Genomic DNA, 144,179 nt, shown 5'->3' on the forward strand with positions numbered 1-144,179 from the left:
AGATTTACCTATTCTGGGTATTTTATTTAAATAGAATTATACAATATATGACCTTTTGTGATTGGCTTCTTTCACTTAGCACAGAGTTCATTTATGTTGTAGTTCGTGTCAGTATCAATCCTTTTTATTGTCCAGTAATAAATCATTATATGGATATGCCACCATTTATTTATCCATTCATCAATAGATGGAAACTTCTTTTTTAGCCTTTTGGCTAAAGTAAATAACATTGCTATGAATATTTGTGCTCAGGTTTTTCTGTGATGTATGTTTTCATTTCTTTGATATTGACTTATATAGAACACATACCCAGCAGCTACAGAATAGATATTCTTCTAAAATGTATATGATACATTTTTTCCAGTAAAGATTAACCATAAATTGTGTCATAGAGTCCCAATATATTTCTAATAACTAAAAATTTTGCAGAATATATATATTCTCTGACCACAATGAAGTTAAATTAGAAAAAAATATGTTGAGAATTCTCATATTCATGTTTAATTTATTGTTAAAAAACCTGTTTTTTGACTTGCATATATATATTATTTCTCTTCTTTGTTTTTTATCATATGCACTTAAGGTCCTTTCTAATGTAGTATTACTTCATCTCATTTTTGTCTTCTGATATTGTTAAATTTCTTTTATGTCTATTCACGTAGTCTTGATTGTTCTTTTCAAAATGTTTTTTGTTCTGGTGTGGAAGCTTCATGCCAAAATGTTTAAAGTGATCTTCTCTTTTGCTTTTTTGAACATATGTAGATATATTGGTTCCTAATTTGATCCTCTCTTGGTTTTCCTATGACAGATAATTTTTCTATTTATTTTCTTTGGAGAAAAAATTTGTACTTATCTATTTTTGGAGTTGAAAGGGGATTTCTTATATTCTGAATGGTTTCTTTTCCTTTTCATAACTTTCATAATTTATCTCTCTGCTCAAGGATGCCCTTTGCCCTTTCTTTGCTTGTCAGGACAGCCAGCAAGTAAACTGACTAAACAAAAACAGAAAACAACAACAACTACAAAACACACACACACACACGGCTTTCAGTGCCAATCATAAGATGGAGGAATATGTTGTTACCTAAGGTACTTTTCAGAAACATTGATGCTGCCCGATATTTATCCTGATATTTAACCCAACTTCCCCGCAGCTGACCTGTCCACTCACAGCAAAAGTTTATGCATTTTTATAAAGTTCTCTTTCACTTAAAACACAGTTTGACCCAATGTATTGACTCTTCTTTCAGTGTGAAAATATCTTTGCATTAAAATAAATTAAATGAGGTTTTCAGAACTTGGAGATCCTCCTTCTCTAATCGCTAGCACTAGGATAGATTTGTGTGTGTGTGTGTGTGTGTGTGTGTGTGTGTGTGTGTGTGTGTGTGTAGATGAGGTTTCACTATGTTGCCCAGGCCCGTCTGGAACTCCTGGGTTCAAGCTACATTTCCCACTGTGGCCTACCAATGTGCTGGGATTTTAATTTCTATTTTCATACTGTATAAAGTATTCCAAGTCCATATATGAGGAGGAAATTTGGATGCAATTGCTCAGTTTTCTGTAGTTCCTGGAAATTCTTTATATTTCCACATTAAAAGAAAACTTTTAATGTTATCTATCCTTTAGATATTTAATTTTTAAACACCAATTTATATGTTTTGATTGATGCCCCAACTTACAATTAGAGAAATGTGAAAATGTCAAACAAAAGGTATCTGAAATTGTTATAGGATAGGGTTAGGGAAATGTACCACTTTCCTCATATGGTAAGTGCTTCACCTGCTGGATGATAGGGATTTTATTTCTGAGTCATCCATTTCCTAGACTCACGGTTTTGTTCTGACTTCTAAGTGGTGTGATGACATTAATACACAAAATAAAATGTCTTTAATATTTCTTGCCATGACTGAGTCATTTTTTCTAATTTTATATGCTTATGGATGTCATCATTTCCTCATGTGATATATATATATAGACCTAATTGGCGAAAGAAATGACACTCCATTCTATGTTAAACTTAGGTGCTTCCAAAGATGCTGTTCTTTCTTAAAGAAGAATATCCTTCCATCATAAATTTTTATTTGGGAGGGAAATAGTACAAGCTTTGAAGACAGGCAACTCGAAATCAAATTCCAGGTTTTTCATGTAAATATGTGAGCATAGGTATTTAATACACCCTGGTAGCAACAGTTTTCCAGTTTCAAAACTGGAAATGATATTGTCTATCATGGGAGGGATCAGCAATTTTACATAGAGCACAAAAAAACCACTGCCAAATATGCACTTGTATCAACCATAGATATTTGATTCAACGTTTCATTTAGAGTTTCCGTATCCATGAAATGGATTGGCATTTGAAGAATGTTATTTTTATCTGTTATGTTAACTCTTAGAATGAAAGAAGATTGTAAAATTTTCCTCTTTGTCTCTTCGTAGGCTGTTTCCTGAAGGATTTTAGGTCTCCCACACATCAATATTTTCTTGAACTCTATCACACTGCATCAGAGGCAAAATAACAAAGGGAATGAGCCTTTGAAAGGGGGGGATTCTAAGATTCAGTAGTCCTGGCTCTATAAAGAAATAATTTTGTTCTTGAATTGTCTCAGAATTTCTCCTAAGGATGGAGGGAATGTGTAAGTGTGTGAGTTACCACAGGCTATTAGAGATTGAATTAGCAAACACCATCTATTTTAAAGAATTGCAGTGAAAATTTCCAAGACATTCCAGTGCTAAGCAAATTAACCAGCAAGAAAACAAGCAAAAAAAGAAGCAAATACATTTTCTTTCTAATAAAATTTGTTTTTAGATCCTTCAAAAGGATTCAACAGCCTTTACGTGTTATGCCTGTTTATTAATTCATCAATATCTCACATATTCATGAACTTGTCTCTGGGATTTCCACTTTGTACTGTTTATCTATGGTTAAATACTGTCTCAAGAGCTATCACTATAAAAATCTGTCATTAAGTCAAGACCTTGTAGTTTGCTTTTCTTCAAAACTTTACAAATATTCTTTTCTCTGCACTGTTCCATATAAACGTTAGGATTTACAAAATAAGTTCCTTAAAAAATAGGATATTTTTATGTTCTCACCCACAAGCAGGAGCTAAACTATGAGGATGCAAGGGTATAAGCTTAAGACAGTGGACTTTGGGGACATTTGGGGGAAGGTTGGGAGGGGGTGAGGGACAAAAGACTACATATTAGGTACAGTGTACCCTGTGTGGGTCATGGGTGCACTAAAATCTCAAACATCACCACTAAAAAACTTAGCCAAGTAACCAAAGACCTCCCATGCCCCAGACACTACAGACTTTTTTTTTAAATAAATAGGATATGAATTGAAAATGCATTAAATTTTAATTAATTTGGGGATATATTTATAATATTGTATCTTCTTACTTATGAATATAGTTATTTTCAACTTTTCTCCATAGAGGTCTTTGGTAGACACAAAAAGATCTTTTGTTAGGTACCATATTATGGGCATCACATGAGAGCACATTTTCTATTACACTGTGTTATATTTAATTAGTTTTCAGTCACACACGTAGAAACACTAAACTCTTTATTTGCCAGAGTTTTAGATTTTCTATTTCATATAAAGAATCCTGTACTCTATCAATACAAGTAGGGAAGCTTTGGGGTTTTTTAATACTGATATCTTTAATTTCTACTTCTTTCTAAATCTTATAATCTTACTGAATGGCCAAAGGTCTCCAATGTTGTATTGATTGAATCAGTGTGGAAATAGCAGATATCTCTATTTCGTTTCTTGATTTAATAAGAAATGCACTTAAATATGTAATATAAACTATAATATTTATTATGAATCTTTGATAAATGTCTTTTATTAGATTAAAGACATCCTCTTTTATCCAGTATAGTGAGGTTTTTTACATATTGATTATTAAATATTGCCCAATACTTTTAATTTTCAATTTTGAAATATCTTTGTTTTTCACTACATTAGCACGTACTTTCTCCTTTAGTCTATTAATATGGTAGGTTATATACGTTGGTTTTCTGATATTAACCCATCTCCACATTTCCAGATAAATTTTAATTAGTCATTGTGTGTGTGTTTCATTTGCTAATATTTGATTCAGGAATTTAACTTCCATGTCCATGACAAAAGATGGTTAAAATTTTATTTTTCCCTTGCAATTCTTGGCCAGTTCTTTCATCGTGGTACGTTCATTAGTCAAAAAAATGTATGAGAACATCTTTGCCAGACACTATTTTGAGTGGAGATATGGAGGTTAAAAAAAACAGAAAAATTCTCTTCTCTAATGAAACTTGCATTCCATTGACATGTGCAGATGGGATATCAAGTTATAATGCATGCAGCCTAAGTGGATGGAGATGTTTCAGTTAGGAAGAAAAGAAAAAGGCATGCTGGAGTAAAGCAAATTGAAGTGAAGGGATGGGCTATGAGGAGGTGACATTTTACAGGCATAAAGAATAACTAACAACAAGGGGTCCAGTCATTTATTCACCATTGCATAAAGATGTATTCAAGAAACAGGTAGAATTATGGTATTTCTGGAGCACCAAGAGAGATCAAAAGTGGTATAAAACGATATCATAGGCCAGGGGTGGTGGCTCACGCCTGTCATCTTAGAACTTTGGGAGGCCAAGGCAGGTGGATTACCTGAAGTCAGGAGTTTGAGATCAGCCTGGCCAACATGGTGAAACCTGTCTCTACTAAAAATACTTTAAAAATTAGTCAGTGTGGTGGTTGGCGCCTGTAATCCCAGCTACCTGGGAGGCTGGGGCAGGAGAATCTCTGTAACCCAGGAGGTGGAGTTTGCAGTGAGCCGAGATCACATCACTGCACTCCAGCCTGGACGACAGAGCAAGACTCTGTCAAAAAAAAAAAAAAAAAAAAAGACATCATAAAGTTACTCAGGGACCATAGAATGGAAATTCCTTACTATCTGTGGTAAAGATTTTGATTTATACCATCAATATGATGTTGTAGAAGGCTTTGTGTGGCATAGTAATACGAAACATGAAATTGGTTTGTAAACAAAGCCTGCACTTCATGAAGGAAGGAGCAATGGGACTTGGGTTATAGCAGTAAACTGGGATCAGAGTGTGAAGACCCTGATGGGAAGTATAATAAGGTTTCGTAATTCTTGCCAGAAAGCAGTGGGTGTATTGAAAGACCATAATTAGATGAGAGAAGTGTTAAGATTCTTATTTATTTATTTTTAAGCTCAATATAAATGCAGCGGAAATGGAAATGACAGGCATATCCAAGCAATATACGTGTTAGAAGTGACAAGATTGGTGAACGGGTGGAGTTGAGTTGTAAAAGAACATGAATGAACTAAAAATATTTTCAGCTTTATGGCTTTTAATTCACTTAGATTAAAAATAAATGATAGGCAATGTGAGAAATGAGTTCACAGTGGGATCTTCATATTAAGTTGAAATTTTAAAAATAGGAATGCTGTCATCTGTTCATATTTTGGAAACCAGAAAAACCACTTGCTTACTGACAACGTGACCTATAAAAAAATTATGTTGGAACAGAAGAAAGGATCTGAAAACTACATTCATAAATTGTATTTTCTGATAATGAGTTCCCCATGCACTGCGTGGTATTATGTACACATTTTCTAATCTTAGCAAAAAACATGTGAAATGAGTCTGCACAGAACCAGAAATGTGAATTATGTTTCCCAACTTCTTGACATTCCCTTCTTCCTTACACCCCATATAAATCATCAAGTCAGAAAGATTCTCTTCCTAAAGATGTCTAAATTCTTAATTCACTTGGTAGTTATAGTGGATTCCAGAGTCAGACTTTCTTAATTTGAATATCTCTTTACCATTTATCTGTGTGATCTTCAGGGAATAATTTAATCTTCTGGTGTATCAGTTTGTCTGTATCTTTCATTTGCTTAAACTGCTATGGTTCTTTCCTTTGCTATTTGAATAAGTAACAAGTCACTTCTTGTCCACAAGTCTCTGCACAATCTGTCTCTTGCCTATACTTCTGGCTTCATGATAGACCATTTTCCAACTGCAGTGACACCAGTTTTCTTTCACCCTGATGCACTCACAGATTTTATTTCATAGTCTGTGATATGTGTCTAAACTGACTCCCTAAGGCAGAGGGAGACTTGGTTGAGCAAAGAATCACATTGCTCTGCTACGAAGTCCAAATTAGTTTATAACAATCCCAGCAGTCCCAAATTAGCTGCTTCACTTTTGGCACTGGTAGAAATGATCCTGGGCTCGCTGTGCTTTGACAAGGATCCTGCTGTATTTCACATTATCTGTAGAAGTGAAGAGTGTATGTGGGTACAGCCCATGAAGTGCTACTCTAGTGTAGTAGTCTCTGCAGCTCCTGAAATCCTTCCTATGGTTGCTATTTGACCCATGATGACCGACCATTGGTCTTCCCAGGCTCTGTTGGGACACTGAAATTTTAACAGTGTTTTTTTTGTTTTGTTTTGTTTTGTTTTGTCTAGAGCTTCAAATATCTGTGAGAAGGAAATGATGGCTCTAACCCCAAATCGGTAATGGATTAAAAAATTTAACTGTTGTAGTGAGCAAGTTTTCTCCATGATTCTCATGTCAGCTAATAGTGAAATGCCTTCTCTCTCTAAACAGCATAAAAGCCTTCTCAACTGCTTACTAGGGAAAGGATCCTGCTGTATCTAGTACAATGCGAAGGAAAATGCAGTTAATAGCCACCTACTTGCTATCCACATTTAATAAATGTAGGTGCTGCTGTATTCAATTCTGGGTGGTTGTTGTTTTTTTTTTTTTAATAGAATTTTAAGATAGAAATTTTTTCACAACTTTTCAGTCTTCTTTAGGGGAAGCCACTATTTTCTGCACTGAAATTGGTACATATTTTTTACATGCATTTTTATGAACCTAACAGAAATGCATGAATTCAAAAACCACAGTGTTGCTGCATGTTCTTAAAATTAATGTAAAATGGTGTCAAACTTTTTTAACTTTTTTTTTTTTTAAACATAATTGAACTGTCTTAGAAATGTAGCAGAGTTTCTGGCTTGTTCATGGCAATATTTCTTTTCAAAGCTAATGTATATTATGCTTTGAATTTTGATTTATTTTCTCCCTTTAAATTTCAGCTCAAGATCTCAGAATTCAACATATACGCTCGAATTGTCATATCATGTGGCAGACTTAAGAGTAAATGCCACTTGCTAACCTCATTAATGATGTCTCTATTTGCAATTCAAAGATAATGATTTTTTAAGAGAAAGAACATAACCAACTACGTAAAAATATAAACTGCTTCACTTTGTTCCAAAAAGCAAAAATATACCTATAAAGAAACAGATATAAAACATTTCTCAAGAATATATAATACAAAATTTATCTGTGCAGAGATTAAACTTCACATGTTTTAGAACTCAGAAGACACTGTTTTTAGTTGGATCTGCCATTTACTAGGTCCGATTGGAAGATAAAATTTGAGGTTTTATTTCTTTATCTCTAATTTTTTCTTACTTGCATGTTTATCAGAAGTGAAAACCTAATTATTAAAAATGTGAAATATTACAGTGCTTCAGTCTCACCATCTTTTTGATGCAATCTTGCAGCCTTTCTCTAGAGACTTGGGTTCACTGTGTCTGCCGTGGTACACTTTAAAATTGCCACCTCGGGTATGTATGATGCAGGTGATCCTAAAGCATATCGATTAGCAATGTACCCAGAAAATTAGAGGTATTTAATAAGGTTCACTTTATCTTTCCAAAATACTTTCACTATGTAATTCATTTATGTATAATTTAGGTAACCATGTGCTAAAGAATATAATGAGTAATGCAATTCCAGTTTTATTCTGCCAGGTACAAAATAGCTTAAGTAAAGGTATTCTTCAGAAACTCTCCAAATACTATTTTGATGTACCTAACTTGGAAGTGATACAATAACTCCACCAAAGACTCCATAACATTTTGAGGGGCTGGACATTTAATTTAGTGTTTATGCATGTTGCTTGGTTTTGATTATTCAGAAGGAGAGATTAAAATCTCCTGATGGGTGATAAAGGTATTAAAGTTAAATTTGTTGGAAGTTTTGTTGTCTAATGAAAAACATCTGGCTATTTGGAAGCAGGCAGATGCTGAAATAAATTTTTCATTTTTCATAAAATGTGCCTGCCACTTGGCTGAAATCTTAGTATGTTAGATATAAATGTTTCATTCATCCATATATTTAAATAATATGGGTAGGTAAAGATCAGCAGAATTACAGAGTTACTTTATTGCTATGTTATGTTACAATTATAGTCAACAAATTAACTTTGTTATTTGGATGTAAAAATTTTTAGAGTGCTTATCACTTTTTTCTATTGGATTTTGATTCTCAGACAAAACTCAAAACATCTTAAAAATGCACTATATACTTTCTGTCAAAATATTTTTAAAACTCATAGGTGGAATGTAGCGTATAGCAATTTCATATGTAAAATGGCCAGGATACCATAGATTAAAATCTTCACGGGGAATGAAATAGATACTGGGATGACATAAAGAGGAATTGAAATGATAGCGATAAATAGACTATGTAGGTCCAGATTCCAGAATCAAGATTTCTAGGTGTCTGCTTGTTCATTTGTAAAGCTTTCATTTTCCAATGAATTAGCTACAACATTTCAATTCCATTTGGATGTTTAGTATAAGTGTGTTACAAAATTAGGAACCATTATGGGAATTAAATATTTCCACATTTCTATGCGACCTCTGCAAATAATGTTTTGCTACTTAAATACTTATTTTTGTCATAAAATTTCCAAATACACAGAAGGTAAAATAATAATACAATGTGATTAATTCATTATCAATCTTGTTTAATTTGTGGTCCTCTAGAATCTAACACCCCAGTCCATATTATTTTTTGTTATATTGAGACATAATTCACACATCATAAATTTCACTTTTTTAACATATATAATTTCGTATGTTTTCAGTATGTTCACTAGTTTGATGTCACCATCACCCCCCCCAAAAAAAAACTGTATAGCTGTTAGCAGTGACTCTCTTTAACTCCTCCCTCCAACTCTTGGCAGTCACTAGCCTATTTTCATGTTTATGAATTGTCTGCTTTAAACATCATGTACATAGAATCATATGACATGTGATATTTTGCTTCTGAGTGTGTCACTTAATACAATGTTGTCAAAGTTCATCCACATTAAAGCATGTTTCAGTACTTCATTCTTTTCATATCATTCCAATGGGATATTTCATATTTTATCTATTCATCAATTGAAGGACATTTGTGTTGTTTCCACTTATTTGTTTTCTAAGAACACTTGTGTACAGGTTTTCATGTGAACATACATTTTCAACTTTTTTGGGTTTAGTCCTGGAAGTGGAATGGTTGGGTTACATGAATAATCTTTGCTTACATTTTTGAGGAACTATTTTTCCCCCATTGAATGGTCTCAGGACCATTGTTGAAAATCAATTGGCTATAGTTGTATGTATGTATTTATTACGGACTGTAAATTGTATTCCATTGATCTATATTATATGTCTACATGATTTTTTGTCCTTTATTCTATGAATTCAGTGTATTAAATCACTTTATTTTGTATGTAGGACTAATCTTGCGTCTTCTAAATCTCACTTGGTCATGGCATATCATCCTTTTTACGTGTTGCTGGATTCAGTTTGCAAGTATTTTGTTGAGGATCTTTGTGTCTATATTCATAGGAGCTATTGTTCTACAGTTTTCTTTTTAAGGTTTTTGCCAGATTTTGGTGTCAGGTAACACTGGCCTTATAGAATGGGTTGAAATGTGTCCCTCCTCTATTTTTGGGAAGAGTTCAAGAAGGATTGGTGTTAGTTTGTCTTAAAATATTTGGTGGAGTTGAGAAGTGAAGCCAGCTGGGCTTCTGGGTAGGGTGGGGACTTGAAGAACTTTTGTGTCTAGCTAAAGGATTGTAAATGCACCAATCAGCGCTCTGTGTCTAACTAAAGGATTGTAAATGCACCAGTTAGCACTCTGTAAAAACGCACCAATCAGTACTCTGTAAAATGGACCAGTCAGTGCTCTGTAAAATGGAGCAATCAGCACTCTGTAAAATGGGTCAATCAGCAGGACATGGGCGGGGCCAAATAAGGGAATAAAAGCTGGCCACCCCAGCCAGCAGCAGCAACCGACTGAGGTCCCCTTCCAAGCGGTGGAAGCTTTGTTCTTTCACTCTTAATCATAAATCTTGCTGCTCACTCTTTGGGTCTGCACCACCTTTAAGAGCTGTAACACTCATCACGAGGGTCTGCAGCTTCACTCCTGAAGTCAGCAAGACTATGAACCCACTGGGAGGAAAAAACAACTCCAGATGTGCCACCTTTAAGAGCTGTAATGCTCACCGCAAGGTCCACGTCTTCGTTGTTGAAGTCAGTGAGACGAAGAACCCACCAAAAGGAGTAAATTCTGGACACGAATTCCTTAATGAAGTTGACTCTGGGCTTTTATTTCAGGTAATATTTTGATTACTAACTCGGTTTTTTTACTTGTTACACGTATATTCAGATTTTTTTGTTTCTTCTAGAGTCTGTTGCTATGATTTGTGTCCTTCTAGAAACTTGTCCATTTCATCTGGTTAACTAATATTTTGGCACTAGCTAAAATATGGAAACAATCTAAGTGTTTGTTGGTGGATGAATGGACAAAGAAGCTGTAATGTATATACAATGGAATGTGGATAGATGTATACATATTGTATATTATATATAATATATATGTATACAATGAGATATTTTTTCAGCTTTAAACAGGAGATCCTGTCATTAAGGTAACATGGATGAAACTAGAGGGCATGATGTTAAGTGAAATAAGTCAGGCAGATAAAGAAAACTACTGCATGATCGCACTTACATGTGGAATCTAAAAAATTCAAACACGTAAAAACAAAGAGTAGAAAGGTGGTTACAGGAACTGAGGAGGGTAAGAAAAATGAGGAGATATAGCTCTTTAAAAAAAATAAAATAGGAGTCTGCAGGTATAAATTTCCCTGTAAGCACCCTTTTAGTTAATCCTGTAAATTTTACTTTCCATTTTTATTCATTTAATTTAATTTCCCTTGTGATTTCTTTCTGAGATTGGTTATTTAGGAGTGGGTTATTAATTTCTACATATTTGCAAACATCCCGGTTTACTTCTGTTATTAATTTCTAATTTCATTGCATTGTGGTTATGTTACTGGGGGATTCTGCATTAGGATGAATTCTTTAACCAAGGAGATCAACAGAGCTAGAGTTCTGGATCAGCAATCTCAGTTCTTGTGGTAGTGAGCAAAGAATTGCAAACTAACACCAAAATTCAAGCTCAAAGCAAAATTTATTAAAGCACAGTAATAAATTCTCAGAGAGAGAGTGGGCTGATTTCACTTCACAGAAACCAGACCCTCTTTACAGAGTTCAGGGTGCTTTTATCCAGTTTGTGGGGAGAAGGTGAGGCTTGAACTGGGTTTGAGTAGCAGGATGATGTCATTTGATGGGGAGTTTGTGGTTATATAACTGAAGTTAAATTGTGCATGTTTTTATCTGTAATTCATTAAGGAAAGCCCACTCAAGGGGGCCAAAGCACATGTATATTTTATTATAATCACTGTATAATGAGGATAGGGTTACCTGGGGTTCCAGCCCAGATGGACTGGACCTATGCCCCTTTAGGGGATTGTTAATCCATGCTCCAGTTCTTTTTTTCTCCAGGATGTGATAGTGATGCAGGACTTTTTGCTCTGTAGTTCAGCTAAAATTGAGGTTCTTGTCTCACAACCAGGAAAAATTAGGCATGTCGACACATTGAAAAGTAAAAAGAGCAGAATTATTAATCAAAAAGGAACACTCTCAACAAAAAGAGGGGCCTGCACCCAGGTTTTCCAACTTATAGAATTGAACACCAGGCCACCACATGTGCACTGAAGAGGCCCTGCTCCTCCCTTGCATAAGGTGCAAATTCCGGGTGACTCCACCCCATTCTCCCACTGCACATGCAGGCCCTTAGTCTGAGCCACTCCACATTGATTTATTTCCCTTACTACGCATGTGTTAAGGGACAGAATTTTTCACCATGGGCACGTTTAGGCAAGCCCCCTGTGTACAATGACCTGGGCAGCATTTGGCTGTCTCCTACCTCTATCACTAGCCACAGACTTTACCACAAACTCCATCTGTTAGGGTGGAGTTAGGGTGATCTTGGCACTGAACTTAGGTGGGCCAGGACCTGTCTTAGTGACAGCCCTTCTGATCTCTTCTCTCATCCCCTCCCAGCTTCTTATGTCTATCTAACTACTTAACAGTTAGAAAACATGTGCTCTGCATAGTTTCAAGTATTTTAAGTTAGTTGAGTCCAGTTTTATGGTCTAGCATATGGTTCAGCTGGGAATGCTTCTTGTGATCTTGTTGCATGAAGTGCTCTCTAAGTATCTGTTAGGTCTAGCTGGTTTATAGTGTTGCTCAGGTCTTGTTTTTCTTGTTGATCTGTGTAGTTGTTCTAAACACTACTGAATGTGGTATATTAAAATCTCCAAATATTTTTGTTGAACAGTTTATCCATTCAATGCTGTCACTGTCTGCTTTGTATATTTTGGGACTCTGTTTTCAGATTATCATGAAGCAAATCCCAGATATCATACCATTTGAGCTGTACATATCTAAATGTGTATAGTTAAATGGCAAGAACCTGTTTAATATAACACCACCACCATTATCTCAACTTTTGAAATAGAAAATAGTTTCTTAAATCAAATGTCTAATCAGAATTCAACTTTCCAAATTAATTCATAATTTATTTAATTTTACATTTTCTTTTAATTTATTCATTCCCTCGTCAAAATGCCATGAAACCACCAAACCTTACAATATTTCCTTTATTCAGATGGTTTCCTCATGTCCCATCAATAAAATGTCGTATATTCATAGAGAACTACTATTGTGACCTCAAATACCACTATGTTAGTTTTGCTTGTTTTTGATGATTAGAATTATACAGTTTTACTCTTTTGTGCCTGGTTTTGTTTGCTCAACATTTTGCCTTTGAGTTTTATCCATGGTATTGCATATAAGCCGTAGTTCATTCTTTATCTTTGCTCTGTTTTCTAACTACAAAATAGTCTATTTACTTAGTCTGTCCTCATGTTGATGTACATTTAGATAGTTTCACATAGCACTCAGTAATAGGGTATACATAGGTTTAGTTTGGAAGTTCCAGCGTGGTTACATCAGTTTTATCCTAGGCATCAAGACGTAAGTGTTGTATTTAGCCTACATTCTTGCCAGTACTAGATGTAATTGCTGCTTTTCAGAATGGTAGGCTTTTAAGTAATGACTGTATTGGTTACTCTCTATTGCCTTAAACAGTTTTGGGGTTTTTTTTTTTTTTTTCCGTTTCCATACTTGGTTTTTTGGTGGGAAAATTAATTAGTCTTATACAAATAAACTCAGTATTTTTGTACAGTTTATTTAAGTCACAATCTAAGAAGGTCTATAGGATGCAGTTACTTGACATCTGTTAAGTCTCTTTCAATTTACAGGTTCTTACTCCATATTCCATCTTCTCTAGCTGTTATTTTCTGATACCAAAAAGGTCAATTGTCTTGTAGAGTATCTCATGGCCTGTCTTTTTCTGATACACCTCCAAGGTGTCATTCATCATTTTTCCTCTGTCTGCTTATTTGTAATAAACATATATATCAAGCTCTATATGATTCTGGCTTTTTTTTGCAATAACTCTTTATAGGTTGTTCTCTTCCAACAGAGCGCACATAATCCAGATAACACTCTTTATATGTGTGTGATATTAGTGCCTGTTAAATAATTCGCCGATCCTTTATTATGTGTTAAAAATAGTCATGTTCTTATTTACTGTTTCTTTTTCATTTATTATCTGGAATGCTTCTTTAAAGATAAATTTGTACTCATCATCTGGTTGGTTGCCCTGAAGCATAACCAGGCAAAAACAAGAAGACACAAGTTAAACACTTGATATTTTCCCTTTATCTATGCATTTTTTGATTGATGAGTTGTACAATTAGTATCTTTCAAAGGTGATCAATGGGTCTATTATTTTATTACTTTGTGATAATATTATGGGGTTTAACAAAGGGGCTGCAATTGATGGCAGCGTTTTCTAACTGAAGCCGAAACTTGATTCACCATTGGTTACAGAGATTCTCCTTGCATGGGATATTAAATCTTTTTAGCTATGTTCATAGAAGTCCTTGAGTACATCCTTGCTATGCAGTATGATGAAATGTCATAGGTCTTTCATGTACATTTCTTGCCCTGACCCAGATAGCTTTTTGAATGAGAAGTGTTAGCTCGTCTTAGTGAAGAATTGTACTTAGAATTTACAATATGGGCACTAGGGATGCTCTTTGCTACTGAAATAGGCATGGTATCTAGGTAGTTTCAGTGGATAGAGCTAGGAAATCAAATTTGTAAGGAATAAACTTAATATGAATTAATAATTATACTTCTGAATTGATTTCAGGAATACAGGGTTATACAAGCCTCACAAATATTATTTCTTCTCTTTCTTTTCTTGTGCTGAAAATCCTAGTTCTCAACGGAACTGACATAGTCATTTCTCTTATGCCGTAATACACCCACAATAGTATCAGAATAACAATATGAACTCAAAATAACAACATGAAACAATATGTTTATTCCAAACAATTTTGAATTTTTTTGCAGGTTTTTCTTTTTGGTTGTTTTAAACATAACTCAATACAGCTATATAGAAAGTTTCAGAGATTTGAAACCTCTGAAAATGCTTATACCTTCAACTATGTCACAGGTAGATTCATTGGTTTCATCTTGATTTGGGATTTTAGGAATTTCTTTATAAAATTAATTATGCTTTATAATAATTTAAAATATTTATGATTCTGAAATACAGTGTCTCCTTTTACATTTGTTATATTTTATTCTAAGTTCTGCCTGTCATAATTGCCATTGAAGATCATTAGATGATCTTCATTTTTATCAGAAAAAAATGCTAATTGCTCAGTTACTTATTCATTAAGTATATATTGACATTAAAACTATTACGATTAATAAGTGAAGAATGTGCAAAGAAATGAACTATTTGACCCCTGATGTATTTAATGAGATATATTAGAATGTTTCACACACTTTCTCTCTTAATTGCCATAGCAACTTCATAACTTTATTTTAAAAGACTATTACTAAAGTATACATTGGTCAAATAGGTTAGGCAGTTTTTAAAATGTATGTTTCTTCTGACTTTTTAATAATAGGTTTTCTAACTGGTGTGAGATGGTATCTCGTTGTGGTTTTGATTTGCATTTCTCTAATGACTCACTAGTGATGTTGAGCATTTTTTCATATGCTTGTTGGTCACATGTATGTCTTCTGAGATGTCTCTGTTCATATCCTTTGCCCGTTTTTCAATGGGGATGTTGTTGTTGTTGTTGTTTTTCTTGTTGAATTGTTTAAGTTCCTTATAGATTTTGGATATTAGACCATTGTCAGATGCAAAGTTTGCAAATATTTTCTTCCATTCTGAATGCCATCTGTTTACTCTGTTGATGGTTTCTTTTGCTGTGCTCTTTCGTTTAATTAGGTCCCATTATCTATTGTTGTTTTTGTTGCAATTGCTTTTGGAGACTCTGTCATAAAGTTTTTGCCCAGGTCTACGTCCAGAATGATATTTCCTAGGTTTTCTTCTAGGGTTTTTATAGTTTGAGGTCCTGCATTTAAGCCTTTAATCCATCTTGAATTGATTTTTATATATGGTGATATGATTTGACATGTCCCCACACAAATCTCATCTTGAATTGTAACTCCCACAATTCCCGTGTGTAGTGGGAGGAACCAAGTGGAAGATGACTGAATTATGGGGGTGGATCTTTCCTGCTCTGTTTTCATGATAGTGGATGAGCCTCACAAGATCTGATGGTTTTAAAAACGGAGTTTCCTTGCACAAAATCTCTCCTTGCCTGCCACCATCCAGGTAAGATGTGACTTGCTCCTCCTTGCCTTTCACCTTCCACCATGATTGTGAGGCCTCCTCAGCTACGTGGAACTGTAAGGCCAATAAACCTCTTTCTTTTGTAAATTGCCCAGTCTCAGGTATGTCTTTATCAGCAGTGTGAAAATGAACTAACACATATGGTAAAAGGAAGGGGTCCAGTTTCAATGTTCTGAATATGGCCAGCCAGTTATCCCAGTACCAATTATTGATAGGAAGTCCTTCCCACAGTGCTTGTTATTGTCAACTTTACCAAAGGTCAGATGGTTGTAAGTGTATGTCTTTACCTCTGAGTTCTCTAACCTGTTCCATTGGTCTACATGTCTGTTTTTGTATCAGCAAACTGCTGTTTTGGTTACGGTAGCCTTGCAGTATAGCTTGAAGTCAGGTAATGTGATGCCTCCAGCTTTGCTCCTTTTGCTTAGGATACAGTGGCTACTTTGGCTTGTTTAAATTCCATAATTTTAGAATAGTTCTCTCTAATTCTGTGAAAAATGACATTGGTAGTTTGATGGAAATAAGATTTGATCTATGAATTGATTTGGGCAGTATGGCCATTTTAACAATATTGATTCTTCTAATCCATTAGTATGGAAGATTTTTTCGTTTGTCTGTGTCATCTGTAATTTCTTTGAGCAATGTTTTGTAATTCTCATTGTAGAGATCATTCACCTCCCTGATTAGCTGTATTCCTAGGTATTTTGTTCTTTTTGTGGCTACTATGAATGAGATTGTGTGCTTGATTTGGTTCTCAGCTTGGACATTAGTTGTATATGAAATGTTACTGATTTTTGTACATTGAATTTTTTTATACTGAAACTTTATTAAAGTTGTTTACCAGTTCTAGAAGCCTTTGGACAGACTATGGGATTTTCTATAGAGTCATACTGTCTGTGAATAGATATCATTTTACTTCCTCTCTTCCTATTTAAATGCACTTTATTTCTTTCTCTTGCCTAATTGCTATGGCCAGGACTTTCAATACCATATTGATAAGGAGTGGTGAGACTGAGCATTCTTATCTTGTTCTGGTTCTCAAGGGGAATGTTTCTGGCTTTTCCCCATTCAGTATGATGCTCAATGTGGGCTTCAGAATAAGAGTAATAGATTGCTCTTATTGTTTTGAGTTATGTTCCTTCAGTTCTTCGTGTAATGAGGATTTTTAACATGAAGTGATATTGTATTTTACACCATAAAATACTATGCAGCCAAAAAGAATGAAATCCTGTCCTTTACAGTAATATGGATGCAACTAGAGAGGCCATTATTTTAAGCAAATTAATGCAGGAACAGAAAACCAAATAACACAGGTTCTCACTTATAAGTGGGAGCTAAACATTGAGTACCAATAGACACAAAGATTGGAATAATAGACACGAGGGGATACTTGCAGGTAGAAAGTGAGAGGAGAGTGAAGATCTGATATTATACTCACTACCTGGGTGATGAAATCATTTGTACACCGAACCCCAGCTGCATGCAATTTACTCATGTAACAAACCTGCAAGTGTACACCTTGAACATAAAATAAAAGTTTAAAAGAAAAAAAGTATGTGGATAATAAATGCAAGATTCACATTTAAATTCAGATATAACTTCAATCAGACTACACTGATAGCCAGACTATCACGTTATAATTAATAGATTAATTAATGCACAATTTCTTACAGAATTATTTCACACCTTATTCTATAATTCATAAAAATGATACTGAAAGGATAGTTTTATCTACATTTTATAACAGAAATGTTGACTCTAAATCACAATCTTTCTGTGGTACTTCTATTTTATATCTGTTTTTGAGTCACTTACTGCCTAGTAGTATATTGGGTTGGATCTAATATACTACTGGATCTAATATACACTGGTAACATAGTGTAACACTGTAACAAAAAGCTGAATGCAATGAGAAAGTGGCTTATTTTGATATATAAAGACAGAGTGATGCATTTAATTTACTAAGAGTTCAAAAAATATTGCCAATATTAATTTTTTAATATTCTAAATTGTCAAAATTACCCAGGTATACATTCTTTGACATGTTCCACTCTAAATATTGATTTTCTTTTACACAGATTAAATAACATTAAAGGTTTCCTGATTTCATTAACAATGACATTTCATTACAGATGGAGGTTTCCTTAGAAAATGAGCAACATCCTAATGACACTGAAAGTAGAAATGCACAACAAATAAAATGGTTCATTATGATACATGGCATTAGGTTTATCTATTGGGACTTCAGAAAGTAAGCCCGTTGGGAGTTGCTAATGTCAATTAGCTAAATCTAAAGGATTGATGATTACCTATTCTAACAAAGAATCTCCCCAAGATCTTGAATTAACAGCACATAAAGCATGGGAATTTTTACCACCCTTGAAACATGCTACAACAGTTTTACAAACAATCTTATTTTTGTTCTTACAGTGAGATTATTTAAGAGTTGGCAGAAATGTTCCACTTCTTGCAAATGCATAGTGCCTTGTTTGAATACAATGAATTCCTCCTCAGCTAAGATGCTTTCTGAAGTAATCACACAGACCTAAAGACCAGGTTTCCTTCACTTTTATCAACCCCAAGCACAAAGTAGGTAACATGTAGATACAGAACAGAAGATGTTGATGAAGCCGAATGTTTTTATAAAATCCCAGCATTCACACACAAAAATTATTTTCATGATTTTAATATAAAGGAAATAAAAAAAGGAAAAACAATCTGACTTAAAAGAGCCAGTCCAAGGTAGCTGAAAAGATATCCCAGGTTCCACCTTTGATTTATAAAACTGAGCCTTAATAGTCAAGTTTCTCACAACCATTCATGTCTCTTTCCCTTGTCTTTGCAGAAGAGGAGTTCCCCAACATCCCAGTCCATTACCTTCAACTTAATCATGTCAGTTGCCTTCTGAAATACGTTTTCCTATTCTCTTTTTCATGAATTAGTTAAATCACCTCCACATCTTCATATGGCTACTAAGTGGCAGAGACAGGACTTGAAACAAAGAATCTCTCTCTCTAGGCCCACACTCTTTCCTGTGTCATTCCATTGCCTCTCCAATAAGTTGATAAACATGAGGAAACAACAACAAAAGCATGACACTGTCACCTGCACAAAAGGAAACACTACCACTGAAAGATGAAAACTGTAAAGGAAGAGAAAACAAAGGGCCTTCAAACGGATCTATAAGCCCAGAAATTGACTCACACAAATAGTGTAAACTGCTCTTTGATGAAGGAGTAATGGCAATTCAATGGAGAAAAATAAACCTTCTCGACACATGATGCTGTGACAAGACATCCACAGGCAAAAAGCAAAATGTAAGAACCTAGATATAGACCTTACAACTTTTACAAAACTTAATTCAAAATGTATCATAGACCTACATGTAAGACACAAAACTATAAAACTTCTAGAAGATAACAGGAGAAAATCTAGATGACCTTGGGTTTTACGATGTGTTTTAGGTAAGACACCAAAAGCACAATCCATGAACAAAAGTTAATAAGTTAGACTTCATTAAGTTAAACACTTCTGCTTTGTGAAAGACACTGTTAAGAGAATAAAAAGACAATGATGCTTACAAAAATTTTATTCATAATTGCCAAAACTGAAAGCATACAACACATTACTCAAATGTTGAATGGATAAAAAAAAACTCTGGTACAGCTATACAATAAAATATTATTCAATAATAAAAAGAAATGAGCTATATGAAACCATGAAAAGACATAGAGGGAGCTTAAATGTATACTTCTAATTAAAACAAGCCATTTTAAATTGGTTCTGTATGGTTCTATATGACATTCTAGAAAAGGAAAAACTATAGAGACAGTAAAAAGACCACTGGTTGCAAGTTTAATTAGAAAAGTAGGGAGGATAGACAGTTGAAGCACATGGAGTTTTAGGGAAGTGAAAGTATTTTGTATAAAACGATAATGGTGACTATGTGACATTATACATTTGTCAAAAGTAGTATAATTATAGAACACATAGAGTGAACCCTAATGCAAACTATGGACTTTAGTTAATAATAATGTATCAATATTGGTTCATCAACTGTAACAAACGTACTAATGCAAGGTTTTTAAAATTGGGGAAACTATGAATGGGGGAAAAGGTGGGAATTTTCTGCACTACCAGCTCAATTTTTCTACCAACCTAAAAAGGTTCTAAATATAAAATCTATTAATTAAAATTAATTTAATGCTAAAGAAGGCAATAAGGAGGAAACAGGAAAAAATAGATATGACGTATGAAAACAAAGAGCAAAATGGAAGCAGTAAGTCACTCTTTCTTAGTCATTAAAGGGAAATTGATTAAACTCTCTAGTTAAACACAAGAGTGGTAGATTTAATATAAACAATCATTCAACGATATTCTATCTAAAATACTTATTTTAGATCCAAAGACACAAATAGGCTGAAGGCAAAATGATAAAAAAAAAAAAGTACCATAGAAATAGTAACAAAAAGATTGCTAGGGTAGCTTTAATGATATCAAACAAAATAGATTTTACATCAAAAATTATAAAAGGTGATAAAAATGTACAAATTGGTTAAAGGGTCAATCACCAAGAAGATATAATAATTACAAACACATAGACACCTAGCAACAGAGCCCCTTCAATTGATAAAAGTAAAGAGGAAAACAGACATTTCTACAATAATAGTTAGAAATGTCAATATCCTACTTTTAACAATATATAAAGAATTGTAAAAGAACATGAATAAGAAACTACAGAATTGTAAAAACACAGTAAACAAACTAGAACTAAACAGACATGTACAAAACACCTTATCAAGTCAGAGCAAATACACTTTTTGTATTAAGTTTACATAAAACATTTTTAACATAGCTGTATATTAAGTCACAAAATACATCTCAAAATTTAAAATTTTGAAAACATATGAAGTTTATTCTCCAATAACCTGGAGTAAAACTAGAAATCAATATCAGGAAGAAAACTAGAAAATTCACAAGTTTGTGGAAATTAAACAATACACTCAGACAAAAAATGGTCAAAAAATAAATCACAGAGAAATTAGGAATATTTTATTTTGGGACAAAAACAAAATACAACATACAAAATGTATTAGCTTTATATGTCTTGGAAGGGAATTTATACCTGTAAATACCTACATTAAAAATGAAGAAAGATACCAAATTAATAACCTACCTTTATTTCTCAAAGAACTAGGAAAAAAGAGCAAACAAAACCAAAGCTAGCAGAAGGGAAGAAAGGGTAAGTAAACCAACAAAATGGAGCAGATAGGAACAAAATAGAGAATTCAAGACAACACTGAAATTCAATAAAATGAGAAGTTGTCTTTTGGAAAGATCAGTAAAATTGACAAATATTAAGTTAGACTGAATAAGAAACAAGTGAATAATCAAATTACCACCATCAGAAATAAAAGTGAAGGCATTAGTGCTGATCTTGCAGAAATAAAAAGTTTTATAGCAAAATACTATGATAGATAACCTAGGTAAAATGGACAGATTCCTAAAAACACAGAAACTATCCAAACTAACTCCAGAGGAAATAAAAATCTGCATAGATTTATAACAAGTATGAGATTGAATCAGTAATCAGAAACCTACCAAAGGACTCCCTATTCAATGAATGGTACCAGGATAACTGGCTAGCCACATGCAAAACGAAACTAGACCCTACCATTCACCACATACAAAAATGAACTTGAGATGGTTTAAATATTTAAATGTAAGACCTTAAACTATAAAAATCCTTGAAGAAAACCTAGGAAATACCCTTCTTGACATTGCCCTTGGCAAACAATCTTCGCCCAAGCCCACAAAAGCAATTGCAACAGAAACAAAAATTGACAAGTGGGACCTAATTAAACTGAGGAGCTTCTGCATACAAAAGAAACTGTCAACAAAGTAAACAGACAACCTAAAGAGTAGAAGAAAAGTTCAGAAACTATGCATCTGACAAAGGCTAATATGCAGAATCTATATGGAATTTAATCAACAAGCAATGAACAACCTCATTTAAAAAATGGGAAAGGGCTGGGTGCAGTGGCTCACACCTGTAATCCCAGCACTTTGGGAGGCCGAGGCAGGCAGATTACGAGGTCAGGAGATTGAGACTGTCCTGGCAAACATGGTGAGACCCCTGTCTCTACTAAAAATACGAAAATTAGATGGGTGTGGTGGTGCATACCTGTAATCCCAGCTACTTGGGAGGCTGAGGCAGGGGAATCACTTGAACCCGGGAGGCAGAGATTGCAATGAGCCGAGATCGCGCCACTGTACTCCAGCTTGGCAACAGAGTGAGACACCATCTCAAAAAAAAAAAAAAAAAGGGCAATGACACTTCTCAAAAGAAGACATACAAGCAGCCCAGCCAAGACACATGTGAAAAACTGCTAACATCACTAATCATCAGAGAAATGCAAATAAAAACCACAATAAGATGGCATCTCACACCAGTTGTAATGGCTATTACTAAAAAGTAAAAAAAAAAAAAAGCAGATGCTGGTGAGGCTATGGGAAAAGGGAACACTTACACATTTTTTGTGGGAAGGTATATTAGTTCAGTCACTGTGGAAAGCAATATGGAGATTTTTCAAGTAACTTAAAACAGAGCTGCCATTTAACCTCTTAATCCCATTACTGATTATATAACCAAAGGAAAATAAATCAATAAATGGCACATGCACTCTGCATGTTCATCACTATGCTCTTTACAATAGCAAAGACATGGAATCAACATAGGAGCCCATCAAAAGTGGATTGGATAAAGAAAGTGTGGTGCATGTACACCATGGAATGCTATGCAGCCACAAAAACGATTGAAATCATGTTCTTTGCAGCAACATAGATGCAGCTGGAGGCCATAATCCTATGGAAATTAATGCAGAAACAGAAAACCAAATACTGCCTATTCTCAGTTACATGTGGGAGCTAAGCATTGAACAGAAATAAACATAAATATGGGAATAATAGACACTAGGACTGCTAGAGGGTGGAAGGAGGGAAAGGGGTATGGTTTGAAAAAGCACCTATTTGATACTATTCTCACAACCTGAGGTACAGAAGCTATACTCCAAACCTCAGCATCATGCAATATGCCCATGTAACAAACCTGCACATGTGCCCCCTAGGTCTAAAATAAAAACAGAAAACAGAAACCTCCTAACAAAGGAAAGCTAAGGACTAGATGGCTTCCCTGGTGAATTCTACCAAACATTAAAAGAAGAATTAACACAAATCCTAAATAAATTCTTCCAAAAAATAAATAAAACTCTTTTTAACTCATTCTAGGAGGCCAGCATTACTCTAATACTAAATCAAAGACATAAGAAAAGAAAATTACAAACAAAAATCCCTCATGAATATAGGTGCAAAACATTCTCAATAAAAACTGGCAAATGAAATCCAGCCGCATATTAAAATAATATGACCAAGTGGGATTTATTCCAAGAATGAATGAAATCAATATAATAAACCATATCATTAGAATGAAAGAAAAATTAAATATATATATATATATGATCGTCTCAACTAGTGCAAAAAAATCTTGACAAAATCCAACACTCTTTCATGAAAAAACCCCTTCAGAAAACTAGTAATACACAGATTATTTCTCAATGTTTTAAGGGTGCGTATTTTAAAACTCATAGTTAACATTATAACCAAATGGAGAAAAACTTTACCGTAAGTTCAGAAGCAAGACAAGAGCATCCTCTGCTCTCACCTCTTTTCAACATTGTAATGGTAGTTTTATGCAGAACAGTGAGAATAAATAAAGAAATAAAAAGCATCCAAATTAGAAAGGAAAAAGTAAAACTGTCTTTAGAGATACATTGTGTTACATAGAGAAAATTCTAAAGGATTTATACCAGAACTTATTAGAGCTAATTAACAAATTCAGCAATGTTACAAGAGAGAAGACCAACAGACAAAAATCACTTGTAAGTTCTAGCCAGAGCAATTAGGCAAGAGAAAGAAATGAAAGACATCCAACCTTAAATGGAGGAAGTCAGGTTGTCCCTGTTTACAGACGATGTGATCTTATGTACAGAGAACCTCAAAGATTCCACCAAAAACTATTACACCTAATACATAAATTCATTGAAGTTACAGGGTACAAAATCGACATACAAAAATCAGTTGCATTTCTATATGCCAATAGCAAATTATCTGAAAAATGAATCCAGAAAGTAATTCCATATCATACGGGAGCCACAAAAAAATCATAGGAACAAATTTAATCAAGAAGATGAAAGATCTCAATAATAAAAACTATAAACCATTGATGAAATACTGAAGACATAGAAAAATATGGATATTCCATGTTCATAAATTGTAAAAATATTGTTAAAATGTACATATTACTCAAAGTCATCCACAAATTCAATGCAATCTCTATGGAAGTACCAATGACATTTTTCAAAGAAATAGAAAAAAATCTTAAAATTTTTATGGAACCATAAAAAAAAGACCACACAAAGCAGTCTTCAGAAACACACACAGACACACACAGATGCAGCTGGTGACATCACACTATCCAACTTCAAAGCATACTACAAACCTATAGTAAACAAAGTACAAAAATGCTGTCATAAAAACAGACAGAGTAATGGAGCAAAATAGAAAGCCTAGAAACAAACCCACTTATTTACAGTTTATTGATTTTCAACAAAGGTACCAAGTACACAAAATGGGAAAAGTGCAATCTCTTCAATAAATAGTTCTGGAAAACCTGAACAAGCATAAGTAGAAGAAAAAAAATAGATCCTTATCTCTCACCATATACAAAAACCAATTCAAAATGGGTTAAAGGCGTTGAGACCTCAAGCTGCAAAACTAGTAGAAAAAAACATAGGGGAAAATCTTCTAGGCAGGAAGTTTTTGGATAAAACTTCAAAAGCACAAACAACAAAATCCAATGTAGACAAATGGGATTACCTCAAACTAAAAAACTTCTGCACAACAAAGGAAACAACCAATAAACAAAAGCGACAACCTATAAAAGAGAGCCCACTTTGTGCCCTGTGCTGTGCCAGGTATAAGTATGTTATGGTTGTAAGAAGGTTACAGCCCCATTGTTTGCATTCTCTTTTAGCCCTCTCCCCCGTCCACATTTTATCTTTCTTCCTATGAGAAATCATACATTTGATGAAGAGTTAATATCCAAAATATATAAGGAACTCGAACAACCGAACAACAAAAGTACAAATAACCTGATTTTAAAATGGGCCAAAGACCCAAATAGACATTTCTCAAAAGAAAACATGCAAATGGACAACAGATGTAGGAATAAATGCTCAACATCGCTAATCATCAGGGAAATACAAACTAAAACCGAAATGAGATGTCACCTTGATCTAGTCACAATGAATGCTATGAAAAAAATCAAAAGTTAACAGGGATTGATGAGGATGTGGAGAAAGGGGAGCCCTTACATTCTGCTGATGGGAATGTAAATTAGAACAGCAATTGTGGAAAAGTATGAATGTTCTTCAAAAAATTAAAAACAGAATTACCATATGATTCAGCAATACCACTACTGGGTATGTAGCCAAAGGAAATGAAATTGGTATTTTGAAGAGATAACTACACTCCTATGTTTATTGCAGCCCTATTCATAATAGCCATGATATAAAATCATCCTAAATGTTCATTAACAGATGAACAATTAAAGAAAATTTGTTATATATACACAATGGAATACTATTCATCTATAAAAAAGAATGAAATTCTGTCATGGTTGGCAACATGAATGAACCTGTGGGACATTATGTTAAGTAAATAAGCCAAACCAAGAAAGACAAATACTGCATGTTCTCACTCATATGTGGAATCTAAAATGTTGTTCTCTTAGAAGAAGGGAGTAGAATAATGGTTATCAGAGAACGAGGAGGGTGGTTGGGAGAGGGAGATGAGGACAGATTGGTCAGCAGGTACAAAGCTGCAGTTAGATAGGAGAAATAAGTTCTGGTGTTTCTATTGCATAATAGGATCACTGGGCTTAACAATAATGTATACTCCAAAATGGCAAAAGAAAAAAAAAATTTTTTTGAATGTTCTCATCCTAAAGAAATGGTAAATGTTTAGGGATATAAATATACTAATTACCTTGATTTGATCATTATATAATGTATATATGTACCAAAACATCACATTTTACCCCATAAAATTAACAATCATATGCCAATTATAAATTCTTTGAAAAATATCTAAAATTAAACCTTTGTAAGGAAATAAATCAGTTGCATACACTAGCTATGAAGAATTCAAAAAGGAAATTTTTAAAAATCCCTTTATAATAGCATCAAAAGAATAAAATAATTGAGAGTACATTTAACTAGAAAATATAAGACTTTTACACTGAAAACTAATATTTTGCTAGGTAACTATAAAGAAGGTTTAAATAAGTGGAACATCATCACTTATTCATTAATTGGAAAATTTAATATTATTAAGATGGCAATACTCCAAAGTGAATCACACACTTTTAATGCAGTGCCTATCAAAATTGGCTCTTTTTTTTTTTTTTTTTTTTTTTTTTGCAGCATAATCTTTTCTTTATTCTCTATTTTTTCCCTTTTTGGAACAATTGATTTAATAATGTGGCCATTTGTTAGTTTAAGGCACTGTGCTTGTTTATAACAACAGTGAAGTCATACTAGGCTGGATATGCACATAAGTCAATGGGAGATTGTGCAGTTGCTCAGTGAATCAGCCAGAGCAAAGGGTCACTCTGACATTTTAACTGGAAAACCCTGCTTTCCCAAAATCATGGGGAATTTCTCTTCCAAGTCTTTTAAAAATTAGTATTTTAGGTTCAAGAGTACATGTGCAAGTTTGTTATACAGGTAAATTGTGTGTCACGGTGGTTTGGAGTACATATTATTTTGTTACCCAGGTGGTAAGCACAGTGCCCAGTAAGTAGTTTTTGATCCTCTCCCTCCTCCCAACCTCTACCCTCAGTAATGCCCTGGTGTCTGTTGCTCCCTTCTTGGCATCCATGTCTACTCCCTTCTTTGCATTCATGTTTAGTTCCCACTTATAAATGAGAACATACAGTATTTGGTTTTCTGTTTCTGCATTACTTCATTTAGAATAATGGCCTCCAGCTCCATCCATGAGGACATGATCTCATTCTTTTTGATGGCTGCATGGTACTCCATTGTGTATATGTACCATATTTTCTTTATCCAGTCTATCATTGATGGGCATTTAGGTTGATTCCATGTCTTTGCTATTGTAAATTGTCCTGTGATGAACATATGCATGCATGTGTCTATATAGTAGAGCAATGTGTATTCCTTTGGGTACATACCCAATAATGGGATTGCTGGATGGAATGGGATTTCTGTTTTTAGCTCTTTGAGAAATTGCCATACTGTTTTCCATAATGTATAAGTTAGTTAGTGAGAACTAACTTACATTCCCATCCTCATTGTATGTGTTCTCTTTTCTCAACAACCTTGCCAGCATCAGTTATTTTTTTGACTTTTCAGTAATAACCATTCTTGGTGTGAGATGGTATCTCATTGTGATTTTGATTTCCATTTTTCTAATTATTAGTGACATTGAGCATTTTTATGTGTTTATTGGCCGCACATATGTCTTCTTTTGAAAAGTGTCTGTACATTTATTTTGCCCACTTTTAAATGGGGTTATGGTTTTTTGCTTGTTGATTAGTTTGTTTCTTGTAGATTCTTGATATTACACTTTGTTGGATGCATAGTTTGCAAATGTTTTCTTCCACTCTGTAGACTATTTACTTTGCTGATAGTTTGTTTTGCTGTTCAGAAGCTCTTTAGTTTAATTAGTTCATACCTTTTTTGTTTTTTTGTTTTTTGTTTGTTTTTGTTTGTTTGTTTGTTTTTTGCAGCAAATTGCTTTCGGAGTTTTCATCATGAAATGTTTGTCCGGGTCTACATCCAGAATAGTATTTCTTAAGTTATATTTTAGAGGTTTTATACTTTTAAGTCTTACATTTTAAGTTTTAATCCATCTTAAGTCGACTTTTGTATATGGTGTAAGGAAGGGGTCCAGTTTCCATCTTTTTCATATGGCCAGCTAGTTATCCTGGTACCATTTACTGAAGAGGGAGTCCTTTCCCAACTGGTTATTTTTGTCATCTTCATTGAATAACAGACAATTGTAGGTGTGCAACTTTATTTCTAGACTATCTGTTCTGTTCCACTGGTTTATGTGTCTGTTTTGTGCCAGTTCCATGCTGTTTTGGTCACTGTAAGCCTTGCAGTATAGTTTGAAGTTGGATAACATGATGCTTTCAGCTACGTTCTTTTTGCTTAGGATTGCTGTGGCTATTCAAACTCCCTTTTGGTTCCGTAGGAATTTTAAAATAGATTTTTCCAATTCTATGAAGAATGTCATTGGTAGTTTGATAGGAATAGCATTGAAACTGTAAATTCCTTTGGACAGTATGGCTATTTTAACAATATTGATTCTTCCAAACAGTGAGCATATAATGTTTTTCTATTTGTTTTTGTCATCTATGATTTCTTTGAGTAGTTTTATATACTTGTCATTGTAGAGATCATTTACCTCCCTGGTGAGCTGTACTCCTGGGCATTTTATTCTTTTTGTCTCTATTGTGAATGGGACCACATTCTCAATTCGGTTCTTAGCTAGGAAGTTGTTGATGTACAGAAATGCTACTGATTTTTATGCAATGGTTTTGCATCCTGAAATTTTGCTGAAGTTGTTTTATTACATCTAGGAGCTTTGGGGCAGAGACAAGGGAGTTTCTATGTATAAAATCATATCATCTACAAGCAAAGATAGCGTGACTTTCTTTCTTCCTATATGAATGCCTTTTATTTTTTCTTGCCTGCTTGCTATGGCTAGGACTTCTAGTACCGTGTTGAATAGGAGTGGTGAGAGCAGGCATCCTTGTCTTACTCTGCTTTCCAAGAGGAATGCTTCTAGCTTTTGCCCATTCAGTATGATGTTGACTGTGGGTTTGTCATAGACGACTCTTATTATTTTGAGGCATGCTCCTGAATTGCCTAATTTGTTGGGGGTTTATTTTAACATAGATATTAAATTTTATTAAAATAATTTTCTGCATCTGTTGAAATGATTATGCAGTATCTTTTTAGTTCTGTTTATGTAATAAATCACGTTTATTGATTTGATTTGCATATGTCAAACCAACCTTGTATCCCAGGAGTAAAGCCCACTTGATCATAGTGGATTAGCTTTTGATGTGCTGGTGAATTCAGTTTGTTAGCATTTTGTTGAGGATCTTTGCATTTCTGTTTGGCCTGAAGTTTTCTTTTTTGTTGTGCCTCTGACAGGTTTTGATATCTGAGTGATGCTGGACTCATATAATGAGTTAGAAATAAGTCCCTCCTCCTCAGTTTTTTGGAATAGTTTCCACTGGAATAGTACCAGCTTTTCTTTATACATCCAGTAGAACTCAGCTGTGAATACATCTGGTCCTGGGCTTTTTTTCTGGTTGGTGGGCTTTTTATTATGGATTCAAACTTGAAACCTGTTATCATTCTGTTTAGGGATTCAGTTTCTTCTTTGTTTAATATTACGAAGTTCTGCTCTTCCAAGAATTTATTAATTTCTTTTAGCTTTTCTAGTTTGTGTGCATGGACGTCCTCATAGCCATCTCTGAGGGTTTTCTTGTATTTCAGCAGGCTCAGTGGTAACGTCTCCTTTTTTATTTCTGATTGTGTTTATTTGAATCTTCTGTCCTTTTTCTTTATTAGTCTAGGTAGCAGTCAGGTAATCTTATTTATTCTTTCAAAAAAACAAATTCCTGCATTCAATTATATTTTGTATTTTTTAAAAATCAATTTCCTTCATGTCAGCTCTGGTTTTGGTTATCTGTTGCCTCCTGATTGCTTTGAAGTTGGTTTGCTCTTCTTTCTCTAGATTCTCTGGTTTGCTCTTCTTTCTCTAGATTCTGTCAGTGTGATGTTAGGTTGTTAATTTGGGATCTTTCTAATTTTTTTATGTGGGCATTTAATGCTATCAACTTCCCTTTTAACACTGCTTTAGCTGTTTCCAAGAGATTCTGATATATTGTATCTTTATCCTCATTAGTTTCAAAGAATTTCTTGATCTCTGCCTTAATTTTATTGTTTATTTAAACAACTTTCAGGAGCAGACTGTTTAATTTCCATGTAATTTTATGGTTTTGAGCAATTTTCTTATGATTGATTTCTATTTTTATTGTGCTGTCGTCCAAGAGTGTGGTTGGTATGATTTCATTGTTTTTCAATTTGCTGAGGATTGTTTTATGTTCTATTAGGTGGTTGATTTTAGAATATGTGCCATGTGCAGATAAGAATAATACATACTCTGTTGGTTTTGTGTGGATCGTTCTGTAGTGGTTTGTTAGACCCATTTGGTTAAACATTGAGTTCAGGTTTCAAATATCTTTGTTAGTTTTCTGCCTCAATGATCTAATACTATCAGTGTAATATTGAAGTCTCCCACTATTACTGAGTGCTTATCTAAGTCTCCGTGTAGGTCTCTGAGAACTTGCTTTATAAATATGGGTGCTCCTTTGTTGGGTGCATATTCAAAATAGTTAAGTATTCTTGTTGATTTGAACCCTTTACCATTATGTAACACCCTTCTTTCCCTATTTTCGTAATTGTTGGTTTAAAGTCAGTTTTATCTGGAATTAGAATTCGGATCCCTGTCTTTTTCTGTTTTCCATTTGCTTGATAAATTTATCTCCATCCTTTTACTTTGAGCCTATGGGTGTCATTTCATGTAAGATGGGTCTGTTTTAGATAGTATACAGTTAGATCTTGCTTCTTCATCCAACTTGCCACTCTGTGCCTTTTAATTGGTGCATTTAGCCCATTTACATTCAAGGTTAATATTAATATGTGCGGATTTGATCCTGTCATCATGTTGTTAGCTAGTTATTATGCAGTATTCATTGTGTGGTTGCTTTACAGTTTCAATGGTTTATGTACTTGACTATGTTTTTGTGGTGGCTGGTAAGGGTATTTCCTTTCAATATTTAGTACTCCCTTAATGACCTCTTGCAAGGCAGGTCTAGTGGTAATAAATTCCCTTAGCATTTGCTTGTCTAAAAAGGATCTTTTTCCTTTGCTTCTGAAACTTAGTTTGGGAAGACATGAAATTATTGGTGGGTTATTTTCTTTAAAAATGCTGAATATAGGCCCCCAATCTTGTCTGGTTTGTGGGGTTTCTCTGAAAGATCCACTATTAGCCTAATGGGGTTCCCTTTGTAGATGACTTGCTCCTCCTCTCTACCTGCCTTTAACATTTTTTTCTTTCATTTTGACTTTGGAGAATATGATGACCATGTGTCTTCAAGATTGGCCTCATGGATAGTATCTCTCAGGGTGTTTCTGCATTTTCTGGATTTGAATGTTGGCCTCTGCAGTGAGGTTGGAGAAATGTTTGTAGATAACATCCTCAAATATGCTTTTCTAGTTGCTTGCTTTCTCTCCCTCTGTTTCATGGATGCCAATGAATCATAGATTTGTTCTCTTTACATAATCTTATATTTCTCAGTTTTTGTTCATTCTTCTTTATTCTTTTTTCTTTATTTTTGCCTGAGTTATTTCAGAGAACCTATCTTTTTAGCTCTCAGATTCTTTCCTTGGCTTGTTTGATTCTACTGTTACTACATGCAATTGTATTATAAAATTCATGAAGTGAGCTTTTCAGCTTTATCAGTTTAGAGTTTCATTCTTTCTTAAAATGGTCATTTTGTCTGTTATCTCCTGTATATTTTATTGTATTGCTTAGATTCCTTGGGTTGGGTTTCAACTTTCTCCTGAATATTGGTGATTTTCATTCCTATTCATATTCTGAATTCTATTATTGATATTTCAGCCATTTCAGCCTGGTTAAGTACCATTGCTGGGGAACTAGTGTGGTTATTTGGAGGTAAGAAAACACTTAGCTTTTTGAGTTGCCAGAATTCTTACACTGTGTGTGTGTATGTGTGTGTGTGTGTGTGTGTGTGTGTGTGTGTGTGTGTGTTTCTCATCTGTGTGGGCTAATGTGCCTTCAGTCTTTGAAGTGTTGTTCTTTGGATGGGTTTTATTTCATGCTTTTATCCTGTTTGATGCCCTTGGGGGTTCGATTGTTGTACAAGGTGGTTTCAGCCAACTGGCTTTGATTCTAATCTACTCCTGAATCTAGGAGGAGCACTTCTGATTACTGATGCTGTGCCTATGTTTATTTTGCTGGATGTTCTGGTCCACAGGTCTTCCTTAGGCAGGGGCTACAGTTGGCAGACAGGTCATAGCCTTGCCAGCTCAGTCCTATTCTGCTATTCAAGTGTTTCCTGGGAGAACACACTGTTGCACCTGCCAACAGAGTTCTGACAGAAGCAAGACCACTGAGCTGAAAGCTCTAGCAGATGTGGCCTATCTGGCTACCAGAGGTGCGATGGCTGGAGTTTCCCACCCTGCAATTTGGGTTTTTCCAGGGCAAGAAGAAGCTACATCCCTCAGTAAATTCAGGCAGAAGTAGGACCGTTGGACTAAAAGCTCTAGCAGGCATGTCTCACCTGGCTATGAGAGGTGAGGGTGGATGGAGTTACCCATCTGGGTGTTTTGCAGGACAACAGGAGGTTGTGCCCTCCAGTTGAGCTCATGCAGAAGAGGGACTGCTGGCTGGAAGTCCTAGAAAGTGAAACCACCTGGCTACTAGTGTCAGGGTAGATTGGGTCACTCTCCCTGCTATCCATGTGTTTCCTGGAACAGCAGGAGCCTGCATGCCCCCCTCCAGGTGAATCCACACAAAAGTAGGACCACTGGATTGGAAGCTCCAGCAGGTGTTGCCTGTCTGGGTTCCAGTGACAGGGGTGAGTGGGGTCACCTGCCCTGCCATCCAAGTGCTTTCTAGGAAAACAGAGGCTATAGCTACTAGCTGAGTTCAGACAGAATTGGGAACACTGGACCAAAAGCTAGTGCTAAGCCTTGTCTGGCAAGAGGGGTGGAGCAATCTTACTCCTCCCAGGTACTGCACTGCACTGCACTGCAACTGTGGCCTCTGTTGCAACTATGGTACCAGCACTAGTTTCTCTGGGGCCTAGCTTTGTAGATGCCCCCTTGGACTCAAAACTTTCCTTCACAAAACATCTGGGAGGTTCTCTGCCTCAGTCTAGAAGCATAGTGAGGGGGCACAGGGGTGACAGGGGGATTCTCACATTCCCACAAGTCCCTTGGAGAGTGTGAATCCCCCACTGGGCTCTCATTCATTCCTTCCTTCTCATATTGCAGAGGTTCTCCTGGCTCCATGCTGTGCTTTCTGCTCCTTGAGTCCCCTGCTACCTTGTTGGGTCCTGACATGGTTTCTCAGGGGACTGGCCTGCAGGATCAGTGTTCACTGGCCCTTTTGTTTCCTGTCCATGGGAGTGGTGCACATGAGCAGCTCTAGGCTGTCATCTTGACCCAGAAGCCAGCCTTTGTTTTTCAGATATGATAAAGCTGCTTCTAAAATTCATGTAGATTTGCAAGGAACCCCAAATACGTAAAACAAACAAACAAAAGAACAATGTTAGATGACTCAGAGTTCCCAATTTCAAAATCTAATGCAAAGCTACAGTAATCTATGTGGTACTGTCATAAGGATTGGCATATAAATTAATGTTTCTAGAAATAATCCCATATATCTAAGATCAATGGATTTTCAACAAGGATGTCAAGACCATACAATGAAGAAAAGAGTGTTTTTTGAGAAAGGTTCTGGGAAAACTGTATATCCATGTGTGAAAGAAGTAGGATCCTATATCACAGCATAAAAATTAACTGTGTAAAAAAGGATCAAATACCAAAAAATGAGGTGTATGACTATAAAGCTATTAGAAAAAAACATAAGTATAAATATTAAAAAGATAAATTTTATATGTATTTTATCATAAACATTTAATAAACAAGTAGCATTCAGAAGACTAAACAGTTCAGTGGAAGAACTTGCTTGAAAATTGGACATCCAAACAAACATTTTTTCCTATATTCCTTCCTACCCTACTATGTCACTCCCCTTTCATGCATGCATAGGTTGGGATGCTTTCAATCATGGCATATCTATTTTAGAGATCTGTGCTTCTTTTTTCTTATTTTCTTTCAAATGCCTGACTTGGACATAGAGTGATATAGACAATTATTCTACATCCAACCACTGGAATTGACCACCTGAGTTTTTTCACTGATGTAACAGCTCAAAGTTTGTCTCTGACAGTAAGATCATAGAGTTATTTCATAAAAATATTCTATCTTTGGGTAGAGAACTATAGAGAAAAATGTAAATTTGTAGAGCTAAAGTTGCAGATATGGAAGGAGTGAAAAATGTAGAAATAGGACAATAAACAACGTTCAACAAATGCCATACAATGACATTTGCATTTGGGAGATTGACTGATGCCAGCATGGAAAATTGAAAAACCTTAAGAGTCAATTACAATATCATATGAGAGGTGAGTGTGTGAATGGAGCCTGAGGCTAAGGGTTTCTTTTTTATTTTGTTTTGTTTTTGTTTTTGTTTTTGAGACGGAGTCTCAGGCTAGAATGCAGTCGGCTCACTGCAACCTCCACCTCCTGGGTTCAAGTGATTCTCCTGCTTCGGCCTCCAGAGTAACTGGGATTATAGGTGCATGCCACCATACCCAGCTAATTTTTGTATTTTTAGTAAAGTTGGGGTTTCTCCATGTTGGCCAGGATGGTCTCGAACTCTTGACCTCGTGATCCACCAGCCTTGGCCTCCCGAAGTGTTGGGATTACAGGCGTGAGCCACCATGCCCAGCCAGCTAAGGGTTTCTTAAGAATGCAAACTGCATTGTATCATGATGTAATTGGAGGACTTTTAAAGTCCTTTCTAGCCCTGAAACTCAATATTACATGAAGAATACCAGAAAATACATTTATGATGTATATATTTCTTAAATAACCTGATTTTAAGGAGAAAAAATAAGGATAATTAGAGGATAATTTAAAAAATAAATCAGAAATACCCACCTATTGATGGAATAAATAATTTTTATGTTAATAAATAATTTTTAAATCACTTTCTGGTGTTAAATGGTTTGAAATGTTAGAAAACTATCTAAAGACATTAGAAAGTCAAGTTTTGACTATGGACTTGGTGCAGATGTTAGCCAATATTTCTGTAGATAAAGGGAGAGAAAAACCCATGTTCACACAATTGTAACATATGTATATTCCTCAAGTGTATAATTTAGAAAAACCAAATAATCCTTTTCAGTGTTCCAAAAAGTAATCTTTTGAAAACCTAGTGATGAAAATCAGGATTATTGTGGTTAGAGGAGGAAAGTTAGGATGCAAGACAATTTTTGAGATCCGCAAATAAACATGAGAACAGTGAAAAAGCAGTTAATGCTATTTAAAGGATGAAAAGAATAGGCAGGATCTGTATAAATATATCAGGAGTAAAACACCTAGAAAGCAAGTAGGCATGAAATTAATAATTATTTTTAAATGCTAAGGTTTTGAATTCATTTTGCAACCTGACTTTAATAAGAAAAGTAGGCAAGAGCATTTTGCACAATTAGGTAGTAATGGAGAATTTGTAAAATACCTACTAATAAAATGTAGCAAAGCGAATATTTTTCAAAATGAGCATTGAAAATCATTAGGTTTAGATAACATTATTCTAATATGATGAGAAAATTATCTCACTAATTTGACAAAAAGAATTTATTTTGAAATAGCAAAGTAAGGTAGAACAAGTAATACAATTAGGGAAAGTACAGGCAGTTCAGTTCTTTCATCAAATGTAGTTGGCTATTCTGCAAATTATTCCTATTCACATTACTAGAAAAACAATTTTAAAGTAAACTAAAATATTAAAAATGGCAAAAGATATTGGCCACCATACAGTGAGTAGGATTTATGAGCTAGAGTTGGAAGAGATCAATTATCCTGTAGTATTGACTAGGTCTTCTTATTCCTGCCAAGCCCTTTTTCTAGGGTATTGAACAAAACCTCCCATCCCAACAGAAAGTGCCTTTGCATGCCATAGAGATGTCTCTAAGATGGGATGGGATGCAGTCACAACAAAGACCTCAGCAGATCCCATGGGGAATTCTGGCCCCCGGGAATCATCCCAATTGAGGCAAGGAGTTCAGTCCTTTCTACCCACACAACTATTCATCTTTGGCTACAGGCTGCCTTCCCCCATCCTAAGGGGGGCAACCTTTGGCAAGGATACTCTCTTTAGCCTAGGGAAACTTGTGGAGAGATAATCACTGATAAGCCATTAGCAGCCAGCACTAATGGGTTTTAAAAACCAAACCCTTTGAGTTTTCAAATATTAACCCAAGCCAAAAACAAGTAGTATGCATAGTTCCCAATAAACTGCTTTCCTATTGGGAGGTGTTTATTTTTGTTAAAAAAAAAAAAAGTACCCTATATTTCCATAGCACCCTTAATTATTGTTCTTAAAGTCCTCTGACAATGTTTAACATGGTCTCCTTTGTTTATATGCCATTTGAACATCCTCTTGCTTAAAATGTTCATGTCTTTCGCCCAGTTTTTAAATGGAATACTTATTTCTTTACTATTGAGTTTTTGTAAAATATATTCTAGAAACCAGTCCTTTATCAGATACATGGTTTGCAGGTATTTCTTCTCACCTATTTTTTTCAGCCTCATAACAGGGTCCTTCACAGAAAAAAAATTTAATTTTATGTGGTTCAATTTGCCAATTTTTCTTTTATGGGTTGTATTTTTGGTGTCACGTATGTGAACTTTTTGTCTAGCCCTAGGTCCTAAAGATATTCTTCTGTTTGTGTCTAATAGATTGATAGCTTTGTGTTTTGCATTTAAGTTTAGTGTCCATCCTTAATTCTGAAAAACAATTTCACCATTACTATTTTACGTATTTCTCCTCTGTTGTCTCTTTCTGATACTTCTGATAACCCAGCTAGGCATACTTTACACCCCCTTTTGAAATTCCACAGTTGTTGGATGCTTGGCTTTTCTAATATTCTTTTCAATTCAGTTTTAAGAAGTCTTTATTGTCAATCAACCTCACCAATTTTTTTTTTTTTTTTTTTTTGGCCATATCAAGTCTATTAATAGGCCCATCAAAGGCATTATTTTATGTTACAGTTTTTTATTTCTATCAGTTCTTTTAAAATCTTTCTCCAAATTCCACATCTCTGCTTATATTACTTATATGCTCTTGCATGCTATCTAGTTTATCCATTATAACTCTTAACATGTTAATTGTAGTTGTTTGAAATTACCTCTCTGATAAATCCAATATCTGTGTTATATATGAATATTGTTTTGATTATTGCTTTGTCTCTCTAGAATGTGAGTTGTCTTGCCTCTTCATATGTCTCGTTTTTTGTTGTTGTTGCTGAAATTCAAACAATTCAGATATTAGGAATGGAAGTACATTGTATAGTGTAAAGATTTTTGTTGATCTGGCTATTTTAGGGTGTGTTTAGCGTGTATTGTAGATGCAGGTGTCAGAGATTCAAAGTCTTCTAGTTTCCTCTTTTATTTTTTATTTTTTGGTCCTCTTGTGATTTGGGGCTTTATAAGTACACACCATTGAAGAAAGCAGCATTTATCTTTCGACTTTTTCTGATATAATCCATTGTTATTATACAGGGGCCCTTTTGGTGTGGTAGTAAGGTGTGGGATGTGGGGGACATTCTGTAATATTTCTACTAAGTGTCAGTCTTTTGTGGGTGTGTGTCTCAAGACTGTGACATTTACTCATATCTCAGGACTGTGACATTCATTCCTATTTCTCTAGTGATATCTTTCTTTCCCATCCCCCTATTGTCTCCCCTGGTATTTCAAATACATTTCCTTGAATCCTTGGCCCCTGTTGACTATGATATATTTCTCCCTTTGATGAGACAGGAAACCCAGAAGGAGTTGTAAAATTCCTCCAGATGGAGTAGGCTTTGAAATAAGGCCATTTTAATGAAGAAGGGTCAGAATATACTTCACAATAATTATGCTTCCCTCTCTCTGTCAGACCTGCCAGAATATCTTTGTCAAATCTTCACCATGAGAGTCCTGGGGAGTTCCTGAAGGTAATGACCACAAATGAAGAAGCCTCCTGGGACTGTAGCTCCCAGGACTTTCCCACTCTCAGGCTGGTCCACACATTTGGCCTCCAGTAACTTGCCAAAGTGATCATATGTGTGTCCCTACTTATTTAAGGCTTCTTGACTTCTCTTCTAGGTAAGAAGATCTCAATTGTGTTACTCTGAGTGAGTTTCTCTCCACCTTTCAGGTCAGCCATTAGCCTTTTGACATCAGTTCTCTGAAGGATCCAGGAAAAGTTATTGACTTTCAGTGTGTCAAGTGTTTCTTTGTTGTAAAGATGGGATTAATGACTTCCAAGCCTGTTACATGTGGGTGTTAAAACTGGAAGTCCACTCCCATTGTTCATTTTAACTGATGTATAAATTTTATGTGATTAGTAATATTAATTCCAAATATATAACACATATAAAGATAAAACTACAATGATGACATGACAATCCACATATACAATGTAATGTTTTAAAATATCTTTTTTGTAAACTAAGGACAAAAGAACATTTCTAAATATATAACAAAATTTAAAAAATAAGTAATAGGATTTTCCTGAGAAACATGAATATAATCTTAAGTTTGACTTTTAAAAATCCATTATTTTGAATGACATAAAGCAGTTCTAAAAATTGAACACCAACTAGATTTAGTTAGGTAATTACCTTCAGTAGTGATTATTTCTTTCACTGAAGTGTGAGGCAATGAGAGTTCATAGCGTGGCCATTCAACAGTGCAACAGGGAACAACATTTCCTGTATTTTGCGTGGTACCATTGAATCTGTGAGGTGGAGTCAGGAAACAAAGCTACTATTAGAGAAATAATATGCTCACTACATAATTCCATAAATATTTCCAAAGTTTATTCATGTTAGCATATAGCACTCATCACTACTTTATTCTTCTTTATTATGAATAATACTATATTACATTCTTATGTTACCCATTCATCAGTTGATAGACATTTGGGTTATTTCTACTTTTTAACTATTATGAATAATGCCGCTGTGAATATGAGGTACAAGTTTTTGTGTACACATACTTTCATTTCTCTTGCCTGTATGCATAGGAGTGGAATTGCTGGGTCATATGGTAACTCTATGTTTAATTATTTTAAGGACTGCCAAGCTGTTTCCCAAAGTGGCTGCCCCAGTGTATTTCAACCAACGATTAATGAGAGTTTCAACGTATTCACATTCTCACCAATACTTGCTATTATCTCTCTTATCTCTCTCTCTCTCTCTCTCTCTCTCTCTCTCTCTGTTTTACTGCAGCCTTCCTAATGGATGTGAAGTGGCAGCTCCTGTTTTTGATTTTTCATTTCCTAACGTCTAACGATGTTAAGCACCTTTTATGTATTTACCGACTATTTGTCTATCTTCTTTGGATATTTAGATCCTTTCCTCATTTTTAATAAGATGTTTGTCTTGTATTATCTAGTCGTTTGTTTTCTAAACACTAGTCGTTTATCAGATACATGATTTGCAAATATTTTCTCCAATTCTGTGTGTTGTCTTTTCATTCCCTTGCTGGTATCCTTTGAAGCACAAAAGTTTTTAATTTTGATGCAATTTGGTTTATCTAATTTTTCTTTTGTTGCTTATGATTTTGATGTCATATCTAAAGAACCATTGAAGATGGGTCATGAAAATTTACTCCTGTCTTTTATTCTAAGAGCTTTATAGGTTTAGCTCTTATATATATATATCTCTGATTTATTTTGAGTTAATTCTTGGATATGGCATTTAAAAAGGGTACATTTTCATTCTTGTGATTATCTCGTTGTCCCAGAGTTATTTGCTGAGAAGACTCTTCTTTCTGCATTTAGTCATCCTGGCATCTTTGCCAAAAAACCAATTAACTACAAATACACAAGTTTATTTCTGGGTAAATACAATTCCATTGCATTGATTTTATGTCAGTTATATTTCATTGATCTCTATATCCTTATACCAAATCCCATTGCTTTATATCTTTGGGATAGTCTGTGATCTATTTTTAGAAAACCCACTCAACTGGCCTATTAAAGCACACTGGTTTAGTTGTTCTACATATATATTTAATATTTAATATCTGAAAGTGTAGTACTCTCTACTTTTATTTTTCCTCAAAAATTTTAGCCTGTTTCTCTTTCATATAAACTATAAATCATTTTGTCAAATTATAACTTTTCAATCATTGATTTCTGGAAACATATTCCTACAAATAAATAAATTGGGAAAGAACTGTATTGTTCAGAGTTATTACGCCATTCGGGCACATGATACACACGGGTTCATTGTAGCATTGCCTTAAGTTGCTTTGCTTATTCTTCAAATTTATTTACCACTCTTTAAAAGAAAATATGTTCACGTATCACTAAAATCCTTTAGCATAGATTTGCTGTTTATATATTAGCAAATATACAATTAGTTATTTAATTTTCTCTCCTGTTTTACTTATCTGATAATGAATTTTACACTTTTCCATCCCCCTTCATTTCAGTCCTATCTTTAGTGTCTTTCATCCTTACATAATTTCAATTTGGTCTCTAGACACGCACACACACACACACACACACACTCCCTTCCAATTTAACTGCTGTAAAAGAATTTGAATTCCCCCACCCTGTCAGGTCAATAGAGGACCTGTCTCCTTTCTGTTTTACATGCAAAGTTATCGGTTAAATATATCTTTGGTACAAGACCATTCACCCCCTAGGGATCAGCAGCACTTGATACAGGGGATCCTTTAGTTACAAGGAGAGGGGAAAGAATCATTAACAAAGACAAAACGTTTTCTTTAAACTAGTGGTTAGTTTGTCTAAAAGAAATCCTTGGACACCTTGACTACAAAACCTTCCAGGTCACTTCCCTCCTCTTCTAGAGCCCTAATTCTCATAAACCCCTCTACACACTATTTTATTTTCTGTCCCTCACCCCTAACTGACTCCCGAACCCTCATACTGAGGAAAGAGACAGACCCTCTCATATTGTTTTATATTGTTTTATACTCAGTACCTGTTTTAAGAAAAAACAATGAAGTAAAACCAAAGACAGGCAGCCCGGCGCCAGGCCCGGAACCAGGCCTGAGTCTGCCTGGCCTAAACCCAGTAGTTAAAAATCAACTCATGACTTAGAAACTGATGTTCCTGACATTGTATAGAAGAACACTGTGAAACTCCCTGCCCTGTTCTGTTTCACTCTGACCACCGGTGCATGCAGCCCCTGTCACGTACCCCCTGCTTGCTCAAATCAATCACGACCCTTTCACGTGAAATCTTTAGTGCTGTGAGCCCTTAAAGGGGACAGAAATTGTGCACTCAGGGAGCTCGGATTTTAAGGCAGTAGCTTGCTGATGCTCCCAGCTGAATAAAGCCCTTCCTTCTACAACTCGGTGTCTGATAGGTTTTGTCTGTGGCTCGTCCTGCTACAATACTGCACATTTCTGATACTCTATTTTCATCATTAGTAAAATCTTTCATAGCCTTCACCTTCTCTCTGCATATTTTCTTTTCTTCCTTCTCTTACTATGTCTGACTCTCCTCTGTGTATAGAGATTCCCTTGCAGCCCTTTCTTTCAAGAATATCTTTAACAATTGCTCTTTTCTCTCTCAGTGTCCTCTTATCTCTTGTCCTGGAACTGAGATTTTCATTTCCACACATCTAGACCACTCTCTCCCTTCTCATTCACCATTCTCAACATTCCTGATTTAAATCTCACGTGATCCAACAGTAACATCTTCATTTTTAATTTTGGACTCTGACTTACTGTCACTCTGTAACATCACTCCTATTTTCATTCTTAGTGATTTTCATTTCAGTTTTCATTTTGGGGTGATATGCATGTATATCTAATGGTGTTCTTTACTGGGAATGAGTTGCCCTCCTTCAGAGACATTTGGCCATGTCTAGAGATATTCTAAGCTGTCACAACTGGGGCATGGGATGTGATGCTGTTAACATCCAGTGAGTAGAAGTCAGCGACTCTGCTAAACATTCTGCAATGCACAGGATGAAATCCCACAACAAACGATTATCCAGCCTAAAATGTGAATAGTGTTCACATTGAGAAATCCTAACATAGAGAATCCTTCCTACATTCTGGCCTCTCCCTCAATCATGACACTATACATCTGGCCTCACCAGTCACTCCCATAGTCATATCTTCTTAGACTGTCATTACCAATAAAGGTGACACTTTTATAAACTAATCACCTCTTCTTGTTGATTTACCACCTTTTCACTGCCGTCTTTTTTCTTACATTCTCTCTTTCATTTTTCAGCTTTTATTGCCTGATGACTCCCTCCCATGCAAACATCCTCAAATCTTTTGACTCTCTTTGTCATACCCATGCAATAAATCTCCACACTTCACCTGCACTATGCCTGTTGTCTTGCAACTGAATAGTTCTAGACTAAAACATTTAGCCATGCTGAATGGACTCTAAATTTGTGATGTGGGCCTTTCATGGCACTGGATAATCAGATCTCAGCTTCCTAATGGATTCAATCTCCACGCTCAACTATGCATTTTTTTCCTTTCTCCTCAATCTTATATCACTTCCTTTGGCATAGTCGCTCATCTCTAAAGAACATGGCTTTGGTTTCCCTGAAGGAAAATTTGAACAATTAGAAGATAATTTCCATTAGTACCTAAGACCACATCTACCAATCGGAATATATGCCAATATATTTATAATTGTTTCTTGTCACTCATGTCCAATAAAATACATGTCCTCTAATCTTAATCTCTATCCTTTCTCCAAGAATTCTTGTCAAGTCATTTTTTGATAGCGTTGTGTACAAAAATCAGCCCTCCCATTCTATTGAATCATTTATCTCCCTTGGTCATTGACATAAGCTGTCACATGCTATATTAACCACAATGTCTTTAAAATGCACTCTCCTGCCTACTGAATAAGAAATTTCTTTCTTAAATATAAAATAAATTAAAATGTGATGGCATATTTTGAGCAATAATTGTAGAAAGAAAACTTTGAAGGTGTCATTTAAAGGGATGGTAAAATTCCTACAAAATGAAGAAAAGCAAAACTAGAGTGACACTATCTAAGGCTATTGCTGTGATCCTATTTGTAGTTCTAGTTCAATGTCGCCTAGGAAATACATATTACAATCATAGTAGTAAACAAATTGGATTTTTATTATGGGTGTAAGTTTAATGAAGAAAGCACTGCTTCCCAGGTGACAAGAAATTTATCCTCTCTACTAATATTCCCTCAAAAGTTCACCATCTAATTTCATCTTTTTTCTTCTTCAAATACATTGCTTTTCTTTTCTTCTGTTTTCTAAAGATTTCTTACCAAACAATAGGTTGTGACTGAAAGCTTTCTTAGAACTTAGTTTAACAGAAAGCACAGAGAAATGCAAAACCACTAGGCCAGCATTCAGATATCTGCCACTTTTGATATGAGTGAATAAAAGAGGATTTTCTCAGTATAATTCCTACATGAAAAAAGCTTCGATTGATTAGATTTTCAAATAAATTTCAAAATGTATTCCTTTGTGTATCATTAATGAGAATCCAGCATTAATTACTAATAGATATCTGGTAGTGCTCATAAAGAACACAACTTTCTCCTATGAGCAGCCATCAACATTCAGAGATTTTAAGGGATTATTTTAAAATATAGTGTAATCAATCCTATTAAAAGGTCAGAACTAATCTATCACATTTATAACTCCTTTGTGCATATCTTAAAGAGAATTTTTTATCTTTTCAGCTGAATGGTCACTGCCCATTAGAATTCCAAAAATATGATACTTATTTAAATGTAACTTATTGCTAGACAGGATATCTAGCAAACTCCTCAGTGGGAAATTGAAAAGATAAAATATAAAATGTAGGAGAAAAAGAGAATATCTGGCATCAAAAATCGCTCAGTAGGATACAAATAAGTAAAACACGGGGATGAAATGAATTGGAACTGAATCTATTTGCATTAGGGATTGAACATGAAGTGCTCAGTAGGAAAGTTTGAAACACTTCACTGAACAATAGCAAAATAAGTTGAATATTTTAGCAATGTTTTAGTATTCTCCAAATGAGCTTTTGTTGAAGCTCCCATTGCAGCCACTTTATTTCCAAAAGTAAAAGTTCCTTAGCATGTCTTTAGGAAAAAATCCCCCAAAAACCCACCAACCTATTCTTTGCCCTTAAATGTAGCCAAAAATTCCAGTGTAATGGAAAGTTCGCCCTGAGCAACCACTTTCTTTTCATGGTTTCCAAGATTTTCTTGTTAATGTTATGGTGTTTCTGGTTTTGACCTGCCCTAATTTTCGTTTTCCTTGTGGTCACCAATCTATTCCTTTCCAGGTCCCTTCAAACGTGTAATTTGTTATGTGGAACAAGCTCATGTTCATTGTAGAAAATCTAACTTTGTCTTGCACTTTACTGAACTTAATTAATTGCATAATAAGAAAGCAGTGCTTTGTGCTATGTATTTGTTTGTTTTGGCTAAAAGTCTTTACATACCCATCAATACTCAGTTACTAGAGCTGCACTGAGAAAATACCACCGAATGGCTTGAACAACCTCATCTCAACTCATTGAGAAAACCCAATGTATTTTCTGACAGTTCTGAAGATTAAGGTTTCCTGTGAGGCCTCCCTCCTTGGCTTGTAGATGGCTGCCTCCTCGTTATGTCCTCTCATGCCTTTTGTCCACATCCATGTGTCCCTGGTGTCTCTTCTTGTGGGTCCGAATCTCCTCTTCTTATGACAACACCAGTCAGATTTGACTAAGGTGGTCCACATGACTTTATTTAACCTTAATTACCTCTTTTAAGACCGTCTCTCCAAACACCATGACAGTCTGAGGTTCTGGGGATTAAGAGTTCAAAATATGAATTTGAGGTGACACCAGTCACCCCATAACACCATCTGTAAGGACTCAGTGAGGTAACATAAATTTTCAAGTAAAATAGTATAGAAATACAAAAATTTTCCTGGGAGATAATCAACACCATTTTTTACATTATTCTATAAGGTACTGCATGAGACCCAACACAAGTGGATTCAAGGACTTTCTGGTTATGTCTAACCAATCAGAAATAAGTTATAAATTTTAACTTGAAATATTTTGTGGAAACAGATTACCTCTTACAAGAGGTAAAGAAAGAGGTTATTTCCTATAACTCAAAACAAAAATTATCAGGTAGATGTGGTGACTCATTCCTGTAATCCCAGCATTTTGGGAATCTGAAGCAGGAGGAATGTTTGAACCCAGGAATTCAAGACCAGCCTGGGCAGCATAGTAAGACCCTGTCTCTACTGAAAAAAAAAAAGAATAAAAACATAGCTAGGCATGGTGGTTCATTCTTGTAGTTCAAGCTACTCGGGAGGCTGAGGTGGGAGGGTCCCTTGATCCCTGGAGGTTGAGACAGCAAGTGAGCCATGATTGCACCAACCTTGCACTCCAGCCTGGACAACAGAGCAAGACCTTGTCTCAAAAAAAAAAAAAAAAAAATATATATATATGAGGTTATTTCCTATAACGCATAACAATACATTATCAGGTAGGTGTGGTGACTCATGCCTGTAATCCCAGCATTTTGGGAGGCCAAAGTAGGCCCACTGATAAAATATTATCAGTGGAGATAAAGAACACCATGAAACTAAAAAAAATGGAACTCTGCTTTTTTAATTAAAAAATCTGCACTGAATATTTTGTTGAATCAATAAATTAGTGAATGAAAAAAGAACTTTAAAGGTGTACCACTGAGAATGTTTTATTTAAAAATGTTAATGTCCTATAAAAATATGTATGGGATAATGAAGCAAAATATCTTATGAAGAATGATAATAATGAGGTTACAGTAAATTTTATATTTATTTCATAAGCAAAGAAGTACAAATATTAAACTGATTGTGGTATTTAAATTGCTTCTATTATTTAGCCTTCCTTACAAACTCATCTCCTGCCATGATCCCACTTCACTGTTTTAAAAATTCAATATATTGCTGCAAGCAATTTTCTTTCTCCATAGCCCAGGGTTAATCCCATCCAACTAGATGCCCACCTTGCCTTTTAATCTCTTTCAACTGCATTTAAATGGAATTGCTAGTTTGAAACATTTCCATGTTTTAGACCACCAGGTAGAACTAGCCTTTTGCCTCCACTGCATTTGGTGTGGATTTCTTTAGGTATAAGTGTGAATGTATACCATGCAATCCATATAGAGAATATGTTTAAATCTAACGTAAAGAATCACTTATGCAATTCTCATTCCATAGACAGTCTCAATTAATCCTTTTATTTTTTATAAAGCATGGACTCTAACACCAAATTTAGAAAATTCTAAGAATTGGGTGAATTTGAAGGGCTTTACCAAAAATTGGATACAACAACTTGGTGCCAAAGTGGGCAGGGTAAGTGCAGAGACTCTGAAAATTTAAGGTCCACTCAAACCCTATTTCTGTTTAATACAATTTATATTGCACATAAGTCCATATAATGTTCTTAAGACAAATTTAAACCCAGGCCATACAGTAAACATTTTAAAAAGTTTTCATTAACCTGCACTTTGATTCTTTTTAACGATTGACACAAAATAATTGTTCATATCCCTAGGGTACAATGTAATGTTTCAATACATGTATACATTATGTAATTATCAAAAAGGGGTAGTTAGCAAATTCATATCCTTAAACATTTATCATTTATTTGTGATGAGAACATTCAAAAACCTTTCCTCCAGCTATTTTGAAATACGTTGTGAACTCTAGTTGCCTACTATGCAATAGAACATCAGAATTTATTCTTATCTAACTGTGGCTTTGTACCTATTAACCAGTCTTTCCCCAGTTGCCCCCACCACACTCCTCATGCTCTGACATGATTATTCTACTTCTATTTCTATGAGAATAACGTTCTGGATTCCACACATGAGTGAGATTATGCAGTATTTGTTTTTCTGTGCCTGGATTGTTTCACTTAACGTGATACCCTCCGTGTTCATTCATGTTGCTACAAATGACAGGATTTCATTCTTTTTATGGCTCAATAGTATTCCATTGGGTATCTATACCACATTTTCCTTAACCATTCATCCATTGATGAACATTTAGATTTATTTCATATTTGTCTATTATGAATAATAGTGCAATGAACATGGGAATCCAGGTATTTTGTCAACACACTGATTTCATTTCCTTTGTGTATATATATATCCAGCAGTAAAATTCCTAGATCATTTGGTAGTTATATTTTAATTTTATGAGGAACTTCCATATATTTGGCTGTACTGATTTATGTTACCACCAGCAGGGTGTAAGAGCTCCCTTTTCTCAGCACCTTCACCAACACTTGTTAACTTTTGATTTTTTGGATAGCAGTCATTCTGACTGGAGTGAGATGATATCTCACTGCAGTGTTGATTTGTATTTCTCTGATGATTAGTAATGTCAAACATTTATTAATATATATTTGGCCATTTGTATGTCTTCTTTTGAGAAATGTCTTTTCAGGTCTTCTTTAGTCCATTTTTAAATTGGATTACTCGTATTTTTATTGTTGAGTTTTTTGAGTGCCTATATATGTTGGATATAAGTCTCTTATCAGATGTATAGTTTGCAAATATAGTTTCTCATTTTGTAGGTTGGTTTTTTGCTGTTAAGAAGCTTTTTAGTTTGATGTAAGCCCATTTGTCTATATTGGATTTTGTTGCCTGTGCTCTTGAGGTTTAATCTGAAAACATCTCATCTAGACTAATGACAAAAAGCTTTTCCCCTTTGTTACCTACGTTTTCTCAAGTAGTTCACTGTTTTAAATCTTAAATTTAAGTATTTAACCAATGTTTATTTAATTTTTGTATATGATGAGTGATTAAGACTCTAGTTTCATTCTTCTGCATGTGAACATCTGGTTTCTTCAGCACCATTTAATGACAAAGCTGTTCTTTCCCCCATTGCATGTATGCGGACTTTTGTTACATATCTGTTGGCTGTAGATGTGTGAGCTTATTTCTGCACTTTCTATTCCATCCTATGCATCTATGTATCTACTCGTATGGCAGTATGGCAGTGACATTGAATCTGTAGATCACTTGGGTAGTATGAACATTTGAACAATATTAATTCTTCTCATCTATGAACATGAGTATCTTCCACTTTTTCGAGTCATCTTCAATTTCTTTCATCAATGTTTCCTACTGATCATTGTAGAAATCTTTCACCATCTAGGTTAAATTTATGTCTAGGTGTTTTATTGTAGCTATTGTAAAAGGGATTGCTTTCTTGATTTCTTTTTCAGGAAACTCACTCTTGGTGGATAGAAACACTACTGATTTTTGCTGTTTATTTTGTATCCTGCAACTTTACTCAATTTATTGAGTTCAAAGAGTGTTTTGCTGGAGTCTTTGGGGATATATATGTGTGTGTGTGCAGGCACGTAAGATCATGTTGTCTGCAAACAGGGACAATTTGACATCTTTCTTTCCAGTCTGGATATCCTCTATTTTTTTCACTTGCCTGATTGCTCTGCTTAGGATTTCCAGTATCACATCAATTAATAGTTATGAAAATAAGCATTCTTTTCTTCTTCCAGATCTTACAGAGAAAGGTTTCGGCTATTCTCAATTCAATTCAGTATGATGTAAGCTGTGGTTCTGTCATATATAGCCTTAGTATATTGAGGTACATTCCTTCTAAACCTACTCTGTTGAAAGGTTTTATGAAGACACATTAAATTTTATGAAATACTTTTTCTGCATCTATTGAGTGATCATACATTTTTTGTCCTTCATTCTTTTGTTGTGATATATCACATTCATAAATTTGCATATGTTGAAACCTTCTTGCATCCCTGGGATAAATTCCACTTGATCAGGGTGACCAATCCTTTTGATGTGCTGTTGAATTCAGTTTGCTAGTATGTTTTTCAAGATTTTTGCGTCTGTTTTCATGAGGAATATTAGCATGTGGCTTTCTTTTCTTTTTCTTTTTTTTTTTTTTTTTTTTTCTTATGGCTTTCTCTGTTTTTGATATCAGGGTAATTCTGGCTTTGTAGAATACATTTGGAAAAATCCCCTCACCTTCAGTGTTTTTGGAATAATTTGAGAAAAACTGATATTAGCACTTTAAATGTTTTATAGAATTCTGTAGTAATGCTGTCCTGGGCTTTTCTTTAATGGGAGACATTTTGTTACTGATTCAAATTAGTTACTTATTATTCTCCTCTTTTATTTTCTTAAAGATATGTTCCTTACAATAGAGATAAAAAAGGAAAAAGTATAAAGAAACAGAACAATAATTGTCTTTGCATTTTTATCCATGTTAATGACAACATATATAGTGACAAACTAATTTTATTAGGTGACAGGATACTAATTAATTGGCAACTTACATTTCTAATATCCATTCCTCAAGGTCAATTGATATAAACAGTGGTACTTTTTAGCATTTTCACATATATTCTGGCTCTTTCTCCTCTCCTTTATGATTGATTGAACTTCATCTACTTGAAAATATGTATGCCCATTTTATTTCCTCTTACCAATAAAATGTGGGTAAATTTACACATTACCTTTCTAAAGATGAGACAAGTGGCCACTTCCCTACGTTCTCTCTTTCCTTTTGTACAGAGAGAGCCAACATTTGAGATGATGACAGACACTCTGGATGACACGCATCAGAAGCATTGCTATTTTTCAGAAAAGGAGATTTGGGGATTATTTGTTACTGCAGTATATCCAGACATTTCTGAGTCAATACAGAAACGTAGCCATTTATTTTTAAACTTTCACAATATGAACTGACAACAATATATCAATTCATTTTCCAATTGGCAACTGTTTGATTATTCTTTATGTAATAGAATACCTTATAAATACCTCCTCAAGAATGATGGCTTTGTGTAGAATTATATACCCAAGTAAGATTTCTAGGTTAAATGTAATGGTTAAAATGTTCATGTTGTTGATATAAATATTCAATAGGAATTTGAAGAGATGATGCACAGGACAGAGAAGCATGAGAAATAATAATCATCACAAAACCAATATATTAATATATCTGAATAATTATTGTATTAGTCCATTCTCACATTGATATAAAGAATTACCTGAGACTGGGTTATTTATAAAGAAAAGAGGTTTAATTGACTCACATTTCCACAGGCTATATAGTGCACATGGCTGGGGATGCTTCAGAGAGAAACCAAAGGGGAAACAAGAACATCTTACACGGCCAACAGGAGAGAGAGAGAAAAAGTGGGGGAGGTGCTACACACTGTTAAACAACCAGATCGTGTGAGAACTCTATCATGAGACAGCACTAGGGGGATGGTGCTAATCCATTAGAAACAACTTCCATGATTCAATCACCTCCCACCAGGCCCCACCTCCAACACTTGGGATCACAATTCAATGTGAGATTTGGTTGGGGACACAGAGCCAAACCATATCAATTATTATAGCATATTTGTTGTTCTAAGTAGTTTACCTGTGTAAAAATTTAATCTTATGGGGTAGGTGCCAATGCATTTTCCATTTTACAGGTGACTTAACTAAAGAACAAATAAATTAATTTGCCCAAGGTCACATGGCTTGTAAGTGGTAGAATGAGTAGTTGGAGGCAGCTTGGAATCTAAGTTGATATCCACTCTTTTATGGATTCATAGAGCCAGCCACATACATACACACACACACGCTAATCTAGGCAAACATTCTTCAACACTAATAAAATTTATTTAAGATCTTATAAGTAACAACCACTTCTCTTTCCCTCTCCACTCCCCACTAAAATCCCCTTTCTCATTCCGACATAGAAAAGAAAAAAAATATCCTAAGGTGTCTAGGTTGTGGGTTTATCTCCAGTGATATACATAAAATCAAAATGTATCAACTACAAAGAAAATGTATAGAATATAAATGTATATAAATCTGATGGTTCTCAGATTTATGAGCATTCCTATTCAGAAAATACTCATGGTTACCACCTGTTGACATCATGTTTTATTGTTCTATAAGTAGTATTAAGCACTTTAGTTGTTCACAAATATTTCTCTTCATTTTATATTTGTTTTGACTGAAACAAATCAACATTTTTATAACTTTCTCACTCTACCTGTGAACTTGGCTGAAGTCATGGTACACAATTTTATAAAACTAAAACTGTATTTGCTTTTTGAATTATTTTACCATAACCTGTCATGTTTCAAGTTTTCACTTTTTCTTCTCATGGTCCTATAGCTGTTAACTGGAATACTATTTTCTTTTTTATGTTCAAAGAATTCAGAAGTTAATTGCCTACATGTCATTAAGTAGAGTTATTTAATTGCTTTACTATCATGAAATTTGGCATTTGGTATGTAACTCCAGTTTGCAAATATATACATAAATAAATTAATAACCAGTTAGCTAAACAAATTGTGTCCAGGGTTTGTTCCTGCTGGTGGGTTCATGGTCTCACTGACTTCAAGAATGGAGCAGACTTTCGTGGTGAGTGTTACAGCTCTTGAAGATGGCATGGACCCAAAGAGTGAGCAGTAGCAAGGTTTATTGTAAACAGCAAAAAAACAAAGCTTCCACAACATGGAAGGGGAACTGAGTGGATTGCCACTGCTGGCTAGGGTGGCCAGCTTTTATTTCCTTATTTGTCCCCTCCTATGTTCTGTTTTTGTCCTATCAGAGTGCCCTTTTTTCAATCCTCCCTGTGATTGGCCACTTTTAGGATCCTGCTGATTGGTGCGTTTTGCAGAGTGCTGATTTGTGTATTTTACAGAGTGCTGATTGTTACGTTTTACAGAGCACTGATTGGTGCGTTTTACAATCCTCTTGCTAGCTACAGAGCTCTGATTGGTTTGTTTTTACAGAGCACTGATTGGTGCATTTTACAATCTCCTTGCTAGCTACAGAGCACTGATTGGGTGTGTTTTGACAGAGAGTAATTGGTGCATTTTACAATCCTCTTGTATGACAGAAAAGTTCTCCAAGTCCCCACTGGACCCAGGAAGTCCAGCTGGCTTCACCTCTCAAAGTTGCCCTTTTTAATGGAATAAAACCACTATTTGCTTCATTTAAAAATATGAACTGTTAATTAAGAAGCCGTTATGAAGAAGTGGCTATAATGGATCATCTTATGCTATAATGGAAGAAGACAAACTGAGAAGAAAGAAGACAGGGACAAAAAGAAAAACCAGTCATGTGCCAGGCTGTTAACTAGTGCTTTAACTATCTCCTTATTGCCCCTAATAACCACATAAAGCAGGTACTAACGACCAATTTACAAATTAAAGCAGAGGAGAAAATCTGAGGCTCTGGCAGGCTAACTATAGTACCAAAAAAGTCATGACATAAATGTAATAAATTATCGTACCCAAGCTCATGCTATTTTATTATCCCAAGTGGCACCAGCTGGTACAGTCCAAAGCAAGCTATAATTTTCAAGAAAAAGGGAAAAATGGGGAGGAAAAAGGTGAAGAGGCAAGTGATCTGTCTACATATTTGTGGTGTCTGTAGCATTAAGATTTTCTAAAACTCTCATAAGCAGCATGTATGAACAAGCTGATTTTCTATTTTACTTATGAAGATAAAAGTAGGAAAATATACTGCTAAAATTATTCACTGAATCATTGCTATAGAGGAGAAAAATGACTCCCTAAAATCAACACTATTTTCAATGTATATTTAGAAAGAAACCTTAGATCGTAAGTTTTAGAGGCCAGAAATTGAATTGCTGGATTTGGTGTTTTGAAAAGTAGAACATCATAATTCATATAAATAAGCATTTAATGAAAGAATTCAATGAATGTTATTTCCTACTTCAAGTTTTTAGGTTTTTTCCTGGTATTTTATTTTACATATAATTATTTTGATGCAGAATTAAAGGAATATATTTACATCTGTAAAATTGAAAGAGGCATTTAGGTAAAAATAATCCATGATAAATTGCTAAAAAGTTGAGAAAATCATAATCTCATCTAAATTAAAATTAAACACCCTTCACTTCCTGCCTGCCCCTCCACCCCCGCCCCCCCCCCACACACACACACATACACAGAAATGTACACAACAAGGAAGACTACAAAGGAACATTGATATCTATCTTTAATCTCCAGAAGGAGATTAAAGGCATGGATTTAGGACACAAGTGGCCTGGGTTAACATCACATCTCCACTTACCTAAATGATTTGGGACAAGTTGAATGAACATCTTTAATAAACATATTCAGGGCTGGGGCATTGGCTCACACCAGTAATCCCATCCCCTTGGGAGGCAGGAGGTCATTCTGTGACTGAGAGGTTGTCATTTTAAGTTCATGGGCAAATATCTAAACCGTCCATTTAAAGAAATCAGAGGGAAAACAAGGAGCCCAGCTTGCCTGGCAGGAGAGATGCCTTTACTTTTTTATCTCTAGCCAGCAGCTGGAGCCATTTGGGTGGGATATAGTATTGGAAACTGTGTCAGGGGTAACTGAGTCCTGCTTCTGGCATGAGAATGTTAAACCTGTATATTTAAATGATATTGAGGCAACATAAAATTATGAACAGTCACTACAGGTACATCTTAAGTGTTCTCATTAAGCAAAACAAAACAAAAAATTTACTTACATGAGTTGACGGATATATTAATTTCTTGACTGTAGTGATCTTTCCACAATGTATATATATATATCAAAAGATCAACTTGTATACCTTAAATGTGTGGCTTGTGTTCTTATAAAAAGAGGAAATTTTGACCAAAGGAGAAGACGCCATCTACAAACCAAGAACAGATCCTATCATGACAGCTTTCAGCAAGGGACCAACCCTGCCAATCCCTTGATTTCAGACGGCTAGTCTCCAGAACTATGAGACAATGAACTTCTGTTGTTTAAATCACCCAGTTGGTGGTATTCTTTACAGTTGCCCTAGCAAATTAATACAGACAAATTTGAAATCGTTGATTTACATGTATTTTTCTAAGTCCAACATCTGGGTGATCTCATTAACAATTTCTATTAATTGCTGTTTTTCCCTGTGTGTGAGACATACTTTCTTGTTTCTTTGCGTGTATATAATTTTTATTGAACATTGGACATTTAAAATAATATAAGTGTGGTGGCTCATGCCTGTAATTCCAGCACTTTGGGAGGCTAAGGGAGGATCACTTGAGGTACAGAGTTCAAGATTAGCCTGGCCAACATGTTGAAACCCTGTCTCTACTAAAAATGCAAGAATTAGGCTGGGCATGGTGGCTCATGCTTGTAATCCCAGCACTTTGGGAGGCCAAGGCAAGAGGATCACCTGAGGTCAGGAGTTGGAGACCAGCCTGGCCAACAGGGCAAAACCCTGTCCCTACTAAAAATACAAAAATTAACCAGACTGGTGGCCCATTACTCTAATCCCAGCTACTTGGGAGTCTGAAGTGGGAGAATCACTTGAGCTTGGGAGGCAGACATTGCAGTGAGATAAGATTGTACCACTGCACTCCATCCTGGGCAACAGAGTGAGATCCTGTCTCAAAAATAAATAAATAAATATTTTTAAAATACAAAAATTAGCCAGGTGTGGTGGTGGGTACCTATAATCCCAACTACTCAAGAGGCTGAGGCACGAGAATCACTTGAACCTGGGAGGTGTAGTTTGCAGTAAGCCGAGATGTTGCCACTGCATTTCAGATTGGGCAATGGAGCAAGACTCCGACTCAGAAAAAATAATATAATATAATATAATATAATATAATATAATATAATACTCTGAAAATTAGATTTCCTCTCCACCAAGGGTTTTTACTGTTTTTTTTTTTTTTTTGCTTGTTTAGTGACTTTCCTTGAACTAATTCTATAAGTCTGCATTCTTTGTTTTGTGTGGCTCCCCCAGTACTCAATTCTGTTAGTACTGGGCTAATGATTGAACAGAGATTTCCTTAAATGCCTAGAACCAGTAAGTCTGCAAGCTTTTACCAGGAGTCTTTGCATCACATTTTGGTGCACACTCTCTACGATCAGGCACCAAGTTTACAGCTCTGCTTTCACCTTCATGTACTGCTTGTGCAGAGCTTCAAGATCAGCCAGAGGTGACAACTGAGGACATACTCAGGTCTTTCGTGGTATTCCACATCTCTGATGAGACGAACACTACTACACATAAATGTGACCTTCTAATTCCAGAAATATGCCAGAGCTTTTCAAAGACCCTATGGACATCTCATTTCTAGCTTTTCCTTTTTAGTTTTTTGGCCAACTTGTTATTCACTGCAGCTGTTATTGCTACTTCACCAAGCAACAATGTTGAACAATTCCTCACTGTTCGTTGTTGTTATTGTTACTTCCTTTGTTTGTATACAGATGCTCCTGGGAAAAGACTGTTAGCACAGGGCAATATCTCAGTGGAGTTTTCCAAGGAACTGACAGATCAAATACAATTTTCTGGAAATGTGGTTTTTGAGGTATTCAAACCTCATCAACCTCCACCAGTGACTGATAGATCTTCCTGTTTTTCATCATGCTGTTGGTTTTCAAGGCCTCAAAAAAGGAATGGAATTAAAATGTCAGACTGCCATATAATTTGCTGTTCTTACCTAGATTCAGCTATTTTTCTTGAATAAATCGTTTCTAAATATTTTCCAGGCTTAATTTCCAGTTAATTTTAAAAGTTCTGAAAAAGTTGATTTTTACAATATTTGTCAATGTTCTTATTGATTTGATGAAAGAAAAATTTTTCAAAATTCTTTACTCTGCCATTCTCAATTATCTCATGACCAATTAAATTTTCATTTCACCAGTAATAAATAATATTGAATATATTTTTATGGCTTATTTGGCATTCATATAACTTATATAATAAAGTTTCTGTTCAGATACGTTGCTTTTTTTATTGGATTGTATGCTGTTTTATTGATGCTTAAGTGTTCTTTATATATACTAGATATAAGTTCTTTATTGGATATGAGATTTACAAATATAAGCAATCAGGCCAAAATTTATCTTTTCATCCTCTACCAATGTATCACAGGGTAAAAGCTTTCGTAAAATCAAGTTCATAAATTATTTTCCTTATGCTTTGGCCAAAGTATCAAAAATTCATTTCCAATGTGAAAGTGACACATTTTTCTCTTATGCTTTCTCCTACAAGTTTCGTAAGTGTTGTATTTCACATTTAAATCTCTTATCCATTTTGAAATAGTTTTCCATTTGGAAGCAAAAACCAAAAAACAAACAAAAAACCTCAAGCATTTCTCACACCATAAACGAAGTAAACTCAAAGTGATTCATGGACCTAAACCTAAAGCTAAATTATACAACTTCTAGCCCAGAAGAACAACTGTATGACCTATGGTTCAGCATCGTGTGTACCGAAAGAAAATGATAAACTGAAATTCATCAAAATTTTCCAGTCAACCATTAACATGAAAGAATAAACCATAGACTGTGGGAAAATGTTTGCATCATATGAAGTTGACAAAATGCTTGTATACAAAATATAAAAAAACTCTTACAACTTGAGAAAAGAAAGGAACTTTTATCTGAAGAGTGTGAATTCTTTTAAAGTATCCCAGAGAAGCATTAAAATGAGACAGCAACCCTGTCCTACTTCCCCGCTTTTCAACTATGCATTCATCTCTTGAAACTGCTTGCTATTGCCACAGTAGCTATAAAGTACCCTAACATTGCCCCCACCAGACACTATAACCCATACCCCTAGATTAACAACGTATAGCCAATAACTTATCAATGTTATTTTTGTAAACCAATGAGAATTCTTGATAAACAACTGTGTACCAACCCACTCCTTGTCCTCGATTTGGGCCTTTGGAAACCTCCTTTTAACAAAGGCCAAAGAGAGCTCTTCTCTAAATATACTTGGGTATGAGCCCCTGGAAAACTGTGCTCACTTTGGCTCAAGTAAATGCTTTAAATTATATTTTGTGCCTCAGCCTCTTCCTTTTAGGTCGACAAACTCAATTATAAGAAAGCACACTACCTACTTTTTTAAAATTCACAAAGTATTTTACTGCACAGCAAAATAAACAAACGGCAAATAAACATATAAAAAAATACTTAACATCTTTAATTGCCAGGGAAATGTAAATTAAAACCACAACCAAGTACTAGTACCTATCCTCTACAATAGGAAACATTTAAAAGGCTGATACTCTCAAACACTGGTGCACTGTAATATGTGTAAATTTAATTGAATAAAATTGATAGAAAAAAATTTTAAACAGTGTCAGAAGCATAGGTAACAGTATATAAGCTTTAATTATTATCATTCTTAATTGTCTAAAAATATCTGCTGTATACCTTACAATTGATAGCTACTTATCCCAAAACAAAATAAAATCAGTAAATTTATAACATGAAGTGACTTACATCTTAAAAATTAATACCCAGTTCAAGAATGTTTTGAAATGTAACCAGTGAACTCTTGCCTGGCACAAAGATTTTCAGAGTAACTCTCCACTTAGTTAAAAAGAAGGCTTCATTTTTAATAAAACAAACAAACAATATTGGCTTTTCTTGTAGAATTTTGTTCATTAGTACTTTATGTATACTTGCTGCTCAGGATTGTCTATGAATGATGCAAATAAACCTTATCTCTCAAAAAAAAGGTTTTTTTAAGTCTTTTTGTTTATTCTTATAAAAGTAGAAAAAAAATTTATGGATACACTTTCGGTTTTCCTGGTATATTTTTTCTTAGTGGCTCACAAGAATAGTTGTCTTATGTATCTTTTCTAGAAACACAGAGTAGCAAATGCCAAAATCTAAAGCACATTAGGAATCTGTACTTTTATCCATCTCTGGAACCTCTCACACTATGTATTATTTTAAACATATTTCTTTCAAACTTTTGAAATTTTTCTCTGCCCGTTCAACAGTATCTAGAGAAACAAGGCACTTTGCTGCCATTTCCTATGAACTCTATCTATATGTTTCTTCACATTTCTCATTGTTTAAGGAAATTTTGCAGAGTATTGGAGGAATTATCTAGACTTAAAATGTTGCTGAAAATAAATACATATTGATTATCATGTGTTAGGTGCTTATATTTTAAAACTTATACAAATTATCTCATTATGAAATAATTTAATGCAAGCTACATATTTGGTAAAATAAATATAAAAGTTATTGATAACATTGAAATCTTATTGGCTTACTAAATACATGTTTATTTATTGTTCATATGAAATCAGATTGTACTGGGAAAGGGGCTAGGAGAGGAAAGAACTCTATTCATGTGGAAGCCCCGGCTAACATAGGACTTTCATGGCCACCCTAGACATTGACTGCATCCAATAGGTGGAAGAAAAGACTTTTTTAGGCCTGGGCAAAAGGGATCATACATCAGTTTCGCTAATATTGTATTGGCAAAGTGGGCTTGGAAATCTATTTATTGGCTTATAATGTATTCTCAGCAACAATTTAAACTACAGAATAATACTAGTCTTTGATGCAGAGCTAGCAATCTCTACCATGTTTATACTAACTCTAGTCAAAATGTTAACTAAGGCAAGGTCATCAACACTAAAAATAAATGTGAATTTATACAGTAAAATAATATCTTTCATAATTTAATTTTTGACTTAATGTGTTATCAGGCATTTTGATTGCCATTGTTTTTACGACTTAATATGGGTTACAAACATTTCACATTACCCATATTAGCTCTGCCATTTTCTTGTGTTTCACAATAGTAGGAATCTATTTAAACCACTTTTCTATTTTTTGAGGGTCAACACTAGATAATAAAATCCATAATTATATCTTGCAAAGCACATGTATACTTTACTATGCTTCAGTTCAGCAGTAGTAAGCCAGTGACTCCTGCTGGTGTTATCAACAGCTCTGGATTGTGGAGCTCTCATATCTTCACCAGCAAGCTTCCTAACTTAATGTACTTATTATTTTTAAGTTAAAATTAAATAAAAATTGTACTAATACAGTATTTTTCTCACCGCCCAGTGAATCATACTGCATGTTGCCCTTGCTAAGCTTAACTCACTATAGATGACTAAATAAGTTGATTACAAACATCTTAATGAAGGATTGTTATCACATCAAAGCAGAATTTTAATGTTTACAGAGGAATAGTTTGCCTAACATTGATTTTTGTACTCATTCTAAATCATTGTGACATCTGTAATTACTCAATGCACTAATCCTCATAAGCGTAGCCAAAATCCTATCTTTCAATCTTTTTATTGCACACTAACAATGCCCCTCACCTCTAACACATACATTATTCACATAAAAGTTATATCTATAGCCACAGTTATAGATACATATTTAACCCACAAGAAGTTCCAGGAAAAAAAAAAAAAAGCAATCCAAGGATGCTGGCTGTAAACTGGCCTACACCCAAATATAATCTCTTACCTTGATCACTCAACATTGCCCGAAGTGTTGAGTGACTTTAGGCCATCAGTTTTCAAGCTCAGATATCTATAGAAATCAAGAAATCTGTATTAGTCTGTTCTCATGCTGCTAATAAAGACATACCTAAAACTGGGTAATTTATAAAGGAAAGAGGTTTAATTGACTCACAATTCCACATGGTTGGGGAGGCTCACAATCAAGGTGGAAGGCAAGGAGGAGCAAAACCAACATCTTACGTGGTGGCAGACAAGAGAGAACTTGTGCAGGGAACTCCCATTTATAAAACCATCAGATCTCGTGAGATGTATTCACTACGAGGAGAACAGTATGGGGGAAACCACCTCCATGATTCAGTTATCTCCACCTGGCCCCACCCTTGACACGTGGGGATTGTTACAATTCAAGGTGAGATATTGAAATCTTTCATGAGGATCCTAAAAATGGAGAAGCATGAGTAGACAGACCCCTGATTCTATCAAACTGACAAAGAGCCTTTCAAGAGATGGTATCATTTTATATTTCTGTCACGTGTGTGAGTTTCAGTGACCCTACTTTCTTGCCTGCACTAAGTATTGTCAGCACTTTTTCCTTAGTCAGTCTATTCTCTCTAATGATATAACATTGTGGTTTTAATGTAAATTTCCCTAATGACTAATGACTTGTGGAACACATTTTTGCCATCAATATGTCTTCTTTCATTTTATTCAAATATTTTGTCCAATTTAAACATATTTTGTCTGTTCCAAACCAGTTTTATCCCTTCAATGTTCACCACTTACTCCTGGTAGTCCCCATAAGTCTACTCATAAGGTGCTGATTCTCATTCTAAGGCATCCCTGTCAACCTAGGAGAAGTAAATGCCAGTATCCAGGTCTTCTAGAGAAAACCTGTAGGCCATTTGATCTCAATAACAAGCTCTTAGTGTGGTTGATAGGCTGCAACAGTAAGGAGTGCCTGAGCAAAATGACTTAGACTTTTACATTTTCCAACAGGGAGCAAGGATAAGATGATCTTTTTCCTTTTCCTGCTTCATAAAATTTTGAATTGCTAGTTTCCATGGATGTGTGCACCAATAGGCCACTGACTATAGGGATGGAGAGCCATCGGATACAAGGTAAACAACAGCAGAGGAACCACCAGCCCCGACAGCACACTATTGTTTTTCAAGGACCCCATGTTAGGGTGCTCCTTTGCCAGTTTCATGCAACTCTTGGTACTTCCAGGCAACCTGTGGGCAGTCTGCTGTTGCTACACTACATCAGGCAACAAGAAATTCGAATTTGGTTCAGATATGCCTGGCTCTTTGGGGCACAGCCCACTCTGCTGATTGGGGGGTATCATAAGGTCCAAGGGGGTTAGTCCCTTTTTTCTCCTTTTGGGGGAGCTTTTGAAGAATTAAGTTGTCGATGTGGAACCTTCACTTCTGGAGGCTCAGGAAGCAGTGACTAAGAGAGGAGGCAGACACGTGCTTAGGTTGTAGAAACTCAAGGAGAACACAGTTTATGAGATCCACAATTTAGGATTGGAAATGATGGCAAAACATGAAATCATGCACAGTGGCAGTGGTTCAAGCGCAAGCTTACCAGCAGGCAGCAGTTGCTCCCAGGCTGCGTCCACCTCTCAGTAAATCCAGACACCATCTAGTGGTATTTCTCTTTCATCCGAGACCAAAACACCCTGTTTGCTTCACCAGTTGTTTTAACCATATTATCTTGGGTGAGGTATGAGAAAGCTGGATGCAGATGAAGAGAAAGAAGCCAAAAAGATGTTTGCAGTTTTGTTATACTCACAAGCTTCTTAGGGAGACCACAGTATGCCATACAGGGCCACTCAGGAGAAGCACTGGGGTCAGTCAGAAGACGAAGATGAGGTGACCTGTGGGCAAGCACTTTTTTGTGGTTTCCACAGGAAGGCATGGGTGAGGCAGGGTAAGCAGGCCTAGAATTGGCTGTTGTGAAGAATTCCAGGGGACTCGCGGGCCTACAGCAGTTTCTAGGTGTCTGGTACCAAGCCCTAGGTGATTAGTGCCAGTGTATAGTGGCCCAGAGTGTAAGAGACCAATACAGAAAGTGGCTGGGGGTGTGGCCTTAATCAGCGCAGGCAAAAAGAGGAACTGACTGGCATACAACCAAGGCCTCAAAACTTAGTCAAGACAAACACACACACACAAGTACATTACAATCATACAAAAACATTTGTACTTGGAAATTTATAGCTATAAATGTTTAGATTAAGAAAGAAGAAAACCCTGAAATAAATAGCCTAACACCTTAAGCCAGTGGAAAAATAAGCTCAAACCAAACTTAAGCAAGTGGAAAGAAGAAAGTAATAAAAGGACAGCAAACATTAATGAAACAGATAATTTAAAAAAAGAGAGAAAATCAATAAACCAAAGCTCATTCTTTAGAAAGACTGAAACCACTAATTTTTTTAGTTAGATCAACCATAAAAAAAGAAAAGACTCAAATTATTAGCATCAGAGATAAAAAAGGGACCATTACTACCAATTTTGCAGAAATAGAAAGAATTATAAAGGAATGTGATGAATAATTATATGCCAAACTAATTAGGTAATCTAGATAAAATTAATAAATTCAGAGAAATACACGAACTTCAAAACTATCTCAAGAAGAAATGGACAATCTGAATAGACTTCTAATAAATGATGAGATTGAATTAGTAAACAACATACTGCACACAAGGTAAAACCCAGGCCAACATGATTTCAATAGTGTGTTCCAACAATAAAGAATTAATACATGTTCTTAATAAACACTTTAAAAAACTAGAAAAGGAGAGAGCACTTCCTAAGTGTTTTGACAAGTCTAGCATTACCCTAACTACAGAACTAGACACAGACATACTAGAAAAGTCAACTATGGATCAATATTTCTTGCAAATAAAAATGCAAAAATCCTCAACAAAAATGTAGCAAGCTGAGCCAAGCAACATTTAAAAAGAATTATACACCATGACAAGTAGTATTTATCCCAGAATTGAAGACTGGTTTAATGTGTGGAAATTAATGAATATGAGGCATCAGACAAATAGAATAGAAACCAAAAATTGCATGATCATCTTAGTAAGTGCCGAAAAGTCATTTTAAAAAACCCACAACCCTTTCATGAAAAACTAATAGTAGATGGAAATGTCAAAAACCTAATAACAAGAATCTAAAAAACCCACGGCTAACATCATACTTAATGGTAAATGACTGAATGTTGTCCCCTTAATATTAGGAACAATAAAAGAGTGTCCACTCTCACCATGTCAGTTAAACAGTGCTGTAGGTCCTGTGTAGAAAAATTGGTAATTGGAAGAAAGAAAGGAAAGAAAGGAAAGAAAGGAAAGGAAGGAAGGAAGGAAGGAAGGAAGGAAGGAAGGAAGGAAGGAAGGAAGGAAGAAAGAAAGAAAGAAAGAAAGAAAGAAAGAAAGAAAGAAAGAAAGAAAGAAAGAAAGAAAGAAAGGAAAGAAAGAAGAAAGAAAGAAAGAAAGAAAGAAAGAAAGAAAGAAAGAAAGAAAGAAAGAAAGAAAGAAAGAAAGAAAGAAAGAAAGAAAGAAGGAAGGGAAGCGAAGGGGAGGGGAGGGGAGGGGAGGGAAGGGAGGAAGGAAGGAAGGAAAGAAGGAAAGAAGGAGAAAGAAAAAGAGACAAAGAGAGACAGAGAGAAAGAAGAAAGAAGAGAGACAAAGAGAGACAGAGAAAGAAGAAAGAAAAAGAAAGAGAAAGAAAGAGAAAGAACGAAAGAGAAAGAGAAAGAAAAAAGAAAGAGAGAGAAAGAAGAAAGAAAGAAAGAGAAGAAAGAAAGAAAGAGAAAGAAAGAAAGAAAGGAAGAAAGAAAGAAAGAAAGAAAGAAAGAAAGAAAGAAAGAAAGAAAGAAAGAAAGAAAGAAAGAAAGAAAAGAGAGAGAGAGAGAGAGGGAGGGAGGGAAGGAAGGAAGGAAGGAAGGGAGAGAGAAAGAGAAAGCAAGCAAGGATCAGAATGGAAAGGAAGAAGTTTATCCTTATTTTCAGGTGACAAATACAGAACATAGAAAATACTTAAGGAATTTATCAGAAAATTATTCAAACTAATAAAGGCGTTCAGCAAGGCAAAAGTTTAACATACAAAAATCAACTCTTCCTATACACTTGAACAATCCAAAAATAACATTAAAAAAAAAGTTCCATTTACAATGACATCTGCTATTTTATTTGAATGTGCCCCCTAAATTAATGTGTTGGAAACGTAATCCCCAATGCAATAGTGTTGGGAGGTGGAACCTAATAGGAGGTGATTGGGTCATAAGAACAAAACCCTCATGAACGGATTAATGTCATTATTGCCAGAGAGGGTTAGTTTTTGTGAAAGTAGGTTGTAATAAAAGGGAGTACACCACTTACGCTTTCTCTCTCACATGCTAATTTTTACCTTCTCACCTTCCACCATGAGATGACCCTCACCAGATGCCGATGCTATGCTTTTAGATGCCCCAGCCTCTAGAACTGTGAGAAATTAATTTATTTTTAAAATTGATTACCCAGTCTGTGGTATTCTGTTATAGTATCAGAAAATGAACAAATACATCATCAAAAAGAATGAAATACATAAAGATAAATTTATGAAAAAGTACAAAATTTATACTTTCAAAACTACAAAATATTACTGAAATAAATTATTGAAGATCTAAATGAATGGAAATATATTTTATATTAATGTATCAGAAGACTTAATATTTTTCGACTATTCAGAAACAGTACTCCCCAAATTGATCTATAGATTCAGTGCAATTCCTATCAGAATCCCAGCTAACTTCATAGTAATTGACAAGTTGACTAGAAAAATCATGGAATTCCAAGAGACTCAGAATAGTCAAAAAGCCTACATATGGTGGAATATTATCAGGTAATGAAAAAGGATGGTATACTTATACCTACTGTAACATAGATGAATGACAAAAACCTTATGCTAAATGAAAGAAGCAAAACAAAAAGACCTCATATCGTATGATTTTATTTATATGAACTTTCCCCAGAAGACAAATCTATACATAGAAAAACTAAATTGAGAAATATTTTAGGATAATGAAAATACTCTAAAATTGGATTGTGATGTTGGTTTCATAATTCCAAATTTCCTAGAAAAAAAGTAAATTGGATAATATTTAAATTATAACTCAAATTCTTAAAATATAAATTATAAAAATATAAAAATAGGGTTTTTTCCTTCTTTTATTGCACAGCCTAGGACATCCTGTGTAACAATCTTGATTAGGAGTGGTGAGACTGGACATCCTTGCTTTTTTCCTGATCTTAGTGGTGATGAATTCAGTTCTTTTATGATTAAGTATTCTTTTACGGTTAGCTTTCCATTCATGCCCTTGATCAAGTTGAGTAAGTTTATTTCTGTGCTTAATTTGATGATAGCTTTTTTTCCTAATCAAGAACAGCAATTTTGATTTCGATACTGAGTTTTTGCAAATATTATTTAGTTCATATTAAGATGATCAAATTAATTATCTTTGTTTTTAAATTTCAATCAATCAATATTGATAAGAATATTGTTTGTATTACTTGTTTTTAAAATGTCAAACCAAGGATAAAAGTCACTTAATGATGATGCATTATACCTCTTACAATCGTTGGATTTGATTTGACATAATTTTAAAAGTATTTGTATATTTTCACAAGGAACACTGGTGTGTATATTTCTTTCATTATATTGTTTTTATCAGGGTAATTCCAGCCTCACAGTTGGAATGTATTTTTCTGGTGGAAATGGTATTGCTTCTTCCTTAAATGTTTGGTGGAATTAACCAAGGGAGCCCATCTGAGGCTAAAACTTTCTTTCTGGAAGATTTTGAATTAAAGATTGAAATTCTTTACTAAATATAGTGCTACCCATATTACCTATATTTTCTTGAGCTTTGCTACTTAGTGTCTTCCCAGGAATTTATCCATCTCATAAAGTTTTTAATAATCTTTATAAAATAAATGCTACCCTTGCCATTCTTAATAGCAGTAATTTGTGCCTTCTCCCTTCTCATTTTCTCCCACTTTTAAAATTGTTTCATGCAACAGGGTAAATCATTTTTCTGTTACTTCACTTGGACAGAAGCAGAAGACTCCTTAGCACATATTTTTAAATTGTGACAGATGATCCATACTAACATGTTAAAGAGGACAAAGAGCTTATTTTAAACAGCAAACCTCACAACGATGTCCCAAACACTCTTAATATCCAGTCCCCATTAAGGAAGAAAAATTATTATTTTTTAAAAATTGTTTTGCCCGTAATATATACTTTCAACTTCATCTGGTGTATATATCTGAGAATATATGAACACATACACATCTATATAAAACATTAATTTCTGTTCCATGTTTTCTTTTCTTTGTGTACTATCAACTATCAACTTTCATTTGTGATACAATATAACTTAGGTCACCTATACTATCCTCTCTTTCCCCTGACTCTTATCCTAAAAATACTTGTATTTGGAAATGTACATTCCCATGTGTTTGACTCTGAATGTGAATATGTACTTACATTTGGAACTATGTATTCTATTGATTAGCTCTATAAGTTTAAATAATATCAAATAATATCTATATTCCTATATTTATTAAGTTTAATATTTATATACACACACACATACATATAAATACCTGCATTATTCCTTAACTTTTTCTCCTCTGGTTCTACTTCTCAATGTCCAACACATAAAATTTTACTTTTTTATTGAAGAGTGTTAAAACAAGTATCTACTATCACAACCAAGTCAGGTGGACTACTATAAAGTGTGTTCTAATAAATTATATCTTTCTTATTATAGTTCTTCGTGTAATGCATTTAAGAGCTCCTTAGTGGATCAGAATTTTTATTTATACATTTCTTTATGGCTTTAATTGTATGAGCCCTAAACTAATAGAAGAAGAGTATCCCGGCATCGAGATTAAGTACATTTTCTGTTCCTACCACTTTTTTTTTTTTTTTTTTTAAAGACATAGTCTCACTCTGTCTCCCAGGCTGGAGGTCAGTGGCCCAGCCTCGGCTCACTACAACCTCCGCCTCCAGGGTTCAAGAGTTCCTCCTGCCTCAGCCTTCCGAGTAGCTGGGACTACAGGCGTCTACCACCATGCCCGGCTACTTTTTGCATTTTTGTGGAGATGAGGTTTCACCATATTGACCAGGCTGGTCTCTAACTCCAGACCTTGTTCTTCATTTTTCTGGATCTTGTATCTCTCTTCTACTTAATTAATATATATATCTTCAATTACTTAATGAAAAATAAAATCTTTATTCTGAGTGCATAATTGTTTAATAGTTTAGCTAGATACAAGGTACAACCTAACTTTTTGTATATAACATTTTGATTTATCAAGTGTTTAGAAAGAAGATCTAATGCCTGTCCCTTTTGAGTGACAAGCAGTCAATGTTTGTTATTTGCAGGAGTTACATTCTACGAAATTACTGTACACTAAACTGGTGACTATGGAAAAGTTGCAACTAGAGGAAATGCGAGGTTAGGTTTCTGTGAGCTTCTGGTCACAAAATGTTCATCAATCAATACATAACCTTTTGGAAATGTGTGTTTTTATTTAAAGACAGCTTATTTAATATATATTGTTGAGTCGTTAACATCACACTCGTGGCCAACAGCACTATAACTCATTCCTTACCTAAATATGCATATTCCCCCAGAAGGCACATCACTGAATTCTTACACTTAGGCACACTAGGCAGTACCTCAGCACTACGCCTAAGAGCCATTTTAAACAGTGTAATTACCAACAAAAAGCACACACATTTGAAAACTGTGACATTAAATAGACTGAACAAAGGATGCTCATTTATAGGATGAGAGACCAAACAGGACGGCAGTGTATCACCTTTTTCATCTGAGCTGGAAATGTGTACATCGTGACTCAGAACCTGGGATGCTACTCTGTGCATGGTCATGAATAGCCAAGGAAATACCGTGAGTATTAATTTGGGGGTTACAAATAAGTTTCAGTGAATAGGTTATTGTGAAAATATGGCATTCATTAGTAATGAGGGCTGCCTGTCTGTACATATTATTCCCACAAACTTTTACAATGCTCTTTTAATCTGATTTTCTTCACTTCTATGAGGGTGTGTCTTTGTTAAAGTTCTTTCGACTCCATCCTTTTCATCATCTGTCACTTTTTAATACAACTCAATTGTTGGAAACATGGGTCTTCACTTAAAGAAAATTATCTTCTGTTATTACTTGTATAATTTGTTTACATGTGTATTCTCATTCTCTTTCTAGAATTCTTCTTAGAGAGATGTGGACAATATCAGATATGTCTTATTTTTTTCTCCCATTGTTATTACTTGTTTTGAATTGTGGTCTGAGCTTTCATTGGCTTTGTATTCCAGTACTAACACCGAATTTTAGAAGTTTGAAGCTCATCTTTGTTGCTTCTATCTGCCTGTCTCTATCACTCTGAGATGAGAGCCTCTCAGATGTACTTATTGGTAGATCTATGTCCACACAGCCTCAGCCCAGTTTTTTTCTAGTCTATTTTATAATTTCTGTCCTTTAGAAATCACTTTGAAATCTCATTAACCAATATTAGCCATATTCTTCTTATTGTTATTATGTGCGTATTTTTGAATCTCTATTGTTTCATTACCATGATAACTCAGCAAAAGTAACCCTTATAATTTTTACAGTTTAATATTTGTAACATGTTATACTATTGCTAGCCAACCTAAAGTATTACATAATTCTCAGTGTAAGAGAAGGAATAATAAAAGACTCATGTACAAAATAAAGTGTCTCCCTCTGTCTCAAATCCATTTTGCTTTGCTATAACAAAATATCTGAGACTGGGTAACTTGTAGGAAACAGAGATTTATTTCCTACAGTTCCAGACACTGGGAAATCCAAGGTTGAGTGGCCTGTATCTGGCAACAATCTGCCTCATGCCATGATGAAAGGTGGAAAGACAAGAGGGCACACCAGAAAAAGTGAGAGCAAGTAAGAGAGAGAAAGAGAAAAAGAGAGAAGAGAGGAAGGGCAGCAAACTCATCCTGTTGTCAGGAACCCATTATGACTATAACTAATCTACCTTTGTGACAACAACATTAATCCATCCATGAAGGCAAAGACCTCATGACTGAATCACCTTTTAAAGATCCAGGCTCTCAACACTGTTGCACTGGAGATTAAGTTTCCAACACATGAACTTTGGAGAACACCTTCAAACCATAGCACCCTGACTCTACCAAAAAAGCAATGTAAGCCCAGGGGGAGGGAACTAAGGCAGAGTGAAGATACACTGATAGAGTGAAAGTTAAGTAAAGTTTAAACATGTGAATGTATTTATCTGCCCTCAAACTTGTTCTCTTGGAAAACTTAACTACCCAGAGGCCAACTAGAGAACAGCCCAATCTTAAAGGATTTCTTACTATAAATGGTATACAAGAGAACTGTTCCAACATCAGTTTGTAAACCTGAAAATTAAAGGAGAAAGAAAATAAATCACTCAGAGTTATAGCTCTGGAGACCACAGAATTCTTAAAACACAGGCATGTCAACTGAATAGTGTGTTTTTAATATCTAACCACATCCTGTGACTAGTTTCATGCTTTTATTACTGCCTCATTCCCAAGAAGTTTTGCAATTGATGCTGTAAATACATAAGACTTAAAACACTGAAAATTAAGTCTGGTACAAACAATTGCCAGGAAACTGAAAGTTAATTCAGAAATGAATGTTACTCACTCCTGAAGGCATTTTGGACTAGATATTCCACCAAAAAGGAGTCAGGCTTACTCTTGAGAAACCATGCAAAAAACTGAGATTCCCACTGATGACCTCAAATTTGTTTCTTTATTTTGCTCAGTAATTCTCAGCCCTGGAAACTAATTTTTAGAACTATTCATCTTTTTCTTTACTATATTTTATTATTAAATTAGTAGAGGTTTACCTTTAGAAAATAAAGGGGAATTTGGATAATTATAAAGTCTAATATTCAGAGATTATTCTGGTAATATTTTAGAATGCATGCCTTTAGACTCCTATAGAATTATATCTAGATACAGATATATGCACATGATCATTCCATAGAAACCATATCATACATTTTTCCACTAAAAATATACTATGAGAAAATTGAACCTCTATACACTGTTAATGAGAATATAAACTGGTAGAGCCATTATAAAAAACAGTACAGAATTTCTTAAAAACAAACAAACAAGCAAACAAACTACCTTGTGACCCAGCAATCCCTCTGTTGGTTGTATACCAAAAGGAAATGAAATCAGCACCTCATAGCCATTTTCTGTGCTTTTAGGTTCATTGCAGCATTATTCCCAATAGATAAGATATGGAAACAACCTAAGTGACTATAAAGAGATGAATGGACAAATAAATTGTTATACACACACACACACACACACACACACACACAAAATGAAATATTATTCAGCCTTTTAAAAGGAGGCACCGTCATTTGTGACAACATGGATGAACCCAGGAGGATAACATGTCAAACAAAAGAAAGAAAAATGCTGTATGATCTCACTTATATGCAGAATCTAAAAAATAAAATTTAACACTAATAAATAGAAACGGAGTAAAACAATGGTTCCTAGGGGGAAAGAGGGAAAGGAAATGAGAAGTAGGTCAAAGGGTACACATTTGCAGTTAGGTTAGATGAATAAATCTAGTGATCTTCTATACAGCATAAAGATTATATTAATAATGATGTACTGTATACCAAAAATATGGTAAAAGAGTAGATTTTACATGCTCTTGCCACACACCAATAAAACATAGCTATGGAAGATGATGACTATGGAAATGTGTTTGACCTTATTAATTATTTCACTGTGTGTGTGTATCAAAATATATTGAACACAAATAGATAAAATAAAACTAAATTTAAAGAGGCATATAAAATATATATATACTGTGAAAATATTTCTATATCAAAAAGTTTACAGAATCATTTATAAGAGCAAACCATTTCCTTGTATTAGTATTTAGATAATTTATAAATATACCCAATGCTTATATATATGATATACCCCTTTTGAAACAATAGTGTAATATCCTACATTGTACCAAGTTCTCAATTCCTAGAAGAGCAATTGTTAAATCAAAGGAAACATGTATCTAGAATTGCCATTAAAAAAATCAGTGTGCCGACCGGGCGCAGTGGCTCACGCCTATAATTCCAGCACTTTGGTAGGCCGAGGCGGGTGTTTGAGACCAGCCTGGCCAACATGGCGAAACCTTGTCTCTACTAAAAATACAAAAATTAGCTGGGCATGGTGGTGCACACCTGTAATTCCAGCTACTTGGGAGGCTGAGGCAGAAGAATCGCATGAACCTGCGAGGCGGAGCTTGCAGTGAGCTGAGATCACGTCATTGCACTCCAGCCTGGGCAATAAGAGTGAAAAACTCTGTCTAAAGAAAAAGAAAAAAACAAAACAGTGTGCCAGTATTCACTGCACCAATAATGTAAAAGAAAGACCTTCAGAAATGCTGTGCAGGTTACTGACCCAGCAGCCATTTATGAAATAAATCTGGATTTATTTCTATTTTACATTTTTTGGTGTGTTACATAGGCTTATTTTTAATGTTGAAATAACTGCACTTAGACTTCTTGTTTTTGATCTTTCAATGAAAGCATTGGTAGGAAGAGTGGTAATTGCTGAGAGCATCTCTAGGTTCAGGAAAGTTCTGAGTCGAAGAAAACCTTTCACTCCCCAGATATGTAGTACTTTGTAGCTCTGTTCTTATTTAAATATTTGGTAGAATTTAATAGTGAAGCTATCAGGTCCTGGACTGTTCTTCAAAGGGAGCTTTCTTATTATGGCTTTGATCTTTGTTACCTATTATTGGTCTATTCACGTTTGGGATTTCTTCATGGTTAAATCTTGGTAGGTTTTATGTATCTAGGAATTTATTCAGTTATTCTAAGTTTCTTACTTTATTGGCATATAGTTAGTTGCTGATAATAGTCTTTGTTTTTTTAAATTTATTTTCTTTGAGACAGAGTCTAACTCTGTTGCCCAGGCTGGAGTGCAGCGGTGCAATCTTGGCTCGCTGCAGACCTCCTGAGCCCAAGCAATCCTTCTACCTTAGCCTCCTGAGTAGCGAGGACCATAGACATGCACCATCATGCCCGGCTAATTTTTATTTGTATTATTTTTTGTAGAGACAGAAGTCTCCCTATGTTGCTCAGGCTAGTTTCAAACTCCTGGACTCAAGCGATCTTCATGCCTTGGCCTCCCAAAATGTTGAAATTACAGTCATGAGCCACCACGCCTGGCTGCGTAATAAGCTTTAATGATCCTTTACATTTCTATGGTTCAGTTGTAATGTCTCCTTTTTCATCTCTGATTTTATTTATTTGAGCATTTTATCTTGTTTCTTTCATCTGGATAAAGGTTTGTTGATTGATTGATTGGTTGATTGATTGATTGTTTGATTGATTTTTTTTTTTTTTTTTTTTTTTTTTTCGAGATGAAGTCTCACTCTGTCTCCCAGGCTGGAGTGCAGTGGCCGGATCTCAGCTCATCGCAAGCTCCACCTGCCGGGTTCACGCCATTCTCCTGCCTCAGCCTCCTGAGTAGCTGAGACTACAGGCGCCCGCCACCACGCCCGGTTAACTTTTTGTATTTTAGTAGAGACGAGGTTTCACCGTGTTACCCAGGTTGGTCTCGGTCTCCTGACCTCGTGATCCGCCCACCTCAGCCTCCCAAAGTGCTGGGATTACAGGCTTGAGCCACCGTGCCCGGCCCCAGATTTGTTGATTTTGTTTATCTTTTCAAAAGGTAATTTTTTGTTTCATTAATCTTTTGTATTTTTTTAAGCCTCAATTTTATTTATTTCTGCTCTGATCTTTTTTATTTCTCCTCTTCTAATAATTCTTTATAAATTACCCAGTGTTGGGTATTTCCTTATAACAATGTGAGAACAGGCTAATACAAGATGACATGGTAAAAATGTGTGATGGGCTTATTGAAGGATAGGAATAGTGTGCATTCATAGCAGAACAAGACATCATGTCAGTATATATAATTAAAGAGAGTTGTAAAGTTAAAAAATGTAAGTTAGGTAGATTATTCTGGAGGAAACATTTTTAAAAGTCACCCTTAGAGGACCCCCTTTCTGGTCCCTCAACTGCTTCTGAAGGCTCTTCTCACCTAAAAAAGACACATTGTACAGCCTTTGAATCAAAGTACAGCATCTTAGATGGAGACCTGAAGCCTGCCATTATCTATTGTTTTTAACCGCCGAAGCAGTTATTCTGATGATGCTACTGTGCTGTGTAGCTACCATGAACACATTATTGTTTCACTGTATTAATAGTATGCCATTATTTTTCTACTGTTAAGTGCTTATTGGTGAATAAGTGTAAGAAAATTATTGCTTATCAGCAGCATATAAAATATATAAGGTCAGGAATAATGGCGATGCCAGACAACCGCGGATTGTCCACATGGGTAACTGACATAGTGACACTTTTGCTTTCTGACTGTTCAATGTACACAGATTTTGTTTCATGTAAAAAACTACTTAAAAGTGTTGTATAAAATTACTTTCAGACTATATGTATAAGGTATATATAAAACATAAATTTTGTGTTTAGATTTGGGTCCCATTTTCAAGATATCTCATTATGTACAGCTGACCTCTGCATTCCACATCTGCAAATTTGACCAATATTTGAAATATTAAACATTTGAAAACAATGAAGGACTGTGTTTGTATTAAGATATATAGACTTTTTGTGGTCCTTATTCCCAAACAATAATAACTATTTATGTAACATTTACATTGTATTAGGTATTATAAGTAATCCAGAGAGAATTTAAAGTAGATGAGAGCGTGTGTATACGTTGTAAACAAATACTATATCATTTTATATAAGGAACTTGAAAGTCCTTGGATTGTGGTATTTGTGGGAGGCTTTAAATCCAATTTTTCACAGATACAAAGGAACAACTGTATGTGCAAACATTTATAAACCTGAAATCCAAAATACTTCTGGTTTCAAGCATTTTGGATGAGGGATATTCAAACTGTATTCTTTCTGCTTCTATCTTCTGGAAGAGATTGTAGGTAATTGGTATAATTTCTTTCTTAAGTGTTTGATAGAATTCACCAGTGAACTTACTGGATCTTGGCGTTTTTTTCTTTGCAAGGTTATTAATTATTGATTCAAATACTTCTATGGATGTAGGCCTAGTCAGATTATGTATTTCTTCTTTTATGAGTTTTTGAAGATTGTGCTTTTCAAGTAATTTGTCTTTTTCATTTAAATTATCAAATTTGAGGATGTCAATTTATTCATATATTTCTTTATTATTTGTTTAATGTTCATGGAATCTATGGTGATGTTCCTTCTTTAATTTTGACATTAGCAATTGTTTTTTATCTTTTATTCTTTAGTGTGACTAAAGACTTACTGATTTTTTTCAAACAACTACTTTGAGTTTTGTTGATGTTCTCCATTGATTTCCTGCTCTTAATTTTACTGATTTTTGTTCTAGTTTTTAATTTTCTTTTCCACTTTTAATTTAATTGGCTCTCCTTTTTCTAGTTTTTTAGGGTGGAAGATCAATGACTGATTTTAGATCTTCTTATTTCTTCTTATTTCCAGAAATATGCATTTCATGCTATAAATTTCCCTTGAAGTGCTCATTTTGCTGCATCCTACAAATTGTGATAAGTTGTATTTTCATTTCGGTTTAGTTTGAAATATTTGAAAATTTCTCTTGAGATTCTTTTTTGACCCCTGTGTTATTTAGATGTGTATTATTTAATATCCAAGCATTTTGGATGTTCTAACTGTCTTAATCCATGTAAACTGCCCTAACACAATACCATAGATTGAGTGGCTTGTAAACAATGTTTATTTTTCACAGTTCTGGAGGTTGGGAAATCCAAGATCAAGGAGCTGGCAGATTCAGTATCTGGTGAGAACTAGCTTTCTGGTTTATAAACAATCATGTTTTTGCCATATTCTCACATGCAGAAAAGCTAAGGGACTTCTCTGTGTCTCTTTTACAAGGACACTAATCCTATTTGATGGCTCTGCCCTCATGGCCCAATCACTTCCCAAAAGCTCCACTTTCTAATATCATCACATTGGATGTTAAAATTCAACATATAAATCTTCAAGGAACACAAGTATTTTGTCTAAAGCATCAGCTGTCTTTCTGTTACTGATTTCTGGTTTAATTGCTTTTGTTGTCTCAGAGAAGACATTATATGATTTCTACTCTTACCTTTCTTCTTTCTTTTGTTGGGGTAAATGGCCTGGCATGTGGTCTATCTCCATGGACATTTCATGAGAACTTGAGAAAAATTTGTAATTACTATTGTTAGATGAAATAGTCTATAGATGTCAATTACATTCAGTTAATTGGTGGTACTGCTAAGTTAAACTAAGTCCTTATGATTTTCTCCTGCTGTCTGTCCATTTCTGATAGAAGAGTATTAAAATCTCCAACCGTAATAGTGGCTTCATCTATATCTTCTTTGGTTCTATCAGTTTTTGCCTCACATATTTTGAAACTTTATTTTTAGATGAATGAACATTAAGAATTACTGTGTCATCTTGGAGTGTTGACCCCTTTATCATGATGTAATGTTTCTTTTTAGTCCTTAAAACTTTTCTGGTAGTGAAGTCTACTCTGTCTGAAATTAATATAGCTACCTCCTCCTTTTTAAATTAGTGTTTGCATGGTACATATTCTATTACTTTTAGGCTATATGTATCTGTATATTAAAATCAGTTTTTTTCTAGACAGTGGAAAATTGGAACTTGCTTTTGGATCCACTCTGACAATGTCTATCTTTTAATTGCCGATTTAGACCATTGACATTTGAAGTTATTTTTGATTTAGTTAAATTAATATCTATCATATTGGAGACTGCATTCTATTTGTTGTTTGGTCCTCTTTTGGCCTTCTACACTTTTTCTGACTTTTGTGGTTTGAATTGAGTATTTTATAGCATTTCATTTTCTGGTATACCAATTATACTTTTTTTAGTGATTGTCCTAGAGTTTGTAACATTTATAACTAATCCAAATCCACTTTCAAATAACACTATACCACTTCACAGGTAGTATGAGTACCTTATATTAACAAAATAATTCCCTCCATTCATTGTATCATTGTTGTCATTCACTTCACTTGTACATAAGCATATTTAAGTATGTTGTTGCTATTAATATTTTGAACAAACTATTTTATGTTAGATCATTCAAGAATAAGAAAAATAAAATGCTTTTATTAACCTTCACTAATTGTTTTTCCAATGCTCTTTCTTTACATAAATCTAGGTTTCTGACCTGTATCATTTTTCTTCTCTCTGAAGAACATTTAACATTTCTTGCGAGGCATATGTACTGGCTAAAACTCCCCTCAATTTTTATTTGTCTGACAAAAGTTTTATTTATTCTTCATTTTGGAAGCATAATTTCAGAGTACAGAATTATAATTTGTTAGTTTTTTCCCCTCTTGTTTTAATATTTCACTCCATTTTGTTCTCGCTTGCATGGTTTCTGAGAAGTCAGATATAATTCTCATCTTTGCTTTTTTATAGGTAAAGTTTCCCCCATTTTGGCTTCTTTCAAGAGTTTTCTTATGTCATTGATTTTTTGAAGATTAAATGTAATACATACAGGCATAATTTTTGTGTGTATGCGGCACTTTTGTTGCTTAATAATCTCCGAGCTTCCTGAATCTGTGGCTTTGGTTTTATATTAATTTGGGGGAAATTCTTAGTTATTATTGTTTCATTATATCATCTTAATCTCATGAGATACCTTTTCAGTAGCTTTTACTCAGTTAACTCAGCTGAAAATTGAGGATATGGCTCCCAGTTTCTCAGATTTTCTCTTAGTTTTGGTGTTACTGATTTTCTTTTTCCTATTATTTATTTTGTATTTAATATCTATTCTAGTGGGGTGTTTGGATAGGATGAATGGAAAACATCAAGCTAGATACCACTTAATATTAAGGAAAAATAGAAGCTAAATCTGTTTGTCTATCATTTTAAAGACCACAATTATTTACTTACATTATGTGCACATTTAAAACTGCACATATATATGAAAGAAATACGTTCTGTTCAGTGGGCCTGTATGTTACAAATTTAATAATAAAATAACACTTTTAAAATAAAAATAAACAAATGCTTCTGTAAAATATTAATGACTTTCTCAAAATAGTTTCCATCTTTCTAAGATCAGATGGCATGATTATGAAACATATCTGTGTGCCTAACAGATCGTATATAACTGATACATATTATTTTCTTTTCTATTCCATTTCTCTAGACATGCTGTGCCTCAATTTTGATGCAAATTCCTGGTATATAATTATTTATTCTCCTTTGCTTTACAAATAGATATTTTGTAAACAAATCTTATAAGAAAATTTTAACAACTACTCTTTTGGAGAATGGGTCAAAGAAGTTTGTAATCTCTTTTTTCTTTGAGCATTCTCTTATATTTTTTCTTACATTTCCTATCCCCAGCACACTTAGAGATTCTGTCTTTTCTGTATTAATTTCCCTTATAATGTAAATGTTACATTCACTGTAATAATAGTTATTGTACTTACAGCCAATCATGCATCTCTATTTTAATAACCCTTAACTCAAAGTATTCCTGCAGCATAACAATAAATGTCCCTGTCCTCTCTTTCATGCAAAATAAATATTATCCACTAAAAACAGCATATTGGCTTATGTGGAGAGAGCTCTTTAAGAATATTGCCTATAGATGTTAACTAGTTTATGATCCTTGGACAAATAGCTATACGCTTCTACCTTTTCCTTCTTTCTTTTTTTTGAGACAGAGTTTCACTCTTGTTGCCCAGGCTGGAGTGCAATGGTGCAATCTCAGCTCACCGCAACCTCCGCCTCCTGGGTGCAAGTGATTCTCCTGCCTCAGCCTCCACATAGCTGGGATTACAGGCATGCACACCACGCCCTGCTAATTTTGTATTTTTAGTAGAGACAGGGTTTCTGTATGTCGGACAGGCTGGTCTTGAACTCCCAACCTCAGGTGATCCAGACACCTTGGCCTCCCAAAGTGCTGGGATTATAGGCATGAGCCACCATGCCATGCCAGCTATATGTTTCTTTCAACTTAGTGCATTACATTACCTAGTCCAATGCTTAATCCATTTTAGAACATTCTTAATTCTTTGGTAAAATATTCTCATCTGTGACTGCAGAATGGCCTCCTTCCATTTAAAGATGTTTAAAGCCATTGCATCCATTTAGCCTTCTTTGCTAAGTCTGAAGGATTTTAAATATGATCTTATCTATTCTCTAAGCATAAAGTTGAAATCTGTCCTACATTAATACACAAATCAGTAGATTTGTAAGAGAGGTAACATGGTTCTAATGACTCCAAATAGTTTGTGCAATTCAAAATCCTTCAGCTTTCTTTCATCTTGACTATGTTTTCACCAATAAATTTCTCTCTCTCTTAAGTTGTTGTTTGCACACATTTCAGCCCACAGAAATACCTCATATCCTTACTGGTTTTCAAGAAAAATAACTATTCCAAGGCAGTTATTGTTTCACCAATGGATCCTAGATTTAGCATAGCTAAAAATAGAAAGAGAAAGGTGAAAAGTTATATAAATTATTTTATACCCAACCATGTTAAAATAAAATTTGGTAATCTGAATGTTAAAGTACTTAATATAAATACCTGTTTATTTTAGATATCATGAGAAAAAAAAAAGACGCAGTATCTTTTCCATGGTTTTTTGCTCTTGATTCCAAGACAAATATGTAGTCAAAGCTCCAGCCTTGGGATGGACAAAATTCAGGATGGATGGAATGAAAAAAAGTCCTTCATAACTATATCCTGACCAATTTGGGGTCCACCTTTAAGACATTTCTTTAGAATAAATAGACTGTATATTTATTTACTAAAGTTTTTTTGTGAAAAATAAAGGCAGGTACCACAGAAATTCCACCACATAAATGACACTCTGTCTGGGTACCAAGGACAGCTAGGAAGAAAGGTCCAGAATTTCCAGCAGTGCTAAATGGTAAAGATCTTTTCCTGTTAAACTCAGCTGACAAAGAATGGAAGAGTGGGTTATTTCTCCAAATGTGCATAAACCAAAGCAAAGCTACAAAGAACATGAAGAATTAGAAACATACAATTAAAATAAATAAATAAATAAACAAATAAATAAATAAATAAATAATTCACAGCAACCAACCTAAAGAAAAAGAAAACACTCCATTGCCCAATAAAAAAATTCAAAATGATGTTTTAAAGAAGCTCAGTGATTTACAAGATGACACAGACAAACACCTCCTCTGGAATACAGCAAAAGCAATACTAAGAGGGAAGTTTCTAGTAATAAATGCCTACAGCAAAAAAGTAAAAAAAACAAAAAGAACAAAAACTTCAAATATGCCACCTAATGCTGTATTTTTTAAAAGTAGAAAAGCAAGAACAAACAACACAAAATTAGTAGAGATCTGTGAAAATCTGAACTAAAGAGAGATGATTTAGGGTATCTGGTGGAGGGAATTTCTAAGCAGCAAACATTCAAGAGGAAGTAGAGCCTAAAAGTTTGGGAAATTTGCAGCCTAACAATGCAGTAGAAAAGAAAATCCCATTTTCTGGAGAGAAATACAAGCTTGCTACAGAAATTTGCATAATTAGCAAGGAGCCAAATGCTAATTTCCAAGACAATGGGAAATGACTCTAGGGAATGTCAGAAACATTTACAGCAGCTCCTCCCATCACAGGCCTGGAGGACTAGGAGGGAAAAATGGTTTCTTGGACTGGGTCCAGGTCCTCCCTGCTCTGTCCACCCTCAGGACTTGGTGTCCTGCATCCCAGCCACTCTAGCCGTGGCAAAAAGGGGCCAAGGTACAGCTCAGGCCATTGCTTCAGAAGGTGCAAGTCCCAAGCCTTGGTGGTTTCCACATAGTGTTGGGCCTGCAGGTGCACAGAAGACAAGAATTGAGGTTTGGGGACCTCCACCTCGATTTCAGAGGATGTATGGAAATGCCTGGATGTCCACACAGAAGTTTGCTACAGGGGCAGAGCACTCATGAAGAACCTCTGTTAGGGTAGTACAGAAGGGAAATATGGGGTCAGAGCCCCCACACAGAGTTCTCACTGGAGCATTGCCTAGTGAACTGTGAAAAGAGGGCCACTGTTCTCCAGACCCAACAATGGTAGATCCACCAACAAATTGCACCATGTGCCTAGAAGAGTCGCAGACACTGAATGCCAGCTGTGAAAGCAGCTGGGAGGGGGGCTGTACCATTCAAAGTCACAGGGACAGAAATGCTCACAGCCATGAAAGACCACCTGTCTTGCAACAGTGTGACCTGGATGTGAGACATGGAGTCAAAGGAGATCATTTTAGAACTTTAAGATCTGACTGTCCCACTGGATTTCAGACTTACATGGGGCCTGTAGCCCCTTCATTTTGGCCAATTTCTACAATTTGGAATGGGTGTATTTACCCAACTCCAGTACCCCCATTGTATCTAGGAAGTAACTAACTTGCTTTTGATTTTACAGGCTCATAGGTGGAAGGGACTTCCCTTGTCTCAGATGAGACTTTGGACTTGGACTTTTGGGTTAATGCTAGAAAGAGTTAGGACTTTGAGGAACTGTTGGAAAGGAATGACTGTGTTTTGAAATGTGATGACATGAGATTTGGAAGAGGCCAGGAGTGGAATGATATGGTTTGGCTATATCCCTACCCAAATCTCATCTTGAATTTTAATCACCATAAGCCACATGTGTCATGTGAGGGAGCTGGTGGGAGGTAACTGAATCATGGGTGTTGTTTCCCCCATGCTGTTCTCATGATAGTGAGTGAGTTCTCATGAGATGTGATGGTTTTATAAGCGTCTGGCATTTCCTCTGCTGGCACTCATTCTCTTTTCTGCTGCCCTGTAAAGAGGTGCCTTCTGCAATGATTGTACGTTTCCTGAGGCCTCAAAGTTATACAGAACTGTAAATCAATACAAGCTCTTTTGTTTGTAATATCCCAGGTCCTGGATATTTCTCCATAGTAGCATGAGAACGGACTAATACACTTTCAGAAATAAGACAGGCAGACAAGAATACAGAAAAAAGAATGAAAAGGAACAAAACCTTTGAGAAATATGAGATTATGTAAAAAGACTGAACCAATGACTTATTAGGGTACCTGAAAGGGATGGGAAGAATGGAACCAAGTACAAAAACATACTTTAGGATATCCAGGAGAACTTTCCCAACATAGCAAGATAGACTAACATTCAAATTCAGGAAATCCAGAGAGTGACAGTAACTTACTCCACAAGAAATTCAACCCCAAGACATATAATTCTCAAATTATCCAAAATGTAATTGAAAGAAAAAAACATTAAGGGCAGCCAGAGAGAAAGGCCAGGTCACCTACAAAGAGAATCCAATCAGACTAAAAGCAAGCCTTAGTGGAAACCCTACAAGCCGGAAGAGATTGGGAGCTCATAGTCAACAATCTTAAATTTAAAAATTTCCAACTCAGAATTTCGTACCCAGCCAAACTAAGCTTCATAACTGAAGGAGAAATAAGATCCTTTTCAGGCAAGCAAACCCTGAGGGAATTCATCACCCCTTGCCCTGCCCTGCCCTGCTCTGCAAGATCTCCTGAAGAAAACACTAAATGTGGAAAGGAAAAACCACTAGCCACTACAAAAACACACCGAAGTACTCAGACCAGTGATAACATGAAGCAACTACATAAACAAGTCTGCAAAAAAACTAGCTAGCATCATAATGACAGGATCAAATTCACACATTCACACATAACAATATTAACCTTAAATGTAAATGGGTCAAATGCCCCAATTAAAAGATGCAGAATGGCAAGCTGTATAAAGAGTCAAGCCCCATCAGTGTACTGTCTGCAAGAGACAAATCTCACATGCAAAGCCACACATAGCATCAATATAAAAGGATGGAGGAATGTTTACCAAGCAAGTAAGAAAACAGAAAAAAGCAGGGGTTGCAATCATAGTTTATGACACAACGCTTTAAACAAATGAAGATCAAAAAAGACAAAGAAGGGAATTACATAATAGTAAAGGGTTCAATTCTCTAAAATGAGCTAACTATCCTACATATATATGCACCCAATACAGGAGCACATAGATTCATAAAACAAGTTTCTAGAGTCCTACAAAAAGACTCCTACACAATAATTGTGGGAGACTTTAACACCCCACTGACAATATTAGACAGATTATTGAGACAGAAAATTAACAAAGATATTCAGGACCTGAACTGAGCTCTGGATCAAGCGGACCAGATAGATATCTACAGAACTCTCCACCCCAAAACAACAGATATATGTTCTTCTCATTGCCACATGAAACTTACTTTAAAATTGATCACTTAATTGGAAGCAAAACATTCCTCAGCAAATACAAAAGAACTGAAATCATAGCAAATAGTTTTGCAGACCACAGCACAATTAAATTAGAATTCAAGATTAAGAAACATACTCCAAACCACAAAACTACATGGAAATTGAATAACCTGCTCCTAAGGGATCCCTGGGTAAATAATGAAATTTAGGCAGAAATCAAGAAGTTCTTTGAAACAAATGAGAACAATCAGACAACATACCAAAATTTCTGGGTTGCAGCTAAGGCAGTGTTCAGAGGGAAATTTATAGGACTATACGACCACACCAAAAAGCTGGAAAGATCTCAAGTCAACAACCTAACATCACAACTAAAAGAACTAGAGAACCAAGGGCAAACAAACTCCAAAGCTAGAAGAAGACAATAAATAACCAAGATCGAGCATAACCAAAGGAGCTAGAGATATGAAAAACCCTTTAAAAAATTAATGAATCCAGGAACTGGTTTTTGAAAAAAATAATTAAGTAAATAGACTGCTAGCTAGAATCAAAAAGAAGAAAAGAGAGAAGAATCAAATGGACACAATCAGAAATAAGGAGGATATCACCACTAACCCCACAGAAATACAAATAACCATCACAGAATACTATAAACACCTCTGTGTACATAAACTAGAAAATCCAGAACAAATGAATACATTCCTGGACCCATGCACCCTCCCGAGACTGAACCAGGAAGAAATTGAATCCATAAATAGATCAATAAGGATTTCTGAAATTGAGGCAGTACTAAATAGCCTACCAATAACAACAACAAAAAAGCCCAGGACTAGATGGATTTACAGCTGAATTCTACCAGAGGTACAAAGAGAGGCTGGTACAATTTCTACTTAAACTATTCCAAACAATTGGAAAGGAAGTACTCTTCCCTAACTCATTTTATGAGGCCAGCATCATCTTACCAATACCTGGCAGAGATACAATCATCCTACCAATACCTGGCAGAGATACAATCATCCTACCAATACCTGGCAGAAATACAACAACAATAACAAAAAAAAAAAACCATATCCCTGAGGAACACTGATGCAAAAATCTTCCTCAATAAAATACTGGCAAAATGAATTCAGCAGCACATCAAAAAGCTTATCCACCATGATCAAGTTGGATTCATCCTTGAGGTGCAAGTTTGGTTCAACATATGCAAATCAATAAATGTAATTTATCACATAAACAGTACTAAAGACAAAAACCACATGATTATCTCAACAGATACAGAAAAGGCCTTCAATAAAATTCAATATCCCTCCATGTTAAAAAACCCTCAATAAAATAGGTATTGAAGGAACATATCTCAAAACAATAAGAGCCATATCTGATAAACCCAAACCCACAGCCAATATCATATCGAATGGGCAAAAGCTGGAATCTTTCCCCTTGAAAACCAGCAGAAGACAAGGATGCCCCCTCTCTCCACTCTTATTCAACATAGTATTGGAAGTTCTGTCCAGCGTTATCAGGCAAGAGAAAAAATAAAGTGTATTCATATAGGAAGAGAGGAAGTCAAATTGTCTTTGTTTGCAGATGACATGATCCTATATTTACAAAACCCCATCATCTCAACCCAAAGCCTTCCTAAGCTGATAAGCAACTTCAGCAAAGTCTCAGAATACAAAATCGACATGCAGAAATGACACGCATTCCTATACACCAACAACAGACAAGCAGAGAGCTTCTAATTCATAATTTGTTATGAATTATCTCCCAGTCACAATTGCCACAAAGAGAATAAAATATCTAGGAATACAGCTAACAAGAGAAGTGAAGGAACTCTTCCAGGAGAACTACAAACCATTCCTTAAGGAAATTAAAGGGGACACAAACAAATGAAAAAGCATTTTATGCTTATGGATAGGAAAAATCAATATCATGAAAATAGCCATAATGCCCAACGTTATTTATAGATTACATTAAACTACCATTGACACTCTTCACAGAATCAGAAAAAAAAAAAGTATTTTAAAATTTACATGGAACCACAAAAGAGACTCTATAGGCAATTCAATCCTAAGTAAAAAGAACAAAGTTGGAGGCATCACGCTACCTGACTTCAAACTATACTAGAAGGCTACAGTAACCAAAACAGGATGGTACTGGTAAAAAAACAGACACATAGACCAATGAAACAATCGAGAACCCAGAACTAAGACAACACACCTACAACTATGACCTTTGACAAACCTGACAAAAACAAGCAATGGGGAACAGATTGCCTTTTCCATAAATGGTGCTGGGAATAAAAGCTAGCCATATGCAGGAAGTTGAAACTGGACCCCTTACTTAAAGCTTATATAAGAAATTAACTCAAGCTGGATTAAAGACTTAAATGTAAAACCCAAAACTATAAAAACCTTAGAAAAAAATCTCGGCAATACCATTCAGGACTTAGGCATGGGCAAAGATTTCATGAAGAAAACACCAAAAGTAATTGCAACAAAAGCAAAAATTGACAAATGGGATATAATTAAAATAAAGAATATCTGCACAGCAAAAGAAACTACCATCAGGGTGAACAGACAACCTACAGAATGGGAGAAAATTTTTGCAATCTATCCATCTGACAAAGGTATAATATCCAGGAAGGAAGTTAAAGAAATTTATAAGAAAAAAAAAATCCCATAAAAAGTGGGCAAGGATATGAAGAGACACTTCTTAAAAGAAGAAATCCATGCAGTCAACAAACATATGAAAAAAAGCTTAACATCACTGATCATTAGAGAAATTCAAATCAAAACCACAATGAGATACTATCTCATGCCAGTCACAATAGCAATTATTAAAAAGTCAAGAAACAACAGATGCTGATGGGGTTCCAGAGAAAAAGGAACATTTTTAACACTGTTGGTGGGAATGTAACTTAGTTCGCCCACTGTGAAAGACAGTGTGGTGATTCCTCAAAAATCTAGAAGCAGAAATACCATTTGACCCATCCTCATAATTGAATTGCCTCCACCAGGTCCTGCCCTTGATATGTGGGGATAATGGGAATTATGGGGATTACAATTCAGGGTAAAATTTTGGGTAGGGACACAGCTACACTATATCATTCCATCCATGGCCTCTCCCATATCTCATGTCCTCAGAGTTCATAACATAACCATGCCTTTCCAACAGTCCCTCAAAGTCTTAAGTCATTCCAGCATTAGCCCAAAAGTTCAAGTCCAAAGTCTCACCTGTGACAAGGCAAGTCCCTTCCACCTATAAGCCTGTAAAATCAAAAGCAAATTAGTTACTTCCTAGATACAATGGAGTACAGTATTCCAAATGGTAAAAATTGGCCAAAATGAAGGGGCTACAGGCCCCACGTAAGTCTGAAAAGCAGCAGGGCAGTCAAATCTTAAAGCTCTAAAATGATCTCCTTTGATTCCATGTCTCACATCAGGTCACACTGATGAAACAGGTGGGCTCTCACAGCCTTGGGCAGCTTCACCCCTATGGGTTTGCGGGGTAGAGCCACCCTCCCAGCTGCTTCCATGGGCTAGCATTGAGTGCGTGCAGCTTTTCCAGGCACATGGTACAAGTTGTCAGTGGATCTACCATTCTAGGGTCTGGAGGATGATGGGTCTCTTCTCACAGCTCCACTAGGCAGTGCCCCAGTGGAGACTCTGTGTAGGGGCTCTGACCCCACATTTCCATTCCACATTGCCCTAGCAGAAGTTCTCTATGAGGGCTCCGCTCATGAAGCAAACTTCTGCCTAGACATCCAGGTATTTCCATACATCCTCTGAAATCTAGGTGGAGGTTCCCAAACATCAATTCTTGACTTCTCTGCACCCAGGCTCAACACCACATGGAAGCTGCTAAGGCTTGGGGCTTGCACCCTGTGAAGCAATGACCCAAGCTGCACATTGGCACCTTTTAGCCATGGTTGGAGCTGAAGCATCTGTGATGCCATGCACCATGTCTCAAGCTGCACAGAGCATGGGGACCTGGGGTCCAAGCCATGAAACCATTTTTCCTTCCTAGGCCTCCAGGCCTGTGATGGGAGGGGCTGCCATTAAGGTCTCTGACATGCTCTCGAGGCATTTTCTCCATTGTCTTGAAAATTAACATTTTGTGCCTCACTACTAATTCAAATTCCTACAGCAGGCTTGAATTTCTGCCCAGAAAATGGGTTTTTCTTTTCTTTTGCATCATCAGGCTACAAATTTTCCAAACTTTTATATTCTGCTTCCTCTTGAGGGCTTTGCTGCTTAGAAATTTCTTCCGCCAGATACCCTAGATCATCTCTTTCAAGTTCAAAGTTCCACAGATCTCTAGGGCAGGGACAAAATCCCACCAGTATCTCTGCTAAAGCATAGCAAGAATGGCCATTACTCCAGTTCGGATTATGTAGTTCATCATCTACTCTGAGACCACTTCAGCCTGGATTTCTTTACTGACATCGCTATCAGCATTTTGGTCAAAACCATTCAACACATTTCTAGGAAGTTCCAAATGTTTCCACATCTTCCTATCTTTGTCTGAGCCCTCCAAACTCTTCCAACTTCTGCCTGTTACCTGGTTCCAAAGTCACTTCCATATTTTCCGGCATTTTTTCTACAATATTTAACATCATCTTTGTCATCACTGTTACAACAATCACCTTAATTCAGAATTATTTTGGCTATTTTACCACCAGTAAATTAATGAAAAACTGGAGCTTCATTAATAACTTTAAAAATTCTTCAATATGCACTTCTGGCTTATTTACAGACCCTGAAGGTATATGTTTGCATGTGTAAGGTGATTAAAAATTATTTTTTTCTGACTTGACATACAGAACCCTTTAAAGTCACGACCTTGTTTTTATCATCATTGAGCAAAGTCAGGCTAGTGGGTGTGCCAGGCATGCACAACTACGTCTTCAATCACTGTATTTCAAGCACTGGCAACAGCAAATATAGCATCCTTTGCACTGAACTCCTTTTGATTACCTTCTGTACTCATGCCTCTGTTCAGTGTTACTAGTGTGCTGTTCAAGAAAGTGTTTTATATTTAATCTTATTGATCTAAGAATACCCTTGTCACATGGCTGAAGGAATAAAGTCACTTTTGGGGAAAATTACTTGCATACATATTATTTTTTATGAGAATTTTAGCTGGAAGATGAGAAGAATAGTTTTCAAGTAATAAGAATATCGTGCAGTCATCGTCTAGTCCAGCTTCCCTGCAGTGAGCACTGGTACAATCTGCTGGTGCAAAACATTTGTGAAACCAGTTAGAAAAGATGTTTGTGGTTATCTATACGTTTTCCCAGCACAATAGACTTGTGAGATATTCATTCCTTGAAAGTAACGACTATGCAAGCATTAGCCTCCTACAACAAGTTTACACTTATGTGTGCCTGCTGCATTAGCACATCCCAGAACAGCTATTCTGTCCTTGGCATTCTTAATTCCTGTAGGGGCTGTCTCATCAGCTTTCTTTCTGGGACAGTAATGCCAAAAAGGTGATATTTCATCAGCATTATAGCCTTGTTCTTCCATCGGATGTTCATCAGTGATGACTTTGAAAAACTTGTCAATGAATTTCTTTGCTGAATTGTCATCTGCAGGGGCTTTATCATCACAAAATTTAAATATTTAATACTGTATCTTTTCTTAAATTTCTGAAACCAGCTGGTAGAATATTTACATTCTCCTTTAATTTTCAGTTCATTATGATAGATCTTTGCTTGTTTTATGATCAATGCACCAATATGCAGCATATATTCACTGGGAAATGATGAATCCAGTCTTTCAATACATGATCAGTATCTTCATTTTAATTTTATACCTTGTTTTTCTATTTTTCACTAACTTCTGTTCATCACTTTCAGCATAGAGCTTCAACAGTTTATCCTTTGGATTCTTCAGGTCATATATAATGGTCATTCCAACACTGTACTCTTCTATAAGATATTTTACACTTAAACCTCTATCTAGTTTGTCCAACATCTTGACTTTCTGTGCTATAGCTAAACATTAATGCTTTCTCTTTTTCTCATCATTTTTACCCATAGCTGCAAGCCATTTCTACATTTTCAACAATATCTTTATACCACAGAACAGAGCATAAACAAAAAAATACAGTGATAATGAAAGTAGGTCTTGGCCCAATGTAGGGCATACTGGGGACCCTGCCATTAGAACTCATGTGAGGGGTCCTTACTGAACACACACAAAAGAAAAAAAGCAAAGGGACCAAGGAAACTTTTGGAAGTGATAGGTTTATAACCTGGATTCTGGTGATGGTTACATAAGCATATACATATTTCCAATTATATGTTGATTTTGTTATACCAATTATACTTCAGTAAAGGGGAAAAGAAAAGATACAGCTATCGCATTAACACTATATATCTACTGCTCCACAATTAGGACTTTACACCATGTCAGTAAAAACACAAGTATAGAAGGTTATATTTAATATTGATAGGAGGTATTTTTTTGGAGTGACAACATAATTACATCAAATTAACTAACAATCAGAACTAGATAGTTAAATAAATTTTAGTATATTAATTCCACCTATATGCCTACCTATAAGAAGAAATATGCATTTCTAATGAAAAGAATCTCCTAAATTTCTTTTATTTTCTTTCCTTTTACAAAGATAAATGTAAACATTAAAAAAATACAAACATAGCATTTAACTTTTTATTAAAACACAAACTATATTGATTTCAAAATACTGTTTTTCCATGCTCATATTTCATAAAATAATTTTATTCATGAGAATAATATATTTTTTCCAGTGCCTATACTTCTTAAAATTAAAGTATAAGTTAGATACAGTAAAATGTAGTGTTTGCCTGACAATTCTATATGCTTTTCCAAACACCTGAGGAGGAATAACCATAATAGAACCAAGACATTCCTTCAGACCCCTTGGTAGTCAAACCCTCCCTAACTTCACCAGCTCAAAGAAATTGATTTGCTTTCTGCTGCTATGGTTTTTAAAAATTATTTTAATGTGGCAAACAAAATTGACCATCTTAATCATTTTAAGTGTATTGTTCCAAGATTTTACATACATTCACACTGTTGTGAAACAGATTCCAAAACTTTTTCATTTTGAAAATCTGAAATTCTATACCCATTAAACTTTTGTCCTTTCCCTGAAGCCCCTGACAGTCGCCATTTTACTTTATGTTTCTGTGAATTAAACTACTTTCTACATATCTCACATAAGAGAATCATACAGCATTTGTCTGTCTGTGACAGGCTTATTTTATTTAACATAATGTCTTCAAATTCCATCCATGTTGCACTATGTGTCAAAATGTCCTTCCTTTTCAAAGCTTAATAATATTTTCTTGTATGTATATATCATATTTTGCTTATCCATTCATTTGTTGATATTAGGTAACTTCCACATTTTAGCTATTGTGTATGAATAATGCTGCTACAAACATTGATGTGCAAATACCTCGTTGACATCCTGCTTTCAATTCTTTTAAGTATATGCCCAGAAACAAAATATATACTTTTTACCATTGTTTATTGTGTTTGTGAGATAGTATTTTTGAAACTCTGTTTTTTTTTCCTCAAGACAAAAATGTCCATGTGCCAACAATTTGTTCCCCACCCCCTCCAAACCAGGTCAATATTTAGTAGCTCTATAGTCTAAACAACTATTATTTTACCTGTTAGTTTAGATTTTTCAAAAATCATGTGCATCATGCTCCCCAACAATTAAACTCGTGAGGTTATACTCTTTGGAATCATTTCCAATCTCTAATAAATTTAATCTTTCTTTAAAGTTCCCAGAAGACAAATTCTATAAACATCCCAGCTAACACTGATTGATATAACTCCATGATAAGACACTTTCCCCCAACTAGCATTTGTTCAAAATGAAGTGATGGTTAGAGTATTTATTAGAGTATAGGAATGAACTTGAAACTATCCAACTATATGTTAACTTTTCCTTAAGTGAAGAATAATTTTATATTTCAAACTGATGTAGAATTTACTACATTCATATTAACTTACTGGGAAGAATGTTCATGATCTACTGTGAATTGAGAGAAGCAAGCTGTAGAAATGTATATGTAAGATATATTCCTTGATTTAAAATCAAATAAAATAACCAATACATAATTATATGAAAGTGGAGAAAGCTCTGGGAGGACATAATCCAATTATCAATATTGATTTGGAGTTAGCAATATGAAGCAATAAAATATAAAAACAAAAATAATTTAAAATAACGATGGCCACATTTTAAAATAAGCAATATTATGACATAATTGTATTTAGCAAAACTATAAAGATTTTTTTTACTAAAAAACCTTTAGTAAATAAAGGTTTTTATTTACATATAAACCATAGGTACATTAAAAATGCATGAATGTCTTGCCATCAGAATCTCAGTAGGGATTAACACAGAGAATATAGTGTAAGATATGATTTTAATTCCTTACATGAGTGTTTGTCACATACAACAAATAACAACAGCAAAACACACAAAACAATCTCTCAGAGCCAAAGTTGTCTCATCTTTAGAACTGTGAAGAGTCCATATATCTGCATAGTAAAAGGATAGAATCCATTTTGCAATGATAAAATAGAGTACATTTCTAACAATAATATTAATGAATGCTTACTCATATGAAAATGTGATGTCATATTGTTAAGTCAAAAAGGCATTATATGCCTAATATTTTCATTTTTGTTAAAAATGTGTATCAAAGTATGTTGTTTTCTTTCTATTCCAACTTTTTTATTTTTTCTAATATTAATAATTTTCTTAAAGAATGTGCTGGAAAAAATGAGTTTAAGTAGTTTTAAAGTAGCATGCAATTCTTATATTTAAAGAAGGAAAGAAAATGCAACAAAATGTTACTGTGGTAATTTTGATGTAACAAAATACTGCTTACTTTTATTTTCTTCTTTATATTTTTATTATTTGAACAAATATTCTAGAATTTGTGAATCACTTTGTGATTCATCAAATGTTATTTTATATAAACACATACTTTATACATATATCATTATCAGAGGTACATTAAGAAAATCCATAATTAACATAAAGAAAATCTATAATTAACATAAACAACAAAAAAGCTATATGCCTGCCTTTCTTTTCCCTTTTCCTGTATTCCTACTTTAATGATCTAAAATAAAGTTGACAAATCAAAAAGATATTTTGGAAGCCCTTATGTATGCTTAGTTTATTTTTTCATACTTTTCTTTCTTTCCCTCTTTTTCTCCTTTGGCAAATTATACTATATTTCTGTGTCCTCAATGAATTATGCTCCTAGAAAATGAGCATTAGATCTACAAGGGGCCAAAGGGTCAATCTCTTATAGAAAAAAATAAGGATCAGGGAAAAATTTTCATCATTTCAGAGAACCTAGCAAAACCTAAGAAGAACTTATTTAATTATTAATTAATAAATGCACATTCTCTGGGAGATCAACATTTCTTCACATAAAAGACTCATAGGAGCACAGACGTGAAGGGACAACTTAGAGGTGAAAATAACCTAGTTTAACCACAGGATTTTTACAAATAAGGTTAGAGCTCCCTGTCAAGCAAATGTTACTTGCTCACACAGTAAATTAGTTACAATGATGAATTAGAGTCCAAGCCTTCTAACTTAAAGCCCAGTTTGCTTGTTTATTTTTTTCCAAATGACACGCTCATTCTGATCATCTGTACTTCCCTACTAAGGTATTCTACTCTTTACACCAATAAAACAGTAATTAAGTATTTTGAAATTCCTCATGTCACTATTTTTAACACCTCCAGTCACTAGGTACATACATTATTCAGTTCAGTTTCCAATGATTGAAATTAATGTTTAAATGTTTATCTATTTAGAACAGACATTATATCTCTTTTATAAAGCTACTCACCAACCATAGGTTGTTCTGGGATAAATTATTGGGGAAATCCATGATTGTTGATCTATAGGCCACAACATGCAAGGCTGTTTGTTTTAAGAAGAAACAAATTATCTACAAGCGTGTTTAGATGTTTTGCAGTGAGCTAAACCAATATATCCTTCTCAAAGAAAAATGAAGAAAAAAATAATCCATCAAAACTACTTGACAGCTACCCCAATCAATGTGCCATGCTTGTTTAATGTAGACACTGTGGCCAGTCCATTCATAAACTTCCATTTTTCACAAATAACATTTCCTGACTTTCCCTTTCCCATTGATGGGGGATGGAGCTATTAACGTGCAGCCTAGGAAAGCCTACTGCTGAGCAGAGCTAATCAGAGAACGTCTTCCTGGAGTCACAGAATTTCTAAGCTTGCCATGTCTGATTAAGGTTAATGATAATCATGGATATCGGTGTCACGTTATTTGTTCTGGAACGCCTGATATTATTTGTATAAATAGCACTGTCTAAAGGTTGCATCTAAATTGAGATACATGTTTTTCTGACAAGTTAAAAAAATTAACTTAAAAATATCTATCTCAGGGAAAAGCTTTTTATTCATATTTTCCCCCAACCAGGCCTTTGTGGCAAAATTGCACCCATTTTGAACAAAGAAGCAGAATATGACATATGCTTTTGCTTCTTATTTTCTTGGGTCCCATGGCTGGTGACAAGGAAAGAAAGGGATAAGAGATGTAGGATTTGTTAAAAACATGTTTTGCCAGGTGCTGTAGTAAGTGTTTTAAAGATAACAGTTTATTTATTCTTCCTAACTCTGTAATCTAAGCACTGATGTCTTAACCTACAGAATAGAAATGAGGGCTTAGAAAGTTCACATAACTTGACAAAACTCTCATAGCTCTGAAATATTACAGCCAAGAGGAGAACAAAGATCTGTTTAATGCAGATATCTCAGTATTTGGATTGCATGAACTCATTTATATCAGGACAATCGGCTGAGAAAATATCTTGCTTGTTGTGCATGAACTCATTTATATCAGGACAATAGGCTGAGAAGATATCTTGCTTATTGTGTGGTTTTGGACAAGTCACATCTCTGAGTCTTCGGTTTCATGTTATGACAGTTACCTTAGGTTTAATGTAGTGATACTAAATAATCTGTCTTCTTATCTGTGTGCCATTGAGCCAATTCAAAGAAATTTCCGTGCCTTGAGTTTCTTCTTCTATAAAGTGGGAAAAATGACAGATTCTGCTTCATAGGCTTTTTGTGATGTCTAAATAAGTTAGCCTATGTACAACATGTAAAAGATTGCCTAGAATATTGCAAGTCTACATGGGTGTAGTGGTTATTGATAAAATTAGAGGTAATACATGTCAAATGTATCGCACAGCAAAAGGAATAAAAGCATTAGAGGGGAGTGAATAGCAGCAGTGGCAATGGTCATGGTAGCAGTAACAGTTGAGGAGTATATTACTATTATCATTAACAATTGATAGGGTAGTCCCAATAAGGGATACAATCTTATAAGCATGTTTGGGGAAGAACTGATCAACATCTGGTGGCAAATTTTGAATAGTGTATAACTTTTCCAGTATATCAATGATCCAAAATTTCTGGATTTACAATGATTCTTTAATAAATCTTTCAATTAGACTTGAGAATGTGACTGTGCCTTAATTTCCTCTCCATTCTCTCATCTTTTTTCACTTTGCTATCTAGCTGGTCTCTCACATATGCAAATTTTATAAATCTTGTCATATTTTTTCTGTGTTTTTAAATAATGTTTCCATTGAATCTTTGAGACTGTTCCTATTCTTCCTAAAATTTGCTGTTGTTTTATTTGTTTCTGGGAACTATCCCACAGGTTAGATAGAAATACTTTTTTAAAAACCCTAAAGCATTAATTGCATGTAAAATATGGTCATATATGGTTTGTCTACTGATTTTATTTTCAAATTTTATCAGGCAAACAGGAAATTGTGCATGAAGTCTCATACTGGTTTCATCTTGATTGTAATCGCACATGCCAGGCTTCTTTTGAATTTCAGTGCAAATGCCCTGAGTCTTGAAATCTGGAAAGTAGTCCCCACATGTGGATTTAGTTCCCTAATTCACCTTCTGTTCTCCCCTAGAGTAACTTTACAAATTGCTGTCAGATTGGGTTTTCCACTTGCCTTGTGAAAATATTTTATTATAGTGTATAGGTAAAGAAATAAGATGACTAAAATTAAACATCCATATTCTAGTACTAATTGGCCTCAATAATCACCAGTAGCAGAGCCCGTCCTGTGACGGGCTTATGAAGACTTATGACTTCAATTTACAACATGACTGTTGTAAATGACACCCACCCTCTTTAAGCTCTACTCTCACATTACAATGCAATAAATGCTTTGCCTTTTATTTTTCTGGAATTAAGATTCATTGGAAATAAAAATCCAAGCCAACATTTGCTTTTCATGTTTTTTTAACCCACCTGCCTCGTATGTTCTTATTCTCTCCTATATTCAAATACAAAACATTCTTTTTGGAAAATCATTTAACTTGTTTCTTACTTAATATGGGGATGAAACAACAACTTGTTCCAGAGTGACTCCTGAAAAATGCTAAAATTATACCTTCATTTTCTCCATCTTTATCATGAGTGATACAAGGTCAGAAGTAATCAGGTCCACATATGCTTGTGTCTTTCCACGGCGTCAGACTTTTATTCATGCTATCTCAATCATAAAAACCATAAACTACCTGGAATTCCAAAGAAGGAAAATCTTCGTACTTCCCATTCACTCAGTAGTCAAAGCCGTGGGCACACAGGCTCAAGCCATTCACCAAGTCAGTCAATACTGCAAATCAAACATAATAGTATACTTAATCAATGTGTAAATGTTATAGGTTAAACATTCCATCACAAATGAAGTAACATTTAACATCAAGAGGAAAAGGATAGGAAAAAGGGTTAATGAACCAGTCCACAGAAAGCAATCTGAGCAAAACAAATATCCTGGTCTGGGCCAGGTGATCTGTCAGTCTTGCAAGGAAGAGTCTTTGAAGTGGGCAGAGCCTTCAGCAGTGGTGGATGCCAGGTGCTTATTACAAGTGACAGCACGACAATGTCTGTTAAGATGGCCGTTCCAAGCTGGTGAAGTCCTGCTTTTATTTTTTTATTTATTTTTTTTTTTTGAGACGGAGTCTCGCTCTGCCGCCCAGGTTGGAGTACAGTGGCCGGATCTCAGCTCACTGCAAGCTCCACCTCCCAGGTTTACGCCATTCTCCTGCCTCAGTCTCCCGAGTAGCTGGGACTACAGGCGCCCGCCACCTCGCCCAGCTAGTTTTTTTTTTTTGTATTTTTAGTACAGACAGGGTTTCACCGTGTTAGCCAGGATGGTCTCGATCTCCTGACCTCGTGATCCGCCCGTCTCGGCCTCCCAAAGTGCTAGGATTACAGGCTTGAGCCACCGCGCCCGGCCCAAGTCCTGCTTTTTTTATGACCAGAGTCCTCTGGTGAGGACTGATAGTGGAAGAGTATGCTTGATTATATGCTTTATTGATTAGGCAAAACATCTGCATGCAAGGTACCTTTTGGAATGTAAGATGGAGTTACTTATGTCAAGGGTGCTCTATACAATACAAAATATCAAGTAAAATACATTTCCAAATCCCCATTAGACTAAAACCCAATGTACCTTCCAAGCTTCTTACATCTTCAATTTATGACTTTAACTTTCAACTTCCTTTCACCACTATGTTTTTCTGTTTAACCAATGATTTGCTTGTTTCTAATTTTAATTTAGAATCACTCAATTACACTTAGCATATTGTCTTTTATTTCTAACTTAGTCCTGGCAATGCTATTATTTTGAGATGGAGTCTTGCTCTGTCACCCAGGTTGGAGTACAGTGGCATGATCTCAGCTCACTGCAACCTCTGCCTCCCACATTCAAGCACTTCTCCTGCCTCAGCCTCCCAAGTAGCTGGGATTACAGTTACCTGCCATCATGCCCTGCTAATTTTTTTTTGTTTTTTTAGTAGAGAGGGGTTTTGCTCTGTTGGCCAGGTTGGTCTCGAACTGCTAACCTCAGGTGATCTGACTGCCTGGGAAGCCCAAAGTGCTGGGATTGGGATTACAGGCATGAGCCACCACATCTAGCCCTGGCAATGCTTTTTTTTTTTTTTTTTTTTTTTTGTGATGGAGTCTCACTCTTTTGCCCAGGCTGGAGTGTGCAGCGGCACAACCTAGGCTCACTGCAAGCTCCACCTCCCAGGTTCATGCCATTCTCCTGCCTCAGCCTCCCGAGTAGCTGGGACTACTGGCGCCCACCACCACGCTCTGCTAATTTTTTAGACAGCATTTCACTGTGTTAGCCAGGATGGTCTTGATCTCCTGACCTCATGATCCACCCGCCTTGGCCTCCCAGAGTGCTGGGATTACAGGCGTGAGCCACCGCCCCCAACCGGCAATGCTATTTTAAAGGCAATAATGCTATCGTTTTTATGCAACTTTGAGATCCTTGATTTAACCTTCCTCCTAGACATTCTTTCTTCCCTCTGCTTCCATCCAACTGCACCAGCTCCCTTCTCTTCTTATTCTAACAACTGTCTAGAGCAGTGGTGGCAAGAAAAGTTTACCACCTCCAGGGAAAACTGCATATATATAATTCAGTCAAAAGTACAGACTCACCACTTTCTTGAAAGAGAGATTGTGAAAAACAATTCAATGTTGTTTCACTCGAGAAAAATGTTAAAGATACTGCATCATATGTCATGATTTTAGATTTATCTGAATATATGAAATAATTTTTAATTATATTGCATTCAGAATATGGAAGATTGAGAACATATGTTTATCTTTTCTCTCTCCCCAGATATTATTGAAATCGTGGTAGAGGAATGTCAATCCAAAAGAAAGCAAGAAGAAAACAGCAGACAAAATTGTCCAACAAATTTTTTTTCAAGATGAAAAGCAGGTGCGTGAAGCATAAACTCAGTGGTTTCCTGGAACATTCTAACAAGAATAAAAGTAAACATCCCTGAAAAACAACATATAGTGTCAGAATTTTTGTTATCTATTACAGGAGAAAGGAACGTATAGAATAGAGTTCAAAAATTGGAGAATAGCTAGAGAAAATGCGTTAGTAATATATATTGGTGAACATAACAAGCAATTTTCCCATCAATACCATGAATTAGGTGATGTTATCATTCCTATTTATAGATAAGGGAATTGCAGACAAATTGGTTAAATAACTTGTTCAGGATTAGACATCAAGTAAGTGGTGGCACTGGGATTTGCACTGAAGCAGTCCTGGCTCAAAGCACCATGCTCCTTATTACTGTATTCTACTGCTGTATACAGCACACACACACAAGCAACTTATGAAGCAACACAAAATAGTACAGGTGTATTGTTTAAAAATATAAATGCAAATAGGAAAAATACTATGAGAGTTGAAATGATTGCCTCAGGGTGTCAGGCCTAGGTTTTCAGGAGAGGTAGAGTAGGGACCTATTGTTTTACAATATTAGCCTCTTAGTAATATTTTATTTTTACAAAGATAAAAGTTAATTAAAAAAATAAGAATGGTAAAGGAAATATATTAAAAGCAAAAGAGAAAAAGGAAGGAGTCAAAATGCCATACAAATTAAAATATTTTTTCAATAAGAAAATCAAAAAGCACTATGACTGCTACTGAATCTTGATACACTAGTGAAAGAACTTAAAATAACCAAAAAAACCCAAAAATACAGATTATCATTAGAGCAAATTAAATAAAAAAGACTTAGAGGTCAGATAAAGAGAATTTAGCAAATGAGGAGCTGGAATTCTTGTCATAGAAGTAATATTTAAAGAAGCAATAGAAAACACTTTTCCTGAAATGAAGAAAGAAATCTAGAGTCACCATTTAATTTGTTCTCCAAATCGGGATGCTATCAAGGGATAGTAACTGGATGGGATGCTAGGTCACTGTCCCTAGAAATCAGGACTTATTTAAGTATAATTCTAACCAGGCTAATTACAAAGGAAACTAATTCAATATAGGACTAATTTCATATGCAAAAATTTGCGAGTTATCATGGAGTTTATAATTTTCTTCATATTTTACATATGTGTGTTTGTGTATGTCTAAATTTATTTAAACCACAGAGGAAAAGTTACTCAATATAACAATTCTCTCTGTGGTCTAGATATTCTTCATCTTTCTGAGCAAAATTTATCTTAGGATTCTGCAGGATTCAGAGTGAACCACCATGTTTCTTACCTGAAATAATACTTGAGAATGTTCTCTAACCAAATGACTATTGAGTCTAAGCAGAGATAGCAAGATCAGAGCTAATAAAGGGCAGAGAAAACAATGATGAACAGTGAATTTTTGTGAAGGAGTCTTCTTTCCTTTGGTGTTAGGTTCTCATATGGAAAGAATTCTATTACGGTAAAATTCTTGGCCACTGTCCAGCCATTTATTCACTCTTCCCCACAGGAGAGGTTTGTGCTAACCCTTGCTGTATGGGGAATATGTTGGTCTTTGTTTCTTGATTAATCCATTAACTGGCATTAAGCACTGAACATTCATTTTCTTTTAATTCCCTCTCCACTTTGGCCAAGTACAGCAGCAATTCTGGATAAATCTTTTTGTTTGCAGACTTCAACATTTTTTTAGGGGGTAAAATGTCCAAAGATATACATTGGGGATAGGATGTCCAAAGGCCTAAAGTGCGTAAATACAAATTTATAAGTACTTATTAATATATATGTATGTAAATGTATATATCTGTAATTTCAACTATCACTTTAGAGCCTGTGCATTGTATTTACGTGTAGTTGGTGGTTTCCAAATGACTTCAATTTTGATAATTCTTTTCCTTAGCTGGTCTGCAGTCAGGTAACATTGACTAACTTTTGTCATTGTTTTGGCAATAATTTGAGATTCTGTTGCTGAGATTTTATTGGCATTTTTGTAAATTTTGTGTGTTAGAAGTGTACACACATACACGTGCACACACGAGGCAAAGTTACTACTTTGTAATTCGTACCTTTTGCAATTTTATCTTTCTTTTTTCCTTTATGAAATGTATTTACTTCATCTTGATTTCTGCAAAGTTTTGTTATATGGATTTCAAATTTAGGTTGTTGGGTTAATACAAGCTCCTCTTCTTGAGAAAGAGAAGCCTTTTACTGATTAAAATTGTCTCCTCTTTCACTTTTAACGTTTTTCAGATTCAAATCTATTTGGTCTTTTATTGATGTGTATACAACAGCTTCCTTTGTCCTGTTTTAAAAAAAAATAGCATTTTTCCTGCAGTTAACTGCTTTGTATCTTTGTTTTCCAAGTTTCTACATAGTTTTTGATTGTTGAGAGAAAATATTATTTTTAAATGTTTGTTTAATATGATCTGACATATGTACTTCACTAAGTGGTTTTAGCTTCCTTCTATTTGTTATGAGTCTTGATATTTTTGGAATTATTTTTCATTCTCATTTTGTGTTTCTAATTGCTGTGCATGCCCTAAGTCTTTTTTCCCTATAGTGTCTCTATGGATTTACTAGGTTCGGTTTTATTATTACTATCATTATTATCATAGCATTTTAAGTTATGCATTTCACTGCTTTTTAAAATAGCAGCCAGTACATTTAAAAGCAAAATTTCAAGTATATTTTTCTATCGTAGTGTAAAAAAATCAGAATTTCCAAACTCCTGAAAAATATAAAAATAATACTCTCTTTATTTCTATTTATATGAGTCCCAATTCCCACTGCCATGATTTGCTGCCTAAAATTTTATTTTGATCACTTAAAACATAAAAAGCATTAAAAGGTATGATTGTATATTGATACTTCTGAGAACAGATAGTGGTTTCTTTTGACTAACTCAGGGTCAGCTATGTTATCCAAGGTTTATTGGATACTTCATCTCAAGTATCCAAGATCAATTACATTCTTGTATCATGTCAATTACTAGACAGGCAATATTAAATTTTCTCTCTCTTTGCAAATTTTCAGACTTAAAATAAGATTTTATTTATATTGTCACTGGAGCAACAGCTGAACATAATTCACAAGTCATACAGAATCATACAAACTAAGGATAGGAAAAATGTTTATGTTCACACATACAAAAATTTAAATTGGATGACCATGATGAATTTTTGCAAACTATTTTTTATGGAATTAGATAGAATGAAGGAGTTAGACATAAAAATTGTGAAAGAAAATAAAGCTGCTGTGGAAATGTGGCTTTTAAAATGACAAGGTATGAGTCCTGTTTAAAAAATACAGTGTAGCTCAGATTTACATGTACACACAGCTGAGAACTATTTTACTTTCCAAAACAAACCATTCATATGGACTTTATTATTGCAAACACCATTTCAAGGTAATCAAATAATTGCTAGATGGGCTGGGCGTGGTGGCTTATGCCTGTAATCCCAGCACTTTGGGAGGCCGAGGCGGGTGGATCACGAGGTCAGGAGATCGAGACGATCCTGCTAACACGGTGAAACCCCGTTTCTACTAAAAATACAAAAAAATTAGCCGGGCGTGGTGGCGGGCGCCTGTAGTCCCAGCCACTCAGGAGGCTGAGGTGGGAGAATGGCGTGAACCCGGGAGGCGGAGCTTACAGTGAGCCGAGATAGTGCCACTGCACTCCAGCCTGGGCGACTGAGCGAGACTCCGTCTCAAAAAAAAAAAAAAAAAAAAAAAAATTACTGGATGAGTAAAAATGATCAAATACTGCAATAAAATGAGTCCATATTGTTGTTACATAAATTGGCTTGAACTGGCTTGATAAATATAAATACAGTACATACTGGTCTATGTCAGAGGCTGCAGTTTTTGAAGAGACAGACGGGCAAACTGGCTATTCTACTTAATTTGATATTCTCTTGTGTTTCTTGTCTTTGCAGCTGAAAGGTAGCTGAGTAATTACATCAAAAGGAGAAGGGAGGAGAAAGAGTGAAACCCGAAGTGTGTTTCCCATCGTCACTCAAACTCCATGAAGTAACTGTAATCATCCTTATTTTACAAATGAAGACATTGAGGTCTAAACCAAGATCAATAGGATGATAATATATTTAATTACCTACCGAAATCTTCACCTACAAGCCCCACCATACACTGTAAACCCAACCCATTCTGAAGAAATGTTTTTATTTCTGAAACCTAGGTCTGAACTTTGCTAGCAACTTAGGGATCGATGTTGACTTTGCCTCTTTCTTCCATTCCACACTCAACAATCACCATATCCTATTGATTTTATTAACAGAACGCTGCTCACAAATGCCATTTTTTCCTTATTACCACACTTTATTCACTTTTAGCCCATCACTATTTCATGTTAGAGTTATTGTAATCGTGGAAATATTTTTTTCTGCCCTATCTTTAGTCATGCTCCTCTGAAGTCCAGCCTATAATACTTTTAGGAAAGTTTCTCTTAAAAGAAAATCTGAAAACCCATTATATTATAAAATATCTATTATGTCAAAGAAAATAATGTAAACTATACAATTTTATTAAGTGCCATAAAAGAAGGCTTGAAAAATGCAGATACATCCAATATTCTTATTTTTTTATTTTATTTTTATTTATTTTAATTTTATTTATTTTGAGATGGAGTTTCCCTCTGTCGCCCAGGCTAGAGAGTAGTGGTATGATCTGGGCTCACCGCAACCTCTGCCTCCTGGCTTCATGCCATTCTTCTGCATCAGTCTCCCGAGTAACTGGGACTACAGGCACCTGCCACCATGCCTGGCTAATTTGTTTTTATTTTTTAGTAGAGACGGGGTTTTACCATGTTAGTCAGGAGGGTCTCGATCTCCTGACCTCGTGATCTTCCCGCCTCAGCCTTCCAAAGTGCTGGGATTACAGGCGTGAGCCACCGCACCAGGCCAATATTCTTGAATAGAAAAAAGAAATACTCTGAAAATATTGGTTTGCCATTAATGGTTCAAACAAATTATTTAATAAATTAAGAATTATCTCTTGAATGTCAAATCTTCTCCAAACAATTGTAGACTTGGATTCAATGAAATTTTGAAGAAATACAAAAGGGATATCTCACTCTGTCAGATATGACAACATGTCATAAAATTATCATAATTAGGCCAGGTGCAATGGCTCATGCCTGTAAATCCAGCACTTTGGGAGGCCTAGAGAAGAGGATCACCTGAGCCCAGGAGTTCGAGACCAGCCTGGGCAACATAGGGAGACATTGTCTCTACAAAATTAAAAATTAGCCAGGCATAGTGGCGCCTGTGGTCCCAGCTACTTGGGGGAGCTGAAGTGGGAGAAACACTTGAGCCCAGAAGGTTGAGGTTGTAGTGAGCTGTGACTGTGCCACTGCACTCCATCCTGGATGATAGAGCAAGACCTCATCTCAAAAAAAAAAAAAAAAAAACCCTCCAAAAGAATGTAATATCCATATTTTATTAAATATGTAGAAACAATAAAAAGAACAAAGGCAAAACAAAATCTATAAATACCTAGTTTATAGATTCTGAGCTATTGTACATCACTGATCTTGGAGGAAAAAAGATGAAGATGCAATAAGTACACCTTCCAATTATTGCAAATATGGGAATTGCCTTATGTACATAGCAGGTTACTGTGGGATATCATTTGTGATGGCATAAATATTAAACAGTTGCATCAGAGAAAAAAATTGAGAACTACTGATAATGTGTAGGAAAAATAGTATTTCAAATGAATGTGAAAAATCAAACAATCTAATAAATGATGCTGAGATATTTAATTATAAATAATATCTATGATAAGGTAAATTTATGAATTAAAATTTCATTCCAGAGGGGTCCTGTGACATATGCAGGAGGAAGGAATGCTACAAAGAGAGGCCAAGAAGAATCCAGACAGGCCTTGCTGGGTTTTCTGTATATTACCATTATATTATACCCTTTGGTCCAATGACATTTCTGCATGACTATCCATTCTTAATAGAACCTAAGCTGAAAAATAGACAGTTTTCTTGGGTTTTTGGGTCTTCATTTCTGAAGGCTTCCATGTCATGTAAAATGTTAGTTTAAAAAGTTTGTTATGCTTTTCTCTTGTTAACATGTCTTTGGTTATAGTGAGTGTCTGCGGCGACCCTTATGATGGATGAAGAAAGGTATCATATCTTTTCTTCCCTTACGCTTTCTATATATAACTCTCAAAACTTTTTCTATTGGGCCACGCGGTGGCTCATGCCTGTAATCTCAGCACTTTGGGAGGCCGAGGTGGGTGGATCATTGGAGTTCATGAACAGCCTGGCAAACATGATGAAACCCCGTCTCTACTATAAATACAAAAATTAGCCAGGCAGTAGTGGCATGCGCCTGTAATCCTAGCTACTCGGGAGGTTGAGGCAGGAGAATCACTTGAGCCTGGAGGCAGAGGTTGTGGTGTGCTGAGGTCATGCCACAGCACTCCAGTCTGGGTGACAGAGTGAGATCTTGTCTCAAAAAAAAAAGAAAAAAATGAGGAAGCATTGAAATATAAAAACCACCAAGATTAGATGAAGATATAAGTTAATCTAAATTTGGAGTGACAAATTGCTGTCTTGAAATGAACAGAAGAAAACAGTAACAATCTAAATTATAAAGGAAAAAAATAAGAATATATCCATAAATAAAATTGCATAAAATGCATTTGTTGTAAAATGCATTATCATAACTTGTTTTTCTTAAAACAAAGCAAAATTCTGAAAATTATATCATTCAGAAGAATCTAAAATAATGTAATTAAAAGCACTCATTAAATCATCATTGCCTTTGTTGGGGCTCAGAGGGTATGGTGCTTTGACAATGCTATGTACTTGGAATGGAAGATTAGAAGTCCTCAGCAACAGCCTCAGAAGCAAGATCTCTCTGACCTTCTCCCATCCTCCTCTTTCCTTCCCTTCTTTCTCCCCAAAGCAATACATAGAAACCAGATTTCCATTTCCCAAGGTGGAACTAGGACCCCTCTCCCAAAGCTAGCTGTAAAAACAAGAGAGGTCACTCTCTCCCTTCTCCCTTGAAGACCCTCATTCCAGAGGGGTCCTGTGACATATGCAGGAGGAAGGAATGCTACACAGAGAGGCCAAGAAGATTCCAGACAGGCCTTGCTGGGTTTCCTGTATATTACCATTATATTATACCCTTTGATCCAATGACATTTCTGCATGACTATCCATTCTTCATAGAACCTAAGCTGAAAAATAGACAGTTTTCTTGGGTTTTTGGGTCTTCATTTCTGAAGGCTCCCATGTCACGTAAAATGTAGTTTAAAAAGTTTGTTATGCTTTTCTCTTGTTAACATGTCTTTGGTTATAGTGAGTGTCTGCGGCGACCCTTATGATGGATGAGGAAAGGTATCATATCTTTTCTTCCCTTACACTTTCTATATATAACTCTCAAAACTTTTTCTATACCTTTGCATACTTCATGGCGTATGGAAAATATTTTGAAACCAGCTTTTACCACATATACACTCTTAATTTTATTATGTCTTTATGTATTTCTCTACATGAGTTTTACACAGTGGGAAATTTTCATTTTATATATATGTTTTTTTTCTGTGTATTCAAACTTTTCCTATTTAAAAATAGCAATGTTGGAACTTATGGTAGGAGCATAGCTGGATGAGTCAGCATTTCTCATTCTCTGCCTAGAAATCATCCAAAAGCAGAATGTAGAATGAAAACCCTGGAAAACCATTTATGGTGAAACCAGGAGACAGATAAAAACGACAGATTTTGCAATACACATAAAGCCTGCCAAAAGTAACTAGATTGGGGGATCCTCTTGAGAGCAAGCGAGGACAAGAAGTACAGAGAGTGGAAAAGTATCATCAAAGTGAAGGCAAATCTGAGCACCGGTATTGCATTCTTCTGATGTGGTGGGCTATTTCAGTGTTGGCACTGTAGTAAGCAAGTTTGGTGCCAGTGGTCCTCCTGTGCCTCATTTAGTCAAGGGAAGAGGAAGTGTACTTGGTGCTTGGATTGTACTTAGTGCTTCCAGATTTTTGGAAGATCAACCTGGCCATGAGGCTTTCCTGCCCAACCACCATTTATAGAAATGGCAAGCTCAGGAAATTCAATTTCAATTTCTTCAGTGGCCAGTGATAAAATAGAAACTGCCACAGCGTCAATACAAACACAATATGTGAAAAAAATGAGCAAAATATTTTTAAAGCTTTATAACAATAGACTTTTTATTTTAAAAGTATGCCATACAGAAGATATAATTAGATCTAAATATTTTCTCAAGAATATACAAATTTCAGAAGACAATTGCCTTTAGGAAGGAAAGTTGGAAGAGCTAAAATTCAGGACAGAAATAATGGGTCATCTGGAGAAGATAAAAGATAAACTGTCAAAACTTAGGAAAGCAGTAGAAATAAAACCATTCCAGAAAGAAGGGGAAAAAAAATCACAATGAATGCAAGGGAAAACACACACTGTGGAAAATACAACATGAAACCTATAAAAATGTATGCAAAATGATATGAAAAAAGAGTTTAAAACTGCTGGGGAGCCGGGGATAGATATAAAAGACAGGCACAGGGGAACTGGCACACAGAAGATACTTTGTCCCTAAGAAGAAAGCCAAAACAGTAGAGGAAAACCAATATTTTTAAATATATTAAAAGAAGCCTTAGATCTATGTGCTCAAAGAGCATACCATATGGTAGGAAAACTGATGCAGAATAATTTTCCCCGGATGTATTATAGTAAATATGTAAACTTTCAGAACTAAAGTAATAATAATTTAGGCAACTAGGAGAAAAGATCATGCTGACCTCAAATTTCATTTTTCATTAAATTCTAAGAGACGGTGGTATAACACCTTCAAGATTCTCAAAGAAATAAAGTTGGTCCAAGTATTTTATAGACAGCCAAATTGTTTTCCAAGTATAAATGCTATATATATTTTTGAACACATAAGAACTCAGTGAGTATCATTACTGTGAGTCCAATTTGAAGCAACTATAAGAACATAAACTTAAACCAACAAAGAAGTGCCTGGGGAAAGTAAGACAAAGGACTGCAACTAGGAAAATCACTGTCATCTAACCAGCATCATACACAGATGGAATATTTCACCACTGTCATGGATATCATAGGCATTTTCTCTATAAATATTGAGGCACAGTAATTTTATCCATGTTATAAATATTCATATATTTCCACAATGCTGTGAAAATTTAACTAATAATTTTTTAAGTATTGAAATCTGTTGATAAAAGTAGTAAATCTAGAAGAGAAAATAATAATGCATTCTGTGTTTTGAACAAACTGTTTGAATGAAATATTAATGTCTATAGTCAATTTTAGAGAAAATTTATGACACATTCAGACTGATAAATGTGATAAAATTCGTGGGTTTGAAAACCTTAGAAGCAACTTCTTTATGACCTGAATCAATATTCTATATCTGCTGGATCCTCAAGAAAAGTAATTCATCAAGGCCAAATAACAGAAGGAAGAGACTAGCATTTACTCATTTTTGTTTTAATGTTACACAGGCAGAAAGATGGGCCTCCCCCACCACACACTAGCTAAGAACACTCCCAAAGAAGAACGCTTCTGAAATATTTATTAAGGTTCCCACGCTACCCCCGCCCACCAAAAGAAGTTGTCAGATTTTAGGAAGAAAGGACAAATGTAGGGTTTTTTTAGGGTTTTATTATGAGAATAAACTTACTGAGCCCCCAGAGAAGAGCTAGAAATGGAGTTGTGTGCTTCAGAGGTGAGAGCCTGGGGAGCCAGAAAGAGAGTACAGATCTGGAATAGCAGCAAGTCTTTCTTGTTGCCATGTCAATATTTGCTAGAAGAAGAAATATAGCACAGTCCAATTTTGAAACACCGAATGATAGGGTTCGTTGCTATTTCTAGTTACTCTTTGCCCCTGGCCCCCAACCAACTGCATTCCAGCAAATAAACTATGTGGTAGCTATTGCTTTAGGAAAGTAAATTAACAGTAACAAAGAAATATATTGTGATTTTCAAAAGCTTAGGCTCTGAGAGGATTCATGAAAAAAAAAAACTCTATAAATCAAAGATAAGATTATTAAATATTTAGATAAAATATCCCCAGAATGGTGTGAGGAGGAGGAAACATTGAAAAGAAACAAAGATTGAGTAGACTCTATAAGTCTTCCTTCCTTTGGGCATTTCCAGAAATTTCAGGTTAATGTTATGCTCCATTTCCCAAAGGTTCTGGGAGAAAGTAAGGACCCAGCTGGGGCTAGTCACACAGCAGTTGAGACAAACTGCAAAGTTTCCCACTCCATATTTTGGTACAGGAGAAGCAGAGCTCTCTCTGTGTACCTTGACAGCACATAGGGCCACAGAAAGATCACCACTTTTCCTGAGGCCACTGTAGTATCAGATCAAAAGAATGCTACAGAGTTCTTTGAGCAGTGCAGTAGAGTAAACAGAGAATTCAAAACTAAATGAACTGACAATCAAGATTAAAAGTGACTGAGCCATACCCCAAGTGAATAGACTGCAAGTCTAAGACCTGTTCAGGTAAAATCCAGCTCGGATTTAGGAAGAAAGTGACCAGAAGAAAAGGCTTCTTTCCTGGTGTCATAGCCTCTGTAAGTTTCCACAATTTAAATGCAGTATTAAGCAAAGGAGGAGGTGCTCCGAACTTACCAATTCCAGATTCCTTCCACTGTTCAAACATTGTTCCATTATGTGATGAATGTCAAACTGCCATTTCTATAGGTTAATGATCAAATATGGGCAATAACTCAGGGGTTCACCTAACAGACTGTTTTAGAAAAATAAAGATACATTTTTTAGACACAATATTGTCATCTTTTTATTCCACGATAATTATAGACTCATTCTTGCAAAAAGAGTACATAGTCTCATGAGTCCTTTACCCAGCTTCTCTTAATAATGACAACCTTATATAGCTGCAGTACAATATCAAAACCAGGAATTAAAATGAACGTTTTATTTTAGGATTGTTTCAGATGTCAAAAAAAGTTGCAGACTGTATAGAGCTTCCACACCCAGTTTCCCCTATTGTTAACACCTTATGTTAGTATGTGATGTGGTTTGGCTGTGTTCCCGCCTAAATCTCATCTTGAATTGTAGTTCTCATAATCCCCATGTGTCATGAGAGGGACCCAGCAGGAGATAATTTAATCATGGGAGTGCTTACCGTCATGCTGTTCTTGTGATAGTGAGTTCTCATGAGATCTGATGGTTTTATAAGGGACTTTCCCGTCTTTTGCTCGGCACTTCTCCTTGCTGCCGCCATGTAAAGAGGGACATGTTTGCTTTCCTTTCCACCATGATTGTAAGTTTCCTGAAGCCTCCCCAGCCATGCTGAACTGGAAGTCAATTAAACATCTTTTCCTTATAAATTACCCAGTCACAGGTATGTCTTTATTAGCAGCATGAGAATGGACTAATACGATATGGTATATTCAACACAACTAATTCACCAATATGAATACATTATTGTTACTAATGACCATGCTTTATTTAAATTTTCTTCGTTTTTACCACATATCCTTCCCACCCCCCCAGGATTTTATTTAGCATACCATGGTATATTTAGCCATCACATCTCCATAGGCCCCTCAAGGATATCACAGTTTCTGTCTTTCCTTTTTTCTGATTACCTTGGACATTGAGGCATACTGGTCAGATGTTTTGTAGAAAGTCCCTCAATTTGGATTTGTATTATGGTTTTATCACAATGATACTGAGATGATGAATTTTTTAAAGAAAGGTCACAGAAGTAAAGCTCCATTCTGGCATTAGATTTTAGTGGTGAGGAAGAGTACAGTGATATTCTCACTACATACTATGGACATGCCTTATCAGTATTGATATTACCTGATCACCTGAGTCCATTATATTCCAGATTTCTCCACCACAAAAAAAACTCTTTTTTGCCCTTGTTCATAGTGTATTTTTGAAGGGATGTCACTATAGGCAGCCCACAGTCAAAGTCAGTTATTTACCATTTTTGAGAGGGCTGAGTGTCTACATAAATGATTTGGAATTCCTTTGCACAGGAGATGGAAAATTTGGCCAGTTCATCCTATTTACGTACTTCTTATTCATTCATTTAATCAACTGGTTATTTATATTAATATTTACTTAGAGATATTTATTTTAGACTTTGAGTCTATAATCCAATACTACTATATTTATTTTGTTGCTCAAATTGTTTCAGTTTTGACCACTGGAAGCTCTTATAGATGATTCCTACATCCTTTGATGGAGCCCTATCATTGTGGAGTTTTAAAGCACTTCCTTACTTTCTGAACCAAAGGATGCTCTAGGCTTATCGAGTATATTTTTTGCCCCAGACCTAGAATCAATCACTTCTCCAAAAAATCCCAGTTCCTTTTATTGGAGAAGTATTAGAAGCCAAAATCTATGTGTTGACTGTGCTATTTGCTACCAAGGCGTCATTGATTCTAAGTCCTTTCAGCTAACAGAGGAAGGAAATGGGTATTTGTTCTGATTGCCTCCTATTCACCTCGTTGTTGAGAGACAGATCCCCTTTCCACCATAAATAATATGCGATACAGAGTATACAACACTCAGCACTGGACAAAAAAGATTGACAGGAATATATAAGTCACATATATTCACAGTCTGGGGTAGGAGGACACCACACACCCTTCAGGGCCACACAGTGGTTGCACTCAGGAGCAGAGTGAACAAGGAGGGACCGTGGGAGGCAGTATTCATAGGAACAAGTTTGGGTGTTCTCTGGTTCCTGCAGGAGGGTGTAATTGCTTTGTTTGAATAATTCCACAGTCTGGCATGAAGATAGAGCCTAAGTTGACGAACAGGTAGAGTACAGCTGGTCTAACTTACAGAGAAACTAGCCAGGTGGAGAACTTTTCTCACTGGGTAGGGTTATATATATTGTAAGAAGAGGGGAATTGATAATTAGGCCTCTGAGAGGGCTGTGAGGCTCTTAAGAGGTTAAGGCAGCACTTGAAACTCTAGGTCTTACAATGCAATGTTTCTATACTAACCTGTGTATACACAGATCCGTAATTATTTCTACATGTATCCGAAGTTGCGTCTCTTACAAAAAGGGAATACACATTATTGAAAATAAATCTATCTTAAAATACATTGAAATTGAAATGTCTTAAACTCATAAACATGGAATTGTAGGGTCAACTGTAAGCATATTATAAATTATTTGATAGTCCCAAATAGCTCTACAGATTATGTATACACATTTACTTTACTGCTAGGATATCTAAAATTACTCATTTCACTGTGATCTTAGAAACATTTTCCATTGAATTTAAAAATTATATTTTTATATTTTATAACTTAGATTTGCATTTATAAAAATTTCATTTTCACTCTTGTGTCATAGTGAATTATTTCTGCATAATTTCTAATAGAATAAAATTCGGATGTTTTCTATCATTTCTTCATTTTTTATTGCAGTCAGAACATTTAACATGAGATTTGCTCACTTAACAATTTTAAAGTGTATAATAGAGTATTATTAAGTATAGGCACAATGCAATGTTGTACAGCTGTTCTCTAGAAGTTAATCATGTTGCGTAACTGAAATTTCATGCCCATTGAGTAGCAACTCCTTATTTTCCCTTCCTCCAACCCCTTGCAACCACCATTCTGCTCTCTGCTTCTAGGTGTTTGACTCTTTCACATACCTCATGTAAGTGGAGTAATACAGCGTTTGTCCTTGGAGATCGGCTTATTTCATTTAGCCTAATTGCCACAAGATTTATCCATGTTGTTACACATGACAGGATTTCCATCTTTTTTTACAGTGGAACATTTCACTTTATATATGTTTTCTTTTTCCACTCATCTCTTCATCAACATTTGGGTTGTTTCCATATCTTGGTTATTGTGAATATTGCTGCAAACATGAAAGTGCAAATATCTCTTAAGGATATCAATTTCAATTATTTTGAATAAATATTCGAAAGTGGCACTGCTGGATCATATGGTATTTCTACTTTTATTTTTTTCAGGAGCCTCCATATTGTTCTCCATAACAGTATTTTACATTCCCACCAACAGTATACGATATTTTCAGTTTCTCCACATCCTCACCAACATTTGTTATCTTTTATTCTTTTCAGTAATAGCCATCCTAACAGAAGTGAAGCGGAATCTCATTGTGATTTTGATTTGCATTTCCTTGATGATTAGCAATGTGGAGCATCTTTTTATATACCTGTAGGCAATTTGTCTTCATTGGAGAAATGACTATTCAAGTCTTTCACCCATTTGTTAATCAGGTTATTATTTTTTTGGTATTGAATTGAAACAGCTTTATATACATAGGATATTAATCCATTATCAGATACACAGTTTGAAATATTTTTCTCCCATTCTGTAAATCATCTTTTCACTTCGTTAACTATTTCCCATGCTATGCAGAAGCTGCTTAGTTCAATGCAATCCCATTTTTTCAATTTGCCCATTTTTTCTTCTGTTGCCTATGCTTTTGGTGTCATATGCAATAAATCATTGCCAACCCAATCTCATAAAGTTTATTAGCTATGTTTTCTTCTAGGAGTTTTACAGTTTCATGCCTTACATTTAAGTCTTGAATCAATTTTGAGTTGATTTTTGCAAAGATCAGGGTGGGCTCTCCACCCTGTTCTGTTGGTCTATATGTCTGTCTTTATGCCAGCACTGTATTATTTTTATAACTAGACATTTATAAAATATTTTGAAATCAAGAAGTGTGATGCCTCTGACTTTGTCTCAAGATTGTTTTGCCTGTTCAGGTCTCCTGTGGTTCCCTATGAATTTCAGAATAATTTTTCCATTTCTGTAAAAAATGTTACTGGAATTTTGATAGAGATTGAAAATAATCTATAAATCTCTTAGTGTAGTATGGCCTTTTTAAAATACTGAGTCTTCCATCTATGAACATGGGATGTCTTTCCATTCATTTGTGTCTTCTTTAATTTCTTTCCTTATGTTTTGTAGTTTTCAATCCATAAGTCTTTTACCTACTTAGTTAACCTTATTCTCAAGTATTTTATCCTTTTTGATGCCATTGTAAGTGAAATTATTTTCTTTCGGTTTGTTTTTAGTGTATAAAAACAAAATATTTTGTATGTGGATTTATATCCTGCAGCTTTATTAAATGTGTTTACTAGTTTTAACAGTTCATTTGTGGAGTATTTAGAATTTTCCTCAAGTAAGATCATGTCATCTGAAAACAGAGATAACTTTACCCCTTCCACTCTGATTTGGATGCCTTTTATTTATTTCTTTTGTTCATTTTTTCTGGCTAGGACTTTCAGTACTTTGTTGAATAGAAGAGACAAGAGTGGGCATCTTTGTCTTGTTTCTGACCTTAGAGGAAACATTTTCAGTTTTTCACTATTGAATATGATGTTAACTGTTGAATTTTTAAATATAGGCTTAAAATATGGAGGCAACTTACTTTTATTTTTAATTTTTCAATAGTTTTTATCATGAAAACATTGATGTTGGTAAATTGTTTTTTCTGCCTCTGTTGAGATGATCATGCAGTTTTTATTCTCCATTCTTTTTTTGTGGTATAGTACGTTAATTTTCTTATGTTGAGCCATCCTTGCATCCAAGGGATAAATCCCATTTGATCATGGTGTGTCATTTTTATAATGTGCCGTTGAATTAGTTTGATAATATTTTGTTGAGGATTTTTGCATCCATGTTTATCAAGAATATTGGCATGTAGTTTTCTTGTAGTGTCTCTGTGTGGCTTTGATTTTAGGGTAATGCTGGCTTACATTAGGGTAATGCTGGTAATGAGTTTGGAAGTATTCCTTCCTCTTTAATTTTTTGGAAGGTTTGAGAAGGATTAGTGTTAATTCTTCTTTATATATTTAGTAGAATTCACTTGTGAAGCCGTTTAGTCCTGTGCTTATTTTTTTGTTGAGAGGTCTTGAGTACCGATTCTATCGTATTACTAGTTATAGGCCTGTTCAAATTTGCTGTTTCCTAATGTTTCTATGTTTCTAGGGATATATACTTTGCTTCTAGATTATGCAATTGACACACTATTACCTACAGTAGTTCTATATAACCCTCTCATTTATGATTAAAGAGTCTTCTCTCTTTTTTTCTAAGTTAGTATAGCTTAATGGCATGTCAATTTTGTTTAACCTTTCAAAAAAAAAACTTAGCTTTCTTGATTTTTTCTATTATTTTTCTATTCCCTGTTTTGTTTATTTCTGCTCTAAACTGTATAGTTCTTTCCATCTGCTAACTTTGGGCCGGTTTAATTTTATTTTATAGTTCATTAAAGTATAAATTGCATGGTTTAATTGAGTTCTCTTTTTTTGGTAATGTAGCCATTTTTTTAATTACAAATTTTCCTCTTAACACTGCCTTGCTGCATCCATAAGTTTTGCTATAATGTTTCTAATTTTCATTGATCTCAAGATGATTTCTAATTTCCCTTTTGGTTTTTTCCTTTTACTTATTTGCTGTTTAAGAGTGTGTTGTTTAACGTCTATATATTTGTGAATTTTCCAATTTTCCTTCTGCAGATACTTTCTGATTTTATTCCATTTGATACAAAATATTTGGTATGATTTCAGTTTTCTTAAATTTGTTAAGACTTATTTGGTGCCCTAACATGTGACCTACAATAGAGACTGTTCTGTGTGTAGCAGAAAATAATATGCATTCTGTGGCTGTTGGGAGGAATATTCTTTAGCTCTGTTAATTTTATTTGTTCTATAGTGTTGTGTAAATACACAGTTTACTCATTGGTTTTCTGTCTGGATATTGTATCCATTATGGAAAGTGAGGAACTGAAGTCTCTCACTATTGTCATAGTGCTGCCCATTTCTCCCTGCTGTTCTATAAATATTTGCTTTATATATTTAGGTGCTCTGACGTTGAGTACATATACATTATATGTTACATATATTATCGTTATGTCTTTCTATTGAACTGATCTTTTTATCATTATATAATGCCCTTCATTGTCTTTTGTGACAGGTTTTTAAGTCTCTTTTTTACATAAATATAGCCACCACTGCTCACTTTTGGTTACAACTTGCATAAAATATCCCTATGCTTTTATTTCTCTTCCCCTCACACACATTCTTTATGTTATTGACATCACAATGTACCATTTTATATTGTGTGTTGATCAAATATTTGTATAATTATAGTTGCACCTTGGTATCCACAAGGTGGATACCCATAACTCAAAGAAACTCAAATATACTACAGTATGTAGGATCCCTCACAGACACTAAAATCTGTATATGCTCAAGTCCCCTTTTAAAAAATGACATACTATTTGTATATAACCTATGCACATCCTGTCATATACTTTAAGCCATCTCCAGAACACTTATAATACCTAATACTGTGTGCATGCTAGGTAAATAATTGTTATACCCTATTGGTTTTTATTTTTATTATGTTGTATTGTTAATTTTACTTTTTTCTCCAAGTATTTTTAATCAGCAGTTGGTTGAAAGCACAGATATAGAAACTGCAGGAACAGAGGGATGACTGCATAGTTATTTTTAAACATTTTTGCATTTAACTTTTATATTAGGCTTTAAAATTACTTGCCTATTATTGTTACAATACTGCAGTGTTCTGTATTTGTCTATATATTTACCTTTACGGGAAAGATTTATACTTTTATGTGCTTTCTTATTACTGTTTACCATCCTTTCATTTCAACTTGAAGAACTTTTTTTTAGCATTTCTTGTAAGGTAGTCCTAATAGTAATAAACTCCGTCAACTTGTGTTTGTCCAGAAAATTCTTTATCTATCTTTCAGTTGTGAAGGAAGGGTTTACCGTGTATAATATTCTTGGTTAGCCATTTTTCTTTTCAGCGTTTTGAATATATTCCCTTCTTGCTTGCAATGTTTCTGCACAGAAATCTGCTGGAAGTTTCCTTGTATGTAATGAGTTGCTTTACTCTTGCTGCTTTAAAAAATTGTCTCTTTGGCTTTTAACAATTTGATTACAATGTGTCTCATGGTGAATTTATTTGGGTTCATCTTATTTGAGATACTTTGAGCTTTCCGGATTTTAATGTCCATTTCTTCCCCAGCTTTCAGGTTTTGGCTACTATTTCTTTGAATATGCTTTCTACCTCTTTTTCTCTAGTTTTCCTTCTAGGGTTTTCATAATGTACATATTAGTATGTTCAGAGATTTCCCCTTAAGTACCTAAAGCTTTCTTTACGTTTTTCCCTCTGTTGTTTTGCTCCTCTGATTATATAACTTTCTATGACCTGACTTTGAATTCATTAATGGTTTCTTCTGCCTATCTAGTCTGCTGTTGAACCACTCTAGTGGATTTTTAGTTCAGTTACTATATTATTCAGCTCCATGATTTGTTTGTTACTTTGTTGCATTTTTTTGTCTGTTTGTTGAAATGCTCTTTGTTCATGTATTGTTCTCCTGAACTTGTTGAGCATTTTTATGATGGTTGCTTTGGATTCTTTTTCAGGTGAGTTATATATTTTCATTTCTGAAGATTTATCTTGTTTGTTTATAACATATTCTGTTTCTTCATTTCCTTTTTTTTCCTTTTTTTTACTTGTATTGGTGTCTACCAATACAAAGACCAATAACAAATCAGGCTAAGGAACTTCCTCTCTTAGTCTTTGGGGACTGTTGTCATGCAGGTGGAGACCCTCACCAATCAGCCTAGCTACGGACTCTAGGGGGCCTCTCAAACTTTCATGCTAGTTCAGACCACCATGTTTCTTTTCAGTAGCCCCTAGGCATCAAGAATATGCTAGTCCTACTGGTGCTCTGACATAAGCAAGATAGAAAACAGCTGGTGAGCTGAAATGTGGAACTGTAGCATGTGCTAGCCTCCTATTTCAAACTATAGTCTTTGTAGCCCCTGGGCATCTGTAGTATGCCAGGTCCTTCCAGCACTCCAAGATAGGCAAAGAAGAAGGATGTGCCTCAAGAAGGCCCCAGAAAATTCAGAGCACTGTATGCAAGGTCCTGTCCTTCTGTTTCTTCCCAGAGAAAAACTGAAGCTAAGAGTTTCTTCTTAATTATTGGTGCTGGGTCAATAGCAGGGCTTTTGGTGAGAGGGTGTCTTAAACTCTTACATCAGTTTCAATGTGAGTGGGTTCACAGTCATGCTGGATTTATGAACCTTTCAACTAGTTTCTGGATTTGCCACAAAGGGAATTGTCTATATTTTGTTGTTGAATCAGTGTGTTTATAAGTGGGGAGTGATAGGGATCAGGGCTTCCTATTGCAACATCTTGCTGATTTTACCTTTTTCTATCCCCATTCCTTTAGAATGCAAAAAATAAAGATTAGTTTATATAGCTACTAAGGGGTGAACTTGAAAATAATTTAAATCTGCTTTTAAATTTGTCAGACCCTAGAAGCACAAAGTTAATCTAAAATAATACTTATTGCCTATTTAACTTCTAAGTAGAAGGTGGATAAATAAATGTAGGTTTGTCTAAATCTAATTTTTTTTAGTAAATTGTATTGCTACTTTTGTTCTGTTTGTAAGGATTTAAACAACAAATATTCTTGTCCTTTTCGTAATAATAGTATATTTCTTTATATGCCTTTTTGTTATTGTTTATAATCATAAAAAATGTATGAATTTATTATTATTAAGCATATCAATAAATCCTTTACCATTTATTTTTTCCTACCTTGAATTTCCTATCTTGATAAGCCATATTAACTTCTATTTTTGTATCATTTTAATACAAATTATATCTTTGTATTTAATAATATGTATAGCTATTGGCTGAGTGATGTTTGACAGGATACACTGTTACTTTTTAAATATGTAGTTAATGAAAATATCTAAGCATTATTTGTTAATTTGCTTCCCACTAATTTGTAAGTCGAATATATTTGTCTTGTAAGTAAAATTATTTTATATAAGGATGGCTTTTCTCTACCTTTTTATTTTGTTCCCATAGTCCCTCTGCTTATATAATCTGGTAAGGACCCCCACAATATACAAATCATATTAACCCTGAAATGCTATATCTGAAAATGTAAATATTATTTTATTATTCAGTTTTCCTAAGGAAAAAAAAACGTTTGATCTCACCTAAATATACCTCAAAATGAATTTGTCAATCAAATAACCAAAATCTATAAAAACTCAGTTGGGATTTTATTGGATTGACATTAAATGTTTACATTGATGGTGGAGTGGGATTTATGTCATTATAATCCTCACCATCTGGAAGCATAGGATTGTTCTTTTTTCTTTTTCTTTTTTTTAAGATAAATTTCTTCCATGTCTATTAATCTTTCCTTATGTCCCTTATTTGTTTGTGCTCTTGTTTAGGAATCTTTTTAAAGCTTTTGATTAGAAAATATAGTCCATATTCCCAAAAGTATATTCTCTGAGATATTAACGATGACTGATTAACAAAAAAATGTTTTATGGTGTTACATTTGGAAAAATGCAGATTTTACTTTAAGAGGCTTTTTCTCTATTTGCTTTTCAGATTCTTGTTAGTATATTCTGAAGGGGGTTGGTTTTTTTATAATTTATTTGAACAAAAACCCTTTTCAAGGGTCATATCTAGGGTCTTTTGTTAAGGAAAGTCCACTGGGACTTTGAGGTTTATTACATCTGAGATGACATTTATGCATATAACATATCTTTTGGAATTTCTTTTGATAAAAATTTACTGGTGCCAAATTTTGTTTTGTTTCCCCTAAACTATATATTTCACTTTTATATTATTCTTTAAAGATATATTTGTTTGGTTGTTAAATATGTTATGTGGTGGGTAAATTATTTTCTGTCAGTACATTATAGAAATTTTGCACTAGGCTTTCATTGTGATGAATAACATCAGTTCAATTTTTTCATTTGTGTATATAATCTGTACATTCTTTTCTAGTTCCTTTGAAGGTTTTCTCTTTGTTTCTATATTAAGCATTTTTAATCATCATATATTTGGGTGAATATATTTTCAGTCTGATTGGGATTTATTGAGTTTTCTGAATCAAAATTGATGTCTTTCATTGGTCATAAAAAATTATTTGCCAATTTTGTGTATTGAACCACCCCTATTTTTTTCTCTTCATTCTAAAACTACAAATTGGATATACTTTGAACTTAGCACTCTATCCTCTATTATATCAGCTGCTTTTCCTTGCTTTCCATACATTCATTTCTTTGTATTTTGTTCTAGATAAATTTTTAATTTCTATCTTTTAGTTCATAAATCCTCTCTTCAACTATGTATAGTGTATTAGTCAGGGTTTTATAGAGGGACAAGACTAATAGGATAGATGCATATATGAAAGGGAGCTTATTAAGGAGTATTGACTCACACGATCACAAGGTGAAGTCCCACAATAAGCCATCTGCAAGCTGAGGAGCCAGGAAGCAGTCCAAGTCCCAAAACCTCAAAAGTAGGGAAGCCGATAATGCAGTCTTCAGTCTGTGGCTGAATACCCGAGAGCCACCTGCAAACCACTGGTGTAGGTCCAAGAGTCCAAAAGCCAAAGAACTTGGAGTCCAATGTTCGAGGGCAGGAAGCATCCAGCATGGGAGAAAGATGGAGGCTAGAAGACTTAGCCAGTCTAGTCCTTCCATGTTCCTCTGCCTACTATCCTAGCCATGCTGGCAGCTGATTAGATGATGCCCACCAAGATTGAGGGTGGGTCTGCCTCTCGTAGTCTACTGACTCAAATGTTAATCTCCTTTGGCAACACCCTCACAGACACACCCAGTAACAATACTTTGCATCCTTCAATTCAATGAAGTTGACACTCAATATTAACCATCACAAGTCCACCCCAATCAACTTGAACCCATAAATATTAACCATCATAAGTCCACCCCTAGTCAACTTGAATCCATACACATCTCCTGAAATCATATGTAATCGTCAAATAAAGACAGTAATAAGGTTATAATTATACCTAACATAATACAGCTATCCTTCATACAACCAGAAATGCACCAATCCCCAACCCAAATGTTATTACATAAAGTTAACACTTAAATGCCAATATGAACTCCATAAATCTTATGTCACATAATAAAGGAAAAAGAAAGAAAATAAAATGAAGTTGTTTTTTAGTATAAGTGTGTATATGCACAAATGTTCTTAACAAAATGAGAAGGAAAGACTCATGATAATTACAGTACTCATTTTTGCAGCTGGTCACGTCGTCATAGCTGGTATCGATGACTACTTTCTTCTACTACCCATTCTGTATTCCTTTTGCCTTCAACAAGCACCTCAGCAAGTTGTGGTCTTTTTACCTGATGGAGTGACCAAAACCTTCATTCCTAAAAGATCTGGGCCATTTGTAGTCCTGCCTGGATTGGGCTGTTTTAGTTTCCCATTGACCTTAATCACAGGGCATAGTAATACTAAGAGATGCCCCAAGGGATCTCCTGTTTTCCGAGCATAATCTTCCTTACCTCCATTGTGGAGGAGTAGACTGATTTCATCTTGATAGTCCAAGTCAATCATCCCTTCCAACACTGTAACTCCCTTCTTACCTTGTTGACTTAGAAGCAGGAGAATCCCAAAGTGGCCAGGTGGCAATCTTAACTTCCAGTTTAATGGAATCATTGTTGTATTTCCTGGTGGCAGCATCTTTCCCTCTGGAACTAAGACCTCTAGGCCAGCAGAACATAATGTCACAGGAACAGGAAGCAAAAATTTTGCTAATGGGTCACTAGGGGTGATGATGAGTGGAGGTGACGGTGAATGGTGCTACTTCCACTTCCACCCCTCGATTCCTGGACCCATGAATTCTGGCTATGGAAGAAACAGTCCCATATATTGGATGCTGATTCAGAGCATACAGCCTTTGGAGAACTTTGCCCCAGCCCTGCAAAGTATTGTCACCTAGCTGGTGTTGTAATTGTTACTTCAAAAGGCCATCCCAGCATTCTATCAATCCAGCTGCTCCAGGATGATGCGGAACGTGGTAAGACCAGTGAATTCCATGAGCATGAGTACACTGCTATACTTCTCTAGCTGTAAAGTGAGTGCCTTGGTCAGAGGGAATGCTGTATAGAATACCATGACAGTGGATAAGGCATTCCACATGTCCACAATGGTAGTCTCGGCAGAAGCATCACATGCACGATAGGCAAACCCATATCTGGAGTGTCTTCCAGTGAGAACAAACCACTGTCCTTTCCATGATGGAAGAAATCCAATATAATCAACCTGCCACCAAGTAGCTGGCTGATCACTCTGAGGAATGGTGCCATATTTAGGGCTCAGTATTGGTCTCTGCTGCTGGCAAATTGGCATTCAGCAGTGGCCATAGCCAGGTTGGACTTGGTGAATGGAAGTCCATGTTGCTGAGTCCATGGATAACCTCCACCCCTGCCGCCATGCCCACTTTTGTTCATGGGTCTATTGGGTGATGACAGGGGTGGCTGGAGAAAGAGGTTGAGTTGTGTTCACAGAAAGAGTCATCTTATCCACTTGATTATTAAAATTATCCTTTGCTGAGGTCGTCTTTTGGTGAGCACTCACATGAGATACGAATATCTTCACAGTTTGTGACCACTTAGAGAGCTCCATCCACATACCTCTTCCCTAAATTTCTTTGCCACCAATTTTTCAATCGTGCTTCTTCCAAATCCCTGACCATCCAGCCAAACCATTGGCTATTGCTCATGTATCAGTATATAATTGTGAATCTGGCCATTTCTCCTTCCAAGCAAAATGCACAACAGGGTGCACTACTAGAAGTTTTATCTGGCAAAAAAATAAAAGCTCATCAGAATTTAGGATCTCAGTGCCCCCAGTTTCATCAGGGTCCTCCCACATGTCCCCATTCCAAGTTGCAGGGTCCCGTTCTTTCTTAATCAATGCCCTCACTTTAACAGTAGACACCTGGCAAGGCTGTGTATGAATCTTTAGTTGCAGCGCAGCCATTCTCATGGTAAGAGCTTGTGTCTTATTTTCTATACTTTCAACTCTTTCTCTACAGGAGATAAGACTCTCACTCAAGGAAATCTTAGAAGATTTGAGCCTCAGTATGTGCTTCTGGAGTTGGGGGATAGAATTCCTGAGTTCATCATTTTCTTTTACCACTTTGTCTAGTGAATTTAGCAGCAACCAACCAACTTCATTATATACCTTGGTTCTCCATATATGGTCAAAGATATTATGTATAGAGCCACTAAACTCCTTGCCTCTCATGAGCAGTGAATCAGAAGTATCAAATGCATTTATTTTGCAAAACTGTCTAAACAGTTCATGCCAAGGATTATCAGTGTTCTCCATATTATTAGAAGTAGAGTCCTTAGCATTTTGAGGCATAATCATGTGAAGCAGCGAATTCCAGAAACTCAACTAAAGAACTCCATCTTTAAAACTCTATTCCCCCTAGAACCACTCCAGGCACCAAAATCTGTATTAGTCAGAGTTCTCTAGAGAGAGAGGACTAATAGGATTGATGTATATATGAAAGGAAGTTCACTATGGAGTATTGACTCACATGATCACAAGGTGAAGTCCCACAATAGGCTGTCTGCAAGGTGAGGTGCAAGGAAGACAGACCAAGCCCCCAAACCTCAAAAGTAGGGAAGCCAACAGTGCAGCCTTCAGTCTGAGGGTGAAGACCCAAGAGCCCCTGGCAAACCACTGGTTTAGGTCCAAGAGTCCATAAACTGAAGAACTTGGAGTCCAATGTTCGAGGGCAGAAAGCATCAGCACAAGAGAAAGATGGAGGCCAGACGACTTAGCCAATCTAGTCCTTCCATGTTTCTCCACCTACTTTTACCCTAGCCATGCTGGCAGCTGATTAGATAGTGCCCCCAGATTGAGGGTGGGTCTGCCTCTCCTAGTCTACTGACTCAAATGTTAGCCTCCTTTGGCAACACCCTGACTAAACACACGCGGGAACAATATTTTGCATCCTTCAATCCAATCAAGTTGACACTCAATATTAACCATCACATATAGTCTGCTTTTTTTTTTTTTTTTTTTTTTTTTTTTTGAGACAGAGTCTCGCCGTCTCACCCAGGCTGGAGTGCAGTGATGCAATGTCAGCTCACTGCAACCTCCACCTCGCAGGTTCAAGCAATTATCCTGCCTCAGCCTCCCAAGTAGCTGAGACTACAGGCATGCATCACCACACCCAACTAATTTTTGTATTTTCAGTCGAGATGGTGTTTCATCACGTTGGTCAGGCTGGTCTCGAACTCCTGACCTTAAATGATCCAACTGCCTCGGCTTCCCAAAGTGCTAAGATTACAGGCATGAGCCACTGCCCCGGCCTATATGTTTTTAACTACATCTAATGAGTTTTAAATATCAGTTCTACGATTTTTTAAAAAATTTATTATTTCTTCTCAAATCTTTTTTAACGTATTTATCTTTGTTCATATATACATATATGTATTCCTTTTGCTTATATATACTTATAGCTCATATTTACATATGTGCAGTATTTTTTTGTTTGTTGTTTGTTTGCTTTTGAGACTGAGCCTCACTCTGTCACCCAGGCTGGAGTGCAGTGGCCAAATCTCAGCTCACTGCAACCTCCACCGCCCAGGTTCAAGCAATTCTCCTGCCTCAACCGCCTGAGTAGCTGGGACTACAGGCATGAACCACCACGCCTGGCTAATTTTTGTATTCTTAGTAGAGATGGAGTTTAACCATGTTGGCCAGGCTGGTCTCGAACTCCTGACTTCAGGTGACCTGCCCACCTCGGCCTCCCAAAGTGCTGGGATTACAGGCATGAGCCACCATGCCTGGCCTATATGTACTAGTGTTATACTTTGTCTCTGACATTTGAAGCATTTGATGTCTAATTTGATTGCCTATTGTCTGTCAAGACTTACTTATTGACACATCATTATTTGTGTGATTTATGAGTTTTGACTGTAGGCTTAAAATCTTTGGAAATGTATTTGTACAAATTTCTCATAACTTGGATTGACTCTGGGCTCAGGGAAGATTTTTATTTGCATCTTGCAGACACTTAAAGACACTATAAACAAATATTTTTTCAAACTTAATATTTGAACTAAGGCATTTGGACTCCCAGGCAATATTAGAGTGCAAACTCATATGAGGGCCATTTATGATTATAAATTCTTACAAGAGATTTATGGGAGATTTTTTCCTTCTACCTAGAACCAAATTTGCCACCAAGCAATTTTTCTTAACTTTCCTGGAAAGTAAATTTACAGCCAATCGAACATTCTACAGGCCTACCTTTCTGATGAGTATTTACTGTTAGATATGTCAGCTTGGTCGGATCCTGGTATCTTTCCGCAGTTCCCTATGCCCTGAGAAGCAATGGAAAGTAAAACTGAAGGTTATTCAGATATGGAATTGACCTCATGATTTAAATCAGTTTTAATAAAGCTTTTCTTTTTAAATTCAGTTGAAGGCAAAGCATGGGATGGTGTTTCAGCTATAACTCCATAAAACCTATGGTTCAACTTTTATTTCCTTGTTGACCAGCCCAAGCTCAGCTGCTGGCTTCAAACAATGAGGCTGGCTTACATGGAAACACTTTGGTGCTGGTTATCCATTAGGTGCTTCTACCCCTTTAAGCTTGGAACCTGCATCCAGCAAGGCCCCTACATCTGTGTTGTTTCAAAGAATGATTTTTTTGCTTATTTTCTCTTCATGACCTATTAATATGTTTCATTTTTTTGTTTATTGAGGCCACACTCCTACACACATTTATAATATATATATGGTCATGCACCACAGAGTGACATTTTGATCAACATTGGACTGCATATAAGATAGTGGTCCCATAAGATTATAATATTATATTTTTACTGTACCTTTCTATGTTTGTTTAGATTCACAATTACTTACCATTGTGTTGCAATTACACACAGTATTTTGTACAGTAATATGATGTATAGGTTTGTAGCCTGGGAGCAATAGGCCATTCCACATAGCCTAGATATATAGTAGGCAACACCATTTCGGTTTGTGTAAGTACACCTTATGTTGCAAAAGTTAAATCTCCTAATGATGCAATAACAGAATTCTGTTATTAAGAGATGCATGACTCTGTATATATCAATATATAAACTAAAATTTATCTATTTATAGTTTATAGTGATTTCTATTTCGTTAAAAAGTTACTTCATATTATGAATTTATAGAGCCATGTTGATAAGAGGTCTCTGTTCTTAGTACCATTTTCCAAATAAGATCATACAAAAACTCACATGTCAACTACATCTTGATGACAAAACACCAAAACAGTCCAGTACATATTTGAAATAATATTTACATAACTTAGTGTCCTGGCTAAGAGGCTAAAATTTGTGTACTAATTTTTTTAAAAAAAAAAATCTTGGGCCGGGCGCAGTGGCTCAAGCCTGTAATCCCAGCACTTTGGGAGGCCAAGACGGGCGGATCACAAGGTCAGGAGATCGAGACCAGCCTGGCTAATACGGTGAAACCCCATCTCTACTAAAAAAATACAAAAAATTAGCCGGGTGAGGTGGTGGGCGCCTGTAGTCCCAGCTACTCGGGAGGCTGAGGCAGGAGAATGGCGTAGACCCGGGAGGCGGAGCTTGCAGTGAGCTGAGATGCGGCCACTGCACTCCAGCCTGGGCGACAGAGCGAGACTCTGTCTGAAAAAAAAAAAAAAAAATCTTGATTCGTAGAAGCTAGAATAAAAAACTTAAAAAAGAGAGAGAGAGAGAGAAGCCCAACAACCACAACAAATCCCTATATTAGCAGAATGATTTCAAAGTTATATTAGGTTCTGTTTTTATCAGTTCGAAAAATAAAATTCTCTTTTTAGTTGTTATAGGGCAACGCAAGGACAACAGGCTGAAAAATAATACAAACATTTCTCGAACACTCAAGAGAATTTGCTTGTGGTCATTGAACGATAAATTTAGGGGATATGTGTTGAGAAGAGATTGAAGTTTTAGTCTAAAAGACTTGATTTAAAATAGAGTAATATAAAAAATGAGATATCAGGATCAGGTTGACATGCTGTAAGTAATGCAACTATTTAAGAAAGAATATAATTTACTAATTTGTTATTCTGCAATAAACCAAATCAGAAATAGTTCTTATATCATCTCTACTTAGGAATCATCCTCCTCCATCCCTATTTTCAACCTCAAATTACCAAATACATATTTTGAAAATGTATGTCATAAATATATTTATTTGCTCTCCAGAAAAGAATGAAGGGAGAATGGGAAACACAATGTGAAACAAAGGTCATGATGCAAGCAAATATGCTTGGCTGAGTTACTGGGGAGGATTACTCAAGTTTCTCAGTGGACATAGAGTTCAATATTCTCTGCCTTTGATAAAACACTGGCCTTCATGCTACCTTTGATAAAAACACTTGTCTTTTATTCTGACTGCATGAACAACATGTACCCCACTGATTCCAATCAATGGTTTGCAGGTGCTGAAAATACGCATAAGGGAAAATAAAAAGCCTCACTGAATAATTTATTGCTTGTTTCCTTCAGATTCCTTAAATTATCATCCATAATTCTGACATCAAGATTAATAGAAAAATATGAAAAATTATTCCCCAATATAAAATGGCTTTTTAATAAAGAGTTCATCATTATAATTGAACACAGTAACTCATTAAAAGCAAGTTGGAAAAAATACTGAGTTGTTAATTTGTCAAAATATAATCAACCTTATTACTATATATAGTAGATATATGTATATGTGTAAAACTTATATGAAGTTATTTTCTAAGTAATTTATCAGTGATGAGATGTAAAGAATGGGCAGTAATTAGGGGGTAAATAGCTAGATGACCTAGGAATATTATTTTTTAGAAGATCAGTTTAAATCTTGACATGCTACAAAAGCCGTATGTTATATGTTGGCTTAAAATGGTAAAAAAAAATTCAAATTCATATATGCATTTTAAGAAAGAGAGCATTCATTTCATCCAAATTTAAATCTTTTTAAGGTTCCTTGGTATTTTAATTCCTTTTCCTTTCTGAGGCAGTTTTTTTCCCTTGGTTTCACAATGTATGTTTGTATTGCTGAACAATATACTGTTTACTCTGCCTCTGAACTGAGCTTTCTGCCCCAACACTATGTTCTTGAGATTTGTGTACAAAACAACAGATATTTCTTTCACTCCCTGTTGTTCCACTTTATGAATATAATGTAATTTAATCACCTTCTTTTCACTAAGCATTTCCTTGCTTCTAAATAGGAGCTATTAGAGAGATCTGCTATTAACATGAATGTACATGCTCCTATTGAAAATAAGCAAGTTCCTCTGATGTGTAAACCTTGATGAGAAAATATTGGGTCATAGGATACTGACACCTTAATATTTACTAGCTAACGACAGTGGTTATCTAACAGTTATACAAACTCCTAATATACAGTTTTTATCATTTTATTTTTAAAAATATATCTTGTAGTTTATTTTTCAATTTTTTTTTTTTTGGTGAGACAGAGTCATGCTCTGTCACCCAGGATGGAGTGCAGTGGTATAATCTTGGCTCACTGCAACCTCTGCCTCCTGGGTTTAAGCCATTCTCCTGCCTCAGCCTCCTGAGCAGCTGGCATTACAGGCACACACCACCACCCCCGGCTAGTTTTTTGTATTTTTGCTAGAGACGGGGCTTCACCATGTTGCCCAGGCTGGTCTTGAACTCCTGAACTCAGGCAATCCACCTGTCTCGGCCTCCCAAAGTGCTAGGATTACAGGCACGAACCACCGTGCCCATCTCAAAATTTTTAATTAATCTACAAAACGCAGTGAAAATTGCGTATGCAATTTAAAGTGTTACATAGACAAGTGCCAGTGTACCCCAACCTAAGTCAAGTTATAAAACACTGCAAAAAACAAGATAATTCTTCCTTGGGTCTTCTCAAATCACTCCATTTTTCCTACCTCCTCCCAAAATATTACTAGTATCTTGTCTTTTATAGTAATGATTCCTTTGCTTTTCCTTACAGTTTTATCATGTAAGGATTCATTAATAATTACTCTTATTTTGTTTAAGTTAGAATATGGATTTAAAATTTTAAATAACAGGTGTCATATAATTTGTGTGATGTTGTGGCTAGCTATTCTTGCTTAAATCATATGTAAGATAGGTTATGCTATTAATTAGCTATAGTTCAGTTTCATTGTTGAATAATACATACTGTGTGTATATGTGTAGTACAGTGTGTTTATCCATTCTACTATTTCATTCATTTAGATTATTTTTACTTTTTTACTATTATGAATAGTGCTTTTATAAGCATTCTTACATGTATCTTCATAGACACATTTCTGTTGGGCATGTTCCTGAAATTAGAATTCCTGGTCATAGAAGCGTAAATGTACATTCAGCATAAGATAATGCCAAATATTTTCTTCAAACTGGTTTTACCAATTTATATTCCTACCAACAGTGAATTGGTATGTGTTCCACTTATTCACCAATATTTGGTTCAGCCAGTCTTTGTAATTGTAGTCATGCTTGTATGTGACTAATGATATCATAATGTGATTTTAATTTGCCATTTCCTTGAACTACTTAGTTTTATCTGATTTATTAGCTATAAATATCTTCCTACATAAATTAGGTTTTTAAAACTCCATCCATTTGTCATTTTTGTATTAATTTGTTTTTTTGTATTTTTTATTTATGCCTAGAAGATATCTTTTTCTTCACTATCTTGCTGTCTTTTCACCCTTCTGATGAAATCTTTTGAAGTTCTTAATTTTATCCTAGTGTATTAGTCTTTTCTCACACTGCTATAAAGAACTGCCTGAGACTGGATACTTCATAAAGAAAAGAGAGTTAATTGACTCACAGGTCCATAGGGCTGGAGGAGCAGGGGGCTCAGGAAACTTACAATCATGGTGGAAGGGGAAGCAGGCACATCTTACATGGCAGCAGGTGAGACAGAGCATGTGGAAGAGAAACTGCCAAACACTTATAAAACCATCAGATCTCATGAGAACTCACTCACCATCACAAGAACAGTCGGAGGAAACTGCCCCCATGATCCAATCATCACCCACCAGGTTCCTCCCTCGACACTTGGGGATTACAGGGATTACAATTCAAGATGAGATTTGGGTGGGGACACAGAGCCAAACAATATCACCTACTCTGATTTATCAATCTGTATAATAGGCATGATTTATTTCCTTTTTAATACATATTTTAACCATAGGAGTCATAAACATAGTCTCCTATGTTCTCTTCTAGAACTATTATAGTTGCTTTGAAACTTACATCTACACTCCACTTGAGATAAATTTTTGTGTTTAATGCAAGGTAAAAGTCACATGTTAATTTTTGGATATGAATATTCATTGCCCCAGTACATTATTTATTGAAGTGTTATCATTTTTCCACTTTCTATAGTACCCTAATTGTAATAAAGAGTCCCTATATGTAGACTCTTTGTTATTGACACCCTGGTCTTTCCGTTAAAAAAAAGAATTTGAAGAGATTTATTCTGAGCCAAATGTGAAGACCATGACCCATGACACAGCCTTGGGAGATCCTGAGAACATGTACCCAAGGTGGTTGGGTTATAGCTTGATTTTGTACATTTTAGGGAGGCAGAAGTTAAAGGCAAAGACCTAAAGCAATACATGTAAGGTTTACATTGATTAAGCCCAGAAAGGCAGGACATTGTTGAGCATTAATCTTTACCTAAAGAGTTGAAAAAACAGATGCTTGGGGTTATGATAAGGGAGGTCCTGAAAGCCAAGGTTCTTGTTACACAAATGAAGCCTCCAGGCAGCAGGCTTCAGAGGGAATAGATACTAAATGTCTCTTATCAGACACTGAAAGGTGTCAAACTCTTAGTTAAATCTCTCCTGGATCAGGAAAAAACCTGGAAAGAAAAGAGGATTATCTACAGAATGCAAATTTTTTTTACAAGAGACAGTTTTGCAGGGCCATTTCAATATATGTCAAAGAAACGTATTTGGGGGTAAAACACTGATTTCCTTTAGGGCCTCTTACCTGTCATGTGATTTATACCAGTCATGTTGGAGTTAGCATCTTATTGCTAGGAAGAGTCTGTTCTGTTAGTCTTAGGATCTGTATTTTAATGTTAATGCTGGTCAGTTGTGTCTGAACTCCAAAAGAGAGAGGATACAATGAAGTATATCTAGCCCCTCTTCCTGTCATGGCCTAAGCTAGTTTGTTTCGTGTGTGTGTGTGTGTGTGTGTGTGTGTGTGTGTTTCCGGGTTTCTTTGGAATCCCCTTGGTCAATAGGGGTATAGATTTAATCAGATGGGGGATTTAGAATCTTATTTTTGGTTTACATTCTGCTCGTACTGGCCAAGATTGGCTAGAAGAACAACAATATCCAAACTTGTATTTTGTCACATAGCATTGCCAGGATGGTATGGCTGCCTGCCCCAGGTCCACCCTCTCCCTCAGAATGGGACCCCTATATCATGGAATTAGAGCCTAAAGACTTATAGCCAATTTAAATATTCTAGGCCAGATGGTAATGCATGTGGATAGGCATGCATCAACCCTTAAAATTCTTTAAGTAATGCAAAAGCCAAAAGCCAAAGGCCAAAGGCCAGACAAGGTTACAAAATTGACTTATCTGTAACTTCTATACCTGGAGCTACTATAATCTTGGTTTTAGTTGCAGAGTTGTAGCAATTAGCTATACAAAACATAAACATTTTGTTAAAACCTTTTATGGAAAGTGGAAAGGAATTTAGAGACTTTTGTTTTGTCATAATACCTTTTGCAGTCTTTTAAGTAATTTGTCCTAAGGTGACTGATTTAAAAAAAAAAAAAAAAAGGTTATACATATATCTGCATAAACCTCACAACTGGGAGCTGTATACCTAGGAGGCTTTGTTACCAGTATCTTGATATCCTCTCATTAATTTTCTTTTATTTCTACAGGAAGCAGGAAATTCTTTATGTTTGGGGTGGTTGAAAAGGGACCACATAATGGCCCAAGAGGCAAAGCTCCTTATTTTGCCAGCTATTTAGGCGTTTGTGTGCCCATCATTGATTTGGAGGATTTAAACTAATTTCATCTCTCAAATCAGTCCTTTCAGTCTCACACGCCCCTGTCTTCCGTGATAGCCCCTGGGCCTAGAGGAAAGATGCTTGTATAGTTTTCCAGCGGGGCATCAGCAATGAAAACAGATCAAACCCTGTGGGATTTTAAATGGTTTTTAAATTTGGAGATATCAGATAGAAAAAGATAATCTTTGTTATTTCACTCAATTTTGTAAGCTACATATAGAATTAGCAGCATTGTAAACAGCAAAGACATAAAGCCCAGCCTAGCTCTATGGCAAGAAAAGGAAACTCACAGGTAGTTAAACATTTAAAACTATTAAACATTTAATATAATTATTTAAATTATCTAGTATTAAGGCATAAAATAAATTATATTAGAGAGAAGAAAAATTATTAATTGAGTATTTATGTCATTGTATACAGGCCCGGTTCAGTATCCTATGAAAGCAGTTTATTTTGACTGTTATGTTTTCCCAGGTATGAGGGTGAGGCTTTGGTTAACTTGAGTTTGGTTCCAGGTATTTGCATTGATGTTAAAGATTCAGTGGGAATCGGTGCCCCCTTTTAGATGAGATTAGTGTACCCAAAAGTCAAAACCATGCCATGTAACAGCACAATGATTACTTAACAATATTTGATAAAGACCTTTTTTTAATGGAGCTGGAGAAAGTCTCTCAATTGATGAGGTGGTGCTAGTGGGATTTGTGACTTACTGGGAAGCTGTAAGAAAGATCTATAACCTTGGGGTGATTAATTTGTATAGTTTTGATAAGCCTCTGGCAATAAGTCTAAGTCAGAGACTTAATTTGGTATTTGCTTTTGAGCATATTTTTCAAATATGTTAAAAGGCTTACAACAATTTTATCAAAATAGAAGCATAGATCATCATAAAATAATAGTCATTTATTTAACCAGTGATAATCAAAATACTTTAAAATTGATATAGGAAGATACACAGATACAAAAATGTTGACCCTTTTAAAAAGTTTAGATTTTTAAGTAATTTTTAAAAACCAATTTAAAAGACAGGAATTATTTTGATAAAGCATAAAATCTTTGTTTCTTAAGCTAGGTACCAAAAAGATAAATTTAAAAAAAAAAGACTTTCTGCAGTGATTGTTTTTCCTTATGGGGAGCCCATTTGGATAACCTGAGAGTCAAACCTACCGAAGAGAGAAGTTGAATAAATCAGACACAGGAAAATTGCGTCCAGGATTATGAGCGAACAGGACCTTATAGAGACCTTGAGCAGGGAAACATGTGACTCTTAGCATCAGCATGAGAAGTTGCCTGGCTATATTGAACCTTTTACACATACGTTGGGACTAAGAAAACAGTACCCTAAAATGAAAGCCTCAGAAGCAACTTCAGAAGTAAAAGTTTTTCTCTGGCTTTCTCCTGTCTTTCTGTCTGTCAGTCCCATTTTCCGTCAAGGCTGGCCATAGAAACCAGATTCTCTCTTTCCCAAAGGCAGATCCTAGAATCCAGAACTCCTTTTATTCAAAGCCAGTCATAAAGCTTAACCTTCCTCTGCCCTTCTGTGTAAGAACTGGCGCTAAAGAAATTATCTGACCTTTTTTGTTGAACTGTAGGTCATAAGATCCTAATACCCAGGAGGAAGGAAATGCATGGGGGGTTAAGAAGTTAGAAAGGCGTGCCTTGCTGGGTTTCTCCTAAACAATTAACTAGTATTAAATTATACTCTTTTGTTTGATCATATTTTTACATGGCTGTCCATATTTTGTTGAACTTAAGCATAAAAATGGGCAATTTCCTCTGTATCTTGGGTCTTTATTCTGGAAACTCCTGCATAAACACAACAAACAAATCTGTATGCCTTCTCCTTAACCAATCTCTTTTTTTCTTTTTTTTTTTTGAGAAGCAGTCTCGCTCTATCGCCCTGGCTGGAGTCCAGTGGCGCCATCTCGGCTCACTGCAAGCTCTGCCTCTCAGGTTCAGGCCATTCTCCTGCCTCAGCCTCCCGAGTAGCTGGGACTACAGGCGTCCGCCACCACGCCGGGCTAATTTTTTGTATTTTTAGTAGAGACGGGGTTTCACCATGTTAAGTAGGATGGTCTTGATCTCCTTACCTCGTGATCCACCTGCCTCGGCCTCCCAAAGTGCTGGGATTACAGGAGTAAGCCACCGTGCCCTGCCAAACGAATCTCTCTTTTATGAGTTTTGTTTTTGTGTTTGTTTGTTTGTTTTTGCAAACCTCTAGAGGGCCCCTGGCCTCTAAACATATTAAGAAAAACCGAGAGTACAAAATTATACTGGAAGAAAACATTTTTTGTTTTTCGTTTTTTTTTTTTTTTTTTTTTGAAAAAAAAAACAACCTTCGAGATAAAACATTTTAGTGGCAGCCATAAAAACAGATTTGGAGCTGAAGGAAAAACAAAGTGTTACAGGATCCAACAAAAGTTGAAGGTGAGAATTGCCATCCCAGACCTTCTCAAAGGAAGAAGAGATGAAGCAGCAGAATATAGCAAAAGCTGAATTTCTAAGATCTCAATCTGAGAAATTTCAAAAAGAAATATTACAGAGTTAAAAAATTTAAAATTTCTTGAAATTTTATTAAAAGTAAATCAATACCTTAAGAAAATCTTGTTCTGACCAATTCTTTAGTTTTGTGTTAATATATTTTTAATACTAAAGCCAAGTTTCTAAAAAGACAATTATAAATGATTTCTTTTACATAATAGCCAACTTAATCACATACAAAATTTTTGTGAATTCTCTTCTTATGAACCTTATTGTGAATTACAAAGACCATTTATGACAGGATTGGACTTTCTGTTTGGCCCTAATCATACCTTTTTCTTAAATAACAAGTCATTTTATTTTAAGACAAAAATTTACCATACATGGTTATTTATCAAAGAAAATTATTTCCCTTTGAATGTTTCTTACCAAAAATACCTCTTTATAGCTAGAACTTTCTATCCAACTCTCTTATTTACTGATTCCATTTACCTTGTTTCACAAATAACCTTTAAATAATCTTTGAATTAGACAAAAATTATGTTCCTTTTAATAACAGCAAAATTTTTAGTCTTTCTTATCATTTTTTCTTTATTCAAAGCACATCTTACTTTGGTGTCCTTTATATGCAGAATTATGCATTAACTGGAATTTTTATTTTTAGTAGCCTTAAATTTTTATGACTACCTAGGAAGTAAGAAATCTTGAATTGTCTGTCACATCAGCATTTTGTAGATGAAAATCCTTTTATAATTAATTTTTCGAAAACTTTTTCTGTAATACAATTTTAAAATACAACATTAAGATTTTAAATTACATGGCAAGTTCATTCATAAGCATTTATTCCATTACATTTACCTAATAAACTTACTTTTTTTAATAGTTTACCTAGATTACTTATGAAAACTGCAGTATTAGGCAAAGCTAATCATCATTTAAAGTTCTTTCCTGGCCGGGCGCGGTGGCTCACGCCTGTAATCCCAGCACTTTGGGAGGCCGAGGCGGGCGGATCACAAGGTCAGGAGATCGAGACCACGGTGAAACCCCGTCTCTACTAAAAATACAAAAAATTAGCCGGGCGCGGTTGTGGGCGCCTGTAGTCCCAGCTACTCGGGAGGCTGAGGCAGGAGAATGGCGTGAACCCGGGAGGCGGAGCTTGCAGTGAGCTGAGATCACGCCACTGCACTCCAGCCTGGGCGACAGAGCGAGACTCCATCTCAAAAAAAAAAAAAAAAAAAAAAGTTCTTTCCTTTTTTATGATGGTGAATCAGAGGCTTTTAGCATGCCTTGACCACTTGGAAATAGCGAGATAGTGCATAAAGATCAACTCTGCCAGCTTTAATTTAAGAAGGAAAATGGGAGTTCACCAGAATCATAAAAGACACCTCTGATCTTGGAGAGAAGACTGCCTGCAAAGATCCCCTGTGACAGCATCCAGCTGATAAAAATGAGTGCATTTCCAATATATGAGAGAGGCAGGCACCCTCCGTCTGTGACTCCGCTCTCCCCTGGGGATCTGAGCAACCTAGGCCAAGCAAGAGCACTTTATTTCTCCCAATCCCTGGAACTTACTTGGGGAGAAGTTCGGGGACGCTGTGAGGGAAACACACCAGGAAAAGCTGCAGACATTTTCCCAGACCTAGGACAAAGGGCACGATGCCATTTTTAATCTAGGTGCATACAAAATCAGCCATGCTTTGATGACCCAGGGGCGTGGCCACACAGGCATTTTAGTTTCAGACCAGAGATTGGAGTGCCTGCTCTAGAGTACGATAAGGGCCTTCACAATCAGAACTGTGGCACCTCACTAGTGCGCTGGAATTAGATTCTCCCCCATGGCAGGCCTGGGGTGGCAAGAGAGCTGCTACAGTTGCAGTTTCTTCTGGATGACAAGACTAGTAGCCAGGGCCATTTTGATGACCCGGAACCATTCTGCATGACCCATTACTGGGTTCCCCAACCTGCTCCCTTGAGATTGTGGTGTAATGAGAACCTCTCTGCTTTATGGGCTCCAGAGCACCAGCCCTGGGGAGGCACACCCTGAACTGCCCCACCATTCCTCTGCAGAGATCTTGGTACAGGAGGGCCCTCTCTGCTACACATTCAGGCATATCTCCAGGCATTCAGAGCACCTGCTTGCCTGGTTCAGCAGCATTAGTCACCTCACTTGCCCTGTGCAGAGATCGTGGTGCAGGTGGGCCCCCTCGGCTCTATGCCCAGGCAGACTGGGCATTCAGAGCACTAGCTCACCTGGAGCAGCATCCTGACCTGCCCCACCCTTTCTATGCAGAGATCCTGGTACAGGGAGGTCTTATCTGCTTTGTTCCTAGGCAGATCTCCAGGCAATTAGAATACCTGGTCTTTTGGTTCAGCAGCTTGAGCCAGCTCACCCTTCCTGGACATAGATCATGATGCAGCAAGGCCCTTTCTGCTACCTGCCCAAACATATCTCCAGGCTTTCAGAGCACCAGCTCACCTGGATCAGCAGCCTGAGCCAACCCACCCCTCCTGTGTAGAGATTCTGGTGAAAGGTGGCTCACTCCACCTCATGCCCAGGCAAATATCCAGGCTTCTGTAGCACCCACTTACCTGGATAAGGAGTTCAGGCAGCCTCCTTGTCTGTGTAGAGAACTTGGAGTGGAGGAGGTTTCCTAGCTCCATGTCTAGGCACATCTCTGGGTGCAGGATGACTACACACTGAATTTTTCTCTCAGCGCTGGACAGATCACTTGGGGGACCTGTAGGTGGACCCACTGTGTCCAGCCTGCCCACCATGGACCCCAACCTTCTGGAGCTGAGGAGAAAGCTCAGACAACTCAGTATTTCAAAATCAGCTCATTGCCTGAGGCAACAGAAAGCTTCTGCCAGTAAACAAAGGTCAAATACGTACCCAGCCATACGGGCTGCAGCCTGCTCTTACCTATAAGCACCATCTACTGGCTTGTAGGTCAAATTGCATAGCCCCGTATATAACCTGCTGGCAGCAGTGCATAGGGCTATCGAGGCAAAGCCAAATCACCTACCCAGCATTCTCTGCAATTACCCCTCCTAGGGAGATGGAGAAGAAAAGGGAAAGGAAAAATAATAATAATAATAATAATAATAGTACAGGGAAGAAAAGAAAAAGAAAACAATTCTACCCAGCTGAAAATAATTCAAAACATTAGAAGTGCCACCTCTGCAGATAAGAAGGAAACAGCACAAGAATTCTGGCACCATGAAAAGTCCAGATGTAGTAACAGCAGCAAAGGGTCACACTAGCTCTCCAACAATAACCAAAATGGAAACTCAGAAATGACAAAGAATTCCAAGCATGGATTACAAAAATACGCACTGTGATCCAAGACAAAGTTGAAAATCGACACAAAGAAACTTCTAAGGTGACCCAGGAAATGAAGGAAGAGATAAACATCTTAAAAAGAAATCAATCAGAGTTTCTGGAATTGAAGAATATACTTAAGGAATTTCAAATACAATTGAAAACTTTATCAATAGACTGGACCAAGCAGAAGAACGAACTTCAGAGCTTGAAGACTAGTCTTTAGATTGAACCCATTTAGACAAAAAATAAGAAAAAATAATTTAAAAAAATAAACAAAGACTTTGATAAATATGGGATTAGCTAAAGCAAACAAATGTATAAATCATCGCATTCCTGAGAGAGAAGGAGAAATAGCAAAACACATTTGAAATGGAAAACATATTTAGGGGAATAATTCAAGAAAATTCCCCTAATCTTGCTAGAGAGGTAGACATTCAGATACAACAAATACAGAGAACACCTGTGAGATACTATACAAAATGAACATCACCATGGCATATAGTCACCAGACTATGCAAGATCAACACTAAAGAAAAATATCTTAAAGGTGATTAGAGAAAAAGTCAGATCACATACAAAGGGAACCCCATCAGGCTAATCTGCACATCTCAACATAAACTTTACAAGCCAAGAGAGACTAGGGGCCCATTTTAACCATTCTTAAAGGAAGTAAATTCCAAATAAGAATTTCATATCCTGCCAAACTAAGCTTCATAAGTGAAGAAGAAATAAAGTCTTTTTCAGGCAAGAAAGTGTTAAGGGAATTCTTTACCACTAGACCTGCCTTACAAGAGGTTCTTAAAGGAGTTCTAAACATGATAGGATCAAAATCTCACATATCAGTATTAACCTTGTCTGTAAATGGTCTAAATGCTCCCACTTAAAAGGCACAGAGTGGCTAGTTAGATAAAAAGAATAAGATCTATCTGCTGTTTCCAAGAGACACATCTCACACGTAATGACACACATAAGCTCAAAAGAAAGGATTGCAGAAAGATCTACTGTGCAAACAGGGGAAAAAAAAGAAGGGATTGTTATTCTTATATCAGATAGAATGACTTTAAACCAACAACAATAAAGTACAAAGAAGGACATTATATCATGATGAAAGGTTCAATTAAAAAAGAAGACTTAACTATCCTAAATATACACACACTCAACTTTGGAGCACTCTGAATCATAAAACAAGTAAATCTAGACCTGTGAAAACACTTACACAGCTACATAGTAATAGTGGGGAATTTCAACATCCCACTGACAGCATTTGACAGATCATCAAGGCAGAAAACTAACAAATTCTAGATTTAAACTTGACATTTGACCAATCTGACCTGTTAAAGCAAACTAAATATGGCCTGAGAACTCCATATTTCTATATTTGAGTACTTGTGGATGAACTGTAACCTAGCTTATTAGTCAGACAAGATTGAAAATCTAATTCACGAGTATTAGCCTGTAACAATAACTAAGTATTGGCCTATCGCAGCAACCATACTTCAACCACTCATAGACTGTTAAGTGTTCAAATTGTGTTCAAATAAGGCAAATGCAAACCTGTAATCAATCCAGTTGTTTCTGTAACTGACTGCCGATTTCTGTACGTTATTTCCCTTTATTTTGTCTATAAATATTTTTCCAACACGTGGCCGTGCTGCAGTCTCTGCGAATCTGCTGTGATTCTGGGGGCTGCCCAATTCATGAATCATTCATTGATCAGTTAAACTCCTTTAAATTTAATTCAGCTGAAGTTTTTCTTTTATCAGATCTAATAGACATCTACAGAATAATCCACTCATCAACCAGAGAATATACACACTTATCACCTGCACATGGAACATACTCCAAGATCAACCATATGCTCAGCCGTAAATCAAGCCTCAATAAATTAACAAAAATAAAAATCATACAAACCACACTTTTGGACCACATGGGATAAAAATAGAATTCAATACCAAGCTCTCTCAAAACCACACAATAACAAAGAAATGAAACAACTTGCTCCTAAATGACTTTTGTAAATGATGAAACTGAGGAAGAAGTGAGAACATTATTAAAAGTAAATGAAGATTGAGGCACAACATACTAAAATCTCTGGAATGCAGAAAAAGCAGTGTTGAGAAAAGTTTATGGCACTAAATGCCCACCTCAAAAAGTTAGAAAGATCTCAAATAAGTAATATAACATAACACCTACAGGAAATAGAAAAACAAGAACAAACTAACCCCAAAGCTCTCGAAAGAAAAGTAAAAACTAAGAACAGATGTGAATGAAATTGAGACCCTGAAATCCATACAAAGAATCAACAAAACCAAAAATGGGTTATTTGAAATGCTAAACAAGATGCATAGACCACTAGCTAGTTTTACCAAAAATAAAGAGAGATAAAATACAAATAAGCACAATCAGAAATAACAAAGGTGGCGAAGATCCCCAGAGAGTATCATACACACCTGTATGCATAAAAACTAGTAAATCTACAGGAAATAAATAAATTCCTGGAAACATGCTATCTCCCAAGATTGAATCAGGAAGAAACTAAAACCCTAAACAGACCAATATTGAGTTTCAAAACTGAATCAGTAACAAAAAATCTACCAACTAGAAAAAAGCCAGAACCAATTGGATTTACAAATTTTACCAGATGTACAAAAAAGAGCCAGTACAAATCCTACTGAAACTATTCCAAAAAATTGAGGAGTAGGAACTTCTCCTTGACTCAGTCTATGAAGCCAGCATCAACCTGATACCAAAACTTGGCAAAGATACAATGAAAAGAGAAAACTACAGGATAATATGCCTTATAACATATATGCAAAATCCTCAAGAAAATACTAGCAATGTGAATCAAATAGCCCATTAAAAAGTTAATTGACCATGATCAAGTAGGTTTAATTCCCAGGATGCAAGATTGGCTCAACATAAGTGAATTAATAAATGGGATTCACCATATAAACAGAATAAAGAGCAAAAACCATGTAATCATCCCAATAGACACAGAAAAAGCTTTCAATTAAACCAAACATCCCATCATGATAAAGACTCTTGAAAAACTAGACATCAAAGGAACATATCTCAAAATAATAAGAGCTATCTGTCAAAAACCCACAGCCAATATCACACTGAATGGGCAAAAGCTGGAAGCCTTCCCCTTGAGAACCAGAAGAAGACAAGGATTCCCACTCTCACCTTTCTTATTCAAGATAGTACTGCAAGTGTTTGCTACAGCAATCAGGCAAGACAAAGAAATAATAGGCATCCAAATATGAAAACAAAAAGTCAAACTATCTCTCTTCATAGACAATATGAGTCTATACCTAAAAAACCCTAAAGAGACTTTCCAAAAAATCTCCTGCAGCTGATAAATAACCTCAATAATGTTTCAGCCTCCAAAGTCAGCCTACAAAAATAAGTAGCATTTATGTGCAACAGTAATATTCAAACCGAGAGCCAAATCAAGAACTCTATTTCATTTATGATAGTCAAAAAAAAAATTAAGTGCCTAGGACTACATCTAACCAAGGAGGTGAAAGATCTCTACAAGGAGAACGACAAAACACTGCTAAAAGAAATCAGAGATGAAAAAAACAAACAGAAAACTATTCCATACTCATGGGTTGAAATGATCAATATCATTAAAATAGCTATACTGCCCAAAACAATCTACAGATTCAATGCTATTTCTACTCAACTACCAAAATTCATTTTTCACAGAATTACAAAAAACTATTACAATTCATCTGGATTACAAAAAACTATTCAACTGCAACCAAAAAAATTATTTTGTAATTTTGGTTATTCATCTGAATAACCAAAACAAATCTAAGCAAAAAGAACAATGCCTGAGGCATCACAGTGCTTGGCTTCAAACTATACTATATGGCTAGAGTAACTAAACAGCATGGTACTGGTACAAAAGTAGACACATAGACCAGTGGAACAGAATATGGACCCCAGAAATAAAGTTGCACACCTACATTCATCTGATCTTTGGCACCACTGACAAAAATAAGCAATGGTGAATGGTCCCCTATTCCATAGATGGTACTTGGATAGCTGGCTAGCCATTTGCAGAATAATAAAACTGGACACCTACTTTTTACCATACAAAAAAATTAACTCAAGATGGATTAAATATTTAAACATAACACTTCAATCTACAAGAATCCTGGAAGAAAACCCAGGAAACACCATTCTGGAAACCAGCCTTGTGAAATAATTTCTGACTAAGTCCCCAAAACTAATTGCAACAAAAACAAAACTTGACAAGTAGAACCTAATTAAGCTGAAGAGTTTCTGCGCAGCAAAAGAAACCATCAACTCAGTAAACAGACAATCTACAGAATGAGAGAAAATATTTGCAAACTATGTATCCAAAAATAGCCTAATATCCAGAATCTATAAGGAACTTAAAAAAGGGGAAAAGACATGAACAGACACTTTTCCAAAGAAGACATACAAGTGGCCAACCAGCATATGAAAAAAAAGCTCATCATCACTAATTATCAGAGAAATGCAAATCAAAACCACAGTGAAATACCATCTCACACCAGTCAGAATGGCTGCTATTAAAAAGTCAAATACAATAGATAATGTAGAGGCTACAGAGGAAAGGAAATGCTTATTCATTCTTTGTCGGAGTGTAAGTTGGTTCAGCCACTATGAAAGGCAGTTTGAAAATTTCACCAAAATTTAAAACAGAAGTACCATTTGACCCAGCAATCCCATTTCTGGGTATACACCCAAAGGAACATATCATCATAATAAAAAGACCCGTGCACTCATATGTTTATCTCAGCACTATACTTAATAACAAAGACATGGAATAAACCTAGGTGCCCATCAATCATGGATTGGAAAAAGAAAGTATGATACATATATACCATGGAATACTACGTAGCCATAGAAAAGAACACAATCATGTCCCTTGCAGCCATAAAAAAGAACAAAAACATGAATGCAGCTGGAGGCCATTATCCTAAGCAAATTAATGCAGCAACAGAAAACCAAATATCACATGGTCTCTCTTATAAGTGAAAGCTAACCATTAGATACTCATAGACATAAAGATGGTGACAATGGATACTGGGGAATACTAGAACAGGAAGGAAGGGAGGCAAGGTTTGAAAAACTTTTAGATACTCTGCTCAGTACCCAGGTGATGAGACTATTTGTAACCAAAACCTAAGCATCACACAATACACCCATGTAACAAACCTGCACAGGTACCCCCTGAATCTAAAAACTGAAAAAAAAAAAAGAAAAGTAAATGCATACATTACAATTAAGTTTACTAAAGCACATTTATATAGATATTATTTTATTTGATCTACTTGAGAATCTGCTAAGATCAAACCCAGGATAACCAAAGGTTTTTCTAGATTTTTCTTTCTCCTTCATGCTGAAGATGTTTGCTATATCAAGGTACCAAAAAGGGGTGCTTAGAAAAGACACTCAAATGGAATACTCAAATTCGTAACACAAATTGATAGAGATTCAATAATTATTTTCTAATGTAAGTCCGATAACTTAGTGGTGTTGAATTAGAAGAAAAGCTGCCTTCTGTTTTCGTGCCCTGCCACGAAGATGACACGTGAGCACCAACAAGCTCCATCCTCCATATTGATGCTTTTCTGGGATGGGAAGAGCCACATGGACATGACTTTGTTTCTACAAGAGAGCTCAAAATGTCAATTTAAATAAATGCTTTTATTGAAAGAAAGAAGTATATTCCTTGTATACAATTTCAGCTAGGAAGGCATGTTCCAAATTTAAAAGAATCAGTGCTATTAAACATGCTAATTCTCATTGTATTAAATGCCCACATAATTTAAAGTGGACATCTCAATAATAGATAAATAAATAAATAAATAAAGCCAAGAATACAAAGAAAAAAATAAAATTATTTCCCTGTTAACCACTTTTATAGCCTGTGACTATCAGGTGTTTACCTAAGTAAGAATCTTTACATTAAACAAGTTTTGTTTGTTTTTTTTTAATTATCTCTTCCTATAACTCAAGATTTGGTTTTCATTAAACAAACAATATTAAATATTTTATTTATCAAAAATTGCGCAAAGATAATTCATTTTGAGCTGGGTTTATAACTTTATAACCTTCATGCCAAGTTTTCACACTTTATAATATCTCACACACACAAATATAAAACCACTTGGGCAATAAATCAAACAAACATAAATATGGACAATTCTGAAGATATTTCTAATTTTATTTTTACCAATAATCTTAAAGCCAGATTTTTTATTAAAGATTTGTTTGAGTCACATGAACTTGAAAGGCATTTGGGCTTATTTACTTAATTTATGAGTCCTCCTTTTATTTATTTGTTTTTCGAGACAGAGTCTCATGCTGTCCCCAAGGCTGGAGTGCAGTGACAGGATCTCAGCTCACTGCAACCTCTGCCTCCTGGTTTCAAGCAATTCTCCTGCCTCAGCCTGCTGAGTAGCTGGGATTACAGGTGTGCACCACCACGCCCAGCTAATTTTTGTATTTTTAGTAGAGACGGGGTTTCGCCATGTTGGCCAGGCTGGTCTCAGACCCTCACCTCAGGTGATCCGCTTGCCTCGGCCTCTCAAAGTGCTGGGATTACAGGCATGAGTCACTGTGCCCGGCCTAGTCTTCCTTTGTTTTTAATCCAATTTGCTTCCTTGTAGCTACAGCACATAATAAAATATAGGTACACCCACATAAACACATATAAACACACATTGACACATATACAAACAAAGATTCTATAGTTTTTACTTCGGAACTCTATCCTATGAGATATCAATACAAACTCACTAGTTTACAGCAACAACAAAAACATAGTTGGATACAAACAGTGGTTTTTGTCTCAAAACCAGTAGAAAAGTAACAGCAGATTTAAAGCAGGCAGAAAAGAAAATAGAGAAATAGAGAAGTTAGGAACTCTATAGTTGCAGGTTGACTTTTGAGCTCTGATTTTTTCTTGATGTAATTTGCCAGTTTAAATTGTACACAAGAACAAACCATAATATGTAACCAGTTGGAGTCCTAGAAAACCTGGCATGCCCTGGAACTTTCCTATTTACAAACACTTGCAGGGAGAGATGCCAGCAAACCAAACAGAGGGCCTTTAAGAGAGTTGTTCTCCTCGTCTTTCCTCATTCATAGATCATTTATTTCCCACTTTTTTCCTTAAGGGAGAAACTGAAATGTAGTCTGGGTTTCAGTGTAGTGGCACTGAGAATCTCAGTCTCTGATTCATTTACACAAGTGACAGCTTGGTTTCTCAAGCAAATGTACAGACGAGCCATTTGAGATTTATTTTGGGAGAAAAAGGCACTGAAGAAGACTCTTTAAACTGCACCTCTGAACCAAAATTAGGATCCTAAGCAACGACTTGCTGGAAGAGAACCAGCTCAGAATAAACCAGAGGACCATCAGCCAAGCGAAAGGTCCCGACTCAGGAGGAGTTACCAGTTTCATCCAAAGAGAGAGTTGAAGTTGGGGAGTTTCAGTGGGCGCAGGTCAGTACCTCAATCCTGATTTAGGGTGACACTTTAGGAGGTCCTGAGTTTTCTCTGAGGCCAGGCATTGGGCACCAATCAATATTGACCAAAAAAAAGCCAAACTCTGTAAAATATTTGAAGACATTTATTCTGAACCAAATGTGAGGACCATGACACATGATACAGACTCAGGAAGTCCCGAATATATATGCCCCCATTTTTATAGCTATCTGTCTTTCCTCCCATAACTCTCGATAATCTCCCACATTGGTTCATTTGCTCCATGACAATTTTATATACATTTTAGGAACAGCTAACAAAGATACACACCAAAAAAAAATGAATTTGAATTGATATTTTATTAAAGATATAAATTAACTTTGAAATAATTGACCCATTTAAAGTATTAGTCATTACAGTTATGAGCATTTTTAGTTTTCCATTTTATTTCCCTAAACAGTTTGGATGGATGTTTTTCAATGAAACTGATTTATTCAAATAATTAGTTTTGATGTCAGTGATTTTATTTTTTTGCTGCATTTTTAAAATTTTACCAATTTCTGATTTTATTACATTATTTCCTTTCTTCTATTTATTTTGAGTTTAATCTGGTTTTTTTGCTAATTTTTTAAGGTGGAAGCTTAGGTTATTTATTTCAGAAAGTTCTTCTTTTCTAATATAAGTGTCTAATGCTACGAATTTCCTTCTAAGCACTGTTTTAGCAGCATTCCACAAATTTTGATGTGTTTTCATTACATTCTATTCACAACGTTTTATAAATTCCCTTTTGACTTATTCATTGACCAATGTGTCATAAGCTTTTTATTTATATACTTTTAAATTATTTGAGAACTTTCCAGATATCTTTATTGGCTTTCAATTTAATTCTGTTATAATCAGAGAACATACTCTATATGATTTCAATCTTTGAAAAGTTACTATGTGTCTAAGTACAGTCTATCTTGGTAAATGCTCTGTTTACACTTAAAAAGAAAATAAATTTTCTTTATTATGGTAGAATTTTCTGCAAATGGCAATTAGATCAAGTTGGTTGACAGTGTTGTACTATTTTCGATATTTTTACTGACTTCCATCTACTTGCTTTATCAACTGAGAGAGGGGTGTTGAAATCTCCAAACAGAACTGTAACTTTTTCTATTTTTTATTTCATTTCTACTAGCTTTTATTTCATGAATTCTGAAGTTCTGTCCTCTTATATTGATCACTTTATGAAATGTATCTCTTCATTCCTGGTAATATGTTTTATAATGAAATGTTTTGATATGTACTAAGCCATTCCACCTTTATTTTTATTAGTGTTTTTCATTTGTGTTTCTGTCTTTTAACTCATTTATGTCATTTTGTGTAAGAACTTTT

This window comes from Macaca fascicularis, chromosome 9 (assembly GCF_037993035.2).
Source record: "Macaca fascicularis isolate 582-1 chromosome 9, T2T-MFA8v1.1".
Classification (NCBI taxonomy): domain Eukaryota; kingdom Metazoa; phylum Chordata; class Mammalia; order Primates; family Cercopithecidae; genus Macaca; species Macaca fascicularis.